General features: G+C 42.8%; 2 protein-coding genes across 2 annotated transcripts; one reads left to right on the top strand and one right to left on the bottom strand.

The window, feature by feature from the left end:
• Window positions 1–18,167: 18,167 nt before the first annotated feature.
• Window positions 18,168–29,414, top strand: LOC311108370 (endothelin-2; the record flags this gene model as incomplete). The annotated part of the gene is made up of 4 exons (XM_084151005.1): window positions 18,168–18,291; window positions 22,481–22,646; window positions 29,076–29,204; window positions 29,306–29,414. Exons 1-4 carry the CDS (start codon window positions 18,231–18,233, stop codon window positions 29,412–29,414), a joined length of 465 nt encoding a protein of 154 aa, XP_084007131.1. The 5' UTR covers window positions 18,168–18,230.
• Window positions 29,415–52,236: 22,822 nt separating this feature from the next.
• Window positions 52,237–111,022, bottom strand: LOC311108163 (adhesion G-protein coupled receptor G6-like; the record flags this gene model as incomplete). Its single annotated transcript, XM_084150785.1, has 26 exons — window positions 52,237–52,421; window positions 56,999–57,154; window positions 57,634–57,735; window positions 58,063–58,352; window positions 58,582–58,684; window positions 58,859–59,127; window positions 59,292–59,419; window positions 59,560–59,666; window positions 59,760–59,805; window positions 61,481–61,597; window positions 63,578–63,724; window positions 64,819–64,984; window positions 65,240–65,441; window positions 65,745–65,833; window positions 69,297–69,408; window positions 69,715–69,857; window positions 70,055–70,102; window positions 70,231–70,283; window positions 71,881–71,969; window positions 82,795–82,863; window positions 84,350–84,415; window positions 87,668–87,715; window positions 88,919–89,521; window positions 94,447–94,794; window positions 110,388–110,476; window positions 111,018–111,022. The coding sequence occupies 26 exons, from the start codon at window positions 111,020–111,022 to the stop codon at window positions 52,237–52,239; spliced, it is 3,780 nt and encodes a 1,259-aa protein (XP_084006911.1).
• Between the last annotated feature and the right edge of the window lie 7,242 nt (window positions 111,023–118,264).

The raw sequence follows: 118,264 nt of genomic DNA, 5'->3' as shown, positions 1-118,264 counted from the left end.
GGTGTGGATGATTCATTCGTACCTACCGGTCGTCAGATGTGTTCCAGAGCCTCCCTTTGATTTGGGTACTACAGAATAGAACATTAATCATGTTCTAGTTTATTGCGTGCGAAAAGGGGAACTTCCAAACGCAATCCCATAATAAGTATTTTAAGTTATTCGGATATAGGAAGGAGATTTTGAATGGCTCATTCTGAGAAGGAGAGCTGTTTTTGGTGTTTTTGCATCATCCATTCTGTAATGTGGCACCGTCTTAGAGAGAACACTATGAGTTAATTACTCCGTAATTAGGAAATGGTAGAACCGCATAATGGTGGGTTTGGAGCGATGGCCTCTCCATACCCTGATAGCCTCTAGTCACATCAGATGATGCTCTCTCTCTCTCTCTCTCTCTCTCTCTCTCTCGCTGTCTACAGTAACTGTTCAAGTCCACATAGTTATCCCCCATCCTTGGGTCTGGGAAGACTCCTTGGCTTGTACTCTGCCAGGCTGGCTTTTCACCATAACTCACCGCACTGACTGAGCGTGTGCGAAAGGTATCTAAGGAGAACAAGATGGCCCAGAATGCCTTTCGTTTGAGTCAGGCCCTGTTAAATTGTGATCACATTCACAGCTGCCACCGTTAGGAAGATTTATTTGGAAACATCGGGGGAAAGAACAACGTCAATTCTGCCGTGATGGGCTTGAAAAAGGGCATGGGCATGCTGAACATACTGACAGGTTACTTTCAATCAGATGGAGGGAGCTTGTGGAGGACAGGGCAGGGCTGTCTGCTTCACACCGGGACGACCCTCTCTCCATTAATCCAGCCCTCTAAATCAGTCAGCAGCATCACACCATCACCACGCTGTCTCTCTGTCTTCCCACCGCCACCGCTCCAGGTCACACATTAATGACATGTCTCAGAAGAAATCTGGATAGTAAACCTTTTCTTCTCTCCTGTGACAGGTCCTCGCTGGGTTGTTTATGAGGAAAATGGAATGCGTTTAAAAAGTGAAGAAGGTGTTGCCGCAACACTTTCCAAGGCCTTGTCTTCTACTCTGTAGTATGTTACAGTATTATGGGATGGGATTCCTGGAGCCATGTCAGTTTTAGTCAGAAGGAAGGGAGGGGAGGGGAGAGCAGCCCAGCTGTCAACTTCAGAGAGGTGGCCAGAACGCCCAACATCTCTGGAGATAGACATAACACAGAGGAAACAACAGAGCCAACACAGAGATGCGCTGCCCAAAGTGGGTTGGAGAAAAAGAAGAGGAGAGAGAGGGATGTGGGAATGGAGGGATGGGGGGGGGGGGGGGGGGGGGGCAGGCAAGAGATGAAGCAGAGGGGATGATGGAGCTCAGTGAGACAGAGAGGACATATGGTTGAAAAATCTGTTCCTGATTACATCACTACACTCTCAGGCCACATTTGGTTGAGGTATGCCCAGGGAGGGAAGGAGGAGGGAGGTGGAGTCAGGGAGAGAGGGAAGGAGGAGAGAGGTGGTGTCAGGGAGAGAGGGAAGGAGGAGGGAGGTGGTGTCAGGGAGAGAGGGAAGGAGGAGAGAGGTGGTGTCAGGGAGAGAGGGAAGGAGGAGGGAGGTGGTGTCAGGGAGAGAAGGAAGGAAGAGGGAGGTGGTGTCAGGGAGAGAGGGAAGGAGGAGGGATGTGGTGTCAGGGAGAGAGGGAAGGAGGAGGGAGGTGGTGTCAGGGAGAGAAGGAAGGAAGAGGGAGGTGGTGTCAGGGAGAGAGGGAAGGAGGAGGGATGTGGTGTCAGGGAGAGAGGGAAGGAGGAGGGAGGTGGTGTCAGGGAGAGAAGGAAGGAAGAGGGAGGTGGTGTCAGGGAGAGAGGGAAGGAGGAGGGATGTGGTGTCAGGGAGAGAAGGAAGGAAGAGGGAGGTGGTGTCAGGGAGAGAGGGAAGGAGGAGGGATGTGGTGTCAGGGAGAGAAGGAAGGAGGAGGGAGGTGGTGTCAGGGTGGGAAGGAAGAAGGAGGGAGGTGGTGTCAGGGAGAGAGAGAAGGAGGAGGGAGGTGGTGTCAGGGAGAGAGAAGGAGGAGGGAGGTGGTGTCAGGGAGAGAAGGAAGGAGGAGGGAGGTGGTGTCAGGGAGAGAAGGAAGGAGGAGGGAGGTGGTGTCAGGGAGAGAAGGAAGGAGGAGGGAGGTGGTGTCAGGGGGAGAAGGAAGGAGGAGGGAGGTGGTGTCAGGGAGAGAGGGAAAGAGGGATAGAGAGAGAGAGAGCAGGTCTAATCTCATTGACGTGTGTTTGGGCTGGGGTACAGGGTGAACTTGGCCCCGTCTGTCTGTTTGTTATTCTTAGAGACACGTTGTCGTCATCCACTCCACATTGGTGGCGTTTCAAAATGTCACACTGTGTTGCAAAATGTAGACCGTCAGCATACTGACTGATGCCTCCACCCAAACAATGATCTGAATGAGAGAACTGGACCAAACCAAGAATGAGTGTGTTTAATACATTGTGAGTGAGGAATGATGTTATGATTATTAGCAATAACGCAACATTCACAAGTGATTGCTCATTCTGACACATCAGTGAAACTGGGTGAAATAAAAACACAATATTTTACACACTTGTGGCAATACCATTGTAACTACATGATATGTTTACATTTGTACTTTAACCAAATGGGCGAAAGACTGCTCATGAAAATGTTAGATTTAATTGACATTTGAATTTCAAGGCCAAACCAGTGAGGGCAATTAGTGATTATTTTTATTCATAAAGGCAAATGATCGTAAATGATAATCAGAACGACCAAATACAAGTATTTCTGTACATTTTTGGTGAATTAGACAATTTAGCCTCAAAACAATCGTCCAAGAACTCCCAAGTTCTCTCCATGAAACCAAACCTCTAGATATAGGCACAAAATTTGTAAAACATTTGAAGTAGCAACCTAGAAATGTATGTTTTTCTGGTTGCATAATTACATGATTCTACAAAGAAACAACATCAGTGATCCTTTTCTTAACCTATGCTTAGTACTGTTATTTTATTCCATCCATAAACGGTGGATGTGGTAAGTTTATTATGGTTACTGGAAAAATGTGGATAGGTAAGAAATCGGTTGTGCAAAGGCCCAAATAGGCTAATCCCATGCCACCGCAAAGCCTTCTGCTGTGGTGATGCCGGGAAAGCAATTCACTACAGACAGTGGATTATTTGTTTGAGCATACACACATAATGTCTTTATTGTTTTGTTGAGCCTGGAAAAGAAAGTGTAAATATGCCATTGCAAAACCAATGCTTTTCAAAGTATAACTGTTTTGAGGTAGTAATACTGGGGATCGTTGTGGTGATAAGGTTAGAGTTCAATAAATCAAAAGAGAAATGTTCTAATGGTTATGAGTAATGGCAAGCCCCTCAGTTGATATTGGAAGATTGCCCCTCTTCAGCTGATATTGGAAGATTTGCTGCTGAGATCTCTATCCAGTCTATCAGGAGTCTGGTCTAGATGCATCCATGTCTCCTAAGGTATTCACAGATACTGCTAAATTGTCTGCTTTCAAATGAATTATACAGGACGAGCTCAAAAGTGTGTTTTTACTCAATTATACTTTATACTTATTAAACAAAAAAACATTTACTGGCAATTCCACTTCCCTTCTCTCTCCTCCCGGTGCTTTCCAGGGGGGCTAATCGGTAATAATCCCATTTGATTTCTCTCCACACATTGCTTCCAAATCCCACAGTGGACCACGAGAAGCAGGATGTGGTGAGGCTCCTGTAGATATGGCCATTGAGACACATTTTAATGTGGTCTCTCTCCCAGTGCTGTGTTTGATTGTGGCAAAAAGGGGCACTGGCTTTGGGAATGCCATTAGTCTAAATCCTTCAACATGATGGGCCTGGCAGCTCCAGTAGACAAACAGGCACAAAGAGCCCATTTCAAGTCTAACTCCACCGTTTTCTGTTCTATAATCATATGTTCACGTTACTCAGGGGCCGACACTTTTCTCCGTGTATATCAATGATGTCGCTCTTGCTGCTGGTGACTCTCAGATCCACCTCTACGCAGACGACACCATTTTGTATACATCTGGCCCTTCATTGGACACTGTGTTAACAAACCTCCAAACGAGCTTCAATGCCATACAACACTCTTTCAGTAGCCTCCAACTGCTCTTAAACACTAGTAAAACTAAATGCATGCTTTTCAATCGAACGCTGCTGGCACCCGCCCACCCGACTAGAATCACCACTCTCGACGGGTCTGACCTAGAGTATGTGGACAACTACAAATACCTAGGTGTCTGGTTAGACTGTAAACTCTCCTTCCAGACTCACATAAAGAATCTCCAATCCAAAGTTAAATCTAGAATCGGCTTCCTATTTCGCAACAAAGCCTCCTTCACTCATGCTGCCAAACATGCCCTCGTAAAACTGACTATCCTACCGATCCTTGACTTCGGCGATGTCATTTACAAAATAGCCTCCAACACTCTACTCAGCAAATTGGATGTAGTCTATCACAGTGCCATCCGTTTTGTCTCCAAAGCCCCATACACTACCCACCACTGTGACCTGTACGCTCTTGTTGGCTGGTCCTCACTACATGTTCGTCGTCAAACCCACTGGCTTCAGGCCATCTATAAATCACTGCTAGGCAAATCCCCGCCTTATCTTAGCTCATTGGTCACCATAGCAGCACCCACCCGTAGTCTGCGCTCCAGCAGGTATATCTCACTGGTCATTCCTAAAGCCAACACCTCCTTTGGCCGCCATTCCTTCCAGTTCTCTGCTGCCAATGACTGGAACGAATTGCAAAAATCTCTGAAGCTGGAGACTCTTATCTCCCTCACTAACTTTAAGCATCAGTTGTCAGAGCACCTTACCGATCACTGCACCTGTACACAGCCCATCTGAAATTAGCCCACCCAACTACCTCATCCCTATATTGTTATTTATTTTGCTCTTTTGCACCCCAGTATCTCTATTTGCACATAATCTCTTGCACATCTAGCATTCCAGTGTTAATACTATTGTAATTATTTTGCACTATAGCCTATTTATTGCCTTACCTCCATAACTTGCTACATTTGCACACACTGTATATATATTTTCTGTTGTATTTTTGACTTTATGTTTTTTTTACCCCATATGTAACTCTGTGTTGTTGTTTTTATCGCACTGCTTTGCTTTATCTTGGCCAGGTCGCAGTTGTAAATGAGAACTTGTTCTCAACTGGCTTACCTGGTTAAATAAAGGTGAAATAAAAAAAATAAAAATAAAAAACAGGGTAGTGTGTGGGTGTTGGAAAAGAAGAGAGAGCATTGGATCCTTCAAAAGGTAAGGAAAATCATTTTATTTAGTATAAACTAAATTTGAATCAATTATAATATTGGCTGAATCGCATAACTAATCTCTATTTTAGACTAATCATTGAATATTTAGTAGAGATATTAAAGGGACACCACCCAAAAAAACACTCCACCCCCCCAATAAACATATATTGCCATAATGGTCAGGAAGTGTGTCAGCTTACATCAGTCTCACCAAAAGCAGCAAATTGGAATCTAAAGGTCACGTAATCAGTAACTGTTTTTTTTAATCTTATGGTGTGTGAAACATTAGCGCTTGGGAGAAAAAATGATGCACTTACAAGGATTGTCAGCTAGGTGGAGTTGTCTCACTACTTACAGGAGAATTGTCATTAGATTCTACTGAGATGTATTCGAGTCAGCACACTCTCTGCCTGGCCATGGACTGCTCTTCAAAGGGAGTGAGTAACAGTGCTGGGTTCTCTATCCAACTTTCCACTAAAGCCAGAAAATAAAAGGTGGCACAAATTCCTGTTGGCCATAGGTTCTCTCTGCTCTTGAACTACTTATGTGGAACACAACCTTTTGAGCATAAACGTACAAATAAATACATATTCAGATAATTGCATATGCTCTGATACCAGTGGCGGTCAGTGACTTTTCGTTTCATGAGCATGACCTTATTTCTATTACAGCATATTGGACGACTCTCATAAATATTCCATTCACCCAGTTCAATGTAACAGCGATAGGTTTAGGCTACTACATGATACTCAAAATTTCCCTGTACCCTTTCATGAGGTTGCTACAACCTAGCCTATGAATGAAAGTTTACAACAGTGGCGGTCAGTGTCATTTAAGATGAGGGAGGACAATATTTTTTTCATGAGCATGGCCTTATTTCTATTACAGCATGTTGGATGACTCTCATTCATATTCCATTCACCCAGTTCAATGTAACAGCGATAGGTTTAGGCTACTTCATGATACTCAAATGTTCCCTATACCCATCATGAGGTTGCTACAACCTAGCCTATGAATTAAAGTTTACAAAGTAGGTGCACACAGGTCGAGAGACAAATTTGAGGTCACAGACAGTGACACATGGACAGACAGTGACATTCAATACCGCCTTGCACAATCTTGCCTGCATCTAGCTAATATAGGGTGTAATCATTAGTACAACAGTTGCAAATGAGAGTTTCTATTGGACAAATTCAGGTATGTTTATCCCCGTTTTCTTCCGTTTGCTTCCATTTAAGAAATGTTTTTCAACAGAATCGGCGGAATGAATACACCCCTGATCACGCGTAAACACAGTTCACTTTCATAGCAGCCACTTTGTATTCCTTGTCGCATCTATGCACTCTCCTCCTCTCACCTCTTCCCTTCGCTTGTGAACTTCAATGCCAACACATCAGCTGTATGTGACCAGGCGAAAAAACCTTTCCAAGCCAAACCGCTACACACAGCCTACATCGTTGTCACCATATTAGCTAAAGTTAACGTCATAGTCAGCATAGCTAATAGAACTAACGTGTTAGTAAACCCGCTACAATCATGCAGTAACGTAAGCAGTTACACCGGCGGGCCCTGGTGGCAATGTATTAGTAAAACCAAAAGCTTACCTTGAGTTGTGTTGAAAAGTCATAGCCAGCTAGCTGAATCGCATCCCTCTGTTTGAGCAGGGTGTTTCAGTAAGCTAAACTAGCTAGCTGCATTTGCTAGCTAAGTAAGTGAAACTGAAAGTGAAGAAAAATGACGGAATCTCTCTCTCTTGCTTCTCCTTCATTTTGGAAGAAATTAAATTGTCTTTCTCTCTCTTTGAGTCAACTACTCACCACATTTTATACACTGCAGTGCTAGCTAGTTGTAGCTTATGCTTTCAGTACTAGCTAATTATCCGATCCTTTGATTGGGTGGACAACATGTCAGTTCATGCTGAAAGAGCTCTGATAGGCTGGAGGACGTCCTCCTGAAGTTGTCATAATTACTGTGTAAGTCTATGGAAGGGGGTGAGAACCATGAGCCTCCTAGGTTTTGTATTAAAGTCAATGTACCCAGAGGAGGACGGAAGCTAGCTCTCCTCCGGCTACACTATGGTGCTACCCTACAGAGTGCTGTTGAGGCTACTGTAGAACTTCTTTGCAAAATAGTGTGTTTTAATTAATTATTTGGTGATTATATTTAGTATAGTTTTATCTAAAAATGATAACTTTTTAAATGTTTAACTATTTAAATGTTCATGAAATTTACTGAGGAGGATGGTCCTCCCCTTCCTCCTCTGAGGAGCCTCCACTGTCTGATACTTTTAACTCTTCTCTATTTTGATGTGATGTACAGTATGCCAACTTTGTGGCTGTATGGAGGTGAGTAGTGTTCAATCTCTCAATATGAAGCATGTGAACCTTGTGTGATGTGTCACTTAATTGTGATTAATTCCAGGTGCTAGAGTGGGGTGGGGTTTTGCATTTAAATGCCCAGTGTTTCCCTGTGTCCAGCAGATCCCTTTTTATTATTTTTTATCCATGTACAGGTTGGCGGTTGCTGGGAGGACAGTGTGGCTAAAGGCGTCCGCGTACATAGGTTCGGTATGTTTCTAGCAGAACTTGGCTAGGCGAAACAAACGTCTGTGCTCGCATACATTATTCCCTAAAGACCTTCACTTGAAAAATGAGAAAAAAGTGGCAATATTACTGTTGTTTGTTCCTTTTGAGCCACTGTAGCAACAACATACACTTCCTCAAAATAGGCTGAATTTATTAAGATAAATAATTTATTTTAGACGTTTTTGCCAAGGAGGTCTTAGACGCACAATTTTACATCTAACTAAGATGTTTATTGCAGTATTTCTCAAGTGAAAAAAATAGCATGAAGACAAGTGATCTCTTGTTGAGTGACAAAACACTTCATGTTCCCACTCTTACTAGGAGTAGTACTGTTGACCAATCACTGACGAAAGAGGCGTAGACTTCGGCTTCCGAACTTGACTTGCCTCAATATTTTTTGGGGTGTACAAACAGCTGAGAAAAACCCCTGCCGAAGACCAAACATATAACAAAAACTTCACAATATGTATATGCAAACTGTTTCAACTGGGAAACTTTAGTCCAACCCTGTTCCTGGAGAGCTACCATCCTGTGGGTTTCACTCCAAACCCAGTTGGATTCAGCTTATCAACCAGACAATTATTAGAATCAGGTGTGGTAGAGTAGGGTTGGAGCTCCAACCTACAGGACAGTAGCTCTCCAGGAACAGGGTTGGAGAGCCCTGCATTAGTCCATTTGACATAACAACTTATAATCACAATTAGAGTAAGTGCCTTGCTCAAGGGCACAGCAACAGATGTTTTACCTTGTCAACACAGGGATTCAAACCAGCGACCTTTCAGTTACTGGCCAAACACTCTTTACCACTAGGCTACCTGCCGCCTGTAGTCCAAATTCAGTGAAACCAGATTGTAAGTGTGCTTGCGGTGTGAGATCCCATCTCCCTCCAGATCCGTTCTCCTTCTCCCAGGACATGCCCTCCTCAGTTTGCACTTATTTTTTTGCAATGGAAAAGCGTTTGTTTATTTTCTGTAGGTCTTAAGCAGAAATATATAGCAGCCATAAATCAACGTATAAATATCCAATAATCAATGGAGCGCTCCGCACACAAAACATATTCGGCCCTGTCGCTCATTCAACTAGCTATCCAATAACAATATTAAACGTTAGCTTTACAATAAATATCAGTAATTACAAGTGTAAACAACTGAGGAGGGAGTGCCCTGGGAGAAGGAGAGAAGATCTGGAGGGAGATGGGGTCTCACGCAGCAAGCACACTTACAATCCGGTTCCACTGAATTTGGACTAAGCCACACCGTCCCTGCTCTCGTCCTCCCAGCGCACGCCAACCTGTGCATGGAGTAAAGAGATCTGCTGGACACAGGGAAAGACTAGGTATATAAAAGAAAAACCCTGCACCCCTACTGACAGGTAGCACCTGGAGATAATCACATCTTCATGACAGATGTCACACCTGCAAGAGTGTCAAAAGCAAGAGGTAATTGTAGAAACCAATACAATTGATGAAATATCTCCCTTTGGCTTATATTCTAGAAATAGACACACCTGTGTGCCAAGGAGAGGGTGTCAAAGAAATATGTGCAAAACAATTTTTATCCTTGAACATTTTTAGTAGACACAGTCAATGCTGTGGATTTTTTTTACAATCTTCCATTGAGACTGATGTCATTCTAGGCAGTAAAAGTACATTCTTTGGACCGTTTTGTCTAGTACTGTAGTGGTGACACGTGTTTTCAGTCTATTCAGGAGATCATACAGTGGCTTGCGAAAGTATTCACCCCCGATGGCATTTTTCCTATTTTGTTGCCTTACAACCTGGAATTAAAAGGGATTTTTTGGGGGTTTGTATCATTTGATTTACACAACATTCCTGCCACTTTGAAGATGCAAAATATTTTTTCTTGTGAAACAAACAAGAAATAAGACAAAAAAACTGAAAACTTGAGCGTGCATAACCATTCACTTTGTAGAGCCACCTTTTGCAGCAATTACAGCTGCAAGTCTCTTGGGGTATGTCTCTATAAGCTTGGCACATCTAGCCACTGGGATTTTTACCCATTCTTCAACCGCTCCAGCTCCTTCAAGTTGGATGGGTTCTGCTGGTGTACAGCAATCTTTAAGTCTTACCACAGATTCTCAATTGGATTGAGATCTGGGCTTTGACTAGGCCATTGCAAGACATTTAAATGTTTCCCCTTAAACCACTCAAGTGTTGCTTTAGCAGTATGCTTAGGGTCATTGTCCTGCTGGAAGGAGAACCTCCGTCCCAGTCTCAAATCTCTGGAAGACTGAAACAGGTTTCCCTCAAGAATTTCCCAGTATTTAGCACCATCCATCATTCCTTCAATTCTGACCAGTTTCCCAGTCCCTGCCAATGAAAAACATCCCCACAGCATGATGCTGCCACCACCATGCTTCACTGTGGGGATGGTGTTCTCGGGGTGATGAGAGGTGTTGGGTTTGCGCCAGACATAGCGTTTTCCTTGATGGCCAAAAAACTTAATTTTAGTCTCATCTGACCAGAGTACCTTCTTCCATATGTTTGGGGAGTGCCTTTTGGCGAACACCAAACGTGTTTGCTTATTTTTTTCTTTAAGCAATGGCTTTTTTCTGGCCATTCTTCCGTAAATCCCAGCTCTGTGGAGTGTACGGCTTAAAGTGGTCCTATGGACAGATACTCCAATCTCCGCTGTGGAGCTTTGCAGCTCCTTCAGGGTTATCTTTGGTCTCTTTGTTGCCTCTCGGATTAATGCCCTCCTTGCCTGGTCTGTGAGTTTTGGTGGGCGGCCCGCTCTTGGCAGGTTTGTTGTGGTGCCATATTCTTTCAAATTTGTTATAATGGATTTAATGGTGCTCCGTGGGATGTTCAAAGTTTCTGATATTTTTCTATAACCCAACCCTGATCTGTACTTCTCCACAACTTTGTCACTGACCTGTTTGGAGAGCTCCTTGGTCTTCATGGTGTCGCTTGCTTGGTGGTGCCCCTTGCTTAGTGGTGTTGCAGACTCTGGGGCCTTTCAGAACAGGTGTATAGTGAGGGAAAAAAGTATTTGATTCCCTGCTGATTTTGTACGTTTGCCGACTGACAAAGACATGATCAGTCTATAATTTTAATGGTAGGTTTATTTGAACAGTGAGAGACAGAATAACAACAACAAAAATCCAGAAAAACGCATGTCAAAAATGTTATAAATTGATTTCCATTTTTATGAGGGAAATAAGTATTTGACCCCTCTGCAAAACATGACTTAGTACTTGGTGGCAAAACCCTTGTTGGCAATCACAGAGGTCAGACGTTTCTTGGAGTTGGCCACCAGGTTTGCACACATCTCAGGAGGGATTTTGTTCCACTCCTCTTTGTAGATCTTCTCCAAGTCATTAAGGTTTCGAGGCTGACGTTTGGCAACTCGAACCTTCAGCTCCCTCCAAAGATTTTCTATGGGATTGAGGTCTGGAGACTGGCTAGGCCACTTCTTGAGCCACTCCTTTGTTGCCTTGGCCATGTGTTTTGGGTCATTGTCATGGTGGAATACCCATCCACGACCCATTTTCAATGCCCTGGCTGAGGGAAGGAGGTTCTCACCCAAGATTTGACGGTACATGGCCCCGTCCATCGTCCCTTTGATGCGGTGAAGTTGTCCTGTCCCCTTAGCAGAAAAACACCCCCAAAGCATAATGTTTCCACCTCCATGTTTGACGGTGGGGATGGTGTTCTTGGGGTCATAGGCAGCATTCCTCCTCCTCCAAACACGGCGAGTTGAGTTGATGCCAAAGAGCTCGATTTTGGTCTCATCTGACCACAACACTTTCACCCAGTTCTCCTCTTAATCATTCAGATGTTCATTGGCAAACTTCAGACGGCCCTGTATATGTGCTTTCTTGAGCAGGGGGACCTTGCGGGCGCTGCAGGATTTCAGTCCTTCACGGCGTAGTGTGTTACCAATTGTTTTCTTGGTGACTATGGTCCCAGCTGCCTTGAGATCATTGACAAGATCCTCCCGTGTAGTTCTGGGCTGATTCCTCACCGTTCTCATGATCATTGCAACTCCACGAGGTGAGATCTTGCATGGAGCCCCAGGCCGAGGGAGATTGACAGTTATTTTGTGTTTCTTCCATTTGTGAATAATCACACCAACTGTTGTCACCTTCTCACCAAGCTGCTTGGCGATGGTCTTGTAGCCCATTCCAGCCTTGTGTAGGTCTACAGTCTTGTCCCTCACATCCTTGGAGAGCTCTTTGGTCTTGGCCATGGTGGAGAGTTTGGAATCTGATTGATTGATTGCTTCTGTGGACAGGTGTCTTTTATACAGGTAACAAACTGAGATTAGGAGCACTCCCTTTAAGAGTGTGCTCCTAATCTCAGCTCGTTACCTGTATAAAAGACACCTGGGAGCCAGAAATCTTTCTGATTGAGAGGGGGTCAAATACTTATTTTCCTCATTAAAATGCAAATCAATGTATAACATTTTTGACATGCGTTTTTCTGGATTTTTTTGTTGTTATTCTGTCTCCCACTGTTCAAATAAACCTACCATTAAAATTATAGACTGATCATTTCTTTGTCAGTGGGCAAACGTACAAAATCAGCAGGGGATCAAATACTTTTTTCCCTCACTGTATACATACTGAGATCATGTAACAGATCATGTGACACTTAGATTGCACACAGGTGGACTTTATTTAACTAATTATGTGACTTCTGAAGGTAATTGGTTGCACCAGATCTTAATCAGAGGCTTCATAGCAAAGGGGGTGGATACATATGCACGCACCACTTTTCCGGTATTTATTTTTTAGAATTTTTTGAAACAAGTTATTTTTTAAATTTCACTTCACCAATTTGGACTATTTTGTGTATGTCCATTACCTGAAATCCAAATAAAAATCAATTTAAATTACAGGTTGTAATGCAACAAAATAGAAAAAACGCCAAGGGGGATGAATACTTTACTTTTGCAAGCACTGTACATCTCAACTTTCCAGTGCAAATGTAAATGTTTATCTGCCCCCAGAGAAGGAGGTAAGACAGTGAAAATATGACATTACAGTCATAGTCACTGGCTCCTGTTATCTAGGTATCCATGCAGAAAGCATGTAGCACCAGCTGTACCACTGGTGCCAGGATCATTCATTTGGAACCATCTGTATTGGGAACACACTTACTGCAAGTGTCATTAGAATTAGATAGTTTGGTTAGGTTAGGGTTGAGCCAGGGTGTGAACATGAAGTTAGGGTTAGGGTTCAGGGTTAGGGTTGAGATGTGGTGTGGACATGAAGCTAGGGTAAGGGTTAGGGTTAGGATTAGGGTTGAGGCTAGGTTCCCAGCTCAACTCTGACCCTCAACCCTAAACCTAACCATAGCTTCATGTCCACACCCCGGCTCAATCCTAACCCTAACCATTAGGGTTACGCCTAGAGTTAGGGTTGAGAACGGGTGTGACATGAAGTTAGTGTTAGTGTTAAAGTTATGGCTAGGTTTAGGGTTATGACCATGGTGTGGACATGAAGCTAGGGTAAATGTAGCGTTAGGGTTAGGGTTATGGCTAGGGTTAGGGTTAGGGTTGAGCCGGGGTGTGGAGATAGCGTCAGGGTTACTGTTACAGTATGGCTAGGATTAGGGTTGAGCCGGGGTGTGGACATGAAGCTAGGGTTTGGGTTCATAATGCACAATGTGCAGCCCTGATAGGATAAGATAGGATATCAATGCACATTCTCCAAATTAGGTGTGGGGTCGTTCCATGAAATTAGTGCCTTTTGCCTTTGACATTTTAAGTTAAAATTGTGCACAAATACTGCATTTTAAAAGACTGTTATACTGTATTAAATGAAGTGCCCTACAATATAGACCACATGGAAAATTCAATAAATCAGATTATTTATATGAATAATAAAGTTTTCACAATCATTGTAAAGCCCTACTTATTTTGTTGCTTTGACAAAAAGTCATTTCTGAAGATTATTATTTATATTAAAAAATACTGTCCCTCATTTTAAGGTCAGCCCTGTTATATGGTGAAACTATTCCATTTTAAATAATTTTTTCAAAAGAAACATTGAACATATACAGTAATAGTCAAACAGAGCAGCCAACTCTCACACATTGGCAGAGAGACACATGCATTTGACCCTCTTCTCACGCTCTCACGGCACACCTCTTATATCTCACGCATTGAAAAGTACTGCTTTTATTTTTCTAATTAGTCCATTGTATAGTGAGCGCGTTAACTTTTCAACTGTGCTCCAAATCATTTTGAAATCGGAGCATCTGTGCCTGCAATTTAACATCACGAGCTGAACCTCTATCATTGTCCTGTCTTGCCACAGCACTGGGAACAGCGGCAATCAAGGGGATTGGATGCATGTGTTAAAGAAACGGCCCTCAAGATTAGAGTGGAGCTGAATAGAGCCCCACAGTGGAGGTGTCATAATACCCATAAAACCTAGCGGTCAAACAGGGAAATGGTTCCTATGGTTTTTCCACCATTCATTTTTCCCATAGGGGATTTCAGAAACATCACGCCAGGGTAAGCCTACACGAAACACAGCCCTTATTTGAAGTGTTTCTAAAATCCCCTATGGGAAAAATGAATGGTGGAAAAATGATTGGAACCATTTCCTTTTTTGACCACTTGGTTTTATGGGTATTATGACTCATACTGTGGTACTCTAGGGAGAGAGAACGTTCTCTGCTAAGTTTATACAACTCTAAAAAGAGTAGCACGGTAGTGCTGTTTTATGTACAATGTTGTCAACAAAATTAGGTTGCTGTTACTCCAGTCCCTATTGTAGAACGCAGCCTTTTGACAGCATGTACTAAAGTTGATTTAATCCACACTTGCATTAGTCCCCTCATTTGGTGATTGGTGTTTAGGCTGTGACAACAAAAGGGCAGCAGACAGACCTACTGTAAAGTATGTTTTAGCAGGTTTGGTAGGGTGACCTGATTTGTAACTATGAAAATAATTTTGTCAAACAGATTGTGAACCTAAAAGTGTACGTTTTATTCTATAGGGGGGTAAATAAATAGAAAACTAATTTGGTTAGGGTGTAGGGACAGATTTATGTCATATTCAGGAGATTTGATTATTGATTTACTTTATTTAGTCCGATCAGTGGAACAATTCTCATTCTTAACAATGGGTTAAAATATATGGTAATTACTGTGTCAGCAAGAACACTACTGTTATTCCCCACACTTATTTTATTATTAAAAAGGTTGCCAGTATATTCACATATTTTAAATCTGATATGGCTACTTGTGTCTTTTTGTATGAGGCTATGTATTTTTGCAGCCATTCATGGACAGTTTTGAATAAGTCATACAAATAAGCATTGGATATTAAATGCTCCATGAATCAAATATAATTTTTGACATTTTAGTATTGCGCACATGCTAGGCAGAGATGGTAGGGGTACTCACGACTCATAAACACATCATATTTTGTTTGTGTCCTTACCTTGAAAACAGTCTATGGACAAGGAAACTGCAATCTAGGATTTGGTTACCCACTGCCATCAACCATTAATATAAAAATGTTACTTTCAATTGAATCCCCAAAAATCTCAAAGTAACAAAGGTGTTGAATTTTGAGTGTTAATTTAATGTTCAAAGCATCCTGAATACACCTGACCTGTTATTAGCCTGGTCAAAATACGTAGAATTGCAGGAAATTAGGTTTAAAACAGTACCATTTTTCATCTAGGGGTTGTGCCAGGCGGCAATGAAATTCACATTGCAAATCTCACTCCAAGCTTTCTTCAAAAGTTGGCAACCCTGAGACAAATCATAGTGTAAAAGCCGGTGAGCTGGTTCTACTCCTTTTCTCCATTTGCTGGTGTTTTGTGGTGGAAAACTGAGCTGGTCGAGCATAAAACAGCAACCCTGTTACCCATAGATAGACAGACTAGAAATGTTTTAACAATTTAAAATGTTTTGTGAAGCTTGCATTCAATTACCACTCCCTGTTGCACACAACACACTTTCAGTCCTCCTGTCACAAGGGGATTTATGGCTGGTTTAAGATGAAGTCGTCGACCCTGTTACGGTCAACCCTGTTACTTTATTTGGCACTTAATAGGTACTTACTATAGGATTATTAATTTTTTACTTCTTGAGATGGGAAAACTTGTTTTTTATTAAGTTAAACATGTGCTCTTTATGACAGAATGTTAAAATAAGATGCAATAAAATGTTTTTTCCCCACCAAGTTACACTACTCAAAAGACACAGAATTGGTGGAACGACCCTGTGGTTGTGTGACTGACTGATTGTGACTGCCCTGGAGTGACAATGTGTGGACAGTCTAATTGTGGTTGGAGGTCAATGGAGTAATTGTACTCAGGAAATGTGAGAATATCCTCCTAAGCCCAAAGCTGTCATTTACTAAATCACCCAATAATAATATATCACAGGTGGTTGTCATGATCTGAGTGAAATGGAGGGAGCCATCATGCTGCTCTAATTGCAAGGAGATTATCATCCACAAAATCTTCAACTTCTGCCAGTCAGTTAAGTCTGAATAATGATCCTAAGAGATGATAAAGTTTTATCTTGACTTAGTGAGATTAAACTTGAAGCCAAAATTCTATTAGACATTTTAACAGACAGCCTTTGTGATTTTATTGATTTGATCAAAAACATTCAACAGAGAAAGAGAGAAAGACGAAAAAAAACATGTATAAAACAATTCCTGAAATGATGAGAAATGACTGTGAAGTCCCCTGAGCCAGTAGATAGTGTAGATGTCACAACACCAAGGGATCACACCTATGAGTCACAACACAAAACTGTCCCTTACCCATACCTCTTAAAAATAAAATAACAGTTTCTTTCTGCCTTTCCTTTGATCAAAACATAACAGTAATCTATGCCCTTTACTTTGTTTTTACATTCTGCACGCACTGTTGAGATATCCCTGCAGCGCTAACCCTGGGAGCCTAAGTGAGTGAGTGGCCATATTTACTGACAGTCGATGAAAAACTGTTCATTAAATCCCTTCCGCAGATTTTGGGGAAGAAAAGTTGGGCTGAAAAGTCTCTGAAGTTTCTTTCCTCCCTCTTCATCCACTCTCACCTCATCTCACCTCAAGTATCTAATTGCTGTAGCCAGGGGCACACTGAGCAAAGATGTTGTTTTGTGTTTCGCCAAGCCTTTAATTATCTCTCCTGAAGATAAAGCTAAGCCTAATCTCAACTAATGAGAAGTCTAAAATTCTGCTAAATGGGAGTGAGGGTGGGAAGAAATAGCCCCCGTGGTGCGACTCGGAATACATCAGTATACACCTACTGTGATCATGTTACAGGCCCCATTGAAGAGCGCTCAAGGAATCTTTCACGCAGAGGGTCTCTAAGGATTAGGTTACTCACCAGGGTCACCTTCACAGTTTATATTGATCACACACAACCCCCAACAATGATGTTGGGCTTTGATAGGATCAAAATGTGATGTATAAAAGAAATAAACACTCTAACATACAAAAAGCACAGGTTAAAGTGTAGAATATGTGAGTACTGTCAACTATTTTGAAAGCAGCAAAATTTTACCCAATACCCTGGCTTAGAGCAATTATCAACATGTCTGGAACACAGATGTGTCAATTGAGATGTTTCAATTGACTCTTTATTGTTTTAATTAAAATGTTGGTTTACCACAATGGGCTTCCCTTGGTTTGGCTAAAATACAGGGTGCTAGACAGCTTCCCCGTATGAAGTTGAGGGGTTTCCTCCCAAATACTTTTTTTTTCTAGCTCCATGGACTTTGTTCTTTAGACCTCTCTATGCCAAACATAGCCTCCAAATCCACTGCCTGCTGGGAGTCTGACAACCAATTATTCCGCAGTTCCCATCACACTAAAACATCTTCTTTCCTAGTTATCTGGTTCTGAAGTCATATCAGGGCTCTAATCTAGTCCCACCTGGCTTGGACTGTGACAACATCTTCTGCACACCTTATGGTCAGTGGGAGAACACTTTACAGGATCAGAACCATCTTCTCTCAAGGTAGCTCTTTCCTGCTGTATGTTATCAGTAACTGGCATGCCTGCAGCACATGGCAGAGGTGTACAACACACACACACACACACACACATGTAGGGCTGTTGTCCATGTGTGGGACTCCGTGGGGGTAGCCCTGGGAGAGAAGAGGCAGCAGTAGTGACAGAGACAGAGTCTGGGAAGGAGGAAGGGAGGGTGTGGTGGTGCTTGAGGTGTCTGAGGTACTGCTGCTTAAGACCAGACCAGAGCAGAGCCTGGGACTGACTCCAAAGCTTCTCCGAGCTCCACTTCTCACTGGTCGCTGCTTCTGGATCTAACTGCCTCTCGCGTATCTCAAAGAGAAATTGTCACTATCTTTTTTGAATTTGGAGCTGTTTGTACTCACAGCTGTTTGGAACATTGGAACAGAATAATGGATCTCACCACTTTTTACTTCCTGGCCACTACTTTGGTTTTGATGCTGGAGCATGAAGGTAAAGACTTTTCTCCTGAAATTTCAGATTTTTACATGATTATTGAGCGCTTTTTGTTTCAATTGGAATAAAGTGTGTTTTACTATCCTGTGGGGTGTAATTGTTGCACCTAAGCTGAGGTTTAATAGAGACAACATGTAGTAGGTAAGTGAGCCCTCATGTTGGCCATGCCTGTGAGCAGATGCCTGTCTGCTTTCTGCCTGCTTTTATCTCTGTCTGCTTTGACATGTTTTTCCAAAGAGCAGCTTGTTCAATTTGATTTATTTTGTCTACTGGGAACTGTACAGCCTGTTTTATATTATTTTGACAACTGTTATTATGAAGGAAATGTCCAAATCCCCTGCTCAAGAGTTACAATATTCTGTATGCATACGCATAATTAACCTCTGATATAATCTTTGCTGCTGATGCAATGTTGTGAACTGATATAATTTTTGTGCTGATGTCGAATGAGGACAGTGTTCTGTAGTACACGTTTCAAAACAAAGGGAAAGGATAAAACAATGGATAAAACATACCTGTACTTTACAACTTTGGATGATATCATATATGTACAGGCAAAGGGAAATGGAGAGGAGAAATGTGGAGATTCTGACAACCCAAAGGCCTTATCTACGCTTGAGACTGATGTCCTCCTTGACCATAGGATTTATGTGCGAGCTAATGTAAACCTCAGTGTTCTGATTAAATCCCCAACCTGGCCCTTAAATTACCAGGGACACCTAAATACCATATATTAATCAGAGGGAAAAGTCAAAAACACCTACAGACTCCTCGATCGAAGAAGGACAAAACTGATAATCTTATGTCAGGACACAAGCAAAAATAAGAGGTAACTATCTAGAGATAAGTACTCTCTATAGATACTGTATCTCGAGATAGGTAATATCTCTAGATCAGAAGATACAATGCGACAGGTGTTCACAATGGGCTATTGTTATATCATGAAGCGCTTTTGAGGAATTTGAACGACCCATTCAGCATATTCTAAAAAATATACTGCCCTTTTGGTCTGAATATTTCTACTTTATGTGTTGCTGTCCATGTGTGCTGCACATTCCCTTAGGAACCACAGAACAGAAGTCAGTTCTATACCCGGGCCCTCCTGGCAACCCCCTCACTCCTGTAGAAGGCTTTAGCTGGAGGAAACAGGGATTCAGCTCTGGTGGTGAACTTACATTTCACAGCACCCCAATGATCTGAACCAGGAAAGACATTCACCATAAATGTCAATCCAAATCATTTGGATAGAGAGCTTGTAGATTATATGTCAAAGTCAAGACATTATGAAGGGAAATAAAAGTCCTCTCTCATTTAATTAGATGAGTCAGGGAATTCAGGAGCATTGGTTAACATGGATTATTATTATGGATTTGATTAGACAGATACTTCTAAAAACAATTTCCTGTGTCATGGTTAACTAGGCGTTGTTAAAGTACACTCTTTGGTTTATTGTTTCTGATACATGATAATAATAGTTTAACATTGGTTAGTTCAGCAATATCTGGAATCCATAAACCCCGTTATACACAGCACCACTGTTGCTTGTGGTACTATGCCACCCAAAAAGAAGATCATATGTATATACAAGATTACCAGGGATAGAATCTGTGGTAGGTTATCCTGTTATATCCAGAACTAATCTTGTAAAAACACAGGGCCAGGGGCTCTGACAACATTGCCTCAACATTCTGCCAGAGACGGTTTTTGCACTAAAGGGGTGGGTATGGATTAAATAGTAATCTCATGGATGTATTTGGCAATCAACTCCTGAATCTCTAAAGCAGTGAACGCTCACTTCTCCAAACAGGTCGCTAAATTAAATTTTGCTTGGCAATCGCATGGCATCTCAGGAGGCATGCAAGGCTTGTAGTGTAACATTTCCATACTAAGTGCCAATACCGTACAATCCATGGGCCGGGCATCTGTTCTGCATTGAGGAGTCTAAAGTAACAAATCCACTATAAAAAAAAAAGAGTTTCCTGATCAGGAGATGATTTAACTCAGCTATTTACGTCAATCAAATCTAATTTACGTAAATCCCTCAACACCTGTATGATCAGACTCTCTATTAGGGGTTTTTCAATGAGACTTGTTTATGAAGAGCTGAAGAGGACCATTTGGGTGTACAAGGGAAATCTGTTTTCATTCAAGTGATAAAAAGCCAAAGGCAAGCCCAGCTATCAGAAGCTGCACTCGTGGCTTGCCCCAGCAGACGCCTGAATGCACTAGAGGAACTTGTGCAAGGTACAATGTGGTCCGGCACTGACTCATTGGGGTGAACCCAAATCCACATGGCATTTGGGATTCTCCACTACTTTAGTTTTATAACACGTTTATTGAACTAGTCTTTTACAGGGTGTAACAGTTTGATACAATTGACATAAGAAAATGCAAAGCTGTGAGAAATGTATTAGGGTTAGATGCGGAAAACACAATAACTATAGGTAGACAGTACCACTATCAGGTAGACAGTACCACTATCAGGGTAGACAGTACCACTATCAGGGTAGACAGTACCACTATCAGGTAGACAGTACCACTATCAGGTAGACAGTACCACTATCATGTAGACAGTACCACTATCAGGGTAGACAGTACCACTATCAGGGTAGACAGTACCACTATCAGGGTAGACAGTACCACTATCAGGTAGACAGTACCACTATCAGGTAGACAGTACCACTATCAGGTAGACAATACCACTATCAGGGTAGACAGTACCACTATCAGGTAGACAATACCACTATCAGGTAGACAGTACCACTATCAGGTAGCCAGTACCACTATCAGGGTAGACAGTACCACTATCAGGTAGACAGTACCACTATCAGGGTAGACAGTACCACTATCAGGGTAGACAGTACCACTATCAGGTAGACAGTACCACTATCAGGGTAGACAGTACCACTATCAGGGTAGACAGTACCACTATCAGGTAGACAATACCACTGTCAGGGTGACAATACCACTATCAGGGTAGACAGTACCACTATCAGGTAGACAGTACCACTATCAGGGTAGAAGTCCCACTATCATGGTAGACAATACCACTATCAGAGTAGACAGTACCACTATCAGATAGACAGTCCCACTATCAGGGTAGACAGTACCACTATCAGGGTAGACAGTACCACTATCAGGGTAGACAGTACCACTATCAGGTAGACAGTACCACTATCAGGTAGACAGTACCACTATCAGGGTAGACAGTACCACTATCAGAGTAGACAGTACCACTATCAGGTAGACAGTACCACTATCAGGGTAGACAATACCACTATCAGGGTAGACAGTACCACTATCAGGGTAGACAGTACCACTATCAGAGTAGACAGTACCACTATCAGAGTAGACAGTACCACTATCAGGTAGACAGTACCACTATCAGGTAGACAGTACCACTATCAGGGTAGACAATACCACTATCAGGGTAGACAGTACCACTATCAGAGTAGACAGTACCACTATCAGGTAGACAGTACCATTATCAGGGTAGACAGTACCACTATCAGGTAGACAGTACCACTATCAGGGTAGACAGTACCGCTATCAGAGTAGACAGTCCCACTATCAGAAAATGTTTTCCCTGTACCTATTAGAGTGCACATACAGTGGCAGCATAATCTAGACTTCATCTGGGCTATCAGGGAGTAATACTGTGTCTGACTGACATCAAATGAATAACCAGAGGACTGGATGAAAGCTATCGAATGAATGAATTAAAAAATCGTGTCAAATCGCCAGTTATGGGATTAATTGACAGATAAACAAACATTACAATAATTCACAGTGATAACTCTTCTTCTGGTGTTCTCTGCATTGCGCATCGCATAAAGACTGAAAAAAATCAATACAAATAAAATAAAAATATATGTTGCCAGGTGCAGCCCAGTGGCAGTGAGATGGGCTATAGACGGTGAGACGGGCTGGAGGCCAGTCAATAAGTGGACTGTTCTATAGACTGCTGGCCCTTTTGAGAAGCATACAGTAAAATGGGGCTGATGTGTCAAGATTAGAACAGCATTAGCAGTGCCAAATGATCTACAGTGCATACTTCAGAAACTAATGAAAATGGAGTAACTGCAATCTCACAATTCTGTACCGTCTGTCCTTGTAAAAGTTTCATCAGCTTATAGTATTATTTTGATATAATGCTTTATTCATGGGGTTGTTCATTCTCTCCCAGCATACTCAGACCCCACCGCCCCTGGGCCTGGTCCAGAGGAGGGCCCCGTGATGCAGCTCGTCCACAGGCCCCTACGGCGGGAGAAGCGTTGTTCCTGTGAGAACCTGAATGATAAAGAATGTGTGTACTTCTGCCACATTGGCATCGTCTGGGTCAACACTCCTAGGTGAGTCCATCAAGAACAACATCTCACAGCACAAATAGAATTCACCCTCTCATAAACAAAACGTAGTTAGAAAGATCTCTAAGACAGAGATATCTGTGTTGTGAAAACAGAGAAGTTTTTCTATACTTAGTTTAGTTGGACAGATTGCAAAGGTGGAGATACATAACATTTTAATGATCAATTCTCACACTGTATCATATTTGCGTATTGAGCCATATTGTACAGTATAATTAAGCAATAAGGCTGGGGGGGGGGGGGGGGGGGGGTGTGTGTTTATGGCCAATATACCACGGCTAAGGGCTGTTCTTAAGCATGACGCAATGCGGAGTGGCTGGATACAGCCCTTAGCCGTGGTATATTGGCCATATACCACAGACCCAGAGGTGCCTTTTTGCTATTAATACATTTACATTTTAGTCATTTAGCAGACGCTCCTATCTAGAGGGACTTACAGTTAGTGAGTGCATACATTTTCATACTGGCCCCCCGTGGGAATCGAACCCACAACCCTGGTGTTGCAAACGCCATGCTCTACCAACTGAGCTACACAGGACTATAAACTGGTTGCCAACGTAATTAGAGCAGTAAAAATAAACGTTTTGTCATACCCGTGGTATACGGGTATATACCACGGCTGTCAGCCAATCAGCATTCAGGGCTCGAACCACCCAGTTTATAATTGCATATTAAGTCATCGTATGTTGTGACAGTGTTCTGAGAAGCCACAGGGGTTTTTCGTGATTTATTATCACATCAGAGTGTAATGAGCTGGATGATTTGTGGTACTTCGTAAAACTCAAAACCACAGTGTCAAGGATTTAATTTAAAATAAGAGACAGTTACTGTCTATCATCAACTCAGACTTTCTCTCTCAACTCTTTCCTGCTGAAGTTTCTTGTTCAACACGAAATACCAGTGAACTTCAACACTACAGTTGACCCACAATAAGTTGGATCTGAACATACAGTACTTCCTGAGCCAAATATCCTACATCCAATTAGTTGGAGGAGCGGTTAGGGCATCTGGCCTCTCTTGTTAATTCCTTGTTTCCTCAGGCGTTCATATGTGTTCTGGAAGTACAAGGTTTTTATAAGTTTGCCAATATACTTTCCAATGGTTAGCCCAAAACAGCTACTAAAGACCAAGACCTATACAGTGTAGGTCCTGTGCTATGTTTAAACATGGAATCACAGTAGTAGTATGCAATTATGTGATCCTTTGTTGTTGCCCTGTGACATGATGAGGTTGGACCCATGAGCAGAGAATAGACTAAATGAGGAATCGGTGTTAGAAGTAAACATAAATACTTTACTGAGAATAGGTAGCAGCAGGATTACAGTAACGCTGAGAAAAAAACAAACACTAGGACTAGAGAACTTACTCAGGAGGCAAACACACATGACAAACGAATCAAGCTACTGCAAAGGGAAACAGAAAACACACCTCTCTTAAAGGGGAACTCAATTAGAAAATACCTGAGTGTCATAATAGTCTCTAGGACGGTCTCTGTCGCCCTCTGGTGACAGGTGGAACCATGACAGTACCCCCGTCTTCTAGAAGCGGCTCCAGCTGCGGAGCCAGGGCGAACTCCCGAACCAGTCCCGGATCCAGGATGTCCCTGGCAGGCACCCACGCCCGCTCCTCGGTAGCGTAACCCTCCCAGTCCACCAGGTACTGCAGGGCACCTTGGACCCGAAGAGCCTCCAACAGACGCCGGACAGTATAGGCCTGGCAGTATTCAGTAAGTCGAGGAGGCGGAGGGGCAGGTGTGGGGGGAGAGAAGGGACTGGTTCTTACCAACTTGAGTCGGGAAACATGGAAGGATGGACAGACTTTCATAGACCTGGGAAGCTGGAGAAGGTAAGTGACTGGGTTGATGAGACTCCGGATCTTGAATGGTGCAACATAGCGCGGAGCGAGCTTCCGCAAGTCCAACTTTAAGGGAAGATCACGGGTGGACAGCCATACCCGTTGACCCAGTCGGAGGAGCCGAAGAGCCCTTTGGTGTCGGTTTGCCTGGTGCTGATGTCGGACAGAGGAGCAGAGCAAGGTGGATCGCGCTCTGATCCAGGTGCGGTGACATCGGCGAATGAATGCCTCGGCTGATGGCACCCCCACTTCGGCCTCCTGTTCAGGATATGGGGGGGCAAACCTGAACTGACACTCGAACGGCGACAGTCCAGTGGATGAGTTTGGCAGTGTGTTGTGAGCATATTCCGCCCAGATGAGGAATTTGCTCCAGTTGACAGCCTGAGAAGAGACAAAACAGCGGAGGAACTTCTCCAGCTACTGGTTGACCCGCTCAGTCTGCCCATTCGACTGTGGGTGGAACCCCGAGGAGAGACTCACCGACGCCCCCAACAGGGAGCAGAAGGCTTTCCAATACCGCGCCACGAACTGGGGCCCACGATCCGAGACAATGTCCTGGGGAAGTCTGTGTAGTCGAAAGACATGGGTAATCAAGAGTAGTGGTCTCCCTCGCTGAGGACAACTTGGGCAAAGCAATGAAATAGGCTGCTTTGGAGAACCCATCGATGACTACCAGGATAGTGGTCAGCCCTTGGGAAGGAGGTCACCTTGTGATACAGACAGGTGGGACCAGGGCCGGCTGGGGATGGGCAGAGTTTGGAGCAATCCAGCCTGTCGCTGTCATGAAGATTTACTTTGGGCACAGGTGGAGCAGGCCATCACAAAGGACATCACATCCTCAGTCATGTTGGGCCACCAGAATCTCCGCCTCAGGAACTCCAGTGTCCAATTAACCCCTGGGTGCCCAGACAATTTAGAGGTGTGTCCCCATTTAAGTACTTGGGACCGGACTGATCGCAGAACATAGAGCCTGTTAGCGGGACCCCCACCGGGGTCAGGTTCTCGGTTCTGGGCATGTCGTACTGTGGTCTCAATACTCAATGCGGGAACTGGGGATGATAAGCTCGGAGCCCCTCTCCTCGTTAGAGACATCGTGCTGACGGGACAGGGCGTCTGCCTTCTGATTCTTGGATCCCGGGAAATAGGCTAGTGTGAAGTTGAACCTGTGAAAAAACAGAGCCCGCCTAGCCTGGCGAGAGTTCAACCTCTTGGCTTCTTGAATGGAGACCAAGTTCTTATGGTCTGTCCAGATCACGAAAGGATGAGGTGCCCCCTCCAACCAGTGTCTCCACCCCTCAAGAGCCCACTTTACTGCCAAGAGCTCCCGATTGCCTACATCGTAGTTGCGTTCCGCTGGCGAGAACTGCTTGGAGAGGAAGGCGCATGGGTGCAGTTTCTTGTCCTCCTCGTTCCGCTATGAAAGGACCACCCCTGCTCCGGTGTCTGAGGCGTCCACCGCTACCATGAAGGGACGAGTAGGATCAGGATGAACGAGGATGGGCTCTGAGGTGAAACGTCCCTTGAGCTCCACAAATGCCCTGTCAGCCTCGGGGGTACAGCAAAAACGGGTCTGGGACCCTGCCACCGCACCAAAATTGCGTATAAAACACCTGTCTCACACGTTCTCGGATGCGGTTGTCAAGCCTGATTGCCAGTGTTATCAGTGACTCAAGGTCCTCTCCCAGTTCTTGAGCGGCCAGTTCATCCTTGATGGGGTTAGACAGACCCTGGTGGAAAGCGGTAACCAGTGCCTCCGTATTCCACCCGCTCTCAGCGGCGAGGGTGCGGAACTCAATGGCGAAGTCAGCCACTGGTCTGGTCCCTTGGCGGAGTCTGAACAGTCGGCTTGCTGCACCTCGCCCACCGACTGGGTGGTCGAAGACTCGTCGCAACTCGGCAGGGAAGGCCAATATGGAGTTGCAGGATGGTGACTGCTGTTCCCACACCGCCGTAGCCCATGCCAGGGCCCTGCCCGAGAGTAGAGAGATGATGTAGGCGATCATGGCTCGATCGGTGTGGAACGAGGAGGACTGTAACTCGAACACCAGAGAGCACTGAGTAAGGAATCCCTTGCATCCTCCCGGGTGACCGTCGTACCGCTCGGGGGCAGGGATCTTGGGTTCCCGGTGCAGGTTCCCTGGAGGACCTATGGCGACACCTGTAGTACTGGGCGATGAGACTTGGGCATTGGCTCCTCCTGGGTTGGGGTTGGAGGGAATTGATAAGTGCCTGAAGGGTCTCAGATATTTAGGAGAGTTGTTCTTGCTGTCGTCTCAACAGTGCTCCTTGGTGGGTTATAACATTCTTGATGAGGGTGATCTCTGCTGGGTCCATGTTGGTGGCAGTAGCTTGCTGTGACATGATGAGGTTGGACCCAGGAGCAGAGAACAGACCAAACGAGGAATCAGTGGTAAAAGTAAACATAAATACTTTACTGAGAATAGGTAGCAGCAGGATTACAGTAACGCTGAGAAAACATCAAACACTAGAGAACTTACTCAGGAGGCAAACACACATGACAAATTAATCAAGCTACTGCAAAGGGAAACAGAAAACACACCTCTCTTAAAGGGGAACTCGTAATTAGAAAATAGAAAACACCTGAGTGTCATAATAGTCTCTAGGACGGTCTCTGTCGCCCTCTGGTGACAGGTGGAACCATGACATGCACTTATCATATCATCGGTAATACCACAGTTCCTCCTACCAAACATACTTAAACATAAGAATGGAAATCAGCAGTTAGGAACTGATATTGCATTTCACATTAATGTTCACAAATAATCATTCATTTCCAAACTGAGCATAGGATCTTCTGAGACTCTTGCATGGTTTCTACTCAATTCTGTTGACTCAAGCTATCTACTTCCAACGCCAACTCTTGCAACTAAGACAGTTCACAGTTCATAAAGAGTAGAGGACACTTACTGGCAGCTAAAGAGACAGGCTTTCACCATCCAAAAATACTGAGGTTAAACTTCAACAGAGAGAAAGAGACGAAGGGGGGAAAATGAAAGGGTCACCTTTCAACAGCTGCCAAAAACACAGTATGGAATGCAGATGTTTTGGCTGCTCAGACAGACAGGCAGACAGACAGGCAGACAGATGGGTGCATGTGTGTGCATGTGTGTGTGTGTGCATGTGTGTGACGGTGTGTGGAGAACACAGGGAGGAGGTGACCCTGTTTGATGGGGATGTTTTGAGTCATGCATAGCATATGGAATCAGTTCACTGTGTGGTCTTGTTAACATGTCCCAGGCATGAGATGGGCAACAAGCCATCATGTCGGGCAGGCAGACTGGCTCTGGTTGGCTTCAGGATCAGGTTAATATCCAGAGCAATGAAGCAGCAGATTTAGGATATATAAATGTGTTATGGTAGACTGGCGTCCTCTCTGTGTTCTGTAAGTCAGGTTTAATACATTATACCCTCGAGACTCACTAGACACCAGTGTTTGCTCAGCTTTACAGTTTTTTTTTACATGATCTGCCTCATTGGTTCTGTAAAAGCATTTTGTGAGTGCCAATAGAGATATAATATAGGATATTGAGCTATTAAGCGCCCCTTAGCCCAAAATAAATTAACATAATAAAATAATTCCCACCAAAGTGGGAGATATCAGTTTTTTGCATGGGCTGTGTCTCAATCCACCGCATCTGCCGATATCATACAGTATGAAAAATGTATGCACTCACTAACTGTAAGTCGCTCTGGATAAGAGCGTCTGCTAAATGACTAAAATGTCAAATGTAAATATCACCCTTCCGCATTTGCGGTGATAGGTGGCAGAGCTAGAGCGGTGTTTGTCAGACCGTGAGATGTCCCGAAAATTGCTCTTCTCACAAAAACGTCTGTAGCGCCCGAACAGTTTGGCCTATAAAGTATTATGACCACTCTATTGAAAGTTGAGACTCTCATAAACATGATAGCTTCTGTCTGTAGCATCTGAACTGTTTGGGCTACACACAAGCCTCACAAGACTCATCTGAAGGTCCCGGTACTAGTTAGAAAATGAATGGAAGTATATATAGAGATATTTTAGACACTAAACTAAGGGCATAAATACGTAAATAAAACAAAAATAGTTTCCTGATCTTATATTTCTCAGATATAGGACAGACACTTCAGAACAAACTTCCTTTAGATTTTTTGTGGAACTATCTGTTGTTCCATGTTGTGAATTTGTTATTCAATGTGTTTCTATTGACTAATAACAGTAATGGCAAATTCAATGTTTCATCCAATGATTGTTTTATAGAATTTTTTGATACCTTAATTCAAAATAAAATTGCTAAATGATCCTTGGTATGACCATCTTAATACAATTCCATATGTTAGCTTAGAACCCACCCACTCTCCTCCCCCGGCTTAGACAGGGCTTGGACTCTAGAAGGTTAAGAGCACTTGAAAAATTAATTCCTGACATCCTGTGCTGTAATAAAATAAAACAAAACACTAAGTTCCCTTTGTAAGTTGACAAAGACGAACATTCAATTAAAAGCTGTTGTGTTTATCAGTGTATGTACATAGTGAACTCATCATTCCCGTAACTCTCTCCAGTCAGGTAGTGCCATATGGAGTGGGCTCCTTCCCTGTTCGACTGAGGAGAGAGGTGGGACGGTGCTTCTGCGTGAAGAGAAATGACTTTGAGTGTCTTCACTTTTGCTTTGCCTTGGATACACTCAAAGAGTAAGTGTTCTTGAATCACACTTAAAATGTGTTAATATCATTGCTATCCCATATGAAATATTGGGAGGAAAAACATTGTCATAATTTCATTATTTTCATAGAGGTGAAAATTATTTGGTCAAGAGGAGATTTGCGACAAAGTTGAAGAAGAGATATAAGGCTGAAATCTCAAATAAAAGGATCCAACAAACACTAATGCAAGAAACCTGAAAGAAGAGAATGGACACTAGTTTCATCACCCTAGTTTCAAGTCATCTACTTTGATTGGTCTCTCTTACAATATGATGCAAAAGAACATTGTACAATGGTGGGCCACTTCTGAAATGTATTTATGAAATTATGTCGTAACTTTGCCGTCTTTTAATGATTGTGAATCATTCTCAAATGTTTTATTTGCTGTACATAAATGTTTCTACTTTACAACATACAGTACATAAATAATGTTGAAATCAGATGCAGTTATATAGTTACAGTAATGCAGAAATTAGCAGTATTAAGATGTTAAATTGAAATGTCTTGTATCTCTGTCAATATTGTTTATGTCATGTTACAATGTTTTGGCCCCTTGCATCCATGTTTGCTGTCATAAAGTTTGAATGTGAAAGACATGCGTGCTAGAGATGCAAAGTGATGCAGTTCATGGTTCTTAGCAGTGAGTTATGTGCCAAACCAGACAGGGAATCATCTGTGTGATCTAGGACAGGTGGGTGATTTAATGTATCATATATCCAAAAGTATAAAAGTAGAGTTTACATGTTACAGCAGTGGTATCCAAAGTTGGGGTTGCCAAAATAGTCCCTGCTGAAAAAGTTTGAATACCAGTGTTACAATTAAAATTGCATTTCTACCAAGACATGGATTTCAGACTAGGGCTGATATTCAAGCAAACCTGCAAGGCTACCAGACCGCTGAAGAAAAACCCATTTCATATAGTATTACTATCTCTTACAGGGAATAAAGCTAGTCTGTATTGACGTATTATCTCATAACTAGCTATGCAGGTTGGTTTGAGCACCAGTCTTGTTTAAAAGTTTATCAAATAACTATTTATTTTGTTTGAGAGATGATTTTATAGCTAATACATTCAAATCTAAACAAGATCCTTGTCTCAGTGTGGTTTTATTACAATAGTCCCTTGGTTGTTACTGTGATCTTCCATCAACCCTTTGAGTTTAGATATGCCTGTGAAATGTTCATTCAAGGCACAGACTAAGAAGTGTGTGTGGTATGTACAGTATGTATCCCTTACAATGGAGGAACACTCATTGGCTGAACGCCCTAGCCTGTCCCGCATTTATGGATCAGAAGGAGAGTGGCTGTCAGCCAATCATCATATCTCTTCTCTCCTCTGGTCACCTTGCGGTCAGGTCAAGCGTTGCTTTGGGGATCAGTGTCCTCTCTGTGCTCCCTGCGGAGCGTCGTTCTGCCAGCATGAAGAAGCCCGCAGCACCGCTGGATTGAAAATGATTACAGCCTCAACCCTATCTAATCTTCTCCCACAACGCTGTGCTCAGCGCTCAGAGGAAAATAACTCTATTCCGATGGATAATGGGCTATGGTTCCTCGTTGCATGACTTGTGGCTTTCTGTTGCTCCAATTTCCTTGACTATGCTCTATTATTGTTTACAGTGTTGTTTGCAAGGTTTTCTTTTAGAATACTGTGGCACATCCAACCATCCCATGAGGAAAAACAAAATGGACCAATTCTACACACACAACATGTCACGTTGTATAAGGATTTGAAAAGGCGCAGGAATACGTAATAGGGGTTTTATTTTCTCCACCCAACACAAGGTACGTCATGAACAACGACGGGGATGAAGCCCAAAACAAACAGGTATATATATATATATACACAACACAGGGATGTAACCCAAACAAAAGAGCGAGGTGTAAACCTCTAAACAATACACGGGACGAGACCCGTAATTACAAGAGAACAATACACGGTACTCACGAGACCAACGGACATGCGACAATAATCGACAAGGACAATGGGGAACAGAGGGCACATATATACACATACTAATCAGGGGGAATGGGATCCAGGTGTGCTTAATGAGACAAGACAGTCCGGGGTTGGTGGTAATGAACCAGATCAGTGACGCCTAGAAGGCCGGTGACGTAGACCTCCGGAGCCCCGACGCACTGCACCAGCAGCGAGACGACACCGGCCTCGGGGACGACCACAGGAACGCGGTACGGGTCGATCAGGACGCCGACTGTGAAAATCCCTGGTCAGCGAAGCGTCCAGGATGTCCACCGCATGAACCCAGCACTGCTCCTCTGGGCCTTACCCCTCCCAGTCGATGAGGTACTGGAGACGCCCCGCCCGACGCCTCAAATCCAGGACTTCACGGACCGAGTACGACGCCGGACCTCCCTCGATGACCAGAGGAGGAGGCAGGGCGTCACTGGGTCCAGCCTCAGCGAGGGGACCAAGCACCACTGGCCTGAGGAGAGACACATGAAAAGTCGGGTTAATGCGGTAATCAGCAGGGAGTTGCAAATGGTATGTTACCTCATTAACCCTCCTCAGGACTTTAAACGGCCCCACCAACTGCGGGCTCAGCTTCTGGCAGGGCAAGCGGAGGGGCAGGTTCCGGGTGGAGAGCCAGACCCGGTCGTCTAGAGAGAAAACAGGTGGTCTGCCTGTTCCTTGTGCTGACGCACGGCCCGCTGGAGACGAGTGTGCGCAGCATTCCAGATCTCCTCAGCGCACCGAAACCACTTGCAGGGGCCTCGGTCTGGCTCGGAGGCCAAGGTGCCAGGGCCGGCTGATACCCCAACACGCACTGGAAATGAGTGAGGTTAGTGGAGGAGTGGCGGAGGGAATTCTGCGCGTACTCAGCCCAAGGTAGAAAATCCACCCACTCCCCCGGCCGGTCCTGACAGTAATACCTCAGAAACCAGCCCACTTTCTGATTGACCCTCTCCACCTGCCCATTAGCTTGAGGACGGTACCCGGAGGTGAGACTGACCGTGACCCCCAGGCGTTTCATGAACGCTTTCCATACGCGTGAGGTGAACTTAGGACCACAGTCTGACACAATGTCCTCCGGGATCCCGTAGTGCCGGAAGACTTGCGTAAAAAGAGCCTCTGCGGTTTGCATGGCCGACAGGAGCCCAGGCAGAAGAAGGAGGCGACAAGCTTTGGAAAACCGGTCCACAACGACGAGAACGGTGGTGTTCCCCTGGGAGGGGGGGAAAGTCAGTGACAAAGTCCACCGAGAGGTGAGACCAGAGTCGTTGTGGAACCGGCAGGGGAAGGAGCTTTCCATAAGGGAGGTATATGTGTGTCTTAGACTGGGCACAGATGGAGCAGCAAAAGACGTAAACCTGGACGTCCCTAGCCAAGGTGGGCCACCAGTACTTCTCAGTCAAGCAGGTGATGGTACGGCCTATCCCAGGATGACCCGACACAGGCGCCATGTGCGCCCAGGAAAGGAGGCGGTCCCGCACACCCGTGGGCACGTAGGCACGGTTCTCTGGGCACTGTGCAGGTGTGGATTCCGTACGCAGAGCCTGCCGTATGTCGGCGTCCAGGTCCCACACCACTGGCGCGATGATACAGAATGGAGGGATGATGGGGGTCTCCTCTTCCTACCTCTCCTCTACCTGGTTTGGAGCAGGGGAATTTCCCTGGCTTGTCACCTCCTTGCCTATTAGTGGATAGAGGGCAGGTCGGGGAGAAATTACCCCTTTCTCCACCATAGGAGCAGAGGCCCAGATTCCTCCTTCTCCCACACTCTGCCTCGGGCAAACGTGCAGAGCCCACCTCCATCGGCTCTAGCCACGGAGCAGGTGTAGCCATGGGCTCCGGATTCCGCGCAGGTCTTCGTCGGGACCGCAGGAGGTTGTCCATTCGGATTGCCATGCTGATGGAGCTGGTCGAGTGACAGGTTGTCATCACGGCAGGCTAACTCCATCTGTACCTCCTCCTGCAGTCCGCTGCAGAACACGGTGACCAGAGCCGAATCGTTCCATCCGGTGGAGGCTGCGATGGTCCGGAACTCCAGGGCGAACTCCGAGGCGGTCCTAGATCCCTGGCATAGTCGGAGTAGACGCTCACCCCCCTCTCGGCCCTCCACAGGATGATCAAACACCGAGCGGAAGAGGAGGGTTTTTTGTTATTTGATTAGGATCCCCATTAGCTATTGCAAAAGCAGCAGCTACTCTTCCTGGGGTCCACACAAAACATGAAACATGACATAATACAGAACATTAATAGACAAGAACAGCTCAAGGACAGAACTACATAAACAATTTTAAAGGCACACATAGCCTACATATCAATACATACACACAAACAATCTAGGTCAAATAGGGGAGAGGCGTTGTGCCGTGAGGTGTTGCTTCATCTGTTTTTTGAAACCAGGTTTGCTGTTTATTTGAGCAATATGAGATGGAACAGAGTTCCATGCAATAACGGCTCTATATAATACTGTATGCTTTCTTGAATTTGTTCTGGATTTGGGGACTGTGAAAAGACCCCTGGTGGCATGTCAGTTTATTAGTGGCCACCCATTCCAAAACAGACTGCAACTCTTTGTTAAGGGTTTCGGAGACTTCATTAGCTGTGGTTGCTGATGCGTATATGGTTGAATAATCATCATACATGGACACACATGCTTTGTTTATTGCCAGTGGCAGGTCATTGGTAAAAATAGAATAGAGTAGAGGGCATAGAGAGCTGCCCTGTGTTTGACATTAGAGAAGCTTCCTTTAAAGAAAGCTATTTGAGTTCTATTAGATAGATAGCTAGCTCTGAATCCACGATATGGCAGAGGTTGAAAAGCCATAACACATACGTTTTTTCAACAACAGGTTATGGTCAATAATATCAAAGGCTGCACTGAAATCTAACAGTACAGCTCCCACAATCTTCTTATTATCAATTTATTTCAACCAATCATCAGTCATTTGTGTCAGTGCAGTACATGTTGAGTGCCCTTCCCTATAAGCACGTTGAAAGTCTGTTGTTAATTTGTTTACAGAGACATAGCATTGTATTTGGTCAAACACAATTTTTCCAACAGTTTGCTAAGAGCTGGCAGCAAGCTTATAGGTCTACTGTTAGAACCAGTAAAGGCCACTTTACCATTCTTGGGAAGCGAAATTACTTTGGCTTCCTTCCAGGCCTGAGGACAAAGACTGTCCTCTAGGCTCAGATTAAATATATGACAGATAGGAGTGGCTATAGTCAGCTACCATCCTCAGTAACTTTCCATCTAAGTTGTCAATGCCAGGAGCTTTGTCATTATTGATCGTTAACAATAATTTTTCCACCTCTCCCACACTAACTTTACAAAATTCAAACGGGCAATGTTTTCTTTCATTATTTGTTTTTTAATGCATGAATATGATGGCTCACTGTTCATTGTAGGCATTTCCTGCCTAAGTTTGCCCACTTTGTCAATGAAGTAATCATTAAAATATTTGGCAACATCAAATGGTTTTGTGATGAATAAGCCATCTGATTCGATGAAAGATGGAGTTGAATTTGTCTTTCTACCCATAATTTCATTTAAAGTACTCCAAAGTTTTTTTCCCATCATTCTTTATATCATTGATATTGGCTTCATAATACAGTTTCTTCTTCTTTTTGTTGAGTTTGCAGTAAATCAACCAGTCAGATGTGCAGCCAGACTTATTAGCCACTCCTTTTGCCCCATCAATCAATCAATTTTATTTTATATAGCCCTTCGTACATCAGCTAATATCTCGAAGTGCTGTACAGAAACCCAGCCTAAAACCCCAAACAGCTAGTAATGCAGGTGTAGAAGCACGGTGGCTAGGAAAAACTCCCTAGAAAGGCCAAAACCTAGGAAGAAACCTAGAGAGGAACCAGGCTATGAGGGGTGGCCAGTCCTCTTCTGGCTGTGCCGGGTGGAGATTATAACAGAACCATGCCAAGATGTTCAAAAATGTTCATAAGTGACAAGCATGGTCAAATAATAATCAGGAATAAATCTCAGTTGGCTTTTCATAGCCGATCATTAAGAGTTGAAAACAGCAGGTCTGGGACAGGTAGGGGTTCCATAACCGCAGGCAGAACAGTTGAAACTGGAATAGCAGCAAGGCCAGGCGGACTGGGGACAGCAAGGAGTCACCACGGCCGGTAGTCCCGACGTATGGTCCTAGGGCTCAGGTCTCTCAGTTGGCTTTTCATAGCCGATCATTAAGAGTTGAAAACAGCAGGTCTGGGACAGGTAGGGGTTTCGTAACCGCAGGCAGAACAGTTGAAACTGGAATAGCAGCAAGGCCAGGCGGACTGGGGACAGCAAGGTGTCAGCATGCCCGGTAGTCCTGACGTATGGTCCTAGGGCTCAGGTTCTCAGAGAGAAAGAGAGAACGAGAGAATTAGAGAGAGCATACTTAAATTCACACAGGACACTGGATAAGACAGGAGAAGTACTCCAGGTATAACCAACTAACCCCAGCCCCCCGACACATAAACTACTGCAGCATAAATACTGGAGGCTGAGACAGGAGCGGTCCGGAGACACTGTGGCCCCATCCGAAGAAACCCCCGGACAGGGCCAAACAGGAAGGATATAACCCCACCCACTCTGCCAAAGCACAGCCCCCGCACCACTAGAGGGATATCCTCAACCACCAACTTACAATCCTGAGACAAGGCCGAGTATAGCCCACAGAGGTCTCCACCACAGCACAAACCAAGGGGGGGCGCCAACCCAGACAGGAAGATCACGTCAGTAACTCAATCCACTCAAGTGACGCACCCCTCCTAGGGACGGCATGAAAGAGCACCAGCAAGCCAGTGACTCAGCCCCTGTAACAGGGTTAGAGGCAGAGAACCCCAGTGGAGAGAGGGGAACCCATCTCTTTCAACCATACAGTTTTTCAATTCGTCATCAATCCATGGAGCCTTAACAGTTCTAACAGTCAGTTTCCTAACAGGTGCATGTTTATCAATAATTGGAAGAAGCAATTTCATAAATTCATCAAGTGCAGCATCTGGATGCTCCTTATTAATCACATCAGACCAACAAATATTTTTTACATCATCCACATATGAGTCACAGCAAAATCTTTTGTATGATCTCTTATACACTATTTTAGGCCCAGCTGTTGGAACTTTGGCTTTCCTGGATATAGCCACTATATTGTGATCACTGCATCAAATGGGTACGGATACAGCTTTAGAACAAAGTTTTACAGTATTAGTAAAAATGATCGATACATGTGGATGATCTTGTTCCTGTAGTGTTTGTAAACACCCTGGTAGGTTGATTAATAACCTGAACCAGATTACAGGCACTGGTTACAGTAAGAAGCTTCCTCTTGAGCGGACAGCTTGATGAAAACCAGTCAATATTCAGGTCCCGAAGAAAGTAGATCTCTCTGTTTACATCACATATACTTTCAAGTATTTCACACATATTATTTAAATACTGACTGTTCGCACTTGGTGGCCTATAGCAACACCCCAAAAGAAAAGGCTTTAGATGTGGCAAGTGAACCTGCAACCACAATACTTCAATAACACTTGACATAAGATCTTCTCTAAGCCCAGTCCCTGCCGATGAAAAAAAATCACTGTGGGGGATAGTGTTCTCGGGGTGACGAGAGGTGTTGGGTTTGCGCCAGACATGGCGTATTCCTTGATGGACAAAAAGCTCAATTTTAGTCTAATCTGACCAGAGTACCTTTGTTGCCTCTGATTAATGCCCTCCTTGCCTGGTCCGTGAGTTTTGGTGGGCGGTCCTCTCTTGGCAGGTTTGTTGTGGTGCCATATTCTTTCCATTTTTTTATAATGGATTTAATGGTGCTCTGTGGGATGTTCAAAGTTTCTGATATTTTTTTATAACCCAACCCTGATCTGTACTTCTCCACAGCTTTGTCCCTGACCTGTTTGGAGAGCTCTTTGGTCTTCATGGTGCCGCTTGCTTAGTGGTGCCCCTTGCTTAGTGGTGTTGCAGACTCTGGGGCCTTTCAGAACAGGTGTATATATACTGAGATCATGTGACAGATCATGTGACACTTAGATTGCACACAGGTGGACTTTATTTAACTAATTATGTGACTTCTGAAGGTAATTGGTTGCACCAGATCTTATTTAGGAGCTTCATAGCAAAGGGGGTGAATACATATGCACGCACAACTTTCAGTTATTTTTTTTTTATATATTTTTTTAACAGGTTATTTTTTCCTTTCACTTCACCAATTTGGACTATTTTGTGTATGTCAGTTACATGAAATCCAAATATATAAATATACAGTGGGGGAAAAAAGTATTTAGTCAGCCACCAATTGTGCAAGTTCTCCCACTTAAAAAGATGAGAGAGGCCTGTAATTTTCATCATAGGTACACGTCAACTAAGACAGACAAATTGAGATTTTTTTTCCAGAAAATCACATTGTAGGATTTTTAATGAATTTATTTGCAAATTATGGTGGAAAATAAGTATTTGGTCACCTACAAACAAGCAAGATTTCTGGCTCTCACAGACCTGTAACTTCTTCTTTAAGAGGCTCCTCTGTCCTCCACTCGTTACCTGTATTAATGGCACCTGTTTGAACTTGTTATCAGTATAAAAGACACCTGTCCACAACCTCAAACAGTCACACTCCAAACTCCACTATGGCCAAGACCAAAGAGCTGTCAAAGGACACCAGAAACAAAATTGTAGACCTGCACCAGGCTGGGAAGACTGAATCTGCAATAGGTAAGCAGCTTGGTTTGAAGAAATCAACTGTGGGAGCAATTATTAGGAAATGGAAGACATACAAGACCACTGATAATCTCCCTCGATCTGGGGCTCCACGCAAGATCTCACCCCATGGGGTCAAAATGATCACAAGAACGGTGAGCAAAAATCCCAGAACCACACGGGGGGACCTAGTGAATGGCCTGCAGAGAGCTGGGACCAAAGTAACAAAGCCTACCATCAGTAACACACTACGCCGCCAGGGACTCAAATCCTGCAGTGCCAGACGTGTCCCCCTGCTTAAGCCAGTACATGTCCAGGCCCATCTGAAGTTTGCTAGAGTGCATTTGGATGATCCAGAAGAGGATTGGGAGAATGTCATATGGTCAGATGAAACCAAAATAGAACTTTTTGGTAAAAACTCAACTCGTCGTGTTTGGAGGACAAAGAATGATGAGTTGCATCCAAAGAACACCATACCTACTGTGAAGCATGGGGGTGGAAACATCATGCTTTGGGGCTGTTTTTCTGCAAAGGGACCAGGACGACTGATCCGTGTAAAGGAAATAATGAATGGGGCCAGATTTTGAGTGAAAACCTCCTTCCATCAGCAAGGGCATTGAAGATGAAACGTGGCTGGGTCTTTCAGCATGACAATGATCCCAAACACACCGCCCGGGCAACGAAGGAGTGGCTTCGTAAGAAGCATTTCAAGGTCCTGGAGTGGCCTAGCCAGTCTCCAGATCTCAACCCCATAGAAAATCTTTGGAGGGAGTTGAAAGTCCGTGTTGCCCAGCGACAGCCCCAAAACATCACTGCTCTAGAGGAGATCTGCATGGAGGAATGGGCCAAAATACCAGCAACAGTGTGTGAAAACCTTGTGAAGACTTACAGAAAACGTTTGACCTGTGTCATTGCCAACAAAGGGTATATAACAAAGTATTGAGAAACTTTTGTTATTGACCAAATACTTATTTTCCACCATAATTTGCAAATAAATTCATTAAAAATCCTACAATGTGATTTTCTGGATTTATTTTTCTCAATTTGTCTGTCGTAGTTGACGTGTATCTATGATGAAAATTACAGGCCTCTCTCATCTTTTTAAGTGGGAGAACTTGCACAATTGGTGGCTGACTAAATACTTTTTTCCCCCACTGTATATACAAAGCGTACAAATATACAAATTCCAGGTGTACTTTATGAAAAGCCTTTTCAAAGTCAGCTATGATAATCTACCATATTTGTAGGAGTGGTTAAAACCTGCTAATAACGGTCCTCTGAGTATATCAAAAAAGGTTTGGTATACCTCCACTGGTATGCCATCCAACCCTGGAGTTTTCCCGGACTTAAATGCTTTAATTGCATCAAGAAGTTCCTCCTCTGTAATTTGGCCTTCACATTAGTCTTTCTGTACAGCTGTTCATTTAACATTATTAATAGAAAAAAAAATCCATACAGTTATCTTCGGTTAGTGGCGATGGAGGAGACTGAAACGAAAACATGTACTCTTTCAAAATATAGTTTGGTGAATCATGGGTGACTCCATCATTTGTCACAAGTTTCAGTAAATTATTTTTGGTAGCATTTCTATGTTGAAGATAAAAAAATAATTTGGTGAGATTTTTCCCAATGTTCCATCCAGTTCGCTTTATTTTTTATAATATATTACACTTGATCTTTCTTGAAGAAGTTCCTCCATTTATTTTTGTTTTTCCTCTAACTTATTCTGTGCCTCTATGGCACAGTTTTTATTGCTATCTATCTGTACTATTAGTCCTACCGTTTCCTTTGTTAATATGGACTCTTTTGATCTAAATTGATTTTGTTTTAGAGATGAGTTGTCACGTCTACTCCCCCTCTGGCCTCTAGGTCACCAGGCAGCTCTTTATTACGCACAGCTGTCACCATCATTACGCGCACCAGCGCCTCATCAGACTCAACTGGACTCCATCACCTTCCTGATTACCTCCCCTATATATTGTACTCCCTTTGGTTCCTTCCCTAGGCGTTATTGATTCTGTTACTCTGTTCCTGTCTGTACGCTACTCTTGTTTTGTTCCATGTTTATTTATCATTAAATGCACTTCATGTACTTGCTTCCCGACTCCCAGCGTACATTGTTACAGAATAACGCTTCACTGAAGGGAAGCATCAGGGACTGTTTTTTTGTTGTTGTTGTTTTTGTTGGTGACATCGGGTCCGGGTGCCGCTGCCGAAGCAACCAGGGATGCCTCAGCTGGCTCGTCAGGCTTCCATGCTTCAGCTGGCTCGACAGGTTCTCAAGCCTTGTTTGGCTCGTCAAGGGTCCGTTTCCGAAGCTACCAGGGATGCCTCAACCAGCTCGTCAGGCTCCCATGCCTCAGCTGGCTCGACAGGTTCTCAAGCCTCGGTTGCCTCGTCAGGCTCCCATGCCTCAGCTGGCTCATCAGGCTCCCATGCCTCAGATGGCCCGTCAGGCTCCCATGCCTCAGATGGCCCGTCAGGCTCCCATGCCTCAGCCGGCCCGTCAGGCTCCCATGCCTTTGCCGGCCCGTAAGGATCACAAGCCTCAGCCGGCCCGTCAGGCTCCCAGGCCTCAACCGGATCATCAGGCTCCCGCGCTTCGTCCGGCTCGTCAGGCTCCCGCGCCTCAGCAGAGGTGACCGGTCCGCTCCTGAACCCTGGGATCGTCCCTTTGGTCGACGTCCTGCGGCTGGAGCCGCGCGTCAGGGAGGGAGTACTGTCACGTATACCCCTCTGGCCTCTAGGTCACCAGGATGCTCTTTATTACGCACACCTGTCACCATCGTTACGCGCACCAGCGCCTCATTAGACTCACCTGGACTCCATCACCTTCCTGATTACCTTCCCTATATATGTCACTCCCTTTGGTTCTTTCTCTAGGCGTTATTGATTCTGTTCCTGTGTTAATGTCTGTACGTTACTCTTGTTTTGTTCCATGTTTATTTATCATTAAATGCATTTCCTGTACTTGCTTCCCGACTCCCAGCGTACACTGTTACATGAGTACTGAATTGCATGGCCTCTAAAGGCACATTTAAAATTGTCCCATACAATAAGGGGATCTGCTATGTTATGTTGGAAAAAGTCATTTATAAATTATTCTGTTCTAGTTAAAAACAAATTATTATCCAATAGGCTTTGGTTACATTTCCAATATCCTCGCCCACGTGGAAATTCTGTAAGAGTAATATACAGTGAGGGAAAAAAGTATTTAAACCCCTGCTGATTTTGTACGTTTGCCCACTGACAAAGAAATGATCAGTCAATAATTTTAATGGTAGGTTTATTTGAACAGTGAGAGACAGAATAACAACAAACAAATCCAGAAAAACGCATGTCAAAAATGTTATAAATTGATTTGCATTTTAATGAGGGAAATAAGTATTTGACCCCTCTGCAAAACATTACTTAGTACTTGGTGGCAAAACCCTTGTTGGCAATCACAGAGGTCAGACGTTTCTTGTAGTTGGCCACCAGGTTTGCACACATCTCAGGAGGGATTTTTGTCCCACTCTTTGCAGATCTTCTCCAAGTCATTAAGGTTTCGAGGCTGACGTTTGGCAACTCGAACCTTCAGCTCCCTCCACAGATTTTCTATGGGATTAAGGTCTGGAGACTGGCTAGGCCACTCCAGGACCTTAATGTGCTTCCTCTTGAGCCACTCCTTTGTTGCCTTGGCCGTGTGGTTTGGGTCATTGTCATGCTGGAATACCCATCCACGACCCATTTTCAATGCCCTGGCTGAGGGAAGGAGGTTCTCACCCAAGATTTGACGGTACATGGCCCCGTCCATCGTCCCTTTGATGCGGTGAAGTTGTCCTGTCCCCTTAGCAGAAACCCCCCCCCAAAGCATAATGTTTCCACCTCCATGTTTGACGGTGGGGATGGTGTTCTTGGGGTCATAGGCAGCATTCCTCCTCCTCCAAACACGGCGAGTTGAGTTGATGCCAAAGAGCTCCATTTTGGTCTCATCTGACCACAACACTTTCACCCAGTTCTCCTCTGAATCATTCAGATGTTCATTGGCAAACTTCAGACGGGCCTGTATATGTGCTTTCTTGAGTGGGGGGACCTTGCGGGCGCTGCAGGATTTCAGTCCTTCACGGCGTAGTGTGTTACCAATTGTTTTCTTGGTGACTATGGTCCCAGCTGCCTTGAGATCATTGACAAGATCCTCCTGTGTAGTTCTGGGCTGATTCCTCACCGTTCTCATGATCATTGCAACTCCACGAGGTGAGATCTTGCATGGAGCCCCAGGCCGAGGGAGATTGACAGTTATTTTGTGTTTCTTCCATTTGCGAATAATCGCACCAACTGTTGTCACCTTCTCACCAAGCTGCTTGGCGATGGTCTTGTAGCCCATTCCAGCCTTGTGTAGGTCTACAATCTTGTCCCTGACATCCTTGGAGAGCTCTTTGGTCTTGGCCATGGTGGAGAGATTGGAATCTGATTGATTGATTGCGTCTGTGGACAGGTGTCTTTTATACAGGTAACAAGCTGAGATTAGGAGCACTCCCTTTAAGAGTGTGCTCCTAATCTCAGCCCTTTCTGATTGAGAGGGGGTCAAATACTTATTTCCCTCATTAAAATGCAAATACATTTATAACATTTTTGACATGCGTTTTTCTGGATTTGTTTGTTGTTATTCTGTCTCTCACTGTTCAAATAAACCTACCATTAAAATTATAGACTGATCATTTCTTTGTCAGTGGGCAAACGTACAAAATCAGCAGGGGATCAAATACTTTTTTCCCTCACTGTATATGCCAATTATTTGATGGTCCGACCGCATTCTGTCCCCTATCAACACTTTTGAAACTTTTGGTGCCAGCAAGAATGACATAAGAAAGTAGTCAAGACGACTAGCTTGATTGAGTCTCCGCCATGTATATCTCACTAGGTCAGGATATTTAAGCCTCCATATGTCCACTAGTTCCAATATATATAAGTGCATGAGGGTGATAGTTTGTAGTGTGATTTCCTTTATGGTCCATTGAGGTATTTAAAACTGTATTATAATCTCTCACCATAATAATAGTCTTGTATTGCTTATAGGTTTAATAAATTATTATATATATTTTCAAAGAAGCATGGATCATCATTATTTGGACCGTATAGATTAATAAGCCATATCTGCTTATGGTCCAATAACATACTTAAAATCATCCATCTACCTTGCGGATCTGTTTGGACAATTTGCACATTCGGATCAAAATGATTGTGAATTAATATCATCACCCCTTTTGAGTTTCTTTGCCCATGGGAGAAGTATATTTCACCCCCCCCCATCTAAAATTCATCTAAAATTGTTGAATGAGTTTCCTGTAAACAATAGATATTATATTCCTTGTATATTAGCCAGGTAAATCCTGATTGTCTTTTCTTATTATCTGCTAAGCCATTACAATTATAGCTGGCTATACTTATTTCACCATTTATCTTAATGAGATACAAGTTTCAATTCTATTTATCATATCATTTATCATATATGTTTGTAAACTTACCATTAAAAAGTGCCATAGTAATTGAGTGTCCACATAGCTGTACCATGATATTTGCATTTCTACTAAGTAAACCTCCAATTGTCCTCCACTATTCCACCCGCTAAACCCCCCCCCCCTCCCCTCCCCCCATTCCAAGTTGGGTTGTCATCCCAGTGATTGGCAGACCACCTCTGTCCCCCCGGATCCCAAGGCACTCAAGAGACCGGGACCCATCCACCTACAGAACAGAAGCAGATCGACCGCCAAAAGCATTTCCAATGCCCTCACCTCAAATTGTATTATATATAGTTATCAAAACATAAATATATAAAAAATCTTGCATATCTTAATTTCCACAATTCACAAATAATATGCGTAATAATGTAGGCAGTTCATGCGAAGGATTGTTACCTATAACCAGTATTGCCATTACAAAGGTTACATTTTTGGCAAGCAATTATTATTTTAGCAAACATTTATTGTGATTCATCCTATATTGTCCCTAACATCATAATCCCATAGCAACAGATGTGGGATACATACATACACACACACACACACACACAAACACAAACACAAACACACACACACACACACACATATAGTGCCTTGCAAAAGTATTCATCCCCCTTGGCGTTTTTCCTATTTTGATGCATTACAACCTGTCATTTAAATGGATTTTTAAAAATTCTAAAAAATAAATAACGGAAAAGCGGTGCGTGCATATTTATTTACCCCCTTTGCTATGAAGCCCCTAAATAAGATCTGGTGCAAACAATTACCTTCAGAAGTCACATAATTAGTTAAATAAAGTGCAATCTAAGTGTCACATGATCTCAGTATATATACACCTGTTCTGAAAGGCCCCAGAGTCTGCAACACCACTAAGCAAGGGGCACCACCAAGCAAGCAGCACCATGAAGACCAAGGAGCTCTCCAAACAGGTCAGGGACAAAGTTGTGGAGAACTACAGATCAGGGTTGGGTTATAAAAAAAGATCAGAAACTTTGAACATCCCATGGAGCACCATTAAATCCATTATTCAAAAATTGAAAGAATATGGCACCACAACAAACCTGCCAAGAGAAGGCCGCACACCAAAACTCACGGACCAGGCAAGGAGGGCATTAATCAGAGAGGCAAGAAAGAGACCAAAGATAATCCTGAAGGAGCTGCAAAGCTCCACAGCGAAGATTGGAGTATCTGTCCATAGGACCACTTTAAGCCGTACACTCCACAGAGCTGGGCTTTACGGAAGAGTCGCCAGAAAAAAGCCATTGCTTAAAAAGAAATAAGCAAACACGTTTGGTGTTTGCCAAAAGGCATGTGGGAGACTCCCCGAACATATGGAAGAAGGTAATCTGGTCAGATGAGACTAAAATTGATCTTTTTGGCCATCAAGGAAAACACTACGTCTGGCGCAAACCCAACAACTCTCATCACCCCGAGAACACCATCCCCACAATGAAGCATGGTGGTGGCAGCATCATGCTATCATGCTGTGGGGATGTTTTTCATCGACAGGGACTGGGAAACTGGTCAGAATTGAAGGAATGATGGATGGCGCTAAATACAGGGAAATTCTTGAGGGAAACCTGTTTCAGTCTTTCAGAGATTTGAGACTGGGACGGAGGTTCACCTTCCAGCAGGACAATGACCCTTAGCATACTGCTAAAGCAACACTCGAGTGGTTTAAGGGTAAACATTTAAATGTCTTGGAATGGCCTAGTCAAAGCCCAGACCTTAATCAAATTGAGAGTCTGTGGTATGACTAAAAGATTGCTGTACACCAGCAGAACCCATCCAACTTGAAGGAGCTGGAGCAGTTTTGCCTTGAAGAATGGGCAAAAATCCCAGTGGCTAGATGTGCCAAGCTTATAGAGACATACCCCAAGAGACTTGCAGCTGTAATTGCTGCAAAAAGGTGGCTCTACAAAGTATTGACTTGGGGGGGGTAGTTACTTATTTCTTGTTATTTTGCATCTTCAAAGTGGTGGCATGTTGTGTAATTCAAATGATACAAACCCCCCAAAAATCAATTTTAATTCCAGGTTGTAAGGCAACAAAATAGGAAAAATGCCAAGGGGGGTGAATACTTTTGCAAGCCACTGTACTCATACACACTCGACCCCTCTCCCTCACAAACAACCACAAGCTTAGATGTTCAACAGTTGTTCCATCCCCGAGCCCAACTCAAGAAAGGACTTGATGTGCGAATGCATATACAGTTGCAGCTGTTTGAGAAGGCATGCAAAATTGAGCAATAAAAAAAAGTCAAGTCCTAGCTGTTGGAGATCAGGTACACCCCCTTCCCCTGAAACACAAACACGCTGGTCCCCCGTTGTGACCATTTTCCCAAGCATCTCTGTGCAGTCAGACCTTTGATCATTCCGTGCCACCAGGGCCACAGTAATTTGCCCCCTCTCTGATTGTCCGAGTGTTACCCCCTCCCAATGGGTTACTGCAGCTAGTGTTGCCAGCACTGCCACTACCTGGGTGGGCACACCCCACCTGAATCCCCCACTGGCTAGGTACAAGGTCGTCAAGGTTCTCATTAGCAGCTTTGAGAAATTCCTTGTATATTATGCTTACCCATCAGGGGGCAAAGGCTTTGTAGGACCAACCCTGCCAGGCAGGCTCAGAATCTTGAGGGGGCATATGTTTTACAGATGGGTCTTGAGGGTCAGATCTAGTGTGCCCAGGGAGCTTAGGTGAAGCTAAGGCGATGCCCTCTCGAGACAGCTAAGCTATTTATAGATAAATAGCACAAGAATGTTACAACTGGTAAATACAATTGTAGTAACCCAGGTGAGTTGCACATGTGACCTGCAGATCAGTCTAACCACTTACGTTGCCTGTCTAGCCAGACAGAGTTTCTAAATGGCCCAATCGTCTGGTAGTGTAATTACCCTTCCATTTCTCTGAAGGGTTCCTTTCTTCCCGGGTGTTTTTTGACTGCTGATACTTTGTTGACCCTGACTGCACCTACCACATCAGTGCCATGTCTGGGGAAGAACAGACAACAGACACTGTCATATATCCACCCTGCCACTGGAAGATGTGGGGGAATGAATTCATTCCAGATAATTGTTGTGAGTGTACCCTGTCTCCACATCATTGTGAGTCTCCTGTAGGAGGGGAGGGGGGGAGGGGAGGGGAGGGGAGGGGAGGGGAGGGGAGGGGAGGCAGGCCGATAAAAGTGTCTGTGCCAAGGAGCCCTGGCATCAAACAGGAGCATGATTATGGTCGAGATTAATGAGGAAGGCTGAATGTTTCCACAGCTCTAGGTAGCTATTTTAAAACCCAACAATGTTGACTCTGCCTTTTGTTTTTGTTGTTGTTTGTTCTCCGTGTGCCACACTCCAGTCTGAGGTAGTCTACTGTAAAAACAGTCTGGTCAACAGGCAGAGATAACTGGAGAGAAATAGGCCACCCATACTCATGTACATGTATGAAAGTTTAGTAGTGTATGTTACTAATATCTATACCTTCATTTATAATGTTTAGTATCTGACTGCTGCTATGGCTTCCCCCCTTATCATTGTGTGGCTGCCAGTGCCTCCCTCCTTCCCTCCCTCCCTCCCTCCCTCCCTCCCTCCCTCTCTTCCTCCATTTCCAGCATCCCCAGGAACGTGTTTGGTTTACCTCACAGGAAGGTTTCTGCAGGAAACCTCTGGGAGGAATGTGTGGGGCTTTCATTTACCCAGAGAGGGGGAAGAACAAATACTCTATCTCTGCCTCTACCTTCTCCTCAGTGGTGAAGTGAACAGCCAACAGACTTCCCCATCAGGCCTAAACAGGGCCCTGTAAAGACTGTCTCTGAGCTTGTAAACGTTAAACATGCACCATAGGAGAACCCTTTGAAGAACCCTTTTTGGTTCCAGGTAGAACCCTTTTGGTTCCAGGTAGAAACATTTTGAGTTCCATGTAGAACCCTTTCCACAGAGGGTTCTATATGGAACCCAAATAGGGTTCTTACCTGTAACCAAAAAGGGTTCTACTTGTGACCAAAAAGGGTTATCTTATGGGGACAGCCAAAGAACCCTTTTGAAGTCCCTTTTACTGTATCTAAGAGTGTGGCTTGTCAATTCAATCCAACAAGGGAAGGGAAACCTCACATTCAGGGATTCATGTCAGGAAAATGTATATCATGGAGTAGGAGCGACAGGGATCCATTTTGAAATCTTTGTAGATCTCATCTCTTCATCTATGATGATTTACTTTAGATCCAATTCTATAGAGCACCGAGTTCATTCATACAATATCTCCAGAGAAAGTGTGTATATTTCTTCACAACACATATCACGATGGCACCAGATGCTGAGTAATCTTTTCCTGATGATAAAAAAATATTTATCTGTTTTGCTTATTGAAACTTCATGTTTGACATTTTTGTGCTCAGAAGAAGTCATATATCATCAGATCAACTGTGAATTCCATGCCAGATCATTCCAAAAGCAGTGTCAATGGATAGTTGAGTGAATCTGTTCTTAATTTTTCATAATAGATTCCATTGGGAACTCGAACCGAACAAACAAACAACATGATAGTGAATAACAGTGCACTGGTATTTTCAACAGCGACAATGCCCATTGAGCAAACCCTAACTGTTTTAGATTCTGCCTTTGCAATAATCTGATTTTGTGCCACAATATTTGATTACGTCTAAATTCAAAGAAAACTAAATGAATGTAGCCACTACAGGTTATGAGCAGGTTCAATATCTCTCCAGAAGTTGTCTTTCTCTGATCCACCTGTTGTTATGCAAGGTCTGAGCCATGTTATGGAGAATAAGTCTGTTTACATCCTGTGAGGTTATCACTGGGGTCACATTACCTTACCTGACCCCTGTTACCCCGGACCAGACACACATCTGCTGAGAGCAGACCTGACGCATCAACCGCCTAACAACACACGACACAGGCTTTGTTTGTAACCAAAACATCAGTTAGCGTGAATTGGAAATGTATGATGAAAGTGAATCATCTGATCATATCTACCACATTGAATGAAGGATATGGGTAAAAATTATGTAGAACATAGTATGTATTGTATAAAACACAGGCAAAAACGTGAATCTATTTGTACAATAGGCTAGTGCGTGAAACTTTGTTCTCTAGATACCCTTTAAAATGTACCTATAAACAAGCCAAAATGCTTGAATGGAATGATTTTAATGGATCTGTCTGTTCGAAGCAATCTGCAAATATAATCCATAAATCATAATAGGTGTGGCTGGCCAAGGGGACAGAAACATCGCTCTCCAACTATTGTTGCTTTGAAAGTCAACTGGTCACTAAATCAAACTGTAGCATCTGATCAGGATCCACTGGGCACACACTGGTTGAATCAACATTCTTTCCAAATCATTTCAATGAAATTACGTTGAACTAACGCAGAATAGACGTTGAATTGACGTCTGTGCCCAGTGGGGAATATCCTTTCTAACATGGACACGTTCCCTTATGTTTGATACATGAGTGGTTTTGACAATAGACAATTCAGCATTACAGCTCCCAAAGGACAGGAATAATCAGTATTGGAAATAGATGGCTCCTCACTCTTTATAAATGCAGATGAGCTCTACCAAGGGATGTTGGTTAGGTTGAGGTGATTCTTTTTTACTGTCATGCAGTACATTATTATATATTTTGATCAAATGAAAATGAAAATGAGTGCCACATCTATGCATTTGATGATGCTTGTAATATCCTTTTCTGTGAAGTACGTCTCTACACAAAAGTCTGAGGGACAACAAGCATCAAAAATGTTATAATAAAATCACCTGGGAGCATGAGAAGCAGTGTGTGGCGTTTTCCTTTCTGTTTTCCATGAGTTCTCCTACAACTCCAGCACCTGCAGAAAGTACCTGGATGGGCGTCTGTTCTTTTGTATAAGCATCAATACCACATGTACTGTAAATAGGATAGTATAAAATATATCTTTAGGATGCCTCTGTTTTTCTTATATAAGATTATGTAAATGCTATAGTCTGTAAATGCTATGGTCTGTCAATCTGATGTAATACAATATGACAGCGGTATCTAAGCTTGTGAGAGGCAGACGTAGCAAGAATGGTGGGAAGCCTGAACCCTTCTGGTCAAAATTGTCAGGTCAGTTATGATTACAGTGAAGTTCGTCAATGATAGAAATGTGAATGTTGGCAGGGATGAGGCATCACATCTCTCTAAGACTGGACCACCGTGGCTTCCCAGATTATGTGGCATTAAAACACAGCTCCAGAAGTCAAGAAGGGGAAACCATATAATTTCAATGTTTGAGTGTGAAAAATGTTTTGAAACGTTATGTTTCCCTCTTTGACTTCTGGCAGCAAGCATGACTAGAATATCAACCTCTGCTTTCCAGCACATATGCACCAAACCACATATTGGATATTCTGAGTAAACCACATTGTGAAGACTTGTCGACTGTGCAGAGAAGAACCGTCAGTAAGTGTAAATAGAGAATTAATTAAAAAGTCCAGAAAATGACTTTTGTAATTGTTATGTCTTGGAGCAAATTAATCTGGTACATAGGACTTGCCATGACAAATATTAGGCTTATGATTAATAGAATTAGCTAGAGTCACTTTTATACATTTCCATATTTTTCATTCCCTTTATTGGTGAGACACAATTCGTCAATGTTGTTGAGACATAGAGACAGCTTCATGAAAATATATTATTGACAGGAGTTGTGGAAAAACAAATAACAGGGTCTGGAAAAGGTTTTCGAATACAGCCAGACCAGCCATATTCATCAGAGTGATACATCTAAGGTACAGTGTTGGTTTGGATGTAGCCATAGTGATTTCTTAGCTCTGTGTCCCTATTCAATTAATAAAGACGTACAAATTAATCAGAAAAAAAAACATTTATAGATTCCCTCTGCATTGATAGAACATCATGCAGCTCTAGATAAGATATAACTTAGAGGATCATTTGGAATATCTTATGCAAAAATCTGTAAAGATGGCAGCACAGTCATTATCTAATTCATAGTAAAGATGAGAACTCCATTGTATTAGCTCAAACCACTTTATAATCCCTCCCCAAACATTCTTGAATTGAAGACCCCAAATCTGTTCAACACTAGATAACCTTTCCAAACAATGTTTCTATCATAACAAATTCGTCCCGATGGAATTTCTCAGCGATGTTTAAATTATTTTCTTGATGCTGGAAAATAACAATTGAGAGCACTGACTGCTTCCAAAATACAACTGGTGCTGTTCGCCTGCCCAGGTCAAGATCAATGCTTTGTTTTGCCGCCAAGCTGTATCTCTCAAATCTATCTATCTATCTATCTATATATCTATCTATCCAGGGGCATAGTCCTGATCCACTGGCATTGGGGATTCAAGATGAACAACAAATGTAAAAAGCTCTATAGAAATAAATATAAAGATACGGTAAAACAACAAGATTGTTCCATCGCTTCACAAACACAAAACAAAAATAGCTCACACAGCAACATTTAACACATTGCAATATATTCAGTTCCCCTATTGGTGGGAAAAGAAGACTAAGTGAACTAAAGCAACAATGAAGAGCAGATTAACATTTAGCTATTTACAAATGTTGGCATTAAACTTGGATGAAGAAATAATGTCAGTGTTTGTAGTCCCTTTTTAATCAGTAATGTACTATATGTTGTGTTGTGAGTTGCTGTATTGTGGAATGATTCAATGTGGAATGTTTCTGAAACTATAGGCTGTATTCAATCCGTATCGCAGAAGATCCGCATTATAGCGCAGGTAAAATGTAAAGGTCATTTCCGATTGCGCCAACACATGCAGTGTTTACCATGAATGCCGTCTCCGCGAACGCCGAAACATTGCCTTTAAATTTCATTGGAGCTATAGCGCGGATCTTCCACGATACGGATTGAATCTAGACCTATCTTACCATATCCAGGTTTAATGGCTGGTAGCCTCTATCCATAGAACAGTCAGAGAAATTACACTTGACACACAGATCAGCCACAAAAGTTGTCCTAGGTCGAAGTGACCAAAATGAAGTAGAAATGAATGGACCAATTCTATCCATTCCTTTCTGCATGTGTTATTCAGTAGTAGAGCATCTGAAGCTTAATGTTTAAAACATATATATGACAAATATATCATTTCATCATAGTCTTGATGATGATGTTGATAGGCTGACCCAGATAAACTAAGCACTTTATGCAAAACAACCTCATGTAAGGCATTGTAAAGGAGCATAATATTGCTTTCCAGCAAAAAAAGCACACACACAAGATTCACAAATAGACGACTAAAATTAGAACTACACCTAAACCTGTTCCTTTTGAACACACATTGACAATGCTACAGCTTTTAAAAACTCCCTCATGTTAGTCTTTGGGTTTGAAATATAGGCCTATGCATGAACACTTGGTCCAGATTGGATGTTTTTCCTTCCTTGCTGTTCTACAAACTGCATAATAAGAATGGAACAGTTAAGATTGATAATATTTCTGTACAGGAAAGGTGACCCTGCTGAGAACCCAAGGCATGGGCAACATCAACTGAGAAGCAATTATAGGGGGTATATTAGATATACCATCAATATTTACACAACACATAGCCAGTTGAAGATTAGCATCACAGTATGTACATTGCAAAATCCATTCTCTGCTTCTCCCGTTCCTTTTCTATAGAACTATACATTTCCCCATTTCCCTTTTCGGTACTGACTGGACCAGCTGATTAAGTCAAATATTGTACAGTATACACATATTCATACCACTAGCTACCATCCTGCTACTCTGGAGGCTATAACCCTGGGGTGACATTGTGGACTGGGGGAGATCCCCACGTGTTAGGGGCTAGCAGCAGCAGGAGGAGGAAGAAGAGAAGTGCTGGGTGGTCTAGAACTTGGTGCTGTGGCTGAAGCTGTCCGACATGATAATGTTCTTGTAGAAGTTGTCGGAGCGCACCGAGCAGTAACCTTTGACCTTGTCAATGACCTGGTGCACGGGGATGATGGAGGAGGAGGAGGCCTCACCCTCTGAGGAGACACTTTTAGCATTGGTCTGGTTGGAGTAACCTTTACCTGTTCAATGGTAAGGAGCGACAAGGTCATGGTTAAGAAAGAACACAATGATCTTTGTTATCTTCAACAATACTGCAGTGCACATTTTTTTGTTTTTCTTAAACTCACAATGACCCAAAATTGAAAAATAAGCTAGTGAAAAACACATCACTAAGCACATACACAAAGTAGATATAAATCAATATATGATTGTGTATATATGATTGTAGGTTGAATATGTGGCACTCATTTTAAACAATTCTAATGCATAGGCTTTGCGAAGATGATTTGCCTGTGATTTCTGTGCAACACAGCCTGTTTCTTAATCTTGGAAAATGTTTGAGGTTTAGGTTTATGTCTAGTTACTGTTTAAATTGAGTCCCAATATTTTCTGAGGAACAGTTCACATGCATCTGTGCATTCTTGTGGAAATCATTCCTAAACACACATGCACATTCAAACAACATTAAAATTCCACCACAACGGACAACTATGCATAACTCTGTGTATCTAGCCAAAATGTTTGAACCATTTTCATCTGTTTTTGTCTTATTCTTGTTTTGTTTGCCAAGTGATGAAATATTTTGGTTGGTCTTTGCCATTTGATAATGTCACAGCAAAAACATCCATCAAAACTCAATTATTTTAATCGGTCAACTCAGGAATAACACAGGCTTTGCAATGCAAAGACTTTGGCATCTTCAGTGACAGAACTTCTGGCTGCCTCCTCACCCCACTGTCAACTCACCATGTATGGGAAAAAGTGTGACTAACGGTTTGACTTATCGAGAGTAAAGTCAGAAACACATATAGTGCATTCGGAAAGTATTCAGACCCCTTGACTTTTTCCACATTTTGTTACATTACAGCCTTATTCTAAAATTGATTAAATTGTTTTTTTCCCCTCATCAATCTACACACAATACCCCATAATGACAAAACAAAAACAGGTTTGTAGAAATGTTTGGTTATTTTTTATTTTTTATTTTTTTACTGAAATATGACATTAACATAAGTATTCAGACCCTTTACTCAGTACTTTGTTGAAGCACCTTTGGCAGCGATTACAGCCTTGAATATTCTTGGGTATGACGCTACAAGCTTGGCACACCTGTATTTGGGGAGTTTCTCCCATTCTTCTCTGCAGATCCTCTCAAGCTCTGTTAGGTTGGATGGGGAGCGTCGCTTCACAGCTATTTCCAGGTCTCTCCAGAGATGTTCGATCGGGTTCAAGTCCGGGCTCTGGCTGGGCCACTCCAGGACATTCAGAGAATTGTCCCGAAGCCACTCCTGCGTTGTCTTGGCTGTGTGCTTAGGGTCGTTGTCCTGTTGGAAGGTGAACATTCGCCCCAGTCTGAGTTCCTGAGCGCTCTGGAGCAGGTTTTCATCAAGGATCTCTCTGTACTTTGCTCCGTTCATCTTTCCCTCGATCCTGACTAGTCTCCCAGTCCCTGCCGCTGAAATACATCCCCACAGCATGATGCTGCTACCACCATGCTTCACTGTAGGGATGGTGCAAGGTTTCCTCCAGACGTGACGCTTGGCATTCAGGCCAAAGAGTTCAATCTTGGTTTCAACAGACCAGAGAATCTTGTTTCTCATAGTCTGAGAGTCCTTTAGGTGCCTTTTGGCAAACTCCAAGCGGGCTGTCATGTGCCTTTTACTGACGAGTGGCTTCCGTCTGGCCACTCTACCATAAGGGCCTGATTGGTGGAGTGCTGCAGAGATGGTTGTCCTTCTGGAAGGTTCTCCCATCTCCACAGAGGAACTCTGGAGCTCTGTTAGAGTGACCATCGGGTTCTTGGTCACCTCCCTGACCAAGGCCCTTCTCCCCCGATTGCTCAGTTTGGCCAGCTCCAGCTCTTGATGGTTCCAAACTTCTTCCATACCACTGCATTCTTGGGGACCTTCAATGCTGCAGAAATGTTTTGCTACCCTTCCCCAGATCTGTGCCTTGACACAATCCTGTCTCAGAGCGCTACGGACAATTCCTTCGACCTCATGGCTTGGTTTTTGCTCTGACATGCACTGTCAACTGTGGGACCTTATATAGACAGGTGTGTGACTTTCCAAATCATGTCCAATCAATTGAATTTACCACAGGTGGACTCCAATCAAGTTGTAGAAATGTCTCAAGGATGATCAATGGAAACAGGATGCACCTGAACTCAATTTCGAGTCTCATAGCAAAGGGTCTGAATACTTATGTAAATAAGTAAAACATTATAAAAACCTGTTTTCGCTTTGTCATTATAGGGTAGTGTGTAGATTAATGAGGAAAGTTTTTTATTTAATCCATTTTAGAATAAGGCTGTAACGTAACAAAATGTGGAAAAAGGGAAGGGGTCTGAATACTTTCTGTATGACTATATATGTCTGCTTTCAGTTTGAGGGATAAACAGCTATAATCACTATCACATATTAATCATTACATGTCATCCTCACTTTGATCCTACAAAACAGTTTCTTTCACCAAACCAATAATCAATTTGTCTCATAGAGTCATTACTCCTCACTACATTGCAAGTGTCCATCGTAAAGTAATGTAAGGTCATCGGCCCAGTGCAGTCAAAATTAAGTTTATCCTGTGTTTTGTATCATATTGTACAACAGCTGATGAAACTAACACTGTAAAACTGTGAACAATTTTAGTGTTATTTCCTGATAGTTGCTGGTTGAAAATACAATCTACACGGGACCTTCTAATCAGCCTGTTTGCATGGGCGGTAGTTTCAGCTTGCCTGGTGTCATCAGATTCTTGGTTGAGAAATAGTTTTTTTGCTAAAAAGCTATTTTTTGTCAATTTAATTGTTACCAAGAAATGATATGATATTGTGATAATAAAAACGACTGCATTGGGCCTTTAAAGTGTGTACACAATAAATCAATATGTATATTCTGCTAAATCCATGAGCTGCTATGTCAATTAGGGTATTGTTGGCAGTGTGCTTCACGCACGATAGCCTTAATTTCTCAGGCTGTGACACCCACTGATTTATATGCTGTCAGACTAAATTAGTCCATTAGCTGGGGGATGCCGTTAATCGTTGGATCAGTCCAATATGACAACATCACAGGTAATTGCAGATTATCTCACTAAGACACACATCTGGAAGCAATAGGAGAACGTACTGCACGCCTGACATGGATGCGCAATGATTTTCTCTTGAAGCCTTGGCCTACCTCAGCGAGGCAAATGAATAGTGAGAGGAGTATCTATCCATGTGGATGCTGACAAATTATCTTTCACATTATCTGAGATCTCTGTGAAATGAAGCCCCTTATGATAAGAACATGTTGTAACACGTTGTTGCATGTCTTGATGTCTATACCTTCATCATAACCATTTCCATATGTACTATAATAGTGACGGTCCCTCACTGGATATTCTATAGTGCCTGACTACAGTCGGAACATATCAGATTTTAAACGTGCTAAATAATGAAGGTCACAACAAAAATCCTCAGGTAGCCAAGGTAATTCACCATCTAATCATTACAAGGTCTGTGTATAAGCAGGTAATAAGGCACAAACATCATGCTTGAATTGTGCATTTGGTTGTACAGTGTGTGAGGGTGATCTTCATTCCATACCGTGGGTCAGGGATGCACACACACACACACACACGTCTACAATTTCCCATGTGACAGTGGAATGCTAAAAATGCAAGCTGTGTGTTTTACTGTGGTATCATTGCTGCTAGCAGAAAACAGAGGCATCCTAGGGGAGCAGAATTAGTGTGGTATGAGTGACATCCAGAACCACTGAGAAGGCAAAGGAGCACACCTGCCAAACTCTCTCATTGGTCAGATCAGTCAAATGTAATTACAACTGTATTTATATAGAACCAAATTAAACATCAATGTTGTTATAGTATATTATCTTTGATTAAAATCTTGAGATGTTTTTCAATGACTTCAGAGAGAGCAATGGCAGAATAGAGCTCTTTGTGTTACAGACTCTTCATGTCACCATTCAATCTGGATTCAATCTAACCATCAAAGCTAGCATTTGGCATTGAAACCAAATGCACACATGCCAATTTTTATCCTCAACATTGTGTTAATTCCAAGATGTCACACAATTTTTATATTTCAAACTATTAAATGTTGCATTGTTCTGTTAGACACACCAGTGTTAAGGATAAGTGCAACCAACAGCTGTTAGGTTGAATCCAGGCCTTCATGTTCTAAAGGTGAAAGGCCAATAACACAACATCACATCACACTGTAAGAAAGCATGGAGTCAGGCTGGCTTTGATGCAATTCAGTTTACCTCAGGAGGTTCTCCTTCGTGCTATTGGTGGGCTACATCTACACACCACAAACATAAATACATACAGGAGATCAGCCACTATGTAGTCCAGGAATAACATATTGTACACAGAAAAGCAAGAAAATAAACGTTTCACACAGTCCTGCTAATAAAAATAGAGGAAAAAGGAAAAAGTGTCCAGAGTTAAGTAAAGTATCCTTCTTTTCATAACTACAAAAAGTAAACTTTTGTATGAATGAAATGTGGGTCAATGAAAAAGACCAACTGAAAGTAGACAAACAGCTGTGTGTGGCTCAATATTAGACCCTCTCATTGTGTCTTACCTGCATTCCTGCTGCGCTTTGCAAAGGGGTTTAGAGTTGCTTTGGCCTTGGAAGTCCAGTTTGCTGTACTGGAGCCAAAAGAGCTGGAGGACAGGGACTTCCTCACGGTGTCTGAGCTGGCCTTTTTGGTGTTGTTAGTGGCTGTCTTGCTCCAGTCTGCCATTCAACAAGACACATTTCACACATGCTTATTTGGGAAAAATTCATATAAAGAGTGAAGTTACTTTTTGTTAGGCCAGGGTTAGGGTTTTATGGAGTTTCTGTGTATTTGATTGCCTATAAAGCGAAGACTTCTCAGGTTTTATAACCACTGTTCTTTGTTACTTTGGAAATCTGGAGTCTACAGGGAACTTTTACTGGACTCCTGTGCAGCTAACTAGAAATGAGTTTAATTTCAACAGGAATTCTATTAACATTGGACAATATTAAATATAAAAAAAGATTATTATCTTATAATCTTTATCACATAATCACATCTGACTTTTATTAGCAATGTGCAAGTACAGTAATTTCCCCCCTCTCATTCGAAAGCCTGATATGATGGTAGTATGATAACGGTTCTGAATATCAGGCTAGATATTTTACCTGAGAGTAAGAGGAGTCTATTTGTTGTCTGTTTCTTGTCAGATCTTTACCTGAGTTGTCTGACAGGCGGAATCTGCCACAACACAAGTATCTCCTCCACTGTTTCTGGACATTCTCCTTCAGTGCACAGTGGAAAATGAAGATGAATAAACCTGTTGGCCAGAGATGAACAATAGAGGAAAAAGCTGTTAAATAACAATGAAGATGACAGAGATGACGAACAAAAGAGAGCTTGGGTTGGTTTGGCTTTCAGCTAGCAGAAGTCGTACCAAGGAGCCCTCTGGTGGAATAAATAGTACATGACATGACAGTGAAGCAATGACTTATATTCTTAACATAAAATACAATACAGAACTGCTTTGTACAAGAGTTAAAAAAGACACACCTTTTATCAAAACATTCAGTTATCCTTAATTAGTAATCAACACTACTGTGTACTATATTTAGGGTGCACAGCACACCATAGGGAGGCCCTGTACCCTGCAGTGAGTTGAAGATGGAGAAGAGGTACATGAAGGCCAGGTTGACGGGTCCCCAGGCGAAGAAGGCGAAGCCCCAGGTCATGCCCAGGAGGAAGGTGAGACTGATGACGCTCCTCAGGTTCCTCAGCATCTCCTCACGCAGTGTGTGGTTGCTACGCTTCCCGTTACGACCGCAGATCTGGATCATAACCACGATGAACATGGCCACGTTCAGGAGGAAGATGACAGAGAAGTAGCCCACACACGTCACATAGAACACCACCTGGCTCTGGCTCTGGATCCAACAGCTGGGAGGAGGAGAGGTGGAGGGGGGGCATTAGTAATATTGGTTGCCATAGGTCAACTTAAATGTTTTAGCCGGAAGGCTGGATCTATATAACATACTGTATACATACATTAGTCCTGGTCCTATGACTGCCATATGGGAAAACACACACTTGGATTACTCAACTCTAATACTCCATCTACATACCTTATGTTTTCTATCCTATCTCTTGAACTTGATGCAGGACTTACAATTCAGAAGAGCCTTGTCCAGTCTTCCCCTTTCCATACTCAATTTTCCCATAGGAGTTTTTGTCAAAAGCTACCACTATGGCCACTATCACAGCAGGCAGACCTGGAAGTGAGACATGGGGATAACAATTCAGGTACACCACGATCCAAACTAAGTTTAAAATTCAGTGTATAGCGTAAATAATTCATGCTCCTATGCATTTCAATAGGAAGTAAGAATATGACACATTCAGCATACTGTATAACAATTAGTTTATCCAACTTTAGAGGCACTTACCCCAGCCGACGATGCAGAACTTGAGGATGTACCTCCGAATGTAGGTGTTGAAGACTTTGACCAGGGCGATGTACATGTGTATGGACTCGAGGCCCATCCAGGTGAAGGACGTGAGCAGGAAGAAGTGGAGGAAGACGGCCACGGCTACACACAGGCCCTCCACATCGAAGGAAGCCAGCCAGCCATCCAATAGGAACACCATGTTGAGGAACAGCAGCGATGTGCTCAGGTTCATCAGGATCTTAGAGGGGTAGTCACGACGTAACTTCCTGTACAGGACAGACACTGAATAACACTGTGACGACTACAATTCTGGTTGTCTTATAATATCATGGCCAATGACTAGGACCAAGAGTCCAGGTGACGTAGATTCAGAAGACTAGTTATAGGAGTATTTCCTGGTCACATGTAATATGGATGGAAACACACTCACTCAAAGGCAATATAAGTCAAAAGCGTTGCAGCAGAAAAGATGGCCGATATGCCACATCCGATGTAGGTGATGAAAGTGAGAATCTTGGTGTTTTTCTCATCAATCTGTAAAGCGGATCCAGAGATATCCTTCACAGAGAAGACAGAAAATCTTAGACACACTAGCCCATTTACTCTATACAAGGAAACACAACTTTTTTAAATTATTCAGAGTTACATTTACATGAGGGAAGAGCCTCTAATTGGGTTATTTTGAACACGAGTCTTACCATTAGGATGCCAAAGTGTGTGAGATGGTCACAGAGGCAGATAGTCTTGTTTCCATTGGACATAGGACTAACCCTGCAGCCTTCACGATTCCAGCCACCTGAACCATCTTGTGTAGACAAAGATACAGTATATTCTACAATTGTATTTGGAGCCATATCTTTTCTTTAAAATAAATCAAAAATATTTTATTCAGACTTACTTTTCATTGTGAAATCCCAGAACATGCAGGTTGGCTTTAGCTTTGGCTGAAAGACACCGACACACTCTATCACTGTCTGACTACAGGCAGACGTTCCAGGTGGCAATTTGTATTGTACTTAGGCCTTCTATTTTAACTGGGAAGTACCATCAGGAATAAAATATTATCAACTGGGTGGTAACAGAAATTTTTTTTTTTACCTACAGTTGAAGTCGGAAGTTTACATACACCTTAGCCAAATACATTAAAACTCAGTTTTTCACAATTCCTGACATTTAATCCTAGTAAAAATTCCCTGTCTTAGGTCAGTTAGGAACACCACTGTATTTTAAGAATGTGAAATGTCAGAATAATAGTAGAGAGAATGATTTATTTCAGCATCACATTCCCAGTGGGTCAGAAGTTTACATACACTCAATTAGTATTTGGTAGCATTGCCTTTAAATTGTTTAACTTGTGTTAAACGTTTCGGGTAGCCTTCCACAAGCTTCCCACAATAAGTTGGGTGAATTTTGGCCCATTCCTCCTGACAGAGCTGGTGTAACTGAGTCAGGTTTGTAGGCCTCCTTGCTTGCACACGCTTTTTCAGTTCTGCCCACACATTTTCTATAGGATTGAGGTCAGGCCTTTGTGATGGCCACTCCAATACCTTGACTTTGTTGTCCTTAAGCAAAGCACCCCCACAGCATGATGCTGCCACCCCCGTGCTTCACGGTTGGGATAGTGTTCTTTGGCTTGCAAGCATCCCCCTTTTTCCTCCAAACATAATGATGGTCATTATGGCCAAACAGTTATATTTTTGTTTCATCAGACCAGAGGACATTTCTCCAAAAAGTACGATCTTTGTCCCCATGTGCAGTTGCAAACCGTAGTCTGGCTTTTTTATGGCGGTTTTGGAGCAGTGGCTTCTTCCTTGCTGAGCGGCCTTTCAGGTTATGTCGATATAGGACTCGTTTTACTGTGGATATAGATATTTTGTACCTGTTTCCTCCAGCATCTGCACAAGGTCCTTTGCTGTTGTTCTGGGATTGATTCTCACCAAAGTACGTTCATCTCTAGGAGACAGAACGCATCTCCTTCCTGAGCGGTATGACGGCTGCGTGGTCCGTCCCATGGTGTTTATAGTTGCGTACTATTGTTTGTAGAGATGAACGTGGTACCTTCAGGCGTTCGGAAATTGCTCCCAAGGATGAACCAGACTTTTTTTTCTGAGGTCTTGGCTGATTTCTTTTGATTTTCCCATGATGTCAAGCAAAGAGGCACTGAGTTTGAAGGTAGGCCTTGAAATACATCCACATGTACACCTCCAATTGACTCAAATGATGTCAATTAGCCTATCAGAAGCTTCTAAAGCCATGACATAATTTCCTGGAATTTTACAAGCTGTTTAAAGGCACAGTCAATTTAGTGTATGTAAACTTCTGACCCACTGGAATTGTGATACAGTGAATTATAAGTGAAATAATCTGTCTGTAAACAATTGTTGGAAACATGACTTGTGTCATGCACAAAGTAGACTTGCCAAAACTATAGTTTGTTAACAAGAAATGTGTGGAGTGGTTTAAAAATGAGTTTTAATGACTCCAACCTAAGAGGAGAGGAGAGGAGAGGAGAGGAGAGGAGAGGAGAGGAGAGGAGAGGAGAGGAGAGGAGAGGAGAGGAGAGGAGACAGAGGTGAGTAGAGGTGAGGAGAGGTGAGGAGAGGAGAGCGGGTAGGCTACCTGGTAGTTCAGGTGCACTATCTCGATCTCCACGGGGTCGTGCAGGTTACTGATGGAGTAATTGCCCACACTGCTGGCCACAACATAGCTGTTAAGAGACAGCCCGTCCTGTTTATCCTGAGAATGATCAAAGAAAAGTTTCATTTTGAAATATAAAAACATGGCCCTCAAATCTATAAATTCACATACCAGGCATACGAATCACCATGCATTAGTAAGAAGCAAGAAAATAAATTACAACACACTGAACAGACACACCAAATTTGTTAAATTCCATCAAAAAGAGCTATAAACCTGGAAATGTCACTCATAACTATAGATTTACATACCAGACATATGAGTCACCATCCATGAAAAGGATGCGTGAGAAAAGAAAACATACTGTTACATGCTGAAAGGACACACTAAATCAGATACAGTACAGTCAAAAGTTTGGACACACCTACTCATTCAAGGGTTTTTCTTTATTTTTACTATTTTAGATGTTAGATTCTTCAAAGTAGCCATCCTTTGCCTTGATGACAGCTTTGCACACTCTTGGCATTCTCTCAACCAGCTTCACCTGGAATGCTTTTCCAACAGTCTTGAAGGAGTTCCCACATATGCTGAGCACTTGTTGGATGCTTTTTCTTCACTCTGCGGTCCAACTCATCCCAAACCATCTCAATTGGGTTGAGGTTGGGTGATTGTGGAGGCCAGGTCATCTGATGCAGCACTCCATCACTCTCCTTCTTGGTCAAATAGCCTTACATTTACATTTTTACATTTTAGTCATTTAGCAGACGCTCTTATCCAGAGCGACTTACAGTTAGTGAGTGCATACACTTTCATACTGGCCCCCCGTGGGAAACGAACCCACAACCCTGGCATTGCAAGCGCCATGTTCTACCAACTGAGCTACAGGGGACTACTTTACACAGCCTGGAGGTGTGTTGGGTCATTATCCTGTTGAAAAACAAATGATAGTCCCACTAAGCGCAAACCAGATGGGATGGTGTTTCGCTGCTGAATGCTGTGGTAGTCATGCTGGTTAACTGTACCTTGAATTCTAAATAAATCACCGACAGTGTCACCAGCAAAGCACCCCCACACCATCACACCTCCTCCTCCATGCTTCACGTTGGGAACCACACATGCGGAGCTCATACGTTCACCTACTCTGTGTCTCACAAAGACACGGCGGTTGGAACCAAAAATCTCACATTTGGACTCATCAGACCAAAGGACAGATTTCCACCGGTCTAATTTCCATTGCTCGTGTTTCTTGGCCCAAGCAAGTCTCTTCTTTTTATTGGTGTCCTTTAGTAGTTGTTTCTTTGCAGCAATTTGACCATGAAGGCCTGATTCACGCAGTCCCCTCTGAACAGTTGATGTTGAGATGTGTCTGTTACTTGACCTCTGTTTAAGCATTTATTTGGGGTGCAATTTCTGAGGCTGGTAACTCTAATGAACTTATCCTCTGCAGCAGAGGTAACTCTGGGTCTTCCTTTCCTGTGGCGGTCCTCATGAGAGCCAGTTTCATCATAGTGCTTGATGGTTTTTGCGACTGCACTTGAAACTTTCAAAGTTCTTGAAATTTTCCGGATTGACTGACCTTCATGTCTTAAAGTAATGATGAACTGTCGTTTCTCTTTGCTTATTTGAGCTGTTCTTGCCATAATATGGACTTGGTCTTTTACCAAATAGGGCTGTCTTATGTCTATCCCCTACCTTGTCACAACACAACTGATTGGCTCAAACGCATTAAGAAGGAAAGAAATTACACAAATTAACTCTGAACAAGGCACACCTGTTAATTGAAATGCATTCCAGGTGACTACCTCATGAAGCTGGTTGAGAGAATGCCAAGAGTGTGCAAAGCTGTCATCAAGTCAAAGGGTGGCTATTTTGAAGAATCTCAAAAATAAAATATATTTTGATTTGTTTAACACTTTTCTGGTTACTACATGATTCCATATGTGTTTTTTCATAATTTTGATGTCTTCACTATTATTCTACAATGTAGAAAATAGTCAAAATAAAGAAAAACCCTGGAATGAGTAGGTGTGTCCAGACTTTTGACTGGTACTGTACATTCCATCTAAAAGAGGTATAAACCTGGAATAGTCCTGTTTTGCGGAAGAACATGAAGTTGATCCTGGAGACAGCAGCGATCTCAGCATTGGTCAGGGTCAGGTTTTTGAGCAGAGTAGCTGGCAGTGTGACCTGAGCCAGGGGGTTCAGCTGATCCGACGTAAAGGCAATCTGGTGGGAGAGAAGCTAGTTACCATAAACAATCCTATGTGACAGTATTTGATTTGCCTGCTGACTATTATGCTGATTATATAACGAGTTCCCTGCTGTACCATCTGGAGGTCATTTCCAAACCTCTGGTGTCCCCGTGCCTTGACATGCCACCACACGTGCCTTGTCACATCCTCTACATGATCCACAACATGTGGTGGAGTATGATTAAAGTGTGTCCTTTCTGCTGGCACAGCATTGGCACAGCACTAGCACAGCATTAGCATGGCATTGGCATATCATTGGCATAGCATTGACACACTATTAGCACGTAAAGCAAAGGCATAGGGTAAAACACATGAACCAAAGTGACAACACAGGAAATCAAGAGAGAGAGGGAAGGCTGTGGTGGACTCAGCTTGCATGTTAGTCAGCTGAATCATGTTTGCTTAACTCTATGATCCTTGCATAATTATGAATAACAGGACTCCATGTGCATCACAAGGTTGTGAAGGTGTTGTGGGTACAGAAAATACTCTTAATGACTTAAACAAATATACATCCTGCCATTTATGTTAAATTGACTTAACAGGTCTGATGGGTTATGAGTCACCTTTAACACAGAACAAGAGTTTCCACAGGAAGGCTTTCCTGGAAGCCCCGGCTGGCTGGTTGACTGGTTGACTGGCTGACTGGTTGACTAGCTGACTGGTTAACTGGCTGACTGGTTGACTGGCTGACTGGTTGACTGGCTGACTGGTTGACTGGCTGACTGGTTGACTGGCTGGTTGACTGGCTGACTGGTTGACTGGCTAACTGGTTGACTGGCTGACTGGTTGACTGCCTGACTGGTTGACTGCCTGACTGGCTGACTGGCACACACACACAGTAGGAGTAGTGATGGGGCATAACATCCCCTATTTACTCTCAGGGCACATTGACTGTGAATGAAACAACAACCGGCAGGTATGGATGTTATGAGCTTTGTGCACAGCAGAGCAAGGAGTCCCTGGATATAAAGTACTACACTGCCCAGTACAGTACAGTGCAGCAGATAATACTGATGTCTCTATAACTCTTGTGTATAACACTGACCCTAACTGTTTAGTGAGTACCTGGAGGTCTGTGGTGTTGGGGTGTATGAAGGCACTGAAGGAGGTCCCATTGAACTTGCTGTAGTTGAGGGCTGAAATTCCCAGTGCCAGATTTGTTGAGGTTATGTTCTCTGTAGGCCCATCAAATTCTATCTTCTGAACCAGTTCATCCACCATCTTCAATGTCCTACACACAGATAGAGAGACATTTAGGGGTTATAATAATAATGGACTGGGCAGTGACTTTCACTAGAGTCTCACAGTGCTTTGGTAGTTTGGTTGCTACAAAGAGACCACACAAAGACACCATACAGTACATCTACCTGGGACATATAGTCATCACTCATGTATGTGTCACTCCCAGCATGCTGGACACACAGTAAGAGGTGGGTTCTGAGGAGAGGAAAGACAGTGACAATGGGAGCAGAGAGGAGTATCTTACGTCTCTGAGGCTTCAGCCAGGGCTGATACGGAGCTGGTCATCACGTTAGAGATGATGCTAACTACAGTTTTGGCCAGAGGGGTGTTGATCTTGGCCACGTTGACCAGCTCCCTAACCTTTCCCACCACCTTGAACACCTCGTCTGTGGAGAGCTTGTTGTTGGTGATGTCATCAAGCTGGACAGCGACTTCGGCAGCATTCTCTGTTTGGAGAAAGTTAGAACAGAGACAGATAAACAACTAGATGAGAGCTCTCCTTGGGCTGTCAATAGACACTTATTATCAGTTGCCTGCTGACTGCCCACTCTCTGCCATGGTGAGGGTGTTTACACACGTTGTATCTCTAAAATTGCATCTATGTGGGCATCTCTGTCCTTCTATGTCTCTAAGAGCAGCGTGTTGAGATCAAACACATCTCAAGTATTCATTCGGGCAGATGTTTTGATTTTATCTGCTGTGGAGTCAATAAAGTGATTTAAGAGAGTGTGAAGATGTCTGAGGCCTACCTGCTGACACTTTGATGGAATTGATATCAATGCAATTACTGAGGTCTGGGGCGCCCCAAAGCGCTGTGTAATTCAGGGGGCTGATCACACTGGGGACAAACAAACACACAAAAGGAGATCTGGTATTTTGAGGCAAGATACAGTGAGGGAAAAATGTATTTGATCCCCTGCTGATTTTGTACGTTTGCCCACTGACAAAGAAATGATCAGTCTATACTTTTAATGGTAGGTTTATTTGAACAGTGAGAAACAGAATAACAACAAAAAAATCCAGAAAAACACGTTAAAAATGTTATGAATTGATTTACATTTTAAATGAGGGAAATAAGTATTTGACCCCTCTGCAAAACATGACTTAGTACTTGGTGGCAAAACCCTTGTTGGCAATCACAGAGGTCAGACGTTTCTAGTAGTTGGCCACCAGGTTTGCACACATTTCAGGAGGGATTTTGTTCCACTCGTCTTTGCAGATCTTCTCCAAGTCATTAAGGTTTCGAGTCTGACTTTTGGCAACTCGAACCTTCAGCTCCCTCCACAGATTTTCTATGGGATTAAGGTCTGGAGACTGGCTAGGCCACTCCAGGACCTTAATGTGCTTCTTCTTGAGCCACTCCTTTGTTGCCTTGGCCGTGTGTTTTGGGTCATTGTCATGCTGGAATACCCATCCACGACCCATTTTCAATGCCCTGGCTGAGGGAAGGAGGTTCTCACCCAAGATTTGACGGTACATGGCCCTGTCCATCGTCCCTTTGATGCAGTGAAGTTGTCCTGTCCCCTTAGCAGAAAAACACCCCCAAAGCATAATGTTTCCACCTCCATGTTTGACGGTGGGGATGGTGTTCTTGGGGTCATAGGCAGCATTCCTCCTCCTCCAAACACGGCGAGTTGAGTTGATGCCAAAGAGCTCCATTTTGGTCTCATCTGACCACAACACTTTCACCCAGTTCTCCGCTGAATCATTCAGATGTTCATTGGCAAACTTCAGACGGGCATGTACAGTGGGGAGAACAAGTATTTGATACACTGCCGATTTTGTACGTTTTCCTACTTACAAAGCATGTAGAGGTCTGTCATTTTTATCATAGGTACACTTCAACTGTGATAGACGGAATCTAGAAAAATCACATTGTATGATTTTTAAAAATCCAGAAAATCACATTGTATGATTTTTAAGTAATTAATTTGCATTTTATTGCATGACATAAGTATTTGATACATCAGAAAAGCAGAACTTAATATTTGGTACAGAAACCTTTGTTTGCAATTACAGAGTTTCCTGTAGGTCTTGACCAGGTTTGCACACACTGCAGCAGGGATTTTGGCCCACTCCTCCATACAGACCTTCTCCAGATCCTTCAGGTTTCAGGGCTGTCACTGGGCAATACGGACTTTCAGCTCCCTCCAAAGATTTTCTATTGGGTTCAGGTCTGGAGACTCGCTAGGCCACTCCAGGACCTTGAGATGCATCTTACGGAGCCACTCCTTAGTTGCCCTGGCTGTGTGTTTCGGGTCGTTGTCATGCTGGAAGACCCAGCCACGACCCATCTGCAATGCTCTTACTGAGGGAAGGAGGTTGTTGGCCAAGATCTCGCGATACATGGCCCGATCCATCCTTCCCTCAATACGGTGCAGTTGTCCTGTCCCCTTTGCAGAAAAGCATCCCCAAAGAATGATGTTTCCACCTCCATGCTTCACGGTTGGGATGGTGTTCTCGGGGTTGTACTCATCCTTCTTCTTCCTCCAAACACGGCGAGTGGAGTTTAGACCAAAAAGCTCTATTTTTGTCTCATCAGACCACATGACCTTCTCCCATTCCTCCTCTGGATCATCCAGATGGTCATTGGCAAACTTCAGATGGGCCTGGACATGCGCTGGCTTGAGCAGGGGGACTTGCGTGCGCTGCAGGATTTTAATCCATGATGGCATAGTGTGTTACTAATAGTTTTCTTTGAGACTGTGGTCCCAGCTCTCTTCAGGTCATTGACCAGGTCCTGCCGTGTAGTTCTGGGCTGATCCCTCACCTTCATCATGGTCATTGATGCCCCACGAAGTGAGATCTTGCATGGAGCCCCAGACCGAGGGTGATTGACGGTCATCTTGAACTTCTTCCATTTTCTAATAATTGCGCCAACAGTTGTTGCCTTCTCACCAAGCTGCTTGCCTATTGTCCTGTAGCCCATCCCAGCCTTGTGCAGGTCTACATTTGTATCCCTGATGTCCTTACACAGCTCTCTGGTCTTGGCCATTGTGGAGAGGTTGGAGTCTGTTTGATTGAGTGTGTGGACAGGTGTCTTTTATACAGGTAACGAGTTCAAACAGGTGCAGTTAATACAGGTAATGGGTAGAGAACAGGAGGGCTTCTTAAAGAAAAACTAACAGGTCTGTGAGAGCCGGAATTCTTACTGGTTGGTAGGTGATCAAATACTTATGTTATGCAATAAAATGCAAATTAATTACTAAAAAATCATACAATGTGATTTTCTGGATTGTTGTTTTAGATTCCGTCTCTCACAGTTGAAGTGTACCTATGATAAAAATTACAGATCTCTATATGCTTTGTAAGTAGGAAAACCTGCAAAATCGTCAGTGTATCAAATACTTGTTCTCCCCACTGTATATGTGCTTTCTTGAGCAGGGGGACCTTGCGGGCGCTACAGGATTTCAGTCCTTCACGGCGTAGTATGTTACCAATTGTTTTCTTGGTGACTATGGTCCCAGCTGCCTTGAGATCATTGACAAGATCCTCCCGTGTAGTTCTGGGCTGATTCCTCACCGTTCTCATGATCATTGCAACTCCACGAGGTGAGATCTTGCATGGAGCCCCAGGCCGAGGGAGATTGACAGTTATTTTGTGTTTCTTCCATTTGCACCAACTGTTGTCACCTTCTCACCAAGCTGCTTGGCGATGGTCTTGTAGCCCATTCCAGCCTTGTGTAGGTCTACAATCTTGTCCCTGACATCCTTGGAGAGCTCTTTGGTCTTGGCAATGGTGGAGAGTTTGGAATCTGATTGATTGATTGCTTCTGTGGACAGGTTCTTTTATACAGGTAACAAGCTGAGATTGGGAGCACTCCCTTTAAGAGTGTGCTCCTAATCTCAGCTCGTTATCTGTATAAAAGACACCTGGGAGCCAGAAATCTTTCTGATTGAGAAGGGGTCAAATACTTATTTCCCTCATTAAAATGCAAATCAATTTATAACATTTTTAACATGCGTTTTTCTGGATTTTGTTGTTGTTATTCTGTCTCTCACTGTTCAAATAAACCTACCATTAAAATTATAGACTGATCATTTATTTGTCAGTGGGCAAACGTACAAAATCAGCAGGGGATCAAATAATTTTTTCCCTCACTGTAAATTACCTCAACAAATTCATGCGTACATTATCAGAATATCAGTAATGTCAAGTTCTTAGATATTTTAAAAGCAGACTGAATCCCATTGATATCCCTGGAAAATAGTGTTGTAATATTCCTGAAAATGAAAATGAATTTTCTGATTGTTTGTATAAAGATAGGACATAGTTTGATATAGTGAATGTGTCAGTCTCACCATGTTCTGGATGCGTTCTGGTCTTTGTTGAGGAAACAGGGGACATACTGAGTGACAGTTGGTCTGCTCTCTGGCCAGATGTAATGGAGGGGAGTTTCCCCCGTGCAGTTCTCTGAATGACAGAGAAAACCATGCAGCAGAACATTTTTTACACTGCACACTACAATATATTAAGATCCAATGACTACAAGAATAAGTTCAGAAACCTTCGAGGAATTCACATTTCAAACCTAATCTAATTAGGAGGTGCTTTAGAGTCGATGTGTGACTGTGCACTGTGAAATTGGGTTCATTCTCTGGGCTGTGTGAGGGTCATGTTTTTGTGATCTTGGCGAGGATCGCTGCCCCAGTCACTTCCTGCAGTAAGAAGGGAGGCATTGAAGTGATTTAAACGGGTCTGGTTGAGATCATGTCCTACCGACAGACTGCACGGCGACAGTGTTTAGCTCCAGTCCGTTGCCGATGCTGGCGCCGCTTCTGCCCATCCTGGTGGAGATGGCAGCTTCTCCAAGGGTCAGGTTGGTGGTGGTCTTGTAGACCAGCAGGGCCAGGCAGGTATATCTGGAGGGGGGAGAAGGAAGAGGGAAGAAGAGTAGCAGGATACTTCATTCACATGGAAAGGCAGACCTAGTGAATTACCATTCTTCTTTTATGATTACGGTTGACTTGTAAGGGCCCAGAGTTTTCCCTAGTCACGTGACGTGGTCAGGAACAACTCCCTACCTACTACAGTATACCATATTAAATATTGTCCTCACCTTTTACTGACACTCCTCTCTAGCTGTAAGTCACTGTTAGGCTGGATACTGGGAACGAGATGAAAGGGAAATGGAGGGGGATCATCATTATTGACCTGTAATACAGTTCTAAAGAACTATAAATAGAATGGACATGGAGCTGCATTTTATGATGGTACAAAGATCTAATTGCTTACCTGACATTAGCGACATAGACCGCGTGTGTCCAGTTTTGGAATGTTTGATTGAGCTGTAAATGAACAAGTAAATCAGTCAAGTTCTCACCTAGCTACAGTGGGGAGAACAAGTATTTGATACACTGCCGATTTTGCAGGTTTTCCTACTTACAAAGCATGTAGAGGACTGTAATTTTTATCATAGGTACACTTCAACTGTGAGAGACAGAATCTAAAACAAAAATCCAGAAAATCACATTGTATGATTTTTAAGTAATTCATTTGCATTTTATTGCATGACATAAGTATTTGATCACCTACCAACCAGTAAGAATTCCGGCTCTCACAGACCTGTTAGTTTTTCTTTAAGAAGCCCTCCTGTTCTCCACTCATTACCTGTATTAACTGCACCTGTTTGAACTCGTTACCTGTATAAAAGACACCTGTCCACACACTCAATCAAACAGACTCCAACCTCTCCACAATGGCCAAGACCAGAGAGCTGTGTAAGGACATCAGGGATAAAATTGTAGACCTGCACAAGGCTGGGATGGGCTACAGGACAATAGGCAAGCAGCTTGGTGAGAAGGCAACAACTGTTGGCGCAATTATTAGAAAATGGAAGAAGTTCAAGATGACCGTCAATCACCCTCGGTCTGGGGCTCCATGCCAGATCTCACCTCGTGGGGCATCAATGATCATGAGGAAGGTGAGGGATCAGCCCAGAACTACACGGCAGGACCTGGTCAATGACCTGAAGAGAGCTGGGACCACAGTCTCAAAGAAAACCATTAGTAACACACTACGCCGTCATGGATTAAAATCCTGCAGCGCAAGCAAGGTCCCCCTGTTCAAGCCAGCGCATGTCCAGGCCCGTCTGAAGTTTGCCAATGACCATCTGGATGATCCAGAGGAGGAATGGGAGAAGGTCATGTGGTCTGATGAGACAAAAATAGAGCTTTTTGGTCTAAACTCCACTCGCCGTGTTTGGAGGAAGAAGAAGGATGAGTACAACCCCAAGAACACCATCAGAACCGTGAACCATGGAGGTGGAAACATCATTCTTTGGGGAGGTCCTGGAGTGGCCTAGCCAGTCTCCAGACCTGAACCCAATAGACAATCTTTGGAGGGAGCTGAAAGTCCGTATTGCCCAGCGACAGCCCCGAAACCTGAAGGATCTGGAGAAGGTCTGTATGGAGGAGTGGGCCAAAATCCCTGCTGCAGTGTGTGCAAACCTGGTCAAGACCTACAGGAAACGTATGATCTCTGTAATTGCAAACAAAGGTTTCTGTACCAAATATTAAAAAAGTTCTGCTTTTTTGATGTATCAAATACTTATGTCATGCAATAACATGCAAATTAATTACTTAAAAATCATACAATGTGATTTTCTGGATTTTTGTTTTAGATTCCGTCTCTCACAATTGAAGTGTACCTATGATAAAAATTACAGACCTCTACATGCTTTGTAAGTAGGAAAACCTGCAAAATCGGCAGTGTATCAAATACTTGTTCTCCCCACTGTATCTTAAGATGAATGCACTAATTGTATGTCGCTCTGGATAAGAGCGTCTGCTAAATGACTAAAATATAAATGTCATTCATTCAATTCATCTTGTATTCTATTGATGATTTGATACAAGATAAATTTAACATGACCAGAAGCCTTACCCATTGTGCAACAGTTTTCTCAACATCAGACTCTGTTACTTGGGCCTCCTTGTCATTGACAAGAAAGGAGATCCTGTAGAAAAGACCCTCTGGAATTAAAAAGAAAACACATCGATCTATATTTGACGTAGTTAATTTACAACATTCAATGGAACAGTGCAGGAGTGCAGGGGTTGTGACATAATTGAGTTATGTAAAATGCAATTTCATAGGACAAATGATGTTGACAGGCTGCTACTCCACGGATAAGAAATGTGGGTGGGGGGGGGGGGGTTCATAAGGAACAGGCTAAATGAAAATACTTTGTTATCATCCTAGATGACAGTAATCAAAATATAACTAATAGATATAGTACATGTCATTATATGACTGATCTGTATTCAGTGGCCAAATTGTTGATTGTAAATGAGAGCATGTACCGTGTACTACATTACTTTGTTTGACAGTGTTGGTGATCTGCTGCTATGCCTCACAGCCATTACAAGATGGCTCCCAATCCTCTCCTGTTGTTAGTGCTGATCTAGATACAGTACAATGCTGTTTCTACTCCATATCAAAACCTTTCTTAGGAGACTCCAGTAATTGCAGATTCAGGTGGTAGGCCACCTCAGAAAGTTCTGAAGTACCCAAACGATATATATATATATTTTTATCTTTGTTGATCAAGAGTGTTATTTTTTCTTATATTTTCTATCGTAGAGCAATAACAGATTACATTTAGAGGAGCAGTTCTTTGCTCTAAAATCAAATGATAACAGCATTGGATGTCTCCCAAGAAACATGTATGATTGAAATCTTGAAATCACCAGATGAGAGCTGAGCCCCATGAGGGATGGTCAAAGCTGCCCCATCAGCAGAGCAGAGGCCATTCTAGAGTTCAGTGATTGGTCACCTACAGTACACTCCAATGTTAATGTTCTACGCCCCGTACAAAATCACAACACAACCGCAATCATCAACCACCTCCAACAGGACGCCTGATTTTCACCAGTTTTGGTTTTCCTCTATCAGCCTCATCACACCACTACTACAATAGCATTCAAAGCAGAGATTCAGCGATCAAGAGGCTCTCTCACTTTTTGTTTCTACATATAAGTTGTTATTGCAAAACATACTGTTCCCAGTTGAAAGTCCACACAGACATGAACAATTCAAGCGAGCTTTACAATGGCATGGGGCGAGAACAGGGGTGCCCGTGGTGCTCGCTGAGGTCCGTGCGATGGCGTGTGTGGTGGACACCGTGCCACTGCCTGCATTCACCACTCTATGTGGAGTGGTAAGAGGAAAGGAGGGGCTCTCTGTAGGAACAAAACACTGCTGATCCATGTCAATGATGGCTAGTGGCATGGGAGTTGTCTGTCTCGCTGTCTCTCTGTCTGTGACGGTGCTCTGATTCACAGTCACATTATTGCCAGGGCCCAAGCTGCTTACTGACATGCTTGCAGCAGTGGAGGATGTGCGTTCGATGAGGGCCGGTCCATGTCTATCACCCTGTGTGTCCTCACTGTGGTTGGCCCTCCAGGGGACTGATACAGGGCCAGCCCCAGCAGGGTAGATGTTTAGGGCCGTAAGAGGCTGGCTGGTGGGGGTATAGGTGGACTGGATATTTGGGAAAACAGTTAGCTGTTTGTTGGCAGTGGTGAGTTGTGTGTATGTGGCAGGCTGTGTGTTTGGGGCAAGAGGCTGGATAATTGTGGTAACAGCAGTGGGCTGTATAATTGCAGCACTAATGGTGAGGTTACCAGAGGCAACAGCAGTGAGCTGTGTGTTTGGGGAAGCGGGCGATGCTGTGCTCTCTCTGTGCTCTCTAGGCCAGGCCAGTGTTCCATCAGTTCCAGCAGGCTGAGTGGGCTCTGATTGGCTGCCAGTGAGCGTAGAGGATTGCTGGAATGCAGCCATTGGTCGGGTGGGCATGGAGGCGCCAGCTCCTGAATCCACCGTGTTGGTCGCTCCAGCAGAAAATGTCACTCTCAGAGGGGTGAAGGTGGGGGTAGCCTCTCCTCTCCAATACGAGGAGGGTTTGTTGTCATCGGCCTGTGGAATAAGGGAGATTCAGAAGCATCTGACATGAGCTGGTCGGACCTGGAGGTCACGGTGGAGAGTCCCTCAGACACTGAGGTGTGTGTGTCTGTGTGAATCACACTGCCAAGACCGCTGACCGGCTGTGGCCAGCCTAATTCATGCATATATGCCTGCCACTGGGGCTCATGGGTTACGACGCTGCCATATTCTGACGATGTGCTGCTGATGTGTGGCGTTGGCAGGGCCGGAGAGGGAGAGGGGGCTAGCATGGAGGAGGAGAGGAGATGGCTGGTCTGGGAGACATATTCAGATCCATCATGATAGTTGTGTAAGGTCCCGTGGTGTCCAAGCTGGGATACAGACAGGTTGCTCTGTGTGCTGGGGCGGAAGAGAGAGATCAGAGATGGAGAGGAGGAAGAGCCACTTACGGGTGACATGTGGACTTCCTCTCCTTCCTCTGGAGCCGAGTGTCTCTCCATCCCATCTGTACTTTCCCATTCAGTAACCTTTGTGATATGAAGCTTCTCTGGCAAGGCTGTCTCAGACAGGAGGTCAGAGCTGAGAGAGACCAAGCTGAACGTGGTGGGCAATACATCCACCCACTCCTGTCTGCTTGGGGAGATTGTATTAGGAGGTGAGGACTGAGAGGTGGACCATTCGTCTGTCATGGTGGCTGGGAGGAGGGCCTGATGGTGTGGTTATTCTGTGATAGGAGTGACAGTTAGATGGGATGTACATGACGAACCTCTCAAATTAGAACTGAATGGATTAAAGCCCTCCTGCCCCTCTGTGCTGCCCAACACACTGCTGTCTGATACACCGTTCATATACAACGATGTCTCCAGATCCAGAGGTGAATCTAACCTTATCCCCTCAGTCTGGCTACCTGACTCAGAAGCAATACTCTCACTTAGTATCATACTGGCTACCCTACTGTTGACAGGATGAGAGTTAGTTGAGAAGGAACTCAACTGATTCCTCAAAGTGTAAAACCAGGTCACTGTGGTGTTTGTCAGAGGAAGAGAGGTGTGTTTCCTCAAGGACAGGTGTCAGAGCTGTAGTAAGGACTGACAGAGACAGTGGACTGGGCCTTGTGCCCTCCCGCATTAATAAATCATTTTGAACCTTCATGGAAGGCTGCAGCACACTCGCCTGTGAACTCTCTGAGAGCACCGGCTCTGTCTCAGAGGCAGCTCGCCTGACGTGTCCTGAATGACTAACATCACCAACGCAGGGTAGGGAGAGGTTGGGAGAGGTATGGTTGGAGTGGAGGGGAGGGAGTTAGGGGCCGATATAATATCTGTGATCACAGTTGCCCATAGGCTATCTGGAGGCTGGAGCTGCTGCAGTGTAGCAGACATGGTAGGTATGGGAGTAGGAGTTAGGGTATAGTAGTCTGTAGGTCTGGAGATCTCCACTGTGAGGTCACTTTCAGAGATCATCTCGACCCTCTTAGAGACTCTTGAGCTCTGGTACTGTTAATAATGAGGGAGACTGTGTGGCGATGTTGTTTGCTCACTGAAGCCGCTGCTGTTTGCTCACTGAAGCCGCTGCTTGGTCGGGACTGATCCGTTTGCAGACCTGTTCTCTCTGGAGCCGTGCTGAAAGAAGGGATTTGAGTCCAGCAGCTGTGTGCTGCCATCACCCCACCCTGCTCCCCAGTCCCAGCCTCTCCTCCAGCCTCTGCCAGCGTGCCTCCTGCCAACGCCTCCCAGGGCAAACTGGGCTCTGATTGATTGCGTAAATGTTCCCCTCCTCCCCTGGCGGTAACAGGGTCGCTCACAGTCACACGATCTGGGCCCTCAGTGCTGACTCCAGCCCCAGCGTGGGAAAGGTTGTGTTGCCCGGAGGCGGCCAGAGCCAGGCCTTCATCCAGGGAGTAGGGCGAGTCATATTGGAAGAGGCTGAAGGGGTCGTCCCCTAGGTCCAGGTCGTAAATGAATGGCTCAAAGCCTGATGTGTCCTCCTCCAGGGGCTCAGTCCAGTTCACAGTACTGCTGCTTTTCTCTCTGCTGGGACTCAGTGGGACCCAGTGGGGTGCGGCCATGGGCTTATTCTTCTTACGGTTGCTGAGTGATGCTGATGCCACTGCTGGGAAAAATTCCAGGTCCTCTACATCACTACTGTTCCCAACATCCGCCGGTCTCCCTGGGAACAACCCCTGGGGACTGGTCGTGGCCCTGGATACGGCGTGTGTCTTCCTGGCCACCGGCGCTGTTGTTGTTGTGGTCACCTTGAGCCCGGGGGACATGTGTGTTGCTGCTACAGGAGGAGGCTTGTTCGGATAGAGGATGGGTCTGACTGGGAGGCGGGTGACAGTGGCCTCAGGTTTCTTCCTCAAGGGCCAGAAGAGGGGGGTGGAGATGTAGCCCAGGGAGGTTTTAGAGCTGTGGGGGCCAGGCAGGACGTGAGGCCTGGCGTGGGGGGTGGAGGAGGCTGGGGGGTGAGCTGGAGCACAGACCACAGATACACCGTTCTCTCCTTGTCTGTGGCGCCCCAGTCCAGTCAATGTAAAAACGGAGGGGTCAAAGCAGATTACATATTTTAAATGCACACTGACATCCAGAATAGACTGTAGCTGAATAAACAAATACAAAATAGTAGCCTATGATCTTATTCCATAGGCATTAGGCAGACTGCATGGAAGAATACAGTATTAGGATCACCTAGATTTTCGGCAGTTAACTAGACCTTCATTTTGAGGTGACAGAAATGACACAGATCTTTCCCCAATATTGTAAACAGTATCTTGGCTGAGGACAGGATAGAGTGAGAGTGAGAGGACAGGTGAAAACAGGCTGAGAGAGAACAGCTTGCCAAAGGAAGCTGCTGAGTCTCACTACAAACAAGCCAAGGACAAGTCAAGTGTGTGTCTTACCCAGGGTAATGATGTTAGTGGACAAGCCAGTAGAAGACAGGTTAGTCGAGGACGGTGGTGTAGTAGCTTCAGACACTGTTAGCAAGAATGACAGCACAACTAAGTCAGCAAAGAGAGCATCTCATGATGTCCTAAGTGTATGTTTTACCCAGCTGAGCGGAATCGGTGCAATGACAGAGGACACCATAGTAGAAGAAACCAACAACAAAGTAAAAGCTTCAACTACTGAAGAAGAGGAAGATAGAAATAGTATGTGATTACTCAAGTGTCTCATTTTAAAGATGTGTATAGTAACTACTTCTGAAATACTTATAAACACGTACTAAACCCTTGTGACAGCTAGTCTACCTTGATTATATTAGTAATTCTATAGTTGTATCATGGATGCAAAACATAGAAAAATAGACACCCCATGTCTTCAGACTACACTTTGAGATTTGTTTGCACAATGTGCTTGAAAGTTACAGTGACAGAGGCAAGGTGTACTGAACAAAGGTACACAGTATCTTTTTTTTCTGCAAAGCCTTAGAACAAACACAGCCAGACCACGAGCAGCAGATGTGTCTTACTCGGAGTAGTAGTGATGTTAGCTGGTGTTTTAGTAGTAGTAGTGATGTTAGCTGGTGTTTTAGTAGTAGTAGTGATGTTAGCTGGTGTTTTAGTAGTAGTAGTGATGTTAGCTGGTGTGTTAGTAGTAGTAGTGATGTTAGCTGGTGTGTTAGTAGTAGTAGTGATGTTAGCTGGTGTGTTAGTAGTAGTAGTGATGTTAGCTGGTGTTTTAGTAGTACTAGTGATGTTAGCTGGTGTGTTAGTAGTAGTAGTGATGTTAGCTGGTGTGTTAGTAGTAGTAGTGATGTTAGCTGGTGTTTTAGTAGTAGTAGTGATGTTAGCTGGTGTTTTAGTAGTAGTAGTGATGTTAGCTGGTGTGTTAGTAGTAGTAGTGATGTTAGCTGGTGTGTTAGTAGTAGTAGTGATGTTAGCTGGTGTTTTAGTAGTAGTAGTGATGTTAGCTGGTGTGTTAGTAGTAGTAGTGATGTTAGCTGGTGTGTTAGTAGTAGTAGTGATGTTAGCTGGTGTTTTAGTAGTAGTAGTGATGTTAGCTGGTATTTTAGTAGTAGTAGTGATGTTAGCTGGTGTGTTAGTAGTAGTAGTGATGTTAGCTGGTGTGTTAGTAGTAGTAGTGATGTTAGCTGGTGTGTTAGTAGTAGTAGTGATGTTAGCTGGTGTGTTAGTAGTAGTAGTGATGTTAGCTGGTGTGTTAGTAGTAGTAGGGGAGTAGTTGTCACTGTTAGCAAGAGTAAGGGATAGAAAATGAAATTCACAATTAAGAGAGACACTTGAGAAAAAAGGGAACAAAAAATCCTGAAAATACACAGTTGATATTGAATTGTCCCCAATCAGTCCTTAGTCACTAACAGGCAAAAAGGGAAAGTAGACTGTCTTACCATGCACTGTGTTGTTAGTGGTAGGTGAGTTAGTCGTAGCTGGGTTTGAAACAATAGTTGTAGCAGAAGCTGTCGGTGCTAGTAGAACATGGGTGGAAAATTGTTAAAAAACGGTTAGAAAATAAAATGGAAGGCAATAACGGCAAAACACACGATACAGCGCCACTATACGTGTTTCCAAAATGTCAAGAACCACTTAGACAGTATTCACTGCTGAGTCCATTGTTTAAAGGAAGCTACATGGGCAAACATACTCCCATTGAGAAGCCATGACAATTGCTTTCCCAGCCTAATCCATGTGGAAAGTTCCAAGTTGGTCAAGGATAGCACTGCTTTCAAACCCATTCCCCACACATAAAGAAACCTGCCACAAGCCGATTTTTCCATGAGTACAAAACAAGAAAAAAAAAATACACATCTTACCATTGGTTGTGCTGTAGAATAGAGTTCTGTTAGTAGTGGCTGCTGCAGATGGGATAACGATTTGAGTAACTGGTGACAAGGACAGCAAATGTGAACTAAATTGTTTGAAAGAGTGAAATGAACACACACACACACAAACAATAAGCAATGCGCTAGAGAGTATGCATGGGGTTATATGGGTCAACATGTGGCCATGCCATTTACAACATCACTGGCAAGAGCTCTCATCTTTACCTTTTTTCCTGAAGGTAAATGACAATGCAGTGACTGCCAAATGTCATGTGTTTGCTAAATGTTATGAGAGGGAAATCAGACTAAACTAAATAGACATATTATATGAAGGTACCAAATTGAAGTGTTTATGAAGGGCTTATAAGTAACACATGCAGAAAAAATGCAATTTGCACTATAACTATAATCAGATACAATTTGCATAAACTGCGATCAGTTCCATTGGGAGAGATACCTTACCAGTGGTTGAGCTGAATAATGTTGGCACATTAGTTGTAGGTGCAGTAGTGATCGTGGTAGTGGTTTGAACTGGTGACATTTACAGCACAAGACAGCAAAAATAATGTATAATAACAAAGTGGTTAATGGTTGAGGCTCTCATCTCTTAGAGGGAAAATAATGTTGAGAAGTAAAGATGGTACCTTACCAGTTGTTGAGCTGGTAGATAGAGGCATGCTAGTAGTGGTGGCAGATGCAGTGGTAGCAGAGAGAACTGGTGATAAGGATGGATAGCAGACAGTATGAGATTAGATGAATAAAGGATGCTGAAGTATTGACAGCTGAGGTTGAGATCATAGATGTAGATGGGTATGAATTGGTCATGAGGACAGGACAGTTACACATTTGACTGTCAAATGAACCATTGTACTCTGTTTTGGATAGGGCCTAACCTACACTCTTATAAAAAAGGGTTCGACAAATATTACAACAACAAGCAACACTCAAACATGACGGAGGGTAAACGAGGAGAATCAATCTCCAAGAGAAAACGTGACTCCTCGACGGATACAGATTATTTATGCTTTTCACCACTGGGACTGGTAAGTGTGGAAAGCGATCTATTGAAGTCGATAAATGACAAACTGGGCATACTAGAGTTGGTCAGTAAGGATGTAAAAGAGTTGAAGGCGAGTCTTGAAATGAGTGACGAAAAAGCTGCGATAATGGAGAAAGCTAAAAGGGACAGTCACTAACATAGAAACGGACGTTAAGGAACTTAAAAGGGAGAACAACTTTCTGAGAGAAGCCTTACTAGACATACAGACTAGATCGATGAGAGAAAATCTAGTACTTACGGGTATCCAAGAAAAATAAGGAGAGGTTACCGAAAAAATTGTGAAGGACTTATTTCTTACAGCGCTTCAAATCCAACTCGATGCTGTCGATAAAATCCAACTGGAATGTGTACAGAGGACAGAGATATGAGTGTCCAATCGTTGCCAAATTTGCTTTCTTTAAGGATAAAGTAATGGTTAAAAGCCTAGGTAAAAGACGAGGGAGATTGCAGAACGGCGCAAAGTTCTGTACCCAATCTTCAAGGAAAATAGATTAAAAAGGAAGCGTGTTGCTCTCGTAGTTGATAAACTGTATATTGACAACCAAATGTTCTGCGACACAAAGACTACTCCATGGCTATTCTGAAAGTTCTAATAGAGGAGTCAAATAATGGAACACCCAATACTAGCCATGGTAGGGATTGTAATAATAAAACACTTTTATAGTATTTATAGTATTTTACAAAGGGATAAGACGGTATTAAAAGAAAGGATAACAAGCAAAATAATAAATCTTCAAATATAACTAATTAGAACAGTTGGTAGAGCATGGCGCTTGCAACGCCAGGGTTGTGGGTTCCTTTCCCACGGGGGGCCAGTATGAAAAAATGTATGCACTCACTAACTGTAAGTCGCTCTGGATAAGAATGTCTGCTAAAATGAAAAAAATACTCAATCAACATAGTGGAGATAAAAACATAGTAAACAGAAGACATAGAAGGCACAGTATGTGGGTATGTGTGGATGTATTGTGATGGAAGGTGTGGTGTGCGTTTTTGTGTTTGGAAAAGTGTGGCGTTAAGTGAATGAGAAAGGAAATGGTGGCATATCCCAGAACCAACGTGTGTCTGTGAGCAGGGGTTGTGAGAGAGAGCTTTCAATTTTGTGCAGATGAGGGATATACATTTTAAAATAAAGTATACATCTAATCTATTATTTTATTGTCCTATCATGATGGAACGGTCCCCCACCCTATATCCTAGACACCCACCTGAGCAACCCATACACCAAAGAAAAGTCCCCATCTGTTTTATGGCCCTGCTGTAAGTTACCTATATGCAGCGAAAACAGAAAGATAAATGCAGTCAGAGACCTACTAGAGCAGCGCTGCCCCCTCAAGATTCTGAGCCTGCCTGGCAGGGTTGGTCCAACAAAGCCAGAGCCCCATGATGGGAGAGCATAATATACAAGGAAATTCTCAAAGCTGCTAATGAGAACCTTGACGACCTTGTACCTAGCCGGTGGGGATTCCGGTGGGGTACCCCCACCCAGGTAGTTTCAGTGCTGGCATGCTTTGTAAGTAGGAAAACCTGCAAAATCGGCAGTGTATCAAATACTTGTTCTCCCCACTGTATATGGACACTCAATCACTATGGTATTTTTTATAGGTACATTTACAATGATATATTATGATAAATAGATTTGAAAGCTGTATCTCATTATGGTAAGTGGTGAAATAAGTATAGCCAGTTAAAATTGTAATGGCTTAGCAGATAATAACAAAAGAAGAACAATATTTACATGGCTCAAAGAGAAGGAATATAATATCTATTGTTTACAGGAAACTCATTCAACAATTCTAGATGAAGTTGTGTGGAAAAAGGACTGGGAGGGCGAAATAAACTTCTCCCATGGGCAAAGAAACTCAAAAGGGGTGATGATATTAATTAACAGTAATTTTGATCCAAATGTGCAAATTGTCCAAACAGATCCGCAAGGTAGATGGATGATTTTAAATATGTTATTGGACCATAAACAGAAATGGCTCATTAACCTTTACGGACCAAATAATGATGATCCACACTTCTTTGTCAATATATAGTGGCTTGCGAAAGTATTCACCCCTCTTGGCATTTTTCCTATTTTGTTGCCTTACAACCTGGAATTAAAATTGAATTTTTGGGGGTTTGTATCATTTGATTTACACAACATGCCTACCACTTTGAAGATGCAAAATATTTTTTTGTGTGTAACAAACAAATGTTAAAAATTGATTACAGAATCCTACTTGCTTAAACTGGTGGCTGCTTTTCACAAATCTTTCTTTTTTTGGGGCTTGGAAATTAATTTTATTTCAGAAATTAACCAAGCGTTTCAGATGTGCCATTGACAGTTAATCAAATCATAAACTTCCTTTATAAACTAATTTTCTTAGGTTAGGTAGAAGTTTCAGTGAATGCACCTCCATGCCTAACAGTGGAGTTAGTATTAAGTGGGTTTAATAGATTGGAATTGGCTATGCAGTATTTGAGAGGGAGCCATGAGAGCAATAACAGAGACCATTTTGGGATAAGACCGAAATCACTCTAGTTTAATGGGCCACCTGTCAATATCCCCTCGGCCAGTCAGAGTGGCATTTTCCATATTGATTAAAACAGGGGTGAATCATCAGCTGCAAACTGCATTAAAGCTAGAGTCCTTAATTTAAACAATAACAAAGCAGGTCACCCGCCTCTGTTTTGGAAAAAAGCTGAGGGATGGGCCTGGAGAAATGTAACCACTCTCAAATTCATAGACAGAGCTATGGATGCAAGGACTGACCATCCATGATATCAAGATTATAGTTTCAACCATGTTGTGAGGCTATCCAGTGTTTGTCTACATTTACATTGTTTACAAACATTGGAGTAAATCAAGCTTACATTTTGGATTCTAATGGCGTATGATAGTTGAACTAAGCTTATGAGGCATTTCTAAGTTATTTTCTTCAAGAATCATTCATTTATAAGTCAAAAAATGGATGTAGCAACTAAGGATTCTACCTTTAAGTAGATAGTATTGGCTTACCTTCATAACAACAGACAGGCTGAAAATAACATGTGCTCTTTACAAATAATGTGGAGGAGGGATGGATGCTTACCGTGGGTTGTTGAATTAGTAGCAATCATGTTAGTGGTGACAATGGATGAGCTGGTAGGAGTTAATGTTGCTGGTTGCAGGGATGGATGGAGAAAGGTTACATATGCATTAATTGGATGTAAAGTGAGACGACACAAAAGCACCAGCCACAAAAGATGACTGATGGTGCAATGAAGCATAGCATGAGGAATATAAATACAAATATGCAGAGAAATCTTGTACAGTTTTGTAATGCAGTAGCTTTAGAAGCGATGATTAGCACGCCTATGAAAGACAGTTTTAATATTTACTCAGTAAACATACGGATTCTACCAGGATAGGATCAACAGGTTTAGAGTTGAAAGCTATTTATTCTGTAAAACAAACACATGAAGCCAGGGGTCCCCAATTACATTCAGCCGTGGGGCAATTATTCCTTGAGCAGATGGTCGGGGGGCTGGAACATAGTTATAAATAATTTGTACACTGCAAATTGACCGCAAGAATCCCAAACAGATATAGTATTTGAGAAAAACAGAATCATTTCAAACCTTGATTACATTGGGATACGACAGCATATGTCTCTCTATTTATGCATGTGAATACTTGGACAGATGTCCTAAATTAAAATCACGTTGAGCTCATTTCCTGATGATTTTACAGTCTTTCATTTTTTTTCTTCATAAAACTTGGTGGGCCAAATAATAAAATCACCCACCGCCTATTGGGAAACCCTGCACTAAGCCATCACATGCCACGGAGGCTATCTATCCTTTGATGGGCTTCATCCGAGTCTCATTTATTTTCATCCAATCACCTTGTTGATTCTCCAGCACAGTGCTACAGGTGTTTCTTATAAGCAAAGTATATAAGAGTTGACCTTCAAATAAATCCACCATAGACAGTTTGCTCACAGTGTGAGAACTGACATTTTGTAAAGTGTCACTTGTCAGTCAACATCTAGCTGTGGCTGATGTCTATGGGGAGGAGATGCCATATTAACCCTGCATCATCTTATCCAGAACAGGGGTCAAACTGGACAGGAACACCCATTTCCCCATTCCCTTCCTCCCCGCTACTCTCACTCTCTCCCCATGGAATGGAAGGTCTACTTCTCATGGTTCTTCAGTTGATTTGGGAAGCTTTATGGTAAACGACAAGGTTTGGGGCTCCCTTAACAAGGGAGTATGTTTACAGTGTACACACTACTGCATGCATGGGATAAATGGTTTATGCACTAGAGGTATAGTTTTTAATGTGATTCCACAGAGGAATTACGCCATAATCTGCATTGACTCGATACCGTGGTCATGAATGCAAAGTGACGTAGAAAGAGTGTGCCTACTGTGTGCCTATTAAAATGCTGGCAGTATGTAAATATGTCAAAAAAATTACATGAATAAAACACAACAGGGAGGTTACACACAAACACATGGAAGAAGGGTAAAATGGTATGTCTGTAAGTATGTTAATCAATATTCAACCAAATTGAATACTGTATTATTGTGTGATGCTTGATAATCATTGTACTGTCTGTTGTAAATTATTGACATGTGTAACAGTCATTGGTTTCCTACCTGGGCAGTCCAGTCTAGGAGAGGCACAGCTGGTGGTCTGTGATGTATAGACGGGTACAGAGGTACCTTCAAAGCGGATTGGAAATAAACATGTTAAATCACCATAATCAACAACATTTCCCATGGTGAGTGATTAAAAAGAACACAAACAAGTCTATGCAGTATTATGTTAATTTCAGTACAGTCCCACACATTATAAATTCATACAAAATTAATATTTGGCACGACTACGGGCTGGGTATTAAGCACCTCCATTGTAAAAGGATTGACAGTTTTCCCAGCAGCCGCTCAGCTCAGCTAGCTACATGCTCTCAGGCTGGTATGGGACCCAGAAATGTCAATAAATAATCAGAATGATCTGCCAAATAAATGTTGGAATTTCATAAGCCTAAATACTTATCATCTTGTTGAAAAGGGCGACGATTTTGATATTTTCCCCACTGTTCTGAAGCTGTGCCCAGTCCAACCGCCAACACCTCCTCTCTTGTATAAAACATGCAGTACTTTGTGATACAGTGATGAATGCTGCTTTGTTTGCACCCCTCGCATATTTTCTAATGTTGTTATACAGAAGAGCGATCAGAGGAGAACACAGCGAGACAGGCCCATCTGGACTTGATGGACATGGCTAATCAATATGATAATCGCTGGCAATGAAAAGTAATGACATGTCAGAGGTGAGAGGGCATCTTTAATATAATTTAGTGGATGTGAGTTGTCATTATTGACACTGTCCTATGGTCCAGTGACCCATCGTTCTGGCGGCTGGTGGATTCCAATAATCAGTCTTCAACAATTACCTCATGCACTGCTGAGTCCAAATCATAGATGTGAAACTTCAGAAACGACTCTTCTGTCACTCCCAGGCCAGTACCCATAACGCCCACCCAAAAAGCCTTGTGCCATAGGTGATGTGGATGAATGGCTAGTGCTATTCCACATATCTAGACTAGTAGACTATCAAGAGTAAACAACTCCATCATGCCTGGGCCAGGACTGTGAGGACTCAGTGGAAAGTGGATCTCTGACATAGTGTAGCCATGCAGACAGTCACTCCCCCACTGACCTTACAGAGAGATGAAAGGGCCAAAGAGCTTCACTGGGGCCAGTCCTCTTCACAAGCCTGATAATTAGCCCAGAGCTAATTTACACTAGGTAGACTACAGCTACAGCCTTGCGTGCCTTAACCAGACTGTTGGCCAACCAGACTACCAACCAGACTACCAACCAGATTACCAACCAGACTACCAACTAGACTACCAACTAGATTACCTACCAGACTACCTACCAGACTACCAACCAGACTACCAACCAGACTACCAACCAGACTACCAGCCAGACTACCAGCCAGACTACCAGCCAGACTATCTACCAGACTACCAGCCAGACTACCAACCAGACTACCAGCCAGACTACCAACCAGACTACCTACCAGACTACCAGCCAGACTACCAACCAGACTACCAACCAGACTACGAACCAGACTACCAACCAGACTACCAGCCAGACTACCAGCCAGACTACCAACCAGACTATCTACCAGACTACCAGCCAGACTACCTACCAGACTACCAACCAGACTACCAGCCAGACTACCAACCAGACTACCTACCAGACTACCAGCCAGACTACCAACCAGACTACCAACCAGACTACTTACCATACTACCAACCAGACTACCAACCAGACTACCAACCAGACTACCTACCAGAGTAACAGCCAGACTACCTACCAGACTACCTACCAGACTACCAGCCAGACTACCCACCAGACTACCAACCAGACTACTTACCATACTACTTACCAGACTACCAACCAGACTACCAACCAGACTACCTACCAGACTACCAGCCAGACTACCTACCAGACTACCAACCAGACTACCAACCAGACTACAAACCAGACTACCTACCAGACTACCTACCAGACTACCTGCCAGACTACCAACCAGACTACCTACCAGACTACCAACCAGACTACCAACCAGACTACCTACCAGACTACCAACCAGACTACCTACCAGACTACCTACCAGACTACTTACCAGACTACCAACCAGACTACCTACCAGACTACCAACCAGACTACCTACCAGACTACCAGCCAGACTACCAACCAGACTACCTACCAGACTACCAACCAGACTACCAACCAGACTACCAACCAGACTACCTACCAGACTACCTAACAGACTACCTACCAGACTACCAACCAGACTACCTACCAGACTACCAACCAGACTACCAACCAGACTACCAACCAGACTACCAACCAGACTACCTACCAGACTACCTACCAGACTACCTACCAGACTACCTACCAGACTACCAGCCAGACTACCAACCAGACTACCTACCAGACTACCTACCAGACTACCAGCCAGACTACCAACCAGACTACTTACCAGACTACCAGCCAGACTACCAACCAGACTACCTACCAGACTACCTACCAGACTACCAGCCAGACTACCAACCAGACTACTTACCAGACTACCAACCAGACTACCTACCAGACTACCAGCCAGACTACCAACCAGACTACCTACCAGACTACCAACCAGACTACCAACCAGACTACCAACCAGACTACCTACCAGACTACCTAACAGACTACCTACCAGACTACCAACCAGACTACCTACCAGACTACCAACCAGACTACCAACCAGACTACCAACCAGACTACCAACCAGACTACCTACCAGACTACCTAACAGACTACCTACCAGACTACCAACCAGACTACCAGCCAGACTACCAACCAGACTACCAACCAGACTACCAACCAGACTACCAACCAGACTACCTACCAGACTACCTAAGGTTTGGGCCCCTCAGCCTCCTGACAACATCATCAGGGGGTCTTTAATGTGCTTCCTGCATTAGAAGCCCTGGACAGACGAGGCTGACAGATACATTAATGTTATTCAAAGCAGGGACAGACTTGCGTCATGCAGAGTCTCGTTATCTCGTGACACAAAGTCTGTGAGCAGAAAAATAACTTTACCTGGTTGGTCTTGAGTTGAGGCTTTCAATGTATGACGCAAGACTAATAATCATCTATCTGTGTATAAATTTGGCATATTGACTGTAGATGACTCAAACTGGGACCTGATTTATCATTGACATGTTACATCCAGAGTCTAGGTAGAAAGTTCATCCATAATATAACTGATACAACTCTCTGTTTCCTGGAACCATTAGTTTAAACGTTATATTAGTTAACACTGTATTTCACATGCATCATCTCCCATGGCACTAAGCACTCAAGCAAGCAACTTTCACAAAGCAATCAGGTTGTTAGCAGCACACTCACCACTAGATGGAGCAGCTGTTGTTAAGTGTATGCAATGTGGGAAACAGACTGTAAGGAGAAGACTTGACATGAGTAGGTATCACAACAGTCAGCCATGGGCATTTAATTAGCAGCAGCTGCATCAGCCAGTGACATGGAAACAAACTCCTGTGGGCAAAGCAAAGCATTTGTTGTCTTGACAAACATATTTACTTATTAATAAGTGAATTAACATTTAATAATCTAATGGACCACAATGCAACATGGAGGTGTGTTTATGTAAATACAAAAAAGAACACAAGGACATATAAATATATAACAGAGATGATATACTTCTGAACAACATTATATTGTCTACCATACTCCTATTCTAAATCGTTTACAGTATAGTAGAGCTGTTTTAACATCTGGTATGTATGATTTTGAACTGGGGCAGCAGCAGAGATCTTAACTCAAACTGTGGTGTGGTGGGTTATGAAATTTAGAAACATTGCTCGAAGTACCCAAGGGAGAGTTGGTTGTTCCAGATCATCCACACCCATAAGCAGTTTCAAGACTAACACACGAGTTAGGGGAATGTTCAGAGAGACAGACATATTTCTCTGTGCACCTTTGTGAAAGGGAGAACGTCAGGAAGGGAACTCCTACAATTTGATCTTAAAAGTCCTCTGAGCTAAACTCTCTTTCACAGGCTCTCTGGCCCAAGCTGTAGCAGAGCAGATAGTGTTTCAGGAATGGGGCTAAGTAAAAAGAGTTTCCTCAGCCATGGGGCCTGTGTGTGTGTTCCTGTGAGACTCATAATGGGTTGGAGAATTGCATGATTCTGCACTTCGTACTTTCCACAGCTAAACCACACACAGCACCATTCTCTAGTGGGCACCGGGCGATCGGCAGACATTTCCCGACACCCCTGGCTCCTTCGCTGTGGCTACGCTCCTATCGCTACAAACAGATTCCTAATACTTTCATAGGTAGAGACATTGAGCATATCTTTGTCCTGCTGCTGCTGCTTTCATCTTCCTAAGCAGTTTGGATAACATTGGACTGTTTGAGTTACTTAGGATTTTGACGCCACTTTAGGCTCTCTCATAACTAGTATATAACTTGGAATAATATTGCATGAACTGATACTAATGAACCAGGAAATTGTCCCAATAACAATATACAGACTTCTGTCAGTCAAACTCTTTTGAAATTCTGCTGACTGGAAATCAGTCATCATAAATAGAACATACCAGTGTGTAAAGGATATTACTTTATTGGGATACTCACTGCAGCTCAGAGTGCTGTCTGTCTGTGCCAGCAAAGAGGGGATGTCCCAGAAGCTGTTGTCCCAGTCAATGACGTTGCCAGCGGCATCACAGGTGAGGGCGGCCAGCTGCGTCATGCTCATGGCGTTATCCCACAGGCGGAAGTTATAGATGGTCCCATCGAAGCTATTCTGGCCCCCCAGCCTGAAGAGGCCCCCGGCCCCCACCAAGCGCCCACTTGTGTTAGAGCAGGTCTTGGCCCGGTAGTTGCTGTTGTAGTAGACGGTCACCTTGCCTGTGGTGGAGTCCCATGTGAGACAGAATGGCTTCATGGTGGAGGTGAAGTCTGAAGCGTTGAGGATAGAGTCTACCAGACATGTCTCGTTACTCATGACCAGTGCCATTCCATCCTGGTTCTTTCCGAAACTTAGGGCTTCGGCACCGCTGCTGTCCTCTTGCCGGGTATAAGAGAAGATGGTTTCCTTGTTATTTTGGTTGGAGCGGGCTACCTCAAAGCACACAGTGAACTGCTGAAGGGTTGGTATGGTCACTGAATTGGAGACTTTGACCACTTTGCCATTGCCGTTGGGCAATGTGACCTTCTGGTTCCTCAGCGCCACAGCAACTACAGCACACAAGTAGAAAGAAGAGCATTAGAGAAGAACGTTTTTTCAAGGCCTAATTCAACTGCTGAGTCAAACAATCACAATAATTATTCCTTCGGGGCAGAGCTGACTCCAATACAAGAATAAAAAATGTTACCTGCCTAATCAAGTCATCAACTAATCAAGTAATCAACTAATCATTAAGCCTTTGATCAGTTGAATCGGTTGTGTTAGTGCTGGACTGGAACAAAAACCAGCACTGTGGGTCTCCTGGATTGCAATTGAGAACCACTGCATTAGATGACTGTCAGCTCTAAAAAACTGTACAGAACATCTCGTCAACTAATAGCACATACAGTACCAGTCAAAGGTTTGGACACCTACTCATTCAAGGGTTTTTCTTAATTTTTTACTATTTTCTACATTGTAGAATAATAGTGAAGACATCAAAACTATGAAATAACACATGTATTAACCAAAAAAGTGTTAAACAAATCAAAAATATCTTCAAAGTAGCCACCCTTTGCCTTGATGACAGCTTTGCACACTCTTGGCATTCTCTCAACCAGCTTCATGAGGTAGTCACCTGGAATGCATTTCAATTAACAGGTGTGCCTTGTTAAAAGTTAATTTGTGGAACTTCTTTCCTTCTTAATGCGTTTTAGCCAATCAGTTGTGTTGTGACAAGGTAGGGGTGGTATACAGAAGATAGCCCTATTTGGTAAAAGACCAAGTCCATATTATGGCAAGAACAGCTCAAATAAGCAAAGAGAAACGACAGTCCATCATTATTTTAAGACATGAAGGTCAGTCAATACGGAACATTTCAATAACTTTTTTTTCAAGTGCAGTCGCAAAAAACATCAAGCGCTATGATGAAACTGGCTCTCATGAGGACCGCCACAGAAAAGGAAGACCCAGAGTTACCTCTCGTGCAGAGGATAAGTTCATTAGAGTTACCAGCCTCAGAAATTGCAGCCCAAATAAATGCTTCACAGAGTTCAAGTCACAGACACATCTCAACATCAACTGTTCAGAGGGGACTGTGTGAATCAGGCCTTCATGGTCGAATTACTGTAAAGAAACCACTACTAACGGACACCAATAAGAAGAAGACACCTGCTTGGGCCAAGAAACAATAAAGAAAAACCCTTGAATGAGTAGGTGTGTCCAAACGTTTGACTGGTAGTGTATACTAAATCATATATTTGTGAAATTTGTTTTTTATTTATAATGGACCATTATCACGCACCTGTCTCGAAACAATACATGTCATCTATGCACTTAAATAGCGAATGGAGGACGCTTTTTCCGTGGTTCATTTTCATGCCAGCCAGGTAGGCTATACTCCTGTTGTAAAGAGAAGCAATGTGCTTAATATTAGGAAAGTTGAGAAATAAATATAGTAGGCCTAGCCTATAGAAAGCTGATGGGATCCTCCTCTTTTTAATAGAGGCCATCACTCTGTTTTCTCACGCAATTGCATAGCCTATTGAAATGTTGCGCAACATGAGCTCATGGGCTCTCATTTTTCCACATTTTGTTACGTTACAGCCTTATTCTAAAATATATGTAATTATTTTTTTTCCTCATCAATCTACACACAATACCCCATAATGACAAAGCGAAAACAGGTTTTTAGGAATGTTTGCAAATTTATTACAAATATAAAACAAATACCTTATTTACATAAGTATTCAGACCCTTTGCTATGAGACTCGAAATTTAGTTACCAGCCTCAGAAATTGCAGCCCAAATAAATGCTTCACAGAGTTCAAGTAACAGACACATCTCAAAATCAACTGTTCAGAGGAGACTGCGTGAATCAGGCCTTCATGGTCAAATTGCTGCAAAGAAACCACTACTAAATAACACCAATAATAAGAAGAGACTTGCTTGGGCCAAGAAACACGAGCAATGGACATTAGAAAATCTGTCCTTTTGTCTGATGAGTCCAAATTTGAGATTTTTTGTTCCAACCGCCGTGTCTTTTTTTTTTTATACCTTTATTTAACTAGGCAAACCCGGACAACGCTGGGCCAATTGTGCGCCGCCCTATGGGACTCCCAATCATGGCCAGTTGTGATACAGCCTGGAATCGAACCAGGGGGTCTGTAGTGACGCCTCAAGCACTGAGATGCAGTGCCTTAGACCACTGCGCCGGTCTTTGTGAGACACAGAGTAGGTGAACGGATGATCTCTGCATGTGTGGCTCCCACCGTGAAGCATGGAGGAGGAGGTGTGATGGTATGGGGGTGCTTTGCTGGTGACACTGTCAGTGATTTATTAAGAATTCAAGGCACACTTAACCAGCATGGCTACCACAGCATTCTGCAGCGATATGCCATCCCATCTGGTTTGCGCTTAGTGGGACTATAATTTGTTTTTCAACAGGACAATGACCCAACACACCTCCAGGCTGTGTAAGGGCTATTTGACCAAGAAGGAGAGTGATGGAGTACTGCATCAGATGACCTGGCCTCCACAATCACCCGACCTCAACTCAACTGAGATGGTGTGGAATGAGTTGGACCGCAGAGTGAAGGAAAATCAGCCAACAAGTGCTCAGCATATGTGGGAACTCCTTAATAATAATAATATAATAATAATATGCCATTTAGCAGACGCTTTTATCCAAAGCGACTTACAGTCATGCGTGCATACATTTTTGTGTATGGGTGGTCCCGGGGATCGAACCCACTACCTTAGCGTTACAAGCGCCGTGCTCTACCAGCTGAGCTACAGAGGACCCTTCAAGACTGTTGGAAAAGCATTCCAGGTGAAGCTGGTTGAGAGAATGCCAAGAGCTGTCATCAAGGCAAAGGGTGGCTACTTTGAAGAATCTCAAATATGAAATATATTTTGATTTAACACTTTTTTGGTTACTACATGATTCCATATGTGTTATTTCATAGTTTTGATGTCTTCACTATTATTCTACAATGTAGAAAATAGTAAAAATAAGGAAAAACCCTTGACTGAGTAGGTGTCCAAACTTTTGACTGGTACTGTATCTGATTTAGTGTGTCCTTTCAGCATATAACAGTATGTTTTCTTTTCTCATGTATCCTTTTCATGGATGAGTAGGTGTGTCCACACTTTTGACTGGTACTGTATGTCTGGGTAAACTCACCATTTACCTGACTCATGCCTGCCATTACTGCTATTCAGTCATACTCTGACTTTTGAATGCTTGAAGGCTAATTCATTGACTGATGAGTGTGGGAGAATAAAAGCTTGTGATGCACTGTATAAATTATTACATCTAAATGATAGGCTAACAGATTGAATAATCTTCATGTGTCACTCTCCTACTGTCTGTCGTTACTCACTTTTTTCATTTAATGAGACACCGTTTCCACATCATCATTATATGACTGCAGAGAGTGTTCCACAGCCCAGAGGATGAACAGTGCCAGTTAGGCAGGTAACATCTCAGGCCTACCTCTTATCACTAAGATTAAATGTCAACTATCACTCCACATTCCAACCAATCAATGAGGCTTTTCAGGAAGAAAAAAGGGTTTTCTGTTCTTTTTAAATGTACTGTATACTGTATGTTCATTCCATACTTTCTGACACGTTTCATTTTAATGAAGCTCAGATTTGGTCGGCGGGTTTGTTGCTGTTGGCCATCCCACTGCCAGAGTGACACCCAATTTGGAATGGAAAAACTCAGCTTTGAATGTGGTATCAGTATTTGACATAGTTGAGAGGCCCTTTTGATAGATCCTGCAGGGCTCTGTTTGTGTTGTTGTTCTCCGATCTGCTTTGCGAGCCGTACAGAAAGGCCAGGGCTTACTGTGAAACCATCATATGATTCCAGGGCTCCAGGCAGGACGTTGGGCTGCCGACAGAGTTGAAAGCCAAGTTCAATAGGTTGCCTGCCGGTAGGAATATCACCTTGAGCTTAAACCCAATACGAGCTTAGACCACAAGACTGATGAATGTTGGAGAATAAAGGATCATCTGATGCACTGTATGAATTATTCAATTTAAATGATAGACGCTGACAACTCTAGCTCATCTGACAGCCATGCGTTAAATTGATACCCAAAGCATGAGGACGGCAAAGGAGCCAACCAGAACCAAGCATTGTGGAAGCAGCAACAGAAAGATTGCTTGCATATTACAAAGCATACCATGTTCCAACATGACTGGCTGAAACTTTTTGTCCTGTGGTCTCTCACAGTAAAATTGGTCTCTAGAATTTTGTGAAAATGTTTTTAAATAATGTGAAGGCGTTGGACAGCTATAGCACCAGTCCCTGACACTTGGACTCGTGTAAATCAGAGGTTCTGTTCAAGCTGGGATAGATTTTGATGGATTAGTGCTCTTTAAAGGGATAATGGGGTGGTGGGAGCTATGTGTGAATACACTTACAGTAACTCTTTGATGTGCAGGGTTTACATGTGGTGCCTAGATAAAGGCTGGGACTAGGATTCTATAAACTGAACATACACTATTATAGGCTATACATTATAAAACGACCAATGTTATTATAAATCATTTACTCACCCTGTCATAGGTTTCTCTGACTACTACATTGAGAATTCAACATTTGCGTTATTATTGCTTTTGGTATTTGAGAAAAAGGAACTGAGTATGTTAAAGGCAGAAGCAGTGCTTTGTGTCAGAAATAAGAAAAAAAGTGTACTTTTTTAAGTTAGCATAGTGGATGGAAGACATGTTTGTCCTAAGCCATGTTGTTGCTGTTTGGTTAGTATAATGACCGAGATGTTTGATGCTAAAATGACTTGGGAAATGACTTCTAAATACCTGAAGCTTACTGTCATAGCGCATGGCTAAACACTAACATCTAAACTACCACGTTCAAAATAGAAAATAAAATGTCAAGTAAAAACATTAAAACTAAAACATAAGAAGAATCATAATAATAAACATAATAATATACCTGTAAAAACTTGCCCGCTTTAAAACATACCTTGCCTGTAACTGATACTGAATCCTTTCTTTTGGATGCTAAAATCTGAGTTAAATGACATCTCCATCACATTGCCGGTGGAGTTTAGCGTCAGTCCGTTGGCTGTCAAGCCACAAAATTTCACATCTTGGTTGCCGGTGTTGACAATGACGCGGTCGTAGATGCACCCCAGGGCCTCCTCGAGCTCAAAGTAGAGGAAGGTTATTTGCACAATGAATCCAGCCGGGGCCTGCAGAGTCCACTTGCAGGCCTGACTTTTGGGGTACTCTTGGGGGTAGCAGGGGGAGGTAAAGGTACCCTGGGAGTCCGTGAGCACCACAACGCAGTTGGAGTTACTACAGCTCGACACTGCTGAAGCAAAACATGGACATGTTGTCACTACTACACCCCAGCACCAGGGAGTACAGGAAGACACCAGGAGACACCAGGGGACACCAGGACAGGACAGGGGACAGGTAGGACAGGTAAGGCAGTGGAGGAGGAGTCAGGTCAGTAGTGCAACAGTGCAAGGCCAGTGCAAGGCCAAGGTCAGAGAGACTGTGTTAGTGGACCAATAGACAGAGTCAGACAACAGGGACCATCTCAAGTTTAGATTTAGAGGAGATTTAGATTAGGAGTAGCAAAGAGTCATGAGTCAGTCATTGGAAAAAGGCACTAATACTACTTATGCAGTTGAAAAATATATGTTGAGATTATAACATACCAGAGCTATGATTTAAAGGTCACCTAAAGACTATGCACAGAGAACATTTTTTATGGGCTGGAAAGAAACCTTCACTCAGAAAACAATTACTTCTGTTTATCCAGGCCAGGCTAATGTGTGAGCCAAAACCACAGCAAACATTGGAGTCAGGCAGAAACATTTGAGCAAAATCCCACTGCGGAGCAATGAAAATGTGTTAAGTGCCGTTCTTGATCGGCATCCAACACAAAGTACAAGACCGTCTATTCTATTTAGCATAAATAAACATTAAATGTGAATAGTAATGAGAGCGGTCTGCAGACATCTAAACATAAGCTCAACTCAAACAAGTACATACCTAGTGTAGCCAGAAAACACTCAAAGTCGGCATAATGACGGGATCCCTTTCAGAATTGTTCACAGTCAAGTAATACAGTCTTCTAGAACTGTACTACATTTACATTTACATTTGAGTCATTTAGCAGACACTCTTATCCAGAGCGACTTACAGTTAGTGAGTGCATAAATTTTTTCATACTGGCCCCCTGTGGGAATCGAACCCATAAACCTGCCGTTGCAAGCGCCATGCTCTACCAACTGAGCTACACGGGACAATGGATGGCTGATGCAGGGTCAGATAACAGCCTGGTCCTCCTGTGGCACTGTTATATCTCCCAACATATGCCCTCTTCTCAGCCGAGAGGGTCAAGAGGGCCTTAAAAACTAAATCCACTCACTCAAGCTGACCGAATTACAGCTTAGAGTGGCTGTTCCTTTTCCTGGTCCAAAAACACCTAATACTGTATGTGAGGCCCAGTCAAAGAACAAACTATTACTGCCAGCAACATGAGTCTCAAGCATTCTCATACATATTCAGGGCTCTAAAGTGCGACCAATTTGGTAGCATATGCAATTAAATACTTTGCTGTGCGACCAGGAGTTTTATTTTGGGAGCACCGTGCGACTTGGAAAAACATCTCCCAGATCATTATTGTTGTAATGATAAGGCTTCGCTGTACATTTGTTTCCTAGAGCCCTAAAGAAAAAAAAGAATGCAGATTCGATAGCGAAAACGGTTTGCTTCTAGCCCAACCAGGTCAAAAGATCTGACCCATATTACCGGCGCAACATTTTTATCTTCCTATAGCGGATAGCCAGGACTGGATTTTACTTTCATAAACCATTTCATGGGCCGTTCTAAAACTACTCACACGTCGTTAACCATTTGTTTACACCTTGTTCTGTCATGTTACCTCATTGGCTAGCTAGCTAACAACCTGGTAACTTTACAAGTATATCCAAACATTTGGGGGCACAGAAAGAAAGGAAAAGCGATATCTTCTTCAGGAGATCAATGACCATACCAATGAATGAATGACTGATCTCTTGCATGTCCTCATCACAAACCTGAAGTTTATAAAGAGACAGTGTACAATTTAAAGGTCAACTATCCAAATATCTAGTGGTGTAAAGTACTTAAGTAAAAATACTTGAAGTACTACTTAAGTAGTTTTTTTGGGTTCTGTACTTTACTATTTATATTTTTGACTACTTTTACTTTTACTTCACTACATTCCTAAAGAAAATTATGTACTTTTTACTCCATACATTTTCCCTGACACCCACAAGTACTCGTTATATTTTCCATGCTTAGCAGGACAGGAAAATGGTCCAATTCACACACTTATCAAGAGAACATTCCTGGTCATCCCTACTGCCTCTGATCTGGTGGACTCACTAAACACACATGCTTCGTTTGTAAATGATGCCTGAATGTTGGAGTGTGCCCCTGGCTATCTCTAAATTAGCTTAATATAAGGAATTTGAAATGATTTATACTTTTACTTTTGATACTTAAGTATATTTTAGCAATTACATTTAATTTTGATACTTAAGTATATTTAAAACCAAATACTTTTAGACTTCTACTTAAGTAGTATTTTACTGGGTGAATTTTCTATTACGGTATCTTTACTTTTACTCAAGTATGACAATTGGGTAATTTTTCCACCACTGCAAACATCCCACCTTTAGATATAATAAATCTATTGAAAGAGAGTGTCTGGAGTTACCTATGGGGAATGTCCTTTCTGACAAGCAACTCTCATACAACATTAACAGCACAGTCTTCTATTCAGGTTGCACTCAATAACATGCCACATCACCTGTCATCTAAATATGAAGCTAACTGCACACATTATCCACTTGTCTTTTTTTATCCATCAAAAATAAACAAATTATTCTAAGTAACAGCCACACTTCTATTCAAAAATAAACATAGATCAATACAATTATAGTACTCCAAGTGAAAGCTATTGTACTCTTATGGATGTGAGGGATTACCAAACAGTCCAATTAATGGCCTAGACATAATTGAGTGTGGCATACTGGTGCTGTGCACTGGTTTCATTAGGAGTGTCTGAGTGGAGGATGAAACGCAGAGCGAGCGACAGCCCCTCTCATTTGCCTCTATGATTTATCAGGGCCATAGCCCAGTCCAAAAAAGACACAGAACATTTCTACAGCCCAGGGCAACACATGGTCAAATATAAGATATGTGGTGTAATAAAGTGACTGGGTATCTTCTTTTAAGCAGTTAGAATCGCTAGTGATTTACCATCTATGTGCAAACAGAGAGAAATACGAGGGAGGACGTTGGGTGTTGTGATGTGATACAGATGTAGAATCTCAATCTGAGCCAGTCTCCTGCAGCATGAGGAAATGTGAATTATTATGTGGATTATAATTAATGGACATTTTAGAAAACGGTTGATACATTTTTCGTAAGGGAAAATCAAGTTTGAAATGTCAAAATGGAAATTACAAACTTTAGAAGCCTTTTTAAACCTCATATACACCACAAGTTTTAAATGTCCTGCATTGCTGGAAAGTTCTCCTGCAACAGGGTGATCAAATTAAGATCCTACATATGTATGGTTTTACAATGAGAAAAACTGAGACAAAAGGAACAGTGAGAGGCTCTGAGCAAACACTGGTGAGGAAGTAACACCAAGGCAAATTATGACCGTGATAACCATTGATAGGAGACATGTCAAAAGAGAATTAAGGTTACAATGGTGTGCACTTCTGAGCTCAGGAGTTGTGGTCGGGTTTGCAAAATGGTTCCTAGATTGATCTAAGGAGAAACAGCTGAGTTTTTAAGCATCATTGATGACAGAACGGTATTTTTTCATTACTTGCCATAACAAAAGTGTGATCATGTCACGGAATCAGCCGAGGCTGCTGCTCCTCCTTGCTCGGGCAGGCTTCGGCGTTCGTCGTCCCCGGAGTACTAGCTGCCACCGATCTATGTTTCGGTGTTTGACTTGTTTTGTCCTGATTGTGTACACCTGTCCCCCATTATGTTGTATGGTATTCCCTATTTAACCCTCTGTCGTTCATTGTGTGTTGTGTGTTATTGTATTCGTCATCGGCAGTGTTCGTGTGCGGGTTGTTTATTTCCTCCTTATGTGGAGATTGTTTTTCTACTCTCGTTACTTTCGAGTAAAGTACGTTTCCAGTAAGGTCTGTGTCAAATCGGAGGGCCTGTTGTCTGGACCTATGGCAGTCTCTATGGGGGTGTCACAGGGTTCAATTCTCGGGCCGACTCTATTCTCTGTGTATATCAATGATGTCGCTCTTGCTGCTGGTGACTCTCAGATCCACCTCTACGCAGACGACACCATTTTGTATACATCTGGCCCTTCATTGGACACTGTGTTAACAAACCTCCAAACGAGCTTCAATGCCATACAACACTCCTTCAGTAGCCTCCAACTGCTCTTAAACACTAGTAAAACTAAATGCATGCTCTTCAATCGAACGCTGCTGGCATCCGCCCACCCGACTAGAAACCACTCTCGACGGGTCTGACCTAGAGTATGTGGACAACTACAAATACCTAGGTGTCTGGTTAGACTGTAAACTCTCCTTCCAGACTCACATTAAGAATCTCCAATCCAAAGTTAAATCTAGAATCGGCTTCCTATTTCGCAACAAAGCCTCCTTCACTCATGCTGCCAAACATGCCCTCGTAAAACTGACTATCCTACCGATCCTTGACTTCGGCGATGTCATTTACAAAATAGCCTCCAACACTCTACTCAGCAAATTGGATGTAGTCTATCACAGTGCCATCCGTTTTGTCTCCAAAGCCCCATACACTACCCACCACTGTGACCTGTACGCTCTTGTTGGCTGGTCCTCACTACATGTTCGTCATCAAACCCACTGGCTCCAGGCCATCTATAAATCACTGCTAGGCAAATCCCCGCCTTATCTTAGCTCATTGGTCACCATATCAGCACCCACCCGTAGTCTGCGCTCCAGCAGGTATATCTCACTGGTCATTCCCAAAGCCAACACCTCCTTTGGCCGCCATTCCTTCCAGTTCTCTGCTGCCAATGATTGGAACGAATTGCAAAAATCTCTGAAGCTGGAGACTCTTATCTCCCTCACTAACTTTAAGCATCAGTTGTCAGAGCACCTTACCGATCACTGCACCTGTACACAGCCCATCTGAAATTAGCCCACCCAACTACCTCATCCCTATATTGTTATTTATTTTGCTCTTTTGCACCCCAGTATCTCTATTTGCACATAATCTCTTGCACATCTAGCATTCCAGTGTTAATACTAATTGTAATTATTTTGCACTATAGCCTATTTATTGCCTTACCTCCATAACTTGCTACATTTGCACACACTGTATATATATTTTCTGTTGTATTTTTTGACTTTATGTTTTTTTACCCCATATGTAACTCTGTGTTGTTGTTTTTATCGCACTGCTTTGCTTTATCTTGGCCAGGTCGCAGTTGTAAATGAGAACGTGTTCTCAACTGGCTTACCTGGTTAAATAAAGGTGAAATAAAATATTAAATAAATAAAATACCAGGGTCCCAGAACGCTAAGGCAGACGCCCTGTCCCGACTATATGACACAGAGGAGAGGTCCATTGAGCCCACTCCCATACTCCCAGAGTCTTGCTTAGTGGCACCGGTGGTGTGGGAGGTGGATGCGGAAATCGAGCGGGCGTTACGTTCCGACCCTACTCCTCCACAGTGTCCAGAGGGTCGGAGGTACGTGCCGCTCGAGGTTCGCGAACGTTTGATATACTGGGCTCACACGTCACCCTCCTCTGGTCATCCGGGTATTGGTCGGACAGTGCACTGCCTTAGTGCGAAGTACTGGTGGCCAACCTTAGCTAAGGACGTGAGGGTTTATGTTTCCTCCTGCTTGGTGTGCGCCCAGTGTAAGGCACCTAGACACCTGCCCAGGGGGAAGTTACAACCCCTACCCGTTCCACAACGGCCGTGGTCTCACCTATCGGTGGATTTTGTCACGGACCTTCCTCCCTCCCAGGGGAACACTACGATCTTGGTCGTTGTGGATCGGTTTTCTAAAGCCTGCCATCTCATTCCCCTGCCAGATCTCCCTACTGCCCTACAAACTGCTGAGGCCCTGTTTACACACGTCTTCCGGCACTATGGGGTGCCTGAGGATATAGTGTCTGATCGGGGTCCCCAGTTCACCTCTAGAGTCTGGAGGGCATTTATGGAACGTCTGGGGGTCTCGATTAGCCTTACCTCAGGTTTTCACCCCAAGAGTAATGGGCAGGTGGAGAGAGTTAACCAGGATGTGGGTAGGTTTCTGAGGTCATATTGCCAGGACCGGCAAGAGGAGTGGTCGGGATATATTCCCTGGGCAGAGATAGCCCAAAACTCCCTCCGCCATTCGTCCACTAACCTTACGCCTTTCCAGTGTGTGTTAGGTTATCAGCCGGTTCTGGCACCTTGGCATCAGAGCCAGACCGAAGCCCCTGCGGTGGACGAGTGGTTTCGGCGCTCGGAAGAAACATGGAACGCTGCGCATGTCCATCTGCAGCGGGCCATCAGGCGGCAAAAGGCGAGCGCCGATCGCCACCGCAGTGAGGCTCCGGTGTATGCACCGGGAGACCGGGTCTGGCTCTCGACCCGAAACCTGCCCCTTCGCCTGCCCTGCCGGAAGCTGGGTTGGCGGTTTGTGGGGCCCTTTAAAGTCCTGAGGAGATTGAACGAGGTATGTTATAGGTTACAACTGCCCATTAATTACCGCATTAACCCCTCGTTCCATGTGTCTCTCCTCAGGCCGTTGGTGGCTGGTCCACTCCAGGAGAGTGAGGTACGAGAGGCTCCTCCGCCCCCGTTGGACATCGAGGGGGCTCCGGCGTACTCAGTCCGTTCCATCTTGGATTTGAGGCGTCGGACGGGGGGCCTGCAGTATCTCGTGGAGTGGGAGGGGGTACGGTCCGGAGGAACGGTGCTGGGTCCCCAGGAGGGACATTCTAGATCCCTCCATGTTGAGGGACTTCCACCGGAGTCATCTGACTCGCCCTGCTCCGCGTCCTCCTGGCTGTCCCCGAGGCCGGGGTCGGCGCACGGCTGGAGCCGCGCGTCAAGGGGGGGGGGGGGGGTACTGTCACGGAATCAGCCGAGGCTGCTCCTCCTCCTTGCTCGGGCAGGCTTTGGCGTTCGTCGTCCCCGGAGTACTAGCTGCCACCGATCTATGTTTCGGTGTTTGACTTGTTTTGTCCTGATTGTGTACACCTGTCCCCCATTATGTTGTATTGTATTCCCTATTTAACCCTCTGTCGTTCATTGTGTGTTGTGTGTTATTGTATTCGTCATCGGCAGTGTTCGTGTGCGGGTTGTTTATTTCCTCCTTATGTGGAGATTGTTTTTCTACTCTCGTTACTTTCGAGTAAAGTACGTTTCCAGTAAGCTCTGTGTCCTGCGTTTGACTTCGCCTACCGCATTTCACCATCGCTATCTGACAGATCAGTGTCTGCAGGTAATTGTTCAGGGAACACCATTGTCATGACACGTTTTAATTCTTCATTATAATTTCTAAACCCTATGAAATTCCATGATCTCTTTCGTAAACCAAACAAAAACAAATCTGAATGTAAATGTCTGTCTTAAGTCCCACAAGCATTTAATCCAACAATTATCAATGATGTATCCTAGCAAATTTACTCTCAGAATGTAGGCATTGGTATTTGCTGTGGTTCCAATTGCACAAAGCAATTGGCCTTGTCAGTATCTAACTAGGTAAAAAAGTTGGTATCCCTACATTTCTATGTAATAGGAGACTGGCCAATGAGAATCATCCCACTTTAATAATACATTTGACATGCAGTATCAGTTTGATTTATTTCTGCATGTCATGCCAGCACTTGAATAAGATTAAAATACGACTGAATTAGAAAAGCAATGTGAGTAAATATGAAAATACTGATTTTGGACGGTCTTGGAACGAGCACAACTGCAAAGAATAAAGGTAATTTGTTTTATTACCCTTTGTTTCTAAATGTACCACTTAGCATGTTGGAAAGTCTGAATCTTTCCTGATTCTGCAACCAGTAGGGAGTTCTAACACAGTGGTTTGCCATAAAATTAATTACCTGGATCCACTCTGCTTTGAACATGTTTTTTTCCTTTTTCCATGTTATGAGAATAGACACTGAACATTCATTATAAGGAATTAACAGAGCTAATGCAAAACAGACACTCTGTGTTATTAAATCATGTTATTGAAAATGTGAACACATGTTGGAGAGAGTGACTGGATGTCCCGACAGTCCAGCTCTGTTTCACTTCCACAACATTGAGATACATTAGATAACAACAAGGGTGATGCCTCAGCATTTATACAACAGTTAAACAGAGGACTAAAGGAAACAAGCATACCAACATAACTGTGGTTGTGCTGCTGTGGTTACCATTTAGTGGAGTCAACTAGAATCCCTCCCAACAAAATGGTGGCAATTTCATATATTATATGGCAGGGTCCGGAGAAAAAACAACAGCATGAACAAACTCCCTTCATGGTCAGGATTTAAATGAACAAGTCATGGGATCAACGTTTGACAACTGGACTGGGTCTGTTTTGCAAAGGAGAGTGAAATCACTATTGGACGGAATCATGCTACTGGAATATCCTGCTGTTTTACAGACATGTGTGTGTGTGATGCTGTCAGCCACTGGTGTGGTGTGTGTGGTGCGCAAGAGGAAAAACAACATGCCAAATGATGTTTACTCAGTTTGAATGTCCCTGTTCACATCCCTCTGAGACACACTAAGCCCTGAACGCTGCCATGGGCCTGACCAGGCCCCTATGTACTGTACCACCCTGCACTCACATGGACACACACACCAATGGGTTTATATACTGTACAGTGAGCTCCAAAAGTATTAGGACAGTGACACATCTTTTGTTGTTTTGGCTCTGTACTCCAGCACTTTGTATTTGAAATGATACAATGACTGTGAGGTTAAAGTGCAGACTGACAGCTTTAATTTGAGGGTATTTTCATCCATATTGGGTTAAATTACAACACTTTTTGTACATAGTCCCCCCATTTTAGGGGACCAAAAGTATTGGGACAAATTCACTTATATGGTATTAAAGTAGTCAAAAGTTTAGAATTTGGTACCATATTCCAAGCACGTAATGATTACATCAAGCTTGTGAGCAATGTTCCCTCAACCTTTTTGGGGCACTGAGCAAATTTGAGGTCTTGTGAGCGGATACTTGAACGTTGTGAGAATTTTGTGCAACTTCCGGCACGCGTTTACAGTTAACACTGAGGCTGTACCCTTACAGTTTTAGACAGTAGCCAATAGGCTATTGTGGCTATAGAATAATGTAGGCCTACCAACAAAACCAATGGAGCAAATCCCATAAAATTTTCACATGGAAATAGTTTTATGATATAGCCTACAGTAGCCTATATGGGGTGTTCAATGAAGGCCTACATTGCATGAGACTTTTAAAAAAGTTTTTACATTATAAAGGGTTGACATTAATTAATGAGTTTTTACTTGGTCTGTAACACCATGGGCCAAATAGGTGACTGCATTGTATTATGTTGTATGATGCAAGAACCACTTTGCAAAATATAATTAATTATTATTACCATACAGAGAATTAGACAATGTAGGCTACCCCTCTGCCTATTGGCTTATTTGCATATTCAAGCCTATCTCACATTAAAACACTGCTCCTTTAATTAAGACATATGCTTTTTACCTGACTGGCTTTTCAAAGACAGCTTGAAATGTAGCCTACACATTTTGTGCTCTTGTAGGAAGCAGTAACTCCCCATTGCTGACCTATACTTATCTATAACTTGGCTAATAACTCGCTAACTAGCAAAGAATATCAACAAATGGGTACACACGCGACTCTGCTCTCTGATATGAACTGATCTGAAAACCGCATTCGCTCGTAGGCTACCCCCACAAATAGAATTCTACTCCGTTGCGCTCTGGCTCTGCCTTCAACAAAATCACAGACTCGATCTTGCAAAGATAGATTTGTTTTTGGTTTGTTGCATTGAAAAGGGGCTGATATAATGTTGACTCAATCACAGAAAAAACTATGATCTATATAGTGCAAACTAATTGGGTGAACTCAGTGAAGTTCAATCTCTTGCGTCTCTGCCCAGCCTAGCATTTCTTCTGCGCTGCAGTCCTGGAGGAGGTGCGTGGCCGCACACGCGTGCAGTTTAGCAGTTTAGCAGTTTAGAGGGTACATTGCTTGTGACTCTACAAACTTGTTGGATGCATTTGCTGTTTGTTTTGGTTGTGTTTCATTATTTTGTGCCCAATAGAAATGAATGATAAAAAATGTATTGTGTCATTTTGGAGTCACTTTTATTGTAAATAAGAATATAATATGTTTCTAAACACTTCTACATTCATGTGGATTCTACCATTTTTACAGATAGTCATGAATTAATCGTGAATAATCATACCCCCAAGACATGCTAACCTCTCACCATTACAATAACAGGGGAGTTTAGCATTTTTTGGGAGGGGTATGCTATTTATGCCTCTGTAACTTTCTCACTCATCATTATTCAAAATTCATTCAGGATTATCCATATTAGACCCACATCGAAGTATCTATTTTTAAGTTAATGCAGTTTAAGAAACAAGTCAATGCACATAATCACTGTAACTAATTTCTGGCAATTACATGTGAGAGTCTACATGTTGAATAACTAGCTTCAGCAACTAATGGAAAGTTATTTCATGTTAAATAAAAATACATATTTAGTTTTTACATTTTCAAAGCCTTTTCCATTCTGACTGGCAATGTGTTCAATTATTGTGGGTTACAAAAAGTGATTGTGTACAGTACAGTGTTGAAAAAGAGCAACATGTGTATACGTTTAACTGTCAAAGAGATGGAAAACTGTATATTTCTGTGATTAAAAGTATTGAAGGAGACATTAACATAAGAACACAAAACCCCATTGTTGCTGTATAAACCTCAAGACGCCGACTTGTAATGAAATTCTCACATTGTTGTTACTGTAGCATGACTGAAAATGTGAAGGGTGCCAGTGAAGAGAGTGCCTTAAAAACAGGGTTTGATCAGAAAGCTCCTTTGAAAGGCGGCATGGCAGGCTGCAGTGGGATGGTGCCAGGGGATGGAATGCCAGATACGAAGAGAGGAGACCATTTCAGATAGAGGACCTCTGAGAAGGTTTAATCCTCCAGATTACTCTACTGCTTTTAAGAGGCCCCCTCCTGGTCTCTTGGCAGCTCACCAGCTACCTGTCTCTCAGCAGGTATCTGTCACACCCGTTTTCATGAGAGGGCTAATTAAGTGCGTCATTCAGGTGATACCTTAGGAGGGGAGAGGAGGGAAGGCAAGGGAGGGGGGTTGATGACCATAATTAATTTAATTAATTTACATTTTTCAGTTTAATCGCATATGACCCCATCTTTTAACAGACAGGAGTTGTGTTTAGGGCTGTGGCGGTCATGACATTTTGTCAGCCGGTGATTGTCAAGCAAATAACTGCTGGACTCACGGTAATTGACTGTTAATTAACATAAACACATTTAGCATCTCCCGGCTTCCACGCATAGCCTACAATATACATTGAAAAAAGTATAATAAATGCATTTAATATACCCTACACCATCACAATAAATCCATTATTTATTTTAGACAGGTCTAAAGAAACATGATATGAAGAAAATGTAGTCTATTTCAGAAGAACAGATAAGCATACTCTGAGTTGCCCTGATCTGGCTATACCATATGGCTGTGGGCTACACTAGTTCATTTAGCAGACAAGATTTGCTTAGAATTCTGTGGAATTATTTTATAGCATGAAGAATACAATTGAACATAGCTGAATAAAATAGAAAGGATATTTTCTATAAACTATTTGAGGGAGTGCGCACATGCGGCTATTCTGTGTTGAGTGGTTAACAAAGAAACAGGTACTCCTATATGCTAAATTAAATTGTGATACAAATGTTGGGCTATATGTTTTGATTTTTAATACATTCTAAGGTTGCATGATGCGACTCTAAAAAGTTGCTCTGCTATGTATTTTTTTGCGCAGGCTGTACACTCTTCATCAGTCTCTCATTCACAATTTGACAAGCAATTGATAATGCCTCGAATTTCCCGGCTACATCCCCTTTGTGTGGCCGTAATGCCCCCGAACCAATCCATGCCTTTTGCGGCCAGTGGCCATTGTGCCCTTGGGCTGAATATAATAATTATAATTCCCTTCTCCCGGCTGCTTGCCGAAGCACCACTCACTCACATGGCTCTCCATCAAGTGATCGGGTCTTTTTCACAGGCTAAATGAAGACAGAAACATCTGGGACACAACTGCGCGCGTCCTTATCCAATTCCGAGGCGCAAATTGAAGATATTGGAATAACTGTCCACATTTACTTTTCGTCAGCCAACAAGATGAGTAGGCCTAACTAACAGCAAAAGCACTAGCCTATGTCAATCTACTATCCCCCAAGTAGACCTATTCTATTCTGTGCGAGAAATAAATATTCCAAACATAGTCTGGGACAGTTGTGAGATGCGATAGATCCCAAATTAATACAACCACTAGCATAAAAAAACCTGTTTTAAGCAATGAGCCTGACACAACAGTTTAGCTTATCCAACCACAAATGAACAGAACATCAAGCTTGCCCCCATCAATTATCATTCCACAAAATGTTATTGATGGGGGCAAGCTTGATGTTCTGTTCATTTGTGGTTGAAAGAAGCATCCTATCACAATAAAAACACAACAGAAATGGGAGTTATCTGCACTGTGGAGCCACATACCCAAGTGGATTTAATCAGAAGATGTTGACATATACAGTTGAAGTCGGAAGTTTACATACATTTGGTTGGAGTCATTAAAACACGTTTTTCAACCACTCCACCAATTTCTTGTTAACAAACTATAGATTTGGCAAGTCGGTTAGGACATCTACTTTGTGCATAACACAAGTAAGGTTTCCAACACTTGTTTACAGACAGATTATTTCACTTATAATTCACTGTATCACAACTCCAGTGGGTCAGAAGTTTACATACACTAAGTTGACTGTGTCTTTAAACAGCTTGGAAAATTCCAGAAAATGATGTCATGGCTTTAGAAGCTTCTGATAGGCTAATTGACATCATTTCAGTCAATTGGAGGTGTACCTGTGGATGTATTTCAAGGCCTACCTTCAAACTCAGTGCCTCTTTGCTTGACATCATGGCAAAATCAAAAGAAATCAGCCAAGACCTCAGAAAAGAAATTGTAGACCTCCACAAGTCTGGTTCATGCTTGGGAGCAATTTCCAAATGCCTGAAGGTACCACGTTCATCTGTACAAACAATAGTATGCAAGTATAAACACCATGGGACCACGCAGCCGTCATACCGCTCAGGAAGGAGACGCGTTCTGTTTCCTAGAGATGAACGTACTTTGGTGCGAAAAGTGCAAATCAATCCCAGGACAACAGCAAAGGACCTTGTGAAGATGCTGGAGGAAACAGGTACAAAAGTGTCTATATCCACAGTAAAACGAGTCCTATATCGACATAACCTGAAAGGCCGCTCACGAAGGAAGAAGCCACTGCTCCAAAACCGCCATAAAAAAGCCAGACTACGGTTTGCAACTGCACATGGGGACAAAGATCGTACTTTTTGAAGAAATGTCCATAGAACTGTTTGGCCATAATGACCATCGTTATGTTTGGAAGAAAAAGGGTGTAGCTTACAAGCCGAAGAACACCATCCCAACCGTGAAGCACGGGGGTGGCAGCATCATGCTGTGGGGGTGCTTTGCTGCAGGAGGGACTGGTGCACTTCACAAAATAGATGGCATCATGAGGAAGGAAAATTATGTGGATATATTGAAGCAACATCTCAAGACATCAGTCAGGAAGTTAAAGCTTGGTCGCAAATGGATCTTCCAAATGGACAATGACCCCAAGCATACTTCCAAAGTTGTGGCAAAATGGCTTAAGTACAACAAAGTCAAGGTATTGGAGTGGCCATCACAAAGCCCTGACCTCAATCCTATAGAACATTTGTGGGCAGAACTGAAAAAGCGTTTGCGAGCAAGGAGGCCTACAAACCTGACTCAGTTACACCAGCTCTGTCAGGAGGAATGGCCCAAAATTCACCCAACTTATTGTGGGAAGCTTGTGGAAGGCTACCCGAAACATTTGACCCAAGTTAAACAATTTAAAGGCAATGCTACCAAATACTAATTGAGTGTATGTAAACTTCTGACCCACTGAGAATGTGATGAAAGAAATTAAAGCTGAAATAAATAATTATCTCTACTATTATTCTGACATTTCACATTCTTAAAATAAAGTGGTGATCCTAACTGACCTCAGACAGGGAATGTTTACTAGGATTAAATGTCAGGAATTGTGAAAAACTGAGTTTAAATGTATTTGGCTAAGGTGTATGTAAACTTCCGACTTCAACTGTATCTGAGTCAAGAGGATTCCCCTTCTAATGTCCTGTACTGACACTGCTGCAATCTCAATCTTCTACTCAGTAATTCATAATCATACCTGCCCTCTTTCTTGTGATAAGAGGCTCTATTGTTAATTGTCAAAATGGGGCAGCATTTTATGAGAATCATGTTATGAGAGTGTGAGATTACTCTGTTGATTCTCTCTCTGGCACTAAACACACTTTAAAAATTGCCCTGTTTCCCAGCACTGCATCTCCTATGATCCAAGCCTTATCTGAACACCAGCCAGAACTATAAATGTTTCTGATTCAGGTCTGCCTGCCAATACCAACCAACACAGCCAGCAATGGCATGTCACAAACAGAAAAAAAGACTATGCTTTCTAAATAAACTAACATAACATACATCAGTTACATAACTGCATAAAATAGAACAGTCAGTCGGTCAGGCTTTCTACAACATGAAGTTAAGCATAGAACATGCACAAAACGTGCAATGTTATATCTCCTAGGTGAGAGAAGTGGTGTGAGCTTTATGAAGTATGAACTGGACCAGAGTAGAAGCCTTTTCCTGGCTTCAAGAGGGCTAGTTCATGTGGTAAACACATTAGCCCAGTACATATAACACATGCTGAGCCTAAAAACTCTCTTAGCAGAACGTCCAATGGCACCCTTGGGCAACATCATAAAAACTGACGTTTTTTGGTTCTGTGTGCTTGTTTAATGTGTTTGTCTTTTTGCTGTCAAAAATGGCACACAACGAAAAAAATAACTAAAGCAAAGTCCTTAAAAATTATTTGCTTTATGTACTTTGGGAAACATTCGTCCTGTTTCAGAGTCTGTTGGTGTAATGAAACACATATTTAAATCCCCTCTCGGGATTACCTGGTGGTGGTAAATTGAAAGTGGCTTTTCATCGCTGTTTAAGTGATTCTATCCAGTTCTGTATACTGACTGCATTTATCTATCACTGGTACTGCTACATATATTTCTCATGGATTGTAAACCATAATTTGTTCAGCTATCAAAACTGTCTTGTACTTTCATTACATCTACCATCAGTTATTACAAAATCACAGATTATAAAAAGGTAACACCAATATTTCTGACCAGAGAGTAGTTCTACTTGCCACAGATTGATCAAGTAGGCCTACTTTGATATCAAACTATTGTACTTAGGACAACAACCGCCTTCAGGTGTCCAATCATTCTGAATGTGCATATGTAAATCAATGAGTGCTAGTGTTAACTGAAACACAGACATGAGAAAGCAGAGGTTGCAACAAGCATAATCAATTAAATAGAAAGAAAGAGGTAGAATGAAAGGAGCACAATGTTGAGAGAAAGCAATGGCATACAGTATAACAATGAAACTTTCAATTCATATCCATTTGTCTTTTTTTATTTAATGATTCATACTATTCAAAACATAATAAAACACAATCGATGCCAATAGTTAAATCAGACTGTGTACCTTGTCTTTGCAGGGTCATCCACAGCAGGGCAACTGGCAGGACATTACGGAACTTCCATTGCCACCATCCTCCGCGGATGTAAGACTCCCTGTCAATCACAATTAAGATGGAGACATACTAGATTACGTCTTATAGTACAGTCTTACACATGCAGTACACACAAAGTACACAAATACAGCATATTTATTCATACTGATGTGTCTGCAATTTGGGTCTACTTTGAAAGTTTGAATGATGTATTTGTGGTATGGAAACATACTTTCTGCACAAAGAGGGACCACAGTGAAGCAAATGCAGTTTTGTTATATAATGATAAATCATTCTCCCATGTCAGTTGTAATGACTTCCAGAGTTAGAGAGCACCGGTGGTGAGTATCCGACAGACTACATCAGTGTGGTTCATACAATGACTTAAAAGAGATGCTCCTTGTTTGAATCTAACATAAAAATGTAAATTATAATGAAGGAAAATATACAAATTACCACGATTAGTCATGCCTCCATAATAACCAATGTGGTCTTTTTGATCTCTGGGAAAATACATACAACCCCCTCGCCTGTAGACTTTACAGTCCAAGAATATAATTTGATTAATGACATGACTAGGCTTGGATAAAAGCCTTGTCTACGACATTGTCAACATTGTCTGATATCCAATTCTGTCTGGGTGGAGTTCAGCATAGATACATGGAAGCCAGTCAGGATAAATTCCCTGTAATCTTATCTAACCTGTACTACGCAAGTGAATTGGAGAAATCACTTACAAAACAATCAAACAGTACAAATCTAAAAATAGGTTTACAGTAAGAATACGGAATGAAAAATTCTATGGGATGAGAATAGAGAAGAGAAAAATAGCAGCCAGAGTCAATCCACTCTTATCAACACATTTCTATAGCTGGGTCTCTGCATTCCAGATACATCTATGTGGGGTTAATACAGAGATAATACAAAATCAACCTCGTCAACATCTTGTCATTGGTTTCTAGGTGTAATTTTCCTCTGAATTCATACGTGATCATGACCCCATCTGAATCTGCTTCTCAATCAAAATAGTAATTTGTTCTAACGTTTCTGTATCACAAAATGTAATTGCGGTCTCCCAATCAACTCAAGGCCACACACATAAACAAGCCTCTTAGTCAGTAAATTACAGTATACTCCAAACCCAAGTCATTTCACAGAGCTATTAGCTAATCATATGGTTGTGCTGCTGTGGGCCCAAACTATATGGACTGGATGGAGAGTCTGCCAAGAGGCCCTATTCTCCTCCTCCATCTTAGAGAACAGAGGAGAGGGCCTCCTCTGTTCATTTCCACTACACTGAGGGGAACTGGACGGACAGCTTTTCCACTTCAGCAAACACTACCTTCATTAGCCAATAGCCACATCTGGTCTGGGCCTAATTGATACCAATTACTCTAGGTGTTGCCTGAGCCTGAGCCGTGAGTGGTGCTGGAGGAAGGTTAAAAATAACATTTCACAGCTTCCCAGTCTTTCTAATTTGCATTTTTTCAGAAGGTAGTAGGTATCACCCATTGTATGATTCCTCAAGAGAAACAATCACTGTACTCAAGGGATGGTAATTTCCTGACATTAATGTGAACCTGATGACTTGGAGCATCTTCGCAGCGACAGCGTCAGAGTATGGAAAAATATCAGACCCTCTCCTTCTCCTCTATGCAGACTTTTCAATAACATAATTCAATTCACTAAACTTCATCCATTGAATAATGATAGGCCTGCATGTCTGATCCCTGTTCTGTTTTGTTCAGTGTGTGCCCTCCAAAGTTCACAAACTTAGACAACTTCAACTTCAACTTCCTCGCAAGCACAAGAAGCACTGAGAGAAGTGATATGGCGCTATGAATAGGCCATACACAAAGGCCATGAACACTAGTCATATTTTATTCAGACAACAGCAGTATTTTAGCTCATCATGTTCATCATGGCTGTCAGGAAACAAAGATCAAGAGAGGTGCTCTCATCAAGAGAAACCTGAGTCCAGCTAACATTGTCCTCATGGAGATAAGGAAGGAAAACCTTATAGCCATTCAGAAAACAATACTCAGTAGTGAAGTACTGGCATGTTTGCGACTCCATGACCTTATAACTCACAATCTTATCTCAAAGTAATTATTCTTGCTAAACAGACTCAGTATAAATAGTATAAATACAGCAATGTATATTCTATTCACATTTCACACAAAAAAGCCACAGATAGGCTATACTTTCTCATACCTGTAAATTCATCCATTGTTTCTTGGACTATTCAAATAGATCACTATATGGTTATTGGAAATGATTGGAAATGATTGGACATGATTGTGTGTTCTACAGAGGATGGAAACCTCAAAAAGAAACGTTCAATTGATTTTTTATCATATTTTTTTTCAGACCAGATACAAACATACACATATGAACAACAACTTACAGACGCACACAAACAACGAATAGATCTCATCTGCCCAGACCCGCATGCTCACACCCCCTTCCCTAGTGCCTGCATTATTGTTTGCCACGTCCTTTATTGTACCAATTTGTTTTTCTCGTTCGCCCATGCTATTTCAATAATAAATCATTTGATTTTTCCATTGTGTTAATGATGGTGGATTGATTGATTTCCAGGTTTTTCGTATATGTTTTTTCAACATGCGTGATGAGAAGAGAATCGTCCAGCCCACTGGGTATGTCACAACACCCCCATATGCCTTGTCTTGAAATATCCAGACAGACGGATTAAAAGTACATTTCTAACAATTGTTTCTTTTAATTTGCTAGTAGCCTAAAGATTAGAGTAGACAGCAGTATTTCACAATCTAGAACATGTTTTGCATAAGGAAGTTATTTACAACTTTATACATCATTTATACCATTAGGGCTGAGAGAACAAACTCAATTAATCGCTCACTTATTACATAAATTCATAAATGTATGCAATATCTGACATGAGAAAAAATGTGGTCTTTGTTGAGTTGTTTCTCTCAAAATATGTTAATATGAACGCAAAACAAGCAGAGGTCAGTTCTCCGAGTCCCTTGGAGACCACATAAAGACTTTGATTCATCTGGTAGCTAGGGTGGATGGACTGTACTGTATATCCATCAAACCCATTGATGCCAGGCACTCATACTAACAAATGGCCAGTTGTAAATGAAGATGCCATTACCAATATTCAAACTGGGATTACAAAAATGATAATAACTGATTAGTCATTGTAGAGAACTCTCCAGTTGTCCAGATGGTTGGAGTCATGAACCATCTTCAGACACATGCTTTATGATATGTAAAGGCCTGTCTTTCTCAACCTTCACATAGCTCTCCTTTGAGGATGCTTTATTTTACATTTTAGTCATTTAGCAGACGCTCTTATCCAGAGCGACTTACAGTTAGTGAGTGCATACATTTTCATACTGGCCCCCCGTGGGAATCGAACCCACAACCCTGGCATTGCAAGCGCCATGCTCTACCAACTGAGCTACAGGAGGCATGGTATAGTGTCATCAATGAGCTGCTGTTCTCAGAATATGAGGGCCATCAGATCTTTTGTTTTTCATTAAATCCCCCAGTTTAGTGGCGTGTCTGATTTCAGCCACCTGGGGCAGGTATAGGCTATTCATCTTCCTTTCAACAGATTCTCTATGACTTCATCTCACATCTCCTAATATTTTCTGTCCTGTCAGAAGTTCCACATTTAGGACCTGATGAAACTGGCTGGCGAATGTAAATTTAGTCTGTAATTATTCAACTTTTGGATGAACATGTTCTAGGTTGTGTAACACAAGTAAGTAAGCACATAATAAGACCACTCTTTCAACAACAATTTCTCACACGTTGACTGCACTTCAGAAGCTAACACATTTCATGGCATTTAAGGTAAAATTGCTTAATGATACTTAAAAATGTGGTATAGGCTACCCCATACCAATACAGCAGCCAAAGAGATGGAATAACAAGCATTTCACAAGATGGAGTGTTCAATAGTGTCTTCAATAATTGAGCTAGGGGGAAAATCCCTTTAAAAAACTGTTCTCAGTAATGTAGGTAACGTTAGCTGAGGAACGCTTAACTCTGTTCGATTTAAGATAAAAGAGTTTAGCGTGCCTCAGCTAACGTTATAAGGTTGGCTACTTTCACTAGGCCTACCTCAAAAGTAGTTGAGTTTACTTTGTGTCGTATCATACATACATTTAGTATGTAATAATTTAGCATGTCTTGATATACTGCTATTGAACATTCCATAATGAAAACCCTAGCAATATGGCCAGAGACGTTACATTACGAATGGATTAACTATAGACCAAGTTGTTGACCACTCTCAAATTCAATAGGCTAACGTTGTAAATAAACACATAAACTGAGTGTAACAATGTGACATTCACTGATCCTCTGGTCACACTCAGGTCAATCATCTCTAAGACAATGGAAAAGTAAAGCCTTTGACAATACCGCCATGAGCAACAAAAAACAAAAACATTTATAACTTACATTATCTTATTGGAGAGGGAGCTGGTCTCCTTGAATAATCATATTATCTACTCCCCTTTCGTCCGACTGGAGTTTTCAGTTTTTGAAAACTTTTGGCAACTTCTTCAAATTCGTGCCAAGCCGACGGTTCAAAACTTAATTCAGGTAACCACCATTCAGTGTATATACGCAAAACACGCTCTTATCCCAAAGTCGAAACCTCAAATCGCTTGTTGAACCTGTTCCCCTGTCGCGCAAGATGCTTGAAACAGCAGCAAAGTAGTTTTACCGTTCAAGGACCGTGTCCTTGCACACAGCTGGAGGACGGTCTCTCTCCTGCTGGCGCCCCACCCCAGACCAAGCCCCTAGGGCTAAGAACATTTAAGAAAATGCGCTCAAAATCATTCAGAATTCAGAATTCTCCATCACACTGAAAATGGATAAATGACATTTAAATTAACAGTTATTAGTCCAGTGGTGTAAAGTATTTAAGTAAAAATTATTGAAAGCACTACTTAAGTAGTTTTTTGGGGTATCTGTACTTTACTTTACTATTTCTATTTTTGACAACTTTTACTTTACTACATTCCTAAAGAAAATAATGTACTTTTTACTCCATACATTTTCCCTGACACCCAAAAGTATTCCTTACATTTTGAATGCTTAGCAGGACAGGAAAATTGTCAAATTCACTCCCTTATCAAGAGAATGTCCCTGGTCATCCCTACTGCCTCTGATATAGGGACTCACTAAACACACATGCTTCATTTGTAAATGTCTGAGTCTGATGTCTGAGTGTTGGAGTGTGGCCCTGGCTATCCATACATTTAAAAAACAAGAAAATGGTGCCATCTGGCTTGCTTAATATAAGCAATTAGAAATTATTTATAGCTTTACTTTTGATACTTAAGTATATTTAAAACCAAATACTTTTAGACTTTTACTCAAGTAGTATTTTACTAGGTGACTTTCATTTTTCTTGAGTCATTTTCTATTAAGGTATCTTTACTTTTACTCAAGTATGACAATTGGGTACTTTTTCCACCACTGTATTAGCCCCATGACATTTTAATTTTTTGTATTCTGTCTGTGCTTAGTGCTGCTACAGCACAAGTTTGGCTTACAATAGGCCCATGACTTGTGTATGCCACAATAAAATAAACATATTATTGTTATTGGAAACTATTGTGAAATTGAAATGAGGAGGACAAGACTGAAACAAGTTATATTTTGGACTGTAGTCTGTTCAATAAACAGACTTTGATTTGTAGGCTTTGATCCATCATTTGCTTCCAATGTCAGTTTAGATGATCTTCCTTTGTGATAACTCTCACCAGGGTTGGATATCTGAATTTGCATGCCTTATCCACTTTTTCAGCATTTTGGTCTCCACAGCCATCACTTTTATGTAGATGAGGTTTATTCACAGCCAAGAGACAAAATGACATGTCTTCTATTGTATATAGAACTACAATTAAGTCACTGTAGTTCTATCAGCTCCTTAATTGGGTTGGGAGTTCTATGAAGATGAATGGACATGAGAGATCTTTGAATGAAACTAATGGGAAGCATTTTATCCCATCTTCTAATACATCCCAAAAAAGAATAGAACATTGACCCTTTTATGGAGTGACGAAATAGTCATAAACTAATTTTAAAGTATGGTTGGTCTGATTCCCTGAATGATGAACAATAGCCTGGCAAAAAGTGTGAGTCTTCCATTTCCAGTTGTGGGTTTCCTGTATAGCCTGGGACAGCACAGCTGTTTTATATGGCGGAGAGGAGAGGCTTTAAACTTTCACAAAAGCCAAAGAAGTGGCTGTTCTCCTACCAGTACATAACAATGAATCATGACTGAAAGGGATTATCAAACCCAGCTGACGTTCCACACAGTACTGTCACATGTGAGCTCAGTAGGGCCAGTATTGATCTCATGTAAATTAATTGTGTGTGTAAAGGGGGGTATACTTTCAATACTTAATGCAAGAAACTACAGAGGACAAACTGCCATGTGTGACATGACATTGTGCACAGATTCAAGATACTGTTGTTCACGGTCACTGAGAGAGAATGACCTATTTCAACTGACGCGTGACTTTTCTCCCCTATTAACCTTACAGCTAGAATAGAGGTGTAAGGAATCCACCTGATTTTCATTTGTATCAACACCATGCCCATCAACAAGGAGGAAGGGAGTCAGGAAAATACATGCTGGTGGTGATAGGCCAATACCCTTTCTATAACTCTTAAGGCAATAGGCAGGCAATGAAGATAAGACAATGAGCGTGATGACATCAAGAAACTAGGTATGACAATCACTTTGAACAGGTTGAGCAAACCCAAATGTGATCCCAGACAACTAATTGATTATGTCCTGAATAAGTAAAGGGCTTAGGACACTCAAATGGAGTGGAACACTGCAACCGGATTAATTTAGTAAACAAAATGGGCTCAGAGGTATAAGTGGGCTAAACAGTAAATATGTGGTATTTTGGAAATGCAGGACTCAAAAATGTCAGTCAGCAATCATGTAGTTCATTACAGGTTTATTTTCCATGCCTCTTGGAATGACTGCCTGGTGATATTATAAATATTCTAAATTATTGTTCACACCTTTTGTCTCATTTTCTCAAATTGCACATTCAAGCGTTTATTTTAATGTGCCCGCAGAGTGAATATTTCACTGTGAGGTCCACTCAATTATCTGCTGTTAGAGTTTCAGCACATTTTAATAATGGCTGTTAAATTACCTTTATCCAAGGAGCAGTAAGAGACATTATGGGATAATGACTTGGAGAGGGAGGTCATCTTCAGAGCTTAGGTACAGTGAGGGAAAAAAGTATTTGATCCCCTGCTGATTTTGTACGTTTGCCCACTGACAAAGAAATGATCAGTCTATAATTTTAATGGTAGGTTTATTTGAACAGTGAGAGACAGAATAACAACAAAAAAATCCAGAAAAACACATGTCAAAAAGGTTATAAATTGATTTGCATTTAAATGAGGGAAATAAGTATTTGACCCCCTCTCAATCAGAAAGATTTCTGGCTCCCAGGTGTCTTTTATACAGGTAACGAGCTGAGATTAGGAGCACACTCTTAAAGGGAGTGCTCCTAATCTCAGTTTGTTACCTGTATAAAAGACACCTGTCCACAGAAGCAATCAATCAATCAGATTCCAAACTCTCCACCATGGCCAAGACCAAAGAGCTCTCCAAGGATGTCAGGGACAAGATTGTAGACCTACACAAGGCTGGAATGGGCTACAAGACCATCGCCAAGCAGCTTGGTGAGAAGGTGACAACAGTTGGTGCGATTATTCACAAATGGAAGAAACACAAAAGACTGTCAATCTCCTTCAGCCTGGGGCTCCATGCAAGATCTCACCTCGTGGAGTTGCAATGATCATG

This window comes from Coregonus lavaretus (genome assembly GCF_964263955.1).
Source record: "Coregonus lavaretus genome assembly, chromosome: 33".
NCBI classification, from domain to species: domain Eukaryota; kingdom Metazoa; phylum Chordata; class Actinopteri; order Salmoniformes; family Salmonidae; genus Coregonus; species Coregonus lavaretus.
Note: the sequence above shows the minus strand (reverse complement) of the source record. Positions and strands in the feature narration are given on the sequence as shown.